Here is a 144179-nt window from a genome sequence, read left to right as displayed (position 1 = left end):
TGCAGCATATGATCTTGTGGGAAATACTTAGATCATGTTTAAGGCGTCGTAGTTCTAAGCTTTCAAGACCCAGGATTGTAAGTCTAGTTTCGTAGGGTATTCTGTTATGGGTAGAGTAGTGAAGGGCTCTTCTGGTGAAGTATCTTTGGACATTTTCGAGGGTGTTAATGTCAGAAATGTAGTATGGGTCCTAACCAGATGAGCTGTACTCTATTATTGGTCTGTGAAAGAATACCATGATGATTCATCTAAAGCTAACCTCCTCAACTCATTCTCTGGCACTGTCTTTGTTAACAGCAACGGCTCATCTCCTAATTTCATCTCTCGTACCTCAAACTCTCTAAATGACCTAACCCAAATAGACTTCACTGAAGACCAAGTTGAAAAAGCATTACGTGACCTTAAACCTTCTATATCAGTCGGACCAGATGGTTTATGTGCATACTTCCTAAAAAAGCTCTCTTCTGCTATAGCTGAATCTCTGAGCATAATTTTTGAAAAATCCTTCAGGACCAGCACACTTCCTAAGCTATGGTCAAAAGCAATGGTCATCCCCATCTTCAAAAAAGGAGATCCCTCTCTTGTAGATAACTACAGACCAATATCACTATGCTGCATCCGATGCAAAGTCATGGAATCAATTATAAACCAATCAATTACCCTCCTCCTTGAAACTAATAATCTGCTCTCTAACAAACAATTTGGATTCAGAAAAAACTATCCTGCAACCTACAGTTCCTCCACTGCAAGAACATATGGACAACTCATCTTGATCAAGGAAAATCTATAGATGCAATCTATATTGACTTCTGCAAAGTCCACGACAAACTACTACTAAAACTCAAATCCTATGGCATCTCAGGATCCCTCCACTGCTGGATTACAGCATTCCTATCAAACAGACAACAAGTGGTTAAGATAGGAAACACTATATCTACCCCTGTCCCTGTTAAAAGCGGTGTCCCCCTGTTGTGGTTCCGTCTGAGGCCCCTCCGGGAACGGCTGACCTTCTGTCGGTTTCCAGCTCAGAGGGAGAGGCTGAGGAACAGGAGGTGCAGACAGACAAGGAGGAATCCCAGGCTGAAGAAGAGGGAGGACAGCCAGAGTCCCACCAGGGGGAGCTCTCCTCAGCAAGCAGCCTGGATTCCTTGGAGGAAAGTGCACAAGCCATAATTGATCTGCGACAACGAAGAGCTAATCAGAGACGGAGTCAATTGGCTAAATACTTTCAGCATTAAAGTGGCAGCAGCTGGGTTTGGGTGTGGTGCTCTTGGGAAAGGCTAAAAGGCAGACCCACCCTTCCTGGCTTGTGGAGTTTTATCTTTGAGAGTCGTGGGACCTGACTGTGAACTTTGGCGTCTTGGAATCCTGGTTTGTGCCTTTGACTATTGAAACCTTGGGGGGGGGGGTGCCAGCAAGAAGCTTGCTGTATTGTCTGGACATCAGGACCCTGCTGTACCGTATTATATCCTGTCTGTTGGGAAGAACAGGTTTTCCTCTGTGCTTATTTTTTCCAGTTATAAACTACTTTTGGCTTTTACCAGAGTGTCTGGCTGTTTTTTCCAGTTGGTGTTGAGGTCTGGGGGAACCCAGACAGAACAGTATAAAACTCCACCAACCACCAGACACCTGGTGCTCATTTTGGAGGGGTGGTTTGGTTGTTTTTTTTCTTGCTCTCTGCTGCTGGTTCCTTGTTGGACATCTTTTGCTTATTGGCTTCCTGTTTTTGCCTGCCACCATGGATGTTTCTGCAGCTGACATGCAGGCTGTCTTTGCAGAGTTGCGAGGGGACATTGCTCAGTTGACCCAGACTGTCCTGTTATTACAACGCCAAGTGGAGGTTTTGTCCCAGGCGGCCCCACCCCAGGCGGCACCTGTGGTACCTCCTCCAGCACCTTTGCCCAGAAGGAAATGTTTTGTGGCGATGCCGGAAAAGTTCTGGGGGGACCGGCGGCTGTTTTCTGCGTTCCAGAGCCAGGTGCAGCTTTTTATCAACGCTCAGATGATGCACTTCCCAGGGTATGACCACAAGGTGGCGTTTCTGTGTAGTTTGTTGGCTGGCCCTGCAGCGTCGTGGGTGGCACCTTACCTGGCCCGGGATGACCCACTACTCCAGAACTACAACGCTTTCTGTGACCCACTACTCCAGAACTACAACGCTTTCTGTGACCTGCTGCGTCACCAATTTGCGGACCCGGTGCAGGAGCAGACGGCCACGCGGGCGCTGAAGCAATTACGCCAGGGTTCGCGCCCCCTGGCGGACTATATGGCTGACTTTCGGTCTCTGGCCGGGCAAGTCCAGTGGAATGAGGCTGCCCTGATCGAGGCCTTTCAGGATGGACTATCAGACACGATGTTGGACAAACTGGTGCATGAGGTGATGCCCGGCACGTTGGACGCTTTGGAGCGGCATTGCTTGGCAATAGAGGCCAGGCTGTTGGCCAGGGAAGTCCGTCGAGCGGGACGGTACAACCCCCGTGCGTCAGGCGTCCCACCGACACCTGTTCCGCGGCGGGGGTTGTCGACCGTAAGCACCCCGGCTCCGGTCCCTGCGCCCCGACGTTTTTCACCAGCGCTGCCTCCACGCCTGATGGATCGTGTTGCTGCCGGGGAGCCGATGGACGTGAGTTACGCCCGACCCCGACAGACCCCGGAGGAACGAGGGCGTCGGCGGGCAGCTGGGTTGTGCTTCTATTGTGGGGCCCCGGGACATTTTGCTGTCGTTTGTCCCCACAAGAGGCGGAGCACGGTGGCTGCCGTCGTTCCCGTACCCTACAGTTCTCCCGTGCTTCCCATGGCGTCCCCTATGCAGTTACAGGAGACAACCCCTTGTGTCCCCGTCCCTGCCTTGAACTCTCCGATGGCGGGGCCTTCGTCTGGATGTCCTCCGTCGCCGGAACGATCGGGAAACGAGGGGGGCCCGGCTTGGTGGCAACACTAGGTCGGGCGGGGATCCCACTTTCTTCTGACTCCACGACTCCCGAATTCGGACCGTTTCGACACCTGACGCTTGCGGTGACTCTGCATATCGCGCAACAGACTCGGACTTATCCCGCGTTGGCACTCGTGGATTCGGGGGCGACGACGAACTTCTTGGACGAAGCCTTTGCCCAACGTCATTCCTTGCCCCTTTGTCCTGTTACCCCGCCATGAACTGTGGAGACTATTGATGGGCGGGTTTTGCTGGCTGGTCCCATCCGTTTCCAGACCCTGTCGGTGCGGATGTGCATCGGAACTCATGAGGAGGCCCTACAGTTTTATGTTACCAAGGGGCTTCATTTTCCCCTCGTGTTGGGGTTGTCATGGCTGCGTGCACATGACCCGCATGTGGTGTGGTCCCAAAACCTGGTCACATTCTCCAGTTTGCAGTGCGTGGACCATCACCGACATGTGTGCGCAGCCCATGGCCCAGTAGTTCCCGCGATCCAATTACCCCGTTGCCTCGAGGAATTCGCCGATGTGTTCAACGAGAAGGAGGCGGATCGGCTACCACCGCATCGGACGTATGACTGTGCCATCGACCTGCTCCCTGACGCCAAGCTCCCGGCTGGTCGTTTGTACTCCATGTCCGAGCCGGAGCTTGTGGCCCGCAAGGAGTTTGTGGAGAAGAATTTGGCCAAGGGATTTATTCGGCCATCCAAGTCCCCTTTGTCTGCCCCTGTTTTGTTCGTGAAAAAGAAAACGGGCGATCTTCGCCTCTGCTGTGACTATCGCCGCCTTAACGCCATCACGGTGCGGAATAGGTACCCCTTGCCCTTGATCCCTGAACTCATGGACCGGTTGCGGACGGCAACGGTGTTCACCAAAATCGATTTGCGCAGTGCATACAATTTGGTCCGGATGCGGGCCGGGGATGAGTGGAAGACAGCGTTTGGCACGCGTTACGGCCACTTTGAATATACAGTGATGCCATTTGGCCTCACCAACGCCCCGGCCGTGTTTCAACATCTGATGAACGACGTGTTCCGGGACATGTTGGACCATTTTGTGGTGATTTACCTTGATGACATTTTAGTGTATTCCCCGAACCATGCCTTGCATTTGAACCATTTGCGCCGGGTCCTGCTCCGGTTGCGGGAGCAGCATTTGTATGCCAAGCTGGAGAAGTGCCAATTCTTCCAGACTACCGTCGAATTCCTTGGGCACATTTTGTCTCCAGGTGGCATTTCCATGGACCCGGGCAAAGTGGCCGCACTTCAGTCTTGGCAACCTCCACGACGGGTGAAAGACGTACAACGTCTTTTGGGGTTTGCGAACTACTATCGGGCTTTTGTTCCGGGGTATGCCACGTTAACCACGCCCTTGACTCGGTTGTTACAAAAACAAGTCCCGTTTGGTTGGGGGGAGGCGGAACAGCGGGCTTTTGATGCCCTGAAAGCGGCGTTCATGGCGGAACCGCTTCTGCGCCATCCTGATCCCGCTCGGCCGTTTGTGTTAGAAACAGACGCTTCAGATGTAGCGGTTGGCGCAGTGCTCCTCCAAGCCCATCGTCCCGGTGACATGTTGTTTCCGTGTGCCTACTTCTCCCGGAAATTGTCTCCCTCGGAAAGGAATTATACTATTTGGGAGAAGGAACTCTTAGCGGTGAAGGCTGCCTTTGAGCATTGGCGGCATTACCTGGAGGGGGCCCGTCATCAAATCGAGGTACGGACGGATCACCGGAACCTCGAGTATTTGCAGACGGCTCGGAAGTTAAACCAGAGACAGATCCGCTGGTCCTTCTTTTTCGCGCGGTTCAATTTCCACATCAGGTACACTCCCAGTGCCCAGAACCCTCGAGCAGATGCCTTGTCGCGCAAGCCGGAGTACACGCACCCGAGGGAGCCGGCTCCTCTGCAGACAGTTTTACCCCCTGCAGCTTTGGCTGCCACTCAGGACCCAGTGGACTTGCGTCGCCGTTTACGGGAGGCGCAGCGGGAGGATGGGTTTGTAGCGCAGAGAGTGCGGGAGTTAACACCCAATTCCCCCTGGACGTTTCAAGACGGTCTGCTTCGGTACCGGGGGCAGCTGTATGTTCCCGCCGGGCCAGTGAGAGGGTTGATTATGACCCAGTGTCATGACTGTCCAGTGGCGGGGCATTTTGGCCTGTTCAAAACATTGGAGCTGGTCTCTCGGACATTCTGGTGGCCACGCATCCAAGATGATGTGCGTTCCTATGTGGCCACCTGTGTCCGGTGTCGTACGGCCAAGGGGGTGACTGGAGCCCCACCGGGATTACTGCAATCTTTGCCCACGCCTGAGAGACCCTGGGGTGCCGTGTCCATTGACTTTGTAACTCATTTGCCTTCCTCTGCTCGCTTCACGGTAGTCATGGTGGTGATGGACATGCTCACCAAGATGGTCCATTTTGTACCTTGCACTAGGGTGCCCACTGCCCAACTCACGGCTCAAATGTTTATCAGCCACGTGTTTAGGTTACATGGGCTCCCGGATCAAGTGGTCTCTGATAGGGGAACACAATTCACAGCCCGGTTTTGGCGGGAATTGATGTCGGCCCTGAATGTGTCCGTGTGCCTCGCATCGACGCAGCACCCCCAGACCGATGGAGGCACAGAAAAAGTTATAGGGATACTGGAGCAATACCTGAGGTGTGTCGTGGCGGATCGCCAGACTGATTGGTCCCGGTTCCTCCCTGTAGCGGAGTTCGCTTTTAACAACTCCCGCCACTCATCGACCCAGCTCACGCCCTTTTTCGCAAATTATGGTTTCCACCCTCGCTTCTTTCCCTTGACCCTCCTAGATTCCCCGGTGCCTGCTGCTGAGGACTTTCTCTCGGAGCTGCAGGCGGTCCACGAAATGGTGAAGAGGTACCTGAATAAAGCCAAGGAGGACTACAAGAGGGTGGCTGATCGCTCCAGACGGGATGTGCCCCCCTTGGTGGTGGGGGATCAGGTGTGGCTGTCCACGAAATACGTAGCCTCTGAATTACCCCGACACAAATTAGATCCCCGGTTCCTGGGTCCTTTTCCCGTTGAGCGGGTGATCAATCCGGTGGCCTATCGGCTCACCCTGCCGGCCAACTTGCGGGTTCACCCTGTGTTTCACCGTTCACTGTTAGTCCCTGTTCCTCCCGATTGTCCGCTCCGTCCCAATGTTCCCGTGTTTCCTGCCCCGTGTGTTCGTGACCACCTCCCTGAAGCTATGGTACATGACATTGTGGATTCCCGTTGGGTGGACGGTTGCTTCCAGTACAAGGTGCGATGGGTGGAGGGGGACCCTGATGATTGCTCCTGGGTGGAAGCGGCGTTGTTGGACGCTCCCGACCTTATTCGGGATTTTCACGCCCAGTTCCCTCAGAGACCGCGTCCTCTCCGCTGGCAGGTGGGGAGGGGCCTTACGCGGGGGGAATGGTGTTGTGGTTCCGTCTGAGGCCCCTCCGGGAACGGCTGACCTTCTGTCGGTTTCCAGCTCAGAGGGAGAGGCTGAGGAACAGGAGGTGCAGACAGACAAGGAGGAATCCCAGGCTGAAGAAGAGGGAGGACAGCCAGAGTCCCACCAGGGGGAGCTCTCCTCAGCAAGCAGCCTGGATTCCTTGGAGGAAAGTGCACAAGCCATAATTGATCTGCGACAACGAAGAGCTAATCAGAGACGGAATCAATTGGCTAAATACTTTCAGCATTAAAGTGGCAGCAGCTGGGTTTGGGTGTGGTGCTCTTGGGAAAGGCTAAAAGGCAGACCCACCCTTCCTGGCTTGTGGAGTTTTATCTTTGAGAGTCGTGGGACCTGACTGTGAACTTTGGCGTCTTGGAATCCTGGTTTGTGCCTTTGACTATTGAAACCTTGGGGGGGTGTGCCAGCAAGAAGCTTGCTGTATTGTCTGGACATCAGGACCCTGCTGTAACGTATTATATCCTGTCTGTTGGGAAGAACAGGTTTTCCTCTGTGCTTATTTTTTCCAGTTATAAACTACTTTTGGCTTTTACCAGAGTGTCTGGCTGTTTTTTCCAGTTGGTGTTGAGGTCTGGGGGAACCCAGACAGAACACCCCCAAGGTAGCATTCTGGGATCAACGCTCTTTATTCTCTACATCAATGAACTTTGCGATCTCATCACTAGCAACTGTGTTCTCTTTGCAGATGATGTTAAACTTTTCAACACCACTGATAACATAACTACTCTCCAAAAAGATCTAGACTCTGTTTCTGACTGGTCTAACAAATGGCAACTCCAAATCTCAACCAGCAAATGTTCTGTCCTACAAATTGGCAAAAAGAATCAGAACCACAAATACAAACTGAACAAACAAATTATCACAGATAACCCCCACTCAGTTAAGGACCTTGGAGTACTAATAACAAAAGAACTAAGCGTCAAAGCCCACTGCAACAACATCGCCATGTTAATCTAATCCTACGTAGCTTCTGCTCTGGCAATCTCACACTACTTACCAGAGCTTACAAAACTTTCGCCAGACCCATCCTAGAATACAGCTCATCTGTTTGGAACCCATACCACATCTCAGACATTAACACCCTCGAAAATGTCCAAAGATACTTCACCAGAAGAGCCCTTCACTCCTCCATCGGAAACAGAATACCCTACGAAACTAGACTCACTATCCTGGGTCTAGAAAGCTTACAACTACAACGCTTAAACATGATTTAAGTATTGCCCACAAGATCATATGCTGCAACGTCCTGCCTGTCAATGACTACTTCCGCTTCAACCACAACAACACAAGAGCATACAACAGATACAAGCTTAATATTAACCGCTCCAAATTGGACTGTAAAAAATATGACTTTAGTAATCGAGTTGTCGAAGCATGGAACTCATTACCAGACTCCGTAGTATCTTCCCCTAACCCACAACATTTTACTCTCAGAGTATCCAGAGTTGACCTTTCCACATTCCTAAGAGGTCAGTAAGGGGTGTGCATAAGTGCACTAGCGTGCCTCCCGTCCCCTGTCCTATTGTCTCTCCTATATCTCATATATCATATCTACTATTTTTCTATTCTAATCCTCTTATACTACTCTCATAATATCCTTCTATTCTCTAATTGATATATTCTATTCCTAAATTTTCACTTCTATTCTTTCTCTAATATATTTTACTCGGGTATAACCTCTATAACCTTCATTGTGTATTGTTGTGTATTGGACAAAATAAATATATAAATAAATAAATAAATAAATAAATAAATGCATGAATGAATGCATGAATGAATGTATGAATGAATGAATGAATGAATGAATGAATGAATAAATAAATAAAATAAAATAAAAAGTTTTGTAAGCTCTCTTAAGTAGTGTGAGATTTCCAGAGCAGAAGGTATGTAGGATTAGATTAACAACATATCAGTGGTGGGTTGTTCCCGTTCGGCCCAATTCAGCGAACCAGCAATGGCGGCAGCGAGAGGCTCCGCCCACTCACTCGGGATGCTTCTGTGCATGCAAATTGGCAGCAATGGGATTTAGAACCCACTACTGCAACATATGCTAAGATCAAACAGTATTAAATATTTAGTCCCTAAATGTTGCATGGCAGACATGCTTTCCAAAGCTTCACATCAACTCCAATTAGGAACTCGGCTCAGATATAATGAGACAAGGAGGACAGCGAGGAAATGCTTAACAGATGCTTTATGCTGCTCTTCTGCTTTCAGGTCACAAGGACAGATTTCTGCAACAGGAATAGGAGCCGATTATTATGTTGTAGGCATATTTTAAAAACAAAGCCAATGCTTTTTTGTGAAGATTTCTTCTGTTGTTTGTTAGTATATCCATGCTGCATTTTTTTTTGGTCTTACTTATATTTTGATTTATAGAACTTGGATTATTATTTTTTAAATCAGTGTGGTATGTGTATTTGTACGTGTGTGGCATTATCCCTCTATTCTCCCTCTCTCCCTCCCCCCGCTCTCTTTCTTTCTTTCTTTCTTTCTTTCTTTCTTTCTTTCCTTCTGAACTGTGACAACAAATGAATATGTCCACAATGATTCCACTCTCAACTGCACAGAGTTGGAAAGAGTTTGGAATGGGAACTAGGCAAAAAACAAAATAAGTGGCCCAATACCAGCCGTCTAATTGGGTTGGGTGTTTGAAAATTGAGGATAACACTACCAAGTAAGAACTTGACAGGCACATCCGTTTGTGACTTTCCTCAACTTTCATCTCTACTAAGTCTCGTAGGACAATCCTATAATCTAAAACCAGGACAGCCAAATTAGTCTATGTTCAATATATCAGGAGAGGAACAATAGCACTTACTTCCTCACAATGCTTTATAGCACTGTCTGGGAAGTTTACAATATCATTATTATTTGTATATTGCGTCCCAACAATCTGGGTCTTCATTTTACTGGCCTCAGAAGGGTGGAAAGGTGTGTCAGTTTTGAGCATGCCAGGATCAAATTCCAGGCTGTGGGCAGAGTTTGCCTGCAATACTGCATTCCATGCACTCTGCCACAAAGTTGAGTAAAGGGTTCCTTGTTTCCTTTTGCTTGGTTCCATTTGCAGAGATGTCTTTCTTCAAAGAGTTTACTGGATTCTGCTTAGTGCCAAACGAAATATAACCGCAGTGGAACAGATGGTAAATAGGATTTTTTTTTCAATTGCAAAAGATTGTGTTTTAATCATGCGCATTAATGTTCACTATCTCTCTATATGCTCTATCTATGATCTGGTTGACTCAGCCTTCCATCCTTCTGAGGTCGGTAAAATGAGGACCCAGAGTGTTGGGGGCAATAGACTGACTATAAACCACTTAGAGAGGGCTATAAAGCACTGTGAAGCAGTATATAAGCCTAAGTACTATTGCTATCTGCAGGGCCGCCGATAGGCCGGTACTACTGGTAGTGGCGTCAGGGCCCCGACCAAATTGAAAAATGGTGGGGGCCCGGTTTTGCCGGCTGGCCTCCTGGCGCCTGCAGTAATTTGTGTACAGGCGCAGTACCGGCCCTCTCTTGCCGGCTGCCTGCCTAACCAACAAAAAGGCGCACCCTCTGGCCCTCGCGAGGCAGGACTCGAAGCCCCGATGGAGCCTTTGGCAGCGCGGTCCTCCCGGTTCCGGAATAAAGCGTGCGGCGAAGGTAGGAGCCCCTTTGGGGTGGCGGCGATGCGGCATTGGGGAATGAGGCTTGGGTGGCCGGGCGCTCGCTTCATCCGGGCCCAGGCCAGCACGAGTAGTTTGCTTTTGCACTTCAATTCCTTTTACAAGCCAATCATCCCGGTCGCTCAAAAAAAAGCCATTTGCAAACGTTAGTTGCACTTGTGTTAAATTTTGTTTCTTTCCTAAGCAGCCTTCTGTGTAAAAAAATCCATTTGGGAATGAGGCTTGGGCAGCCGGGCACTCGCCTCATCCGGGCCCGGGCCGGCACGAGACTCGTTCTCTTAGCCCGTGGTCATAGGATTTAGCCTCTAGGCCAGGGGTGTCAAACTCAATTTCATTGAGGGCCACATCAGGCCTGTGTTTGACCTCAGGGGGGGGACTTGCCCAGGGTGTGTGGCCATGGTGACATGGCACGGGATTTGGGGGGCAGTAGTTTTAAAATGACACGGGGGGGCAGACACTTAGGCTGTATGGGGCCCCAAAATTCCTGATGGCGGCCCTGGCTATCTGTACCAAGAAAACACACACACACACACACTGAAGATTGAATTAGGGGTCTTCTAGGCATTACTAAATTAAGGAGTCAAATCTTTTTGAACTTTTCCATGATAACTTTTTAAATGTTTTTTTCATGATAACATTTTTTCTTCATTAAATTGTCTTCTAATGGTGGTGTCTTGGTGACAGAACAAGCATTTATCTTGAAAAGGACATTTAGTGCTGCTAGAAAATCCATTCACTGTAGTTTCCGAGGTAACACTCCTTGACAATTCCTATGTTATACAAAAGATCAGAAGCTGCAAAAAAAATACATAACTCGGTCCCTGGTGGGGGGTTTTTCAGATTGGGATCTGCATCAGCAGCAGGTTGCTCCTGGTTCACCCCAGTTCTTAGAACCGGTAGCATTGGCAGTGGGAGGCTCCGCCCACTCATCTGGAATGCTTCCGCGTATGCAGAAGCGCAGAAGCGTTGCAGGCAAGTACAAGCGTCCACACAAACTGGTAGCAAAGGGTTTAGAACCCATTATTGATCTGCATGTTTCATTGTGGTTTGGGGCTTGACAGAAAACAATACACATTACAATAATCACAGTGCTAGTTTTACTCTCTAGTGCATATAAATCAAAATAATCTACTTCTGTTGTTCACCATCATTTGTTAGTGTACAGCAAACTTCTTTATTTCCACAATTGCAATGAAAATATTTGCTTGGAAAGCTAAAATCGATACTCTTTGAGGTTACAAAGGGATAACATAAAATGAAAGGCAAATCGAACGCTTTGTCATTTTTGCTTCAAGTAACAATTTTTGTTTCCAGTGAATAATGTTGCCTTAAAAGGCTAGTCAGAACAAGCCAGATGTGCAGGGCATTGAAAACTATTTTGTTTCATTCTTATTTTCTAGAAGTGGTTCAATCCATTTTCAACCAAATAAAAATAAAAGAGACGTAACAATCTAAGTCTCAAATAAATTATATTTGGCCTAGCTTATCAAGAAATGATCTTGCAAAGGCTTCAAGACTAGTGTTGGGTGAACCCAACAAAGTTTGGGTTCGGTGAACTCACCCGAACTTTGCCATGAAATTCGGGTGAGTTTGTCGAACCCGAACCTGAACAGCAGCAGCACCGGTGTGGTGTCCTTTTTTGTAAAAATAAACAAGGAGGTGAGGAATTCCCCACCTCCTTTTGCTTCCTTTTATTTTTATGGAAAAGGATGCCGCAGCAGTGCTGCAAGCAAAAGGAGGTGGGGAATCCCATGATGGGATTCCGGGGGCGGGGCTTTGACATCACCGAGACTCCTTCCTCCCCATTTCGGCCAGCCAGGAAGGAGTCTCCATGACGTCAAAGCCCCGCCCCCAGAATCCCATCGTGGAATTCCCCACCTCCTTTTGTTTGCAGCACCGCAAGCAAAAGGAGGTGGGGAATCCCATGATGGGATTCCCCACTCTCCTCCCGGGCGGCAGCGCTTCACAGTGTTCAAGCGAATGCCGAACCCAAACTTTTAAAAAACTTTTTTAAAAGTTCGGGTTCGGGTTTGGCACCCCGAACTTTGCAAAGTTCGGCACGAGCCCGAACTTTGCAAAGTTCGGTTCAGCCAACACTATTCAAGACATATTTATTTTTATTTATTTATTTAAGAAATGTATATAGTCACCCAACTCTGGGTAGTTTACAGGAATAAAACCTCAAATACAAAACCCAATATACCCCCAACCTCCTGGAGACAATATTCAACCAAACCATTTTATAGACTCCATATCAATCTGAGATTCCCCAGGCCCATTGGCCAAAACCATGTCTTTGGAGCTTTCAGAAAAACATCAAGGAAGGTCTAGTCTGCAGGGATGATTATCTCTAGGGAGGGAGGGAGCCACCACAGAAAAGACCCTTCTTAGTTCCACTAGGTGTGCTTTCTTGATGGTGGGAACCTGCAACATACCCTGCCTATCTGATTTGATCAGTTGGGTAGACATAATTGAGAAGAGAGAATCCTCCAAATAACCTGGCCCCAAGCCATATCAGTGATAGCTATCCCCATGAATTGGACCTGAAAGCAAATTGGCAACCAATGCAGCAAAAGAGTGGTAACAAATCTAACTATGCAGACCATTTCATTTTAAATCAATTGAACCTTCCAAATAGTTTTCAAGGGTGGTTCTATGTAAAGTGCATTTCTGTGGTCCAGACAGAGATAACTTGGGTATGAGTGATTGTGAACAGGATCTGTTGGTCCAGGAAAAGGCATACTGATGTGCAATTTGCATCAATCTCCCTTCTACTTCAATCACCATCCCATCTGTACTCCCCTCTCTAATTTGGCACTGAATGCATCACATGTTGATTGCATCCACAGCTTTTCTGCCAAGGAATGTCATTCTTCATTTGGGCAATGCTAAGACAACCTTTTCCTAGCTTTCAAATTGAAAAGCTGCACACAGTGCCTCGCTGGAGGGATTTTGATTGGCTATGAATCCTTCTCATGCCATAGCACACTTTTCTGCCATTGTCACTTGTCAGAGCTTCTCAGAGTAATGTAAGCCACATGGCTTGAATGTCCAAAGGCAGGTAATCAATATATGACTTTTATTGTTTATTAAGTCTAGTTTAAAAAAAAGGCTGACAGATGACACTCCAGAAGGTTAATAAGATGAAGGTAGTTCTTTCAGCTGGACCATAAGAGGGATTATGTCTGAGCAGCAGATAAAGAGCTTATTCCTGAAACAGACAGTGCTTTCTTGTTCAAACTTTGTCACTCTCTCAGAATTATTACTCTAGTCCTACTTCCATTCTCTTGGCTTAGAAATGTTGGCTTGAGAATTTGCTCAATACTTAACATCCCACATCTGTTTAAAAAGTCAACTGGTAGGAGATTTGGGCCGTTTACACCCTTACTTTAAAAGGATATATCTTGTTAAGTCATTCCTAATTCATTTTTCCGCATGACTACTTATGAAAATTGTGAAGGATATTTTTTTAGGAGGGAAAGAAACATGTGTTTCAAAATTGGATTAATGTGTCTTATAATTTGTTTCACACTCCAAGTTCAAGGAAGCAAAGGTAAGTGTGAATTAATATGTATTGTGCATAGGTTACTTCAACTAGGGGATGGAAAAAGAGAGAGCGAGAGAATTGGAAAAATGTAAGTGTAGCATTTGTTTTGTTTAAACTAAGATATAGAACCTAGGTTATTCCTATTTTCTGTTATAAATCTTAATATAATAAATAATTGTTTTAATTCTCTACATTTAAAAAAATGTCCCAGGAAAGTTTTGAGTCTACAAAGCATAGAAGGTTTCCTTCATTTTAGAGTGCTAATTTTAATATGCATCAAAGCAATTACTTTTGATAAAAATGACTTCAATTAAAAACTTTCAGTGAGAGCCATTAATTTCAAAAACCAAAAGAAGCATTCTCTGGAAAAGCAAAAATAAATAAATAATTATATCTATCCTGAAATTTAATTAAATTTATTTTTAACTAACTTTCTTGCTTTGACTTCAGTTTAATATTTGGGAATCGCTGTATATATTTAGATGAAGCATTTCTGATTAATAGAAGTTGTCATGCTCCAAATTAACACAGAGGATTTAAGAGGAAATAGAGTATATAAATATGTACATTTATCAGAACCAAAGACATTTTTATTACAATACCAGTATTAAGCAGAAATATAAAGTCAATAGCAGCCAGAAGTCTGATTTCCAGTTGGAATTTAGTATAATTTACTGACTTTTTAAAATACCTGTAATGAGTTTAATTATGTGATCAATAAGTAGAATGTGTTTGTTATGAAGAAAACGTAAGTATTACAAATCTTAAAGTGACTTTTTAGACTACTATTTGCTGTTCTAACTTTCATTTCTAAATCAATACAATAATTTAATAGTATTCTTAAAAGTACTATTTTTACACAAGAAAAAAAGGAATGCTTTCCTTAAGCACTAAGCAAAATGTAGCTATAGCTGTATGGCTTTTGCAGTTAAATTGGCATTTTACAAAAATTAAATTTACTCAACAAGTTGCCCCTACAAATTCATAGAGAGCTCTTTTGTTCTCTTAAAGGGGCTTCATTCCAGTACTAGTTCTTCTTTGCATTTATCGAGACATCAAAAATAATTACAGAGGTTTACAACTTTTTATTATTCTACTTTCTGAACTAAAAGCTTCAATCTCATTCTTGTTATCTCTATCCCTTCACTCACACACCCTTTATCCCTTATTCCTTGGCTTATTCTGGAACTTCCGACTAGACTGAAGTTCCAGAAAAATCCTATTGAAGTGGAACCATGTCTCATGCAATGACCAATGCCACAGTCTCTGTGATGAGTTCAAAGGACTACCATTCCCATTCAGTTTTAGACTTTCTAATAGAATAACAGAGTTAGAAGGTATATCTTCTAGATAGCTTCGAACTCAAGTGATATCTTCTAGATATCTTCTATCTAGATAGCTTCTAACACAAGCAGGAAAATCTATGTCATTTCAGATATAGATCAAATCATTCTCTAATGTCTTCTTTAAAACCTCCGGTGTTAAGAGTACACACAATTTTTTGAGGCAAGTTGTTCTACTGATTAATTGTTCTATCAGGAAACTTTTCTTTATTTATTTTATATATATATATTTACATTTTTTATTTAGAAAAACTAAATTTAGGAATTTATTTAGGAAACTTCTCTTTAGTTGTAGATTGGGTCTTTATTAGTTTCAACCCATTGCTTTTTGTCCTGCCTTCAAGTGTTTTGGAGAATAGGTTGACCATTCTTTTTTGTGGCAGCCCCTTAGATACTGGAACACTACTATCACGTCACCCTAGTCCTTCTTTTCTTTAAAATAGACATACCCAATGTCTGCAACCGTTCTTCAAATGTTTTAGCCACCAATTCCTTTCTAAGCTTCCTGATACTTCCCTACTTCATTATCATCTAAGTCACATGAAATAATTTCATGTTTTGAGGACCATCCCTTGTTGGGCTCCATGACTCCACTCTGGTATTTTTCTACATACTGCATAAACTATAAACTGCAAGACAAACTCTTTTGTCTCAATGGCCTGTTTTGAAATGGCCTCGTACACATCAGCATCATTCAGTTTTGTTCATATCTTTTACATTAACAATTACAATTAAGGAGGGGGGGTCTTATCTGAGTTCAAATGGAAGATAGAGTATTATCTCATATTATTGGAAAGGATTTACCTTCATCTGAAAACCAAAGTAGGTGTTTGTTTGGCATTCTGGAAAACTAATAAATATTTAAAGCTTCTAAAGAAATGACGACTAATTTCCACAAGATGAAACAATAAAAATTCTTCCTTAAATATTTGGCAGATACAGTGTTTTACAAAAAGCAGAAATATAACGCAGTCAGGTGGGGAAAGAGAGGGATAACATTTCTAAAAATCACTTTTTTCTTATTCTTTGCAAAAAGCCCTTGGTTGGCTGAATTTATAATTCTTCTTGCATATATTTTAACACTAAGGAAGGTGTACATCCATATCTTGACAGCCTATAAAAATATAACAAATAGTGTTGAATGTTGTCAGTTTATATTATATCCTGTCTGGATTTTTGAAACAGACTGGAAAAACTATCATCCCCTCATTTTAAAAATATGATTTAAAACATTTGATGCTTGACAGTGCATGCACGCACATAAATAATCCCTCTCAGTCATATTCATAATCTTTAACACTGGAATATATTTGAATTCCTAAAGTTTAACAGCCAGGTCTAGATGTAGCTTGCCAGAAATCATTCTCACTGGTTTTAATGAACCTTTAATGAGCCTTTTCAAAGTATCTTTTTATAGGATTAAGAATTAAATGTGCTAATGGAGCATTTTCTTAGTTTGATGTACCAATAACAGAGGTAAAATTATTGCAGTGATTTATTTAGAGAAAAGGTCCATATTTCCATCTATTATAACCTGGAAATCAAACTGTAATTTGGAGGATGGTTGATTTAATGTTTTGTTTAGAGATAAGAGGTATATGGGAAAGAATTCATTTATTGCATTTTAAAATTATTAGATTGAGGTGAAAACAGTTCTGTCAGATGTTATCTGGCAATTTTTATTGGCTCGTTATTGACTAGATTTGAATGATGAGGTTTAGGGGATTTGTTTGTAGGTAGAAAATGAGATATAAATGTCAAAGGAAGGAATTCATATGGGTTTATTAGATCAAGTTTATAATAGATATGTTGTTATTTCTGGTAACCCTTAATAGACTTTTGCTGATTAGGATGGATGATGAGGCTTTAAAGATTTATTAATAGAGAATGAGATGAGATATGAGGTGAGGAGATTGTTGATATTAAGAAATGTAGATAAGTTGTTAAAGTTATTTATACTTGCTGGGATGAAGGGAAAGTTATCTCTTTCAATTTTCTTTTCTTTTTCTCTTTGCACTCTTTGTTACTTTTTAAAGTTTACATTAATTGTATCTATTTAATGCAATATTGAATAAAATTATCACCCAAAGATTAAAAAGTAATGTGCAGTGAGGGGTCTTGGAAACCACCTTGATCATATCTGCACACCAAGATATATAGACACAAGAATAGTATTTTCCTGAATGCCATCACTATGCTAAACACATAATTCCCTCATCACTGTCAAGCTATTCACTAAGGCTGCATTACTATCACTATTAGTCTTTTCATCATTCCTGTTACCCATTACTCCCACTTATGACTGTATGACTGTAACTTGTTGCTTGTATCCTTATTATTTATTGATTGATAGTTTCTTGATTGCTTATTTGTACCCTATGACAATCATTAAATGTTTGTCATGATTCTTGACAAATGTATCTTTTCTTTTATGTAGACTGAGAGGATGTGCATCAAAGACAAATTCCTTGTCTGTCCATTCACACTTGGCCAATAGAGAATTCTATTCTATTCCATTCTGTCCTATTCTATTTATTATTTATTTATTTATTGGATTTGTATGCCTCCCCTCTCCAGAGACTCGGGGCGGCTAACAGCGACAATAAAACAATGTACAATAGTAATTTGGTATTGATGATTAAAAATCAATTAATATAAAAACCAAACATACATACATACATACCATGCATAGAATTGTAAAGGTCTAGGGGGAAAGAGGATCTCAATTCCCCCATGCCTGGTGGCAGAGGTGGGTTTTAAGTTGTTTACGAAAGGCAAGGAGGGTGGAGGCCGTTCTAATCTCTGGGGGGAGTTGGTTCCAGAGGGCTGGGGCTGCCACAGAGAAGGCTCTTCCCCTGGGTCCCGCCAGCCGACATTGCTTAGTTGACGGGACCCGGAGAAGATCCACTCTGTGGGACCTAACTGGTTGCTGGGATTCATGCGGCAGAAGGCGGTCCCTGAGGTAATCTGGTCCGGTGCCATGAAGGGCTTTATAGGTCATAACCCACACTTTGAATTCTGACCGGAAACTGATCGGCAACCAATGCAGACTGCGGAGTGTTGGTGTAACATGGGCATATTTGGGAAAGCCTATGATTGCTCTCGCAGCTGCATTCTGCACGATCTGAAGTTTCCGAACATTTTTCAAAGGTAGCCCCATGTAGAGAGCGTTACAGTAGTCAAGCCTCGAGGTGATGAGGGCATGAGTGACCGTGAGCAGTGACTCCCGGTCCAAGTAGGGTCGCAACTGGTGCACAAGGCGAACCTGGGCAAACGACCCCCTCGCCACAGCTGAAAGATGTTTCTCTAATGTGAGCTATTCTATTCTATTCTATTCTTTTATTCTATTCCCCCCTTCAACTTTAACAATATGCTGGCCTTGGATGTACAGATATTTAAATGTATGCAATGTTAGATATTGATTATGTGCCATCAAATTACTGTCAATTCTTAGAAATTACACCAGGGTTTTCTAATCCTGGCAATCTTAAAACCTGCAGATTTCATCTCGCAGAATTCCCAAGCCAACCATGCTAGCCAATAGATGCCGCTATTGGTCATGCTCTTTGTATCGATATTGTAGTGAGGGTGAGGACATGTGTTTCAGTTTTAATAAATTAATCAACTTGCAGTATTTTTCAAGCACACTGAACAATGTGAAAGACTGTGATAATACTAAACATGATTGCCAGTTGTATTTTGCATTTTCAGATAAATGTTAATTATATGCTTCCAATGTGGTTTAATTTCAATTATGCTTTGCGCTGAACATGTTGAAAACACTGTGATTTGATTCCCAAATTATTTTGAGCATGGTCATCCCCCTTCTCCCCCCCTCGCTCCTTGTCCCTCCTGCAATCAATCGGTTCGATGTTCCCAAAAGCCTCTGGGGAGACTAGGGGGGGAAAGGCTTTTAATGCATGTAGAAGAAGGCATAAAGAGAATAACTCAGAAAAATGGGTTTGGCTCCTAAGATAAATCAAATGAACTAAATTAACTGAGTATTTTTAATCCATTCCCTCACTTCTTATCCCAAACTTCTAGTACAATTTTTGGAAGAAATAAATGAGTTTGCATTCAGCAATTTGCTTATTCCCTAGCAATACAAAGAACAATGGTTATTGCTTTCCAAGCATCTGAGCTCATACGCTCCTTTCATTTTATAATAAGTTTATATCTGCGACAGGCTTAAAACTTTCTGCAACTCGCTGGCAAATTTATACCATATTCCCAATAAAATATCAATTCCTTACTAATTTGCCTGCCAAAGTCACTGACTTTTACAGATGTGTCAACCCTCTTTTACAGGATGTACAATTATTTCTTTGAGTGTCATATACATCACACTTATTATAATTTTAATATAATGCAATATGAGAGACAGCCCCCTCCTCGAAGGTGAATTCCTTTTGCAACCTGTAATATGTTTTCAAAAAATTCAGATTCTGAACTTTTTTTAATCAGGTTAATAGACAATTAAGAAAGAGCAATGGAAGACTATTTATATACAGGTAGTCTATACTGTTTCATTTCAGTATATTCTATACCAACTTACGACTACAACTCAGCTCAAAATTTATGTTGTTAAGTGAATCATTGCAGTTGTTATGTTAGTAACACAGTTGATAAGTGAATCTGGCTTCCCCATTGACTTTGCTTGTTCAGAAGGTCACAAAAGGTGATTGTATGACCCCAGGGACACTGCAACCATCATAAATTTGAGTTAGTGGCCAAGTTTGGATCACATGACCAAGGGAATACTGCAAGAGTTGTACGTGTGAAAAATGGTCATAAGTCCATTTTTTCAGTGCTGTTGTAACTTTAAATGGTCAATAAATGAACTATTGTATGTCAAGGACTACCTATATATCATTACTGCCCCAAAGCTATTATATGCACAAAAATGAAAAGACTTTGAAATACCCACAATGGAGGAGTGGTGGAAAAAATATTGGAACTAGCAGAGATGAATTAGCAAAATGAACTTGTTTGTTTAGCGAAAGCTCAACTACTGCATTTATTAGTAAAGAGAACTTTTTTGTTTAAAAAAGTTCTGGAAAAAGAGAAAAAAAATCTATGATTTTCAGATCTGAGGATTGGAAAAGATAGATTATGGAAAAACTGAAATTATGATGGATCCAGAGAGAGGGAGAGAGGGGGAGTAGAGAGAGAGGGAGTGTAAAATAATCTGTGAAGATCAGAAGCCTGTTCTTTGCAACTTTTTCTCTTTGTCTTTACTGTCTTTCATTTTAATTTTAATTTCTCCCTGGTGTCAGGCCAAAGCCATCATTTTGAGTTAGAGACTTTGGCCTGCCACAAGTAGAATAGTACTATGGAAATTGGGGAGAGAGGGAAAGATACTAGCCACATTGTCTGGGGAAAAAATAAGTTCTGATAGTTCCAGAGATATATCGAAAACAAACTATCACTGAATATTCAAAAGCCAATAAAATTACTCAGCAGTAGACAATTATAATAAAATGGCATTTTTCTCCTGTTAATAGGCTAACACTGAGGGCTGCTGCCGCTTTCAATTTTACTGTAAAAATAAATTGGTCAGATATAGCCTAAAAAATGCCTAAAAGAGGTTCCTCTGGAAAACAGTGAACTCTTCAGTATAGAAATATGAAGGAGAAAAATTGGATGTAAATGTTAAGTGATAATGAAATATCACTGGAGTATGATTGATGCCTGCCTATCTACATTTGAATTGGAATGACAATATACAATATTTCCACAGCTGTCTTTAATGTGGTCAGGGGGGGGGGGCGGACAAATGCCTGTACCAATTAACAGAACTAAGTAAAAGGGCAAAATTATTGTCATCAGTGAATATGTTATATGCAGATATAAGAATTGCAATAAAACCAATGTATTACTTTCGTTTATTAAATGTCAACAGTAAAGAGTTTGTGAATTAAGCACCTACACTTCTGGAATTTTAAATGTTTATGTTGGAAGGAGGAGGCAATGGAAGTGATTTACTATTCACTTCTTCTAGGATGTTTTTTTTTCAATTTCTCAATCTAGTTTAGAGCTGTAATGATTTGTGAGAATATGCTCCAGAAGGGGGAGGAAGAGGAGGAGGAGAAGGAGGAGGAGGAGCAATAGCAATATGCCCATATCTCTCCAGCACTCCGCAAGCTGCATTGGCTACCCATTGGTCTCAGAATGCAATTCAAAGGATTGGTCATGACCTATAAAGCCCTACATGGCATCGGACCAGATTACTTGCGAGACTGTCTTCCGCCTCATGTATCCCAGCAGCCAGTCAGGTCCCACAGAGTTGGCCTTCTCCAGGTCCTGTCGGGCAGGCAATGCCGCCTAGTGGGGCCTAGGGGAAGGGCCTTCTCTGTGGCATCTCTGGCCCTCTGGAATGAACTCCCCCTGGAGATTCATACTGTCCCACCCTCCTAGTCCTTGAAAACGAACCTCTGCCGACAGGCTTGGGGCCACTGAATTTTAACATCTACCCTGCCCCATGGCTGAATTTATTATATATGTTAGGATGAATGTTGATGATTGGTTTTGAAATGAATTGGTTTTTAGAATAGGAACTATTCTAAAATTGAGTTTTAGAACAGGAACTATTTAGATTTTATATGTTTCTTAGGATTGGTTGTTGTTTTTTTAGAATTTTAAATGTTAGATTTCTTGTATTTGTATTTGTTTTGTTGTAAGCGGCCCTGAGTTTCAGGAGAAAGGGCAGCATAGAAATCAGATAGATAGATAGATAGATAGATAGATAGATAGATAGATAGATAGATAGATAGATAGATAGATAGATAGATAAGATAGATAGATAGATAGATAGATAGATAAGATAGATAGATAGATAAGATAGATAGATAGATAGATAGATAGATAGATAGATAGATAGATGATAGATAGATAGATAGATAGATAGATAGATAGATAGATAGATAGATAAGGTAGGTAGGTAGGTAGGTAGGTAGGTAGATAGATAGATAGATAGATAGATAGATAGATAGATAGATAGATAGATAGATAGATAGATAGATAGATAGATAGATAGATGATAGATAGATAGATAGATAAGGTAGGTAGGTAGGTAGGTAGGTAGGTAGATAGATAGATAGATAGATAGATAGATAGATAGATAGATAGATAGATAGATAGATAGATAGATGATAGATAGATAGATAGATAGATAGATAGATAGATAGATAGATAGATAGATAGATAGATAAGGTAGGTAGGTAGGTAGATAGATAGATAGATAGATAGATAGATAGATAGATAGATAGATAGATAGATAGATAGATAGATAGATAGATAGATAGATAAGGTAGGTAGGTAGACAGACAGACAGACAGACAGATAAGGTAGGTAGGTAGGTAGGTAAGTAGGTAATAGCAGTAGCAATAACAATAGACTAGGCATGGCTTAGTTAAGAGGCAGCTTAGCTTGCAGAAGGAATGGGGACCTGAAAAATGGCTCAGAAGGGACTCTTTCTCATTTCCTGGACTGTAAAACTGAGAGGGAAGAGAAGCTGCAAGATTCTGTTATTATAATCTTACCATAATTGTTGTATTAGAACTCGTGGCTGGTGGTTCAAAGCTCAAAACTCTAGGTAAACTGCTCCAAACTCGATTGCAGAAAATACGACTTCAGCAACAGAAGGGTCAATGCCTGGAATACTCTACCTGACTCTGTTGTTACATCTCAAACCCTCACAGCTACAGCCTCAAACTGTCTACTGTGAATCTTACCCGGTTCCTAAGAAGTCTGTAAAGGTGACCTGCATGCATAAGCACACCAGCATGCCTACCATCCCTGTTCTACTGTCCCCATTTATTCATTTCTTTCATTCATATCCATGTTTATATTTATACCTGCTATCTTGCACATGTTAGATAAACTAATAAATAGAAAGCGTTGTCAATAGTTGGACGTTCTTGTCATACAAGAACTAACAACACCTGTCTCTTTAAGAACATCTAATCTCTGTACAGAGATTAGACAAATTGGTCTCACAACTGGCAAAATACTATACTATTAAATATATAAGAACTGAAATAAGATGGCCTTTTTCCCATTATGAAGAATGTTATTATTATTGACTTATTATTATTATGAATATTATTTTATATATGTCATTTTTCAGGATTCCTGGCCAGAATTAAGCTTTCTTTACATATTGCACAAATGAATCTTGTTACAAAGTCTTTCTGGGGAAAAGGAATACTCTGATGCACAATTGAATGCTTCCATGGTCAAGATATCCGTTACAGAGACACGACAGATGGAACAGATTGGCTTACTTTCCAACTCATGGGCAAATTCCATCTGCCTCTCCACAGTTCATGTTAGCGGAGAAGAAACTCCAGCTACCTTATTCAAACTGGGGAGAAAATATCTTATTTATGAGCCAATCTTCCAAGCACTCAGATACAGAGATAAGTTCTAATATTGCTGCTGGTTTGCTTCTTCCTACCGCACAAATCTCAGCAACTGGTTAGGTCCCACAGAGTTGGCCTTCTCCGACTCCCGTTGATGAAACAATGAGCCTTCTCTGTAGCGGCCCCGACCCTCTGGAACCAATTCCCCACGGAGATTGCCCCCACCCTCCTTGCCTTTCGCAAACTCCTTAAAAACCACCTCGGTTGTCAGGCATGGGGAAATTGATTCCCCTGGGCCTTTATGTATGGTTCGTATGAGATGTATGATTGTTTTTATATTAAGGGTTTTTAATTGTTTAATCATTGGATTTGTAGTGTTTTGTTGTTGTGAGCCACTCCAAGTCTTCAGAGAGGGGCAGCATACAAATGTAATAAATAATAATAATGTGGCTGAACCTCATGGGTGTGCACATATGCAGTGGCAAAAAATCCAAAAATGTTTTTTTTAAATCCAGAAACAAGATGGCAACCACATACAAAGTGCCAGAAATTTGGCTTATGTATAAGCTCAAAATTGATTCCCCTGGGATGTTCCGTTTTATCTATGTTTTGTCTGGAATGTATGACTGTTTTTTATATTAAGGGTTTTAACTGGGTTTTTTTTAATTCTTGGATTTGTACTGTGTTTTGCTGTTGTGAGCCACTCCAAGTCTCCAGACAGGGGCGGCATGCAAATCTAATAAATCTAAATCTAATAAATCTAAATCTAAATCAAAAGAAAAAAATCATTTTAAAAAAAATTAAAAAGATGATGGCACCCACAGACCGGCACCAACCAAACTGGTTCCGTGACATCATCATGATGTCACCAGCAGGTTGCTACCGGTTTGGGTGAATTGGTCTGAACTAATCTGAACTCACCTCTGCTCAGATACCTAACTTATAAGCTACCTTCTCCCTTTCTTATTTATTTTATTTATTAGATTTGTATGCCGCCCCTCTCCGTAGACTCGGGGCGGCTCACAAGAATAACAAGAACAATGTAAGAACAAATCTAATAATTTAAAAAACACTAAAAACCCCATTATTAAAAACAAACACACACACAAACATTCCATGTATAAACTGTATAGGCCCGGGGGAGATGTGTCACTTCCCCCATGCCTGATGGCAGAGATGGGTCTTGTCTTTAAGACCCGCTTGGGGAATCTCCCTCAGTCTCCAGTGATTGCTAAAGGGGAGGGAAGATTTTTATTCTCAACCCTAATTTGAGAAACTTCCTCTTTGAAGATCAGGCAGACAGCAAATGTTTTCTAGAAAGCCATACCAAAGCCCTTTCAGCAATTCTAGAACACACACACACACACACACACACACACAAACACACACACCCCGATCTCCTGCCTAAGAATGTTTGAGGCCTGCTTATATATCACCATTCCCAATTCCAGCTGCTCTTTCCTTTAGTAAGCTTAGCATAAAAATCACTCTAGTACAGTGATGGCAAACCTATGGCATGGGTGGCACGCGGAGCCATATCTGCTGGCACATGAGCCATTGCCCTAGCTCAATTCCAAGTACATGTGTGTGCCAGCCAGCTGATTTTTGGCTCACACAGAGGCTCTGGGAGGGTATTTTTGGCTTCCAGAGAGCCTCCGGGGGATGGGTGTTTTTACTGGGCCCATCAAAAATTGAGAAACTTACACAATTGAACTAGAAAAATGGGAAAAATTATGGATTAACAATTGGCAGATGACAAGATCGACCGCATTCAAGGAAAACCAATTAAAAATGTTCTACAGGTGGCACCTATCGCCAGAAAGACTTGCAAAAATGTTCCCAAAAACCTCTCCAATATGTTGGAAGCGTAAAAAAGAAAGAGGCACATTCTACCACCAATGGTGGACATGCACACAGGCAAAAAAGTTTTGGAATAAAATAACAAATTGGTTAAAAGAAATAGCAAATGAAGAAATCGAAAAAAACCCAGAATTATATTTATTGGGTATTTTTAATAAAAAAAATAGAAAAAGAAGTAAGATACCTAGTTATACATATACTAACAGCTGCCAGAATAGTATATGCCCAACAGTGGAAAACAGATAAAATACCGGAAGAAAACATAATAATTAAAATAATACTAGACTGTGCGGAGATGGACAGGCTATCCAAAAGATTAGAGGGAAAAGAAGAATCAGATTACTATAAAACATGGGCAAAATTTTATGATTGGCTAAAAGAAATAAATAAATAAAAATTTATGCAAAGCAACACGTCAAATAAAAGAATTCAAAAATGAATATTATGTAAAAGAAGTGTAATTCTCTGATCAAATATACAAAAAAAATAGTGGGGAAACTTTCATTTCCCAAATGTTGTATATATATGTTTTTATGTATGTTTTTTTCCTTTGTCTTGTATGTCATATTTGTAAAATTAAAAAATAAAAAAAGAAAAGAAAAGAAAAGAAATTGAGAAACTGGACATTTCCAGCCTCCACAGGGCTCTGGAGGATGGGGAAAGCTGTTTTCCCTAGGCAATGGATTATGAGTATGGGCACTCGCACACTCTCTTTCAGCACTCAAGGAAAAAAAGGTTCACCATCTCTGCTCTAGTATTATCTATGGGAAATTCCACTACCCACCATAAGCAGTTCACATTGAATCGTGAAGGTCAGGAAGTGGTCTCCTCCAAGGTTTTCTGGCAGGCTATCAATAGAATACAGAATTACTACGGTAGCTGTGTTGCAGGCTGTGTTGCAGGCTGTGGTTTAAGGCAAATTCTGTGCCAACTGTTGAGTTAGCTGCATCGTGGCATTTTGTAAATTCATTATTTATACATCCACAAGCTGACAGTACTGCAACAATGTGCACAGCAGATAATGGTGTGCTCTGAGGATTAGAGGCCCTCTCCAGCAACCAAAGTGAAATATTTGGCCTCTTCAGATAGAGAGTATGAGAATTGCAAGACTGATGTCAGGCTTACAAGGAAGATCAGATTAAGAAACCAATAGGCCAGGATTATACTTTTACTGCAACAGCCCTAGTAGCAGAATTTTTCAAGTTTGTATACCTTCCCTCACCTGCCATTCAAACTAGGGAGTGGCTTGTCTGATACGTTTTCACAAATTTGTTTCTTGGCCCAGACTCAAGCCTTGCTTATCTGGCTGTTTCTTTGGCAACAGCTCTTCCTTCTATCCTTCGGAGCCCTTCCGTATTCTACTACAGGTACTCACTCAACATTCCGGTTTTGCTTGGGAAATGTATTTTTCCCCTAAAAGATTATGGCAACTTTGGGCAGAGAGGGAGAAAATCTTCCTTCTCTCTTGCCACCATTCTAGCAATATGCCATTATTAAAGAGGTGGGAAATTATTATTTTTTCTGGAAAAGATAGATTGAGAAATCCTCTTTTCCATTATAATCAGAGAAATTAGGAAAGTTCAAAATTTGAACTCTCAAACTTTGTATATTTTATTTATTTGTTTGTTTGTTTGTTTGTTTGTTTATTTATTTACTTACTTACTTACTTACTTACTTACTTACTTACTTACTTACTTACTTACTTACTTACTTATTTATTTATTAGATTTGTATGCCGCAACTCCACAGCTCACATTAGAGAAACATCTTTCAGCTGTGGCAAGGTGGGCATTTGCCGAGGTTCGCCTGGTGCACCAATTGCGGCCCTATTTGGACTGGGAGTCACTGCTCACAGTCACTCATGCCCTCATCACCTCGAGGCTTGACTACTGTAACGCTCTCTACATGGGGCTATCTTTGAAAAGTGTTCAGAAACTTCAGATCGTGCAGAATGCAGCTGCGAGAGCAATCATGGGCCTCCCTCAGTATGCCCGTGTTACACCAACACTCCGCAGTCTGGTTGCCGATCAGTTTCCGGTCACAATTCAAAGTGTTGGTTATGACCTATAAAGCCCTTCATGGCATTGGACCAGAATATCTCCGGGACCGCCTTCTGCTGCACGAATCCCAGCGACCACTTTGGTCCCACAGAGTTGGCCTTCTCCGGGTCCTGTCGACAAAACAATGTTGATTGGCAGGACCCAGGGGAAAAGCCTTATCTGTAGCGGCCCTGGCCCACTGGAACCAGCTCCCCCCAGAGATCAGAATTGCCCCCACCCTCCTCGCCTTTCGTAAGCTCCTTAAAACCCACCTCTGCCATCAGTCATGGGGGAACTGAGATATCCTTTCCCCCTAGGCCTATAAAATTTATACATGGTATGTTTTTGTGTGTGCTTCTTTGGTTTTTAATAAGGGTTTTTTAGTTATTTTAAATATTAGATTTGTTATATGCTGTTTTTATTACTGTTGTTAGCCGCCCCGAGTCTACGGAGAGGGGTGGCATACAAATCCCATAAATAAATAAATGAATGAATGAATGAATGAATGAATGAACGAACGAACGAACGAACGAACGAACAAACAAACAAACAAACAAACAAACAAACAAACAAACAAATAAATGTATCTTTTTCTTTTATGTACCCTGAGAGCATCTGCACCAAGACAAATTCCTTATTCTATTATGAATCAAATTTTTAAAATTTACCAAATAACCAGTTTCACTTTTTCCTCTATTTTTGCCCCACATATTCCACACCTATACTTTTTCTGGTTTCCAAATCTGGTGATACTTCTACTTATGAACCTAAATAGCTTTAATTTAAAAAAAAAAAAAAAAACCTACAAAAATCTTTTCCGATTTTTTATTTATTGAAAATCTTGATTTTGATAAGTGTATCCATATTGGCTAATCTCCCTCATCACCAGAACAGGACCACAGCTATTATTTGAAAGCAATATATCATGTTTGCTTTATCTCATTCCTCTTCAGCTTCAAGATTTGATCCCTGGATGTATTTTCTTCCAGCAATTTGAAAAAAAGATATTTTTCTATGATGTGGCATTTTGGCAGGACTGTTTTACTTCTTACAAGCTCACCCCAGCAGTCTGTTAAAAAGTTTTGCAGAAGTAGAAACACCCCTTCAGTGTACCCAAAAGTTATACTCAGAGTTGAAATGCAACAGGCTCTGATAGGTTCTGGAGAACCAGTAGTGGAAATTTTGAGTAGTTCAGACAACTGGCTGGTCCCAGAGTGGGGAGGGAATATTGCAGTGATTTAAAAAGCCACACAATGCAAAAAGTATTGTTGGTTCAAAACCTGGAATGCCTTTATTTTAATTATTACTTTCTTTTCCACAACAAGCTAGTTTTTTCTAGCTATTGAGGGCCTGAAAAAAAAATAAGTGCAAGATCCCACCATTTCATCCTTTTTCCAGCTAATTGACGCAAAACAGTTTCACACAGTGTGAACCCCTTTTACCTTAAGAAACTGAAAAACACTGAAATGGTAAGCTACACTTATTTTAAAAAAGAAAAAAGCCCAAAGGCTTTCAGCTACCTGGGGAAATTGAGCTAGGTGAGGAATAGAAAATAGTAATTTAAAGAAAAGGTTTCAAGCCGGCAATTTCTTATGTCTTATGCAAAACTTCTACCTAATTTGGTGTTTTGGTGCTAAGCAAAGGTCTAGAAGTTATTAATGTACAAAACATCTAATAAGAAAAGATTTTTAAAATAAAGGTGGTATTGTCTCTGCATGTACTGTATGTGCTGTACGTTCTGATGTTTTAATCTTCCAATAGAAAAGCTATTTTCTTATATGTAATTCAGGGTTAAACTGTGGAATCCCTGGTGCTCTCTGAGCTTGTTTGTTTGCTTACCAGATGTTTCATTACTCAACTAGGTAACATCATCAATGCCAGTGAATATGGGGTTTGCTCCCTATTTTATATACAGTAACTTGCATTGACAATGTCAATTGGGGTATCATTTTCTATTTGATTATTCATTGATATAAGGGTATTGTTTTCTGTTTGATCTGTTGTTAGTCCCTTCTTGGGGACTAGTCACTAGTCCCACCTTGGTCTCTTCAGCTGTTTAAGGGGTGACTTGATTGAAGTGTAAAATCATGCATGGGATAGAAAAGGTGGATAGAGAAAAATTATTTTCTCTATCACACAATACTAGGACAAGGAGGCACTCCCTAAAGCTCATAGGTAAGAAAGTGATGACAAATCAAGGGAAATATTTCTTCACCCAGAGGGTCGTTGGTTTATGGAATTCACTTCCAGAAGAGGTCGTGACAGCTGTCAGCCTTGATAGCTTCAAGGCAGGATTAGACAGATTCATGGATGCCAAGTGTATTGGTGGTTATTGAAACGGATGTCCATGTGCCGCCTCTATGTTGGTTGACGCAGGCAGGATTCCCTTGAGTACCATTTGTTGGGGGTCAAGGGAAAGGGAGGGTCTTGCCTTCTCTTTCTGCTCAAGATCCCTATGGACAATTGGTGGGCCACTGTGTGACAAAGAATGCTGGACTCGATGGGCTTTGGCCTGATTCAGCATGGCTCCTCCTACGTTCTTATGTTCTACTAGTCTAGGTATTGACTGCTGGAAAGAATGTATTCCACTCTTCTTCTTTCCCTCTTAGATTTTTTTATTATCTCTTTTGAATGGGTGTAAATGCGATTAATCTTTACTTAGAAACATAGAAGACTGACGGCAGAAAAAGACCTCATGGTCCATCTAGTCTGCCCTTATACTATTTCCTGTATTTTATCTTACAATGGATATATGTTTATCCCAGGCATGTTTAAATTCAGTTACTGTGGATTTGTCTATTGATGGCTGATTTGTCCTTAATGCCAAGCTTCCAGAAATTCCAAAGCATTTTGGGATTTAGTTTCGTCTAGGACAGTGATGGCGAACCTATGGCATGGATGCCACAAGTGGCACGCGGAGCCATATCTGCTGGCATGCGAGCCGTTGCCCTACCTGAGCTCCAATGTGCATGTGTGTGCCAGCCAGCTGATTGCATAGAGGCTCTGGGAGAGTGTTGTTGTCTTCCAGAGACCTCTGGAGGAAAGGGGGAAAGCGTTTTTACCCTCCCCCGGCTGCAGGGAAGCCTTTGGAGCCTGGGAAGGGCGAAATACAAGACTACTGGCCCCCCAGAAGTTGGAAAAGAGGCTGTTTCCAACCTCTGGAGAGCCACTGGGGTGTGGGGGAAGCTGTTTTTGCTCTCCCCAGGCATTGAATTATGGGTGTGGGTACTCACACATGTGTGATAGCACACGCCCACACTCTTTCGGCACCAGAGGGAAAAAAGATTCGCCATTACTGGTCTAGGATGTTCACTGCTTGTTGAATTTGTCCCTGTGTTGTGAGATTATGGAGGTTTTTATGTATCTTATAATTGATGGTTGGTGTTCATGGTTGCATTTTATTAGTCTTCTGCTTGCCTGCCTACATGGTGGTTGTTCCAGTTTTGACACTGTACAGATAGTCCTCAACTTATGACCAGTCACCAAATGATCATTTAAAATTACTATAGACTTCCACAGAAGTCCTGACCTGTTTTCAAAATTATGACAGTTAAACATACACCCACGGTCACATAATTGCATTTTGGATGCTTGAACTCACTTTTACAGCAATTTGCAGCATCCCATAATCATATGACATAGATAGATAGATAGATAGATAGATAGATAGATAGATAGATAGATAGATAGATAGATAGGTAGGTAGGTAGGTAGGTAGGTAGGTGAAGGGTGATGGATAATGGATGGTACATGGTACATGGCACATGATACATGATAGACAGGCAGGCAGACAGACAGGCAGACAAGAAGGAAGGTTTACGTTTTCTGTAGTCAGGGCTGAATATCTTGTAAGTTGTTGTCAAAATGTCTCAGTTCCAGACTTCTTTTTCTGATTTGAAATTAAGCTGCCAAAAATACAGGACAGGTGAGCCTAAATGATACTGTATATGCAAATGTCCCTCACATACTTTTTTCACATTGCTTGAGGATTGTAATGAAATTTAGGATGGGGTACAGAAACTAAGGTGATGAATTATCTCATTTTGAAAGACTACTTTTAATATATTATAGGATGTGCCTTTTCTTTCCCTTTTCTGTGCTGGCTAAAGTTCAATTCAGTTATTTCCAGATTGTCAAGATGAAGCATCTTTCCCTTTTTATTTTCTTTTAATCTATCTAATATGAAGTGACACAATAATTAGTGTTTATGGCATGGCTAGAAGCTTAATTTGATAGAAAAATAAGCACTGATGTAAGTTTGCAAAGCTCAACTAAATATTTAGCTTTTGATTTTCCTGATATTCTAATTCCCTTATATATTGTACTTGATCTTTTAAAAAAATGATTTCTTTTCCCTTGATGAACCCAATTTTCCCCCAATACTATTATCATCTATAGTCATATATCAGCAATCAAATCGTGCACATACTGTCGGTTTATTAGAATAATTATTTTTCCTTTAGAAAGCTTTACAAATACATTTAACCATATCTTTTTCCTTTTAATCCTGGTTATCTGTAAAATAAGCATATATGAAGAAAAGAAAGAAAGAAAGAAAGAAAGATAGGATGGGCACCTTGACATTTAAAATCAATAATATAATTCTGTTAAACTTCAATGAATAACATTTACAACATAAATACTTAACTGTTCTTTTATTACCTTTACAAAAGTGGAAACCTTTTTTACAATCCAATGAAATATAAAACCTCCAGTATCCCTAGTCTTAGTTTAAGGAAAATAAATTAATTACAATGTCCTGTAATTTATGTCAGGCATAGAATCTAGATTTGATAAATTTATTAGCACTCTTTTAATGCTGTGTACATTTCCACAAATCCTATATTTTGTGCAATTTTATCTCTTTATTATTTTATAAGACTACTTTGGGAAACAAAGATAAACAGAATAAGGAAATGTAGCATATGTTGCAGCCTTTAGAAATACACTTGTATACTTCCCTTTGGCTCTCTTGGCATATTCGAATCACAAGCAGTTTCAAATCTTTTTTAAAAATTTGGAATTTCTATAAACTAATTCATCCTGCACCACCAACAAATTAAAGATACATTTCTCCAATGTTCAAATTGGAGACTTTCTCTCATTATTCCCATTATTTCATGCAACTGGACATTTTCACTCTCTTGTTTCCCCCATTGTTGTGAGCCACTCCGAGTCTTGGGAGAGGGGCGTCATACAAATCTAATAAAAAATGATAATGATGATAATGATAATGATGATGATGATAATTATAATAATAAGCATCATCATCATCATCTCCCGACCATTCCATTTTTGTCACGTTAGCAGACAAGAAACAAGACCAGATCAGCTAATTCTATTGTAAAGCTACCTTAACAGAATCTTGCAAGTCTGAAAGTACCGTTCCCCACTGTCACCATTACAGCCTAATAATTTAGGGTGGAAGGATCCATCATTTGTCTCTTGCTCCACCCACTATGTAGCTGAGGACTATGTTCCTTGTTATCCATTCCTTGGGAAAAAAATTATTCACCTGGTCTCCCAAGGTCATTCCCACCTAGCATTATAGTTTCCCTCCTTCCTCTATAATGCTATATTGTAATTCTTAGCTCTATACCCCTTTACTGCTGCATTTTCTTGCCTGCTCTCAATGCTTCTGGGTATTTGCAGTGAACCTCTTCAACGTTATTTCCATAAGACACCACAATTCCTTCAGTTTTCCCTGTTTTCCCCCTGTTGCAATGAGGATTATACATTTGTCCAGATATATTACAATATCTTGGCAGTATATAACGACAGTGCTGAGCCATGATTCTATTTCAGATCATATTTTCCATACAGCTGCGCGTTATTCAGTATTGTTGACTGAGGAATCCGTGCAATAGCAATAATAGTGGTGAGTGTGAGTCCCCTTGAAAGATTTCTCTTTTGATATTAACCTCTTCCAGTCTATTGCCACTTTCCAGCAATTATTTCTTCCATTATTATTAAATTAGTATTATTACAATAGCTCTTCTTGGTAGATAATAATTATGCACTGTATTTTATTGATGTGTTTTTATGTCTTTCCTCTTACAGAAACCCCTAATGAAATTAATCACAATGCTGCCAAACATCTGGCAGAGGATTCAGGATCTGAAAAGTCAGAAAACTTGGCAAAGAGGTCTAAAGTATCAACCATTCGGAGGATATTTGATATGGCCAAGCATCGAACCAAAAGGTCCTCTTTTATCTCAACTGGAGTGAAGGTCTGCCCTCAAGAATCCGTGAAGCAAATTTTAGCAAGCCACCAAGCTTATTATAGGCTAAGAGGTAAGATTATACTTCTATTATTTCCTATCATCTTTTATTTATCCCGTATCCATATCCATGCAACATTTATTTGCTAGTTCTTGCTAAAAATAAATTTATAACAGTGGCTCTTCAAACAGTGGGTGGTCTTTGGCAAATCAGTGCAAAGTTTACTAATCAAGCTAAGAGGCTTATTTTTTTCATTATTACATTTTGATCTTCATATCTACAAATCTTAGGAACAAATGACTTGTGGGACTGCCTATTTCTGCACAATCTTCTTTGTGCTTTTATAGCATAGTCCCCTTTGCCGATTCTACTATAGCATTAAACAGCATGGGTAATTTGGCTTTTTCCTGTATAGATCCCACGTTATGGATGTGTTAACGGTATGTGCGCTATGCTGAGTCCCTGATCGCTATTATTTAGAAGAGGGCGTAGAATTCATCTTTTTATTCAGAGCTTTTTATTTAAATTGAGGGTTTTTAAAAAATTGTGGGTTTAACACATCTTTTATATTTTAAAATATTAGTATATGGAGAGGAGGCAATGGGCAAGTGGGGAAGGAAGGGGAGGGAAGGGAAGAAAAAAGAAAAGGAAAAAAAGAAAGAAGTGGAGAGGGGAGGAAAGGAGAGGGGAGGAGAGGAGAGGGGGAAAGGGGAGGAGAGGAAAGGAAAAGAAAAAATAAGAGGAAAGGAAAGGAAAAGAAAGGAAAAAAGGAGAGGAGAGGAGACGAGATGAGACGAGAGGAAAGGAAAGGGAAAAAGGAGAGGAAAGGGAAGGGAAGGGGAAAAAGGAGAGGATAGGTGACGAGAGGAGACGAGAGGAAAGGAAAGGGAAAAAGGAGAGGAAAGGGAAGGGAAGGGGAAAAAGGAGAGGAGAGGAGACGAGATGAGACGAGAGGAAAGGAAAGGGAAAAAGGAGAGGAAAGGGAAGGGAAGGGGAAAAAGGAGAGGATAGGTGACGAGAGGAGACGAGAGGAAAGGAAAGGGAAAAAGGAGAGGAAAGGGAAGGGAAGGGGAAAAAGGAGAGGAGAGGAGACGAGATGAGACGAGAGGAAAGGAAAGGGAAAAAGGAGAGGAAAGGGAAGGGAAGGGAAAAAAGGAGAGGATAGGTGACGAGAGGAGAGGAGAGGAAAAAAGGAGAGGAGAGGAAAGGAAAGGAAAGGGAAGGGAAGGGAAAAAAGGAGAGAAGAGGAAAGATCAGATTAGGTTAGGTTTCAGGCTCAATTGTGATACAGAAACAGTTGTGCTTGTGGATGAAATATTGCAAAAATAGTGCATTCATCCTTGTGTTACTTGACCTCTCAATCATAGCATCCTTTTGGGCTGTAGAGCCTGGAGTTGGGTGGCACAGTCTTGCACCTATTTGACTCCTTTCTCCAAGGCCAGTCCCAATTGGTGTTGACAATTGGGAGTAAGAAGACCAAGTGGCTTTGGGCGAATGGAATTTCCAGCTCCAGGTCTAGAACATCTTGAATACTGGTTGGGGTTGCATTACCCCAGGCAGACCCAGTGCCAGGCCCAGACCCAATAAGAGGGTTCTCCTGGGCTCGTGTCTTCTACTTGATGAGCAGGTGGAAGTCCTGGTATGTACAGCTCTGTTCCTGTTGACTTTCAGAAAATCCTTGAAGTTTTGGCTTTTATAGCCCACTCTAGGTTAGAGTGATTTGTAATGCCTTTCTGTATATGCCATTTTAAAATTTATTTCTGTGCATAGATGTTTGTTTTATTTTACAGTCCTAGAATTGTTTCAGTCAATGCGATGGCTAAATAAATAAATATAAATTAAAAGTTAAATTAAATGTATATATATATTCAACATGCAAATTTTAAACTAAAAAATCCTCTCGTGTATTCTTCCATCAAAGGTTTTCTTAAAAACCTTGTATGACATTCAGAATATTTGAAAGCTAGAAATGCTGTTGTTGTTTCTTTTTCTTTCCCTAAGTTTCTTACTTTTCCTTTGACCTTTTTAAAAAAATGTCCTGTTGTCCATCATTCCATGGAGTCCACGGAGAGGGACGGCATATAAGTCCAGTAAATAAATAAATAAATTCCATTTTTCTCCTTGGAAAAATCTGTGGAATTTTGAACCAGGGAATTCCTCATGTCCAGTATGTATTCCAGACAAGCTCAAGACCTTTAAAAGAGCTGCAACAGATTTTAAGAAAAAGCTGGGAATATGAGATGAGATAGAGCCTCTGCACAGTATAGATTGGAGATGCAGTGGCTCAATAACTAAGATGCTGTGTCACTGTCCCAATAAACATCTGAGAAATAAATTAACCCATTTATTAATAGAGCCACGTGGGAAACAAACTGTGGTCAAACCGATACCAACTTTTCCTACAGTTCCCCACCCAGGTTAAGGTTAATCCTTCATCCCCACACCCACAAATTCATCACGTGGACACAGTGAAGGCCTACCAAAAATTTTACTACCACACTGTGGGTTTCACTTATGCAAGACACCCTGCATTTTCTTTCAACATCTTTCAGGGCAAATTGGATGCTCTGGGGTGGAGCTCCATTTTTGCTACCCCACTGGGTTCCCCCCCCCATCTGGCCAGTAGCCCACCCCTGCATGGACCACTCCAGTTCTCTGAATGTCCACGGTCCTCCCCTGTACTTCCGCTGGTGCTGAACAAAGGATGACTTTGAATCTTCTGGAAGGAATTTGTTGTGGCTAGTATCTTTCCCCCTCATGCAACCATCCCTCCCAATTCCCACAGTACTATTCTACTTATGGCAGGCCAAAGTCTCTAATTCAAAATGATGGCTTCAGCTTGACACACTGAGCTTGTCGATCAGAAGCTCAGCAGTTCAAAGGTTGGAATCCTTAGCGCCGTGCAATGGAGTGAGCTCCCATTAGTTGTCCCAGCTTCTGCCAACCTAGCAGTTTGAAAGCACGTAAAGAATACAAGTAGAAAATAGGGACCACCTTTGGTGGGAAGGTAACAGTGTTCTGTGTGCCATTGGGGTTTAGTCATGCTGGCCACGTGACCACATAGATATCTTCAGACAGGGCTCGCTCTTTGACTTTGAAACAGAGATGAACATTGCCCCCTGGAGCCAGAAATTATTAGCATGTAGTGCGGGAGAACCTTTACCTTACACCAGTGATGGTGAACCAGGTGGTAACCAGAGCCATTTCGGAAAGCACGCAAGGCGTTGCCCTATGTCAGTTCCAGCATGCATGCATGTGCTAGCCAGCTGATTTTCAGCCTTGGGGAAGGCAGGTTTACCCTTCCCTGAAGCTTCCCTGAAGCCTCTGGAGTGCCAAAAACAGCCCAACAGGCAAACCGGAAGTCCGTTTTTCCGAACTTCCAGTTTGAATGTTGGACCATTTTTTTTTACTGTCCTAGCCTTTAGTGAGGCCTATATGCATGAGCAGGGGGGAAGGGGGTTGTGCGTATGCACAGGGAGAAGCATGTGGGATATGCATGGGGGAATGTTTGTGGGGTGAGGGAAAGGGTGTGGACACTTGAGCACATGCTAGCACACACACACCCTTTTGGCACGCACACCTAAAAAGGTTCACCATTACTGCCTTACACTATAGATCAGTGATGGCGAACCTTTTTTCCCTCGGGTGCCAAAAGACCGTATGCGCGCACTATCGCACATGTGAGAGTGCCCCCGCCCATAATTCAATGTCTGTGGAGGGCGAAAACAGCTTCCCCTGCCCCCCAGAAGCCCTCTGGAGGCTGGAAACGGCCTGTTTCCCAACTTCTGGTGGGCCAAGTAGGCTCGCGTTTCGCCCTCCCCCAGGCTTCAAAGACTTCTCTGGAGCCAAGGGAGGGTAAAAATGTCCTCCCCCATCCCCTCGGAGGCTCTCTGGAAGCAAAAACTGCCTTCCCAGAGCCTTTGTACAAAACAAAAAGCAGCCAGCAGATAAGGCTCCGCGTGCCACCTGTGGCACCCGTGCCATAGGTTCGCCATCGCTGCTATAGATCCAATCTCTATACAGCAGCCTTTAAAATTCAGAGGTTGCTTACAAGATACAATGTTAACAAGCCAGTAGAATCCACCAAACACTACTTTCAACTCAAAGCAGGCAGAAATCATATGCACATCAGTGAAAGATGGGCTCACTTTTTCCTACCCTCCCTATACAGAGGGCAGTCCATGGTTAGGATGTGGTAATCTGACATTAGAAATACACCCATACACTAAACCAGCTTTTCTCTGTTGGTTACTTCTTTGGAGGGGGGGGGTTTGGTTGTTGTTGTTGTTTTTGCTTAATATACTATGCGGTGCTAGTTGTAGATATAAACGTTGCTATACAGGGGTTGACTGAGACCTGAACAATATTTCAAGAGTTCCTCCAGGATAGAAATGATTGTGGAAATCATTGAAATCTAAAAGTTGCCAAGTTTGAAAAACACTGATCGAGATGCTGATATAGAGCATTATATTAGCTGTTGCCTACCCTTTAGGGTTACATGAAAAAATGATTTTGGGAAAAAAATATGAAGCTTTCCAAACCCAAGTTCTATAGTATGCTTGAGTCAACTGCAACGTATTTCTTGGACTTCAGAATACAGTGCACTGTAACATAATATTGCACTCCGGCTAAGATGCAATCATTAGTCAGTTTGTTATAATACTGTCTATGAATCTATGGTATTCATTATTTAACAGCCTCCTTTAATTCAGCCACAGTGATCTACTATCAGTTGCTTAGCTAATTTAATTTAATTACTCATTTTATGAATGTATTTAAAATAAACACCAGGCAGCCTTCGATGCTGAAAGTAATTCAATCATTATAAAGCAAAACATGAGGCCATAAAACAACAATAATCACAAGATAAAAATGACACCAACTCTACAGAATTAGCAAAAGCAAACATTTAAAAGTTTGGTCTTGGTGCTTTTTATTTTTTTCGGAAAGCACAGAGGATTCAAATCAAATGCAGCTCCTTTAGCAGGATATTAAAATAATTTGGGAAGAGTATGGATGGTGCTCCTTGACTGCTTCACAAACAGTCCTGTAAATGGCTTTTCCTGCAAGACTCAGCAGTTAGAATGAAAAAGAGAGTCCTTCTCTAACAGGCAGCCCTTCAATTGTTACTCATCAGCATATGAATATAAACTGGTTGTGATCAGATGTAGCAAGCAAGCAGTAGCCTCGGTATGACATTTTGTATAAAACAACACATAAATAATGTTCCTCAGTATTGAACTGTGATGTAATCAAAGCATCACTACCCATAATCCTAGGCCTAGAAAGCTTAGAACTACGCTGCCTCAAACACGACCTAAGCATAGCCCACAAAATAATCTGCTACAATGTCCTTCCTGTCAATAACTACTTCAGCTTCAACCACAACACTACATCACACAACAGATAGAAACTCAAAGTAAACCGCTCCAAACTTGATTGTAGAAAATATGACTTTAGCAACCGAGTAGTTAATGCCTGGAACTCACTACCTGACTTTCTAGTTTCATCACCAAACCCCCAAAACTTTACCCTTAGGCTATCCACTGTTGACCTCACTCGATTCTTAAGAGGTCAGTGAGGAGCGTGTATAAGTGCACCAGCATGGGTACCGTCCCTGTCCTAATGTTTCCCTCTTATTAGTACCCAAACCATGTATAGAAACAGTGTTATATCTGTGTATACTATCAATATGTACTTAACAAACAAACAAATAAATAAATAAAACCATCAGTTATGACAGATTCAAGAATAATTGCAGGTAGCATTTTCAACATTGTTGTAGCAATATGTTCTTGCTAGTCCCGCATAGACTGCCTTGGATAGCCAGGGATTGTATAAGAGTTTCAACCTCCTAATTCTTTCTTAGAGTCCTTGTGACCTACTTGCTGAAAATCAATATCCTCTGGATGTTGCGGAATCATATCCTTTTCATATTTAAAGTATAGAACCTGTTTTTCCCAAGGAGGAGGCCTCTTTCATTATTGCCTCTGTATGTTATGTAATAGGGATTTTACACAAATGCCCAAATGCCTATTCAGAACATTCATATAGAAAAGGCTTTTGCTGGGAATCCTGTCAAAGTTTTATACTGGTTTATATTAAAAGGCCATCTTGGTTCCCTTGGAGATTTTAGCTTGTTCCTTCAACACTGAACTTATTACTGTAAGGTTTTTAATGGCATTAATGTCTCCACTTTGCAAAGGCTAGTAAGTCCCCAGCTTACTATGACAGTAAGGACATAACACCTGACGGTCACTCTCTGTGATGTAACTGAGTTGGAGAAGGCAATGTGATGGGAAAGGGCCCTCATGGTCAAGCCTAGAGACCTATCATTATACATCTTGTATTTTTTGTATACATTTGTATTTTTTGCTATATACATCTTGGTATTTTTTCTGTGCATCTTGTTGGAACAAATCTTATGATGGCTGATTTGATTGGAAAATTGGGATGTACTGAGATTTCGGAGCTGTTTTTAATTTCCTCTTTCAACCCTGAAGGAACTAGATCAGTGATGGCAAACCTATTTTTCCTTAGGTGCCAAAAGAGCGTTTGTGCACGCTATCGCACAGGTGCGAGTGCCCACACCCATAATTCAATGCCTGGGGAGGGCAAAAACAGCTTGCCCCACCTGCCAGAGGCCCTCTGGAGGCCAGAAACGGCCTGTTTCCCAACTTCCGGTGGGCCCAGTAGGCTCATGTTTCGCCCTCCCTAGGCTCCAAATGCTTCCCTGGAACCTGGGGAGGGTAAAAATGTCCTCCCCCATTCCCCTGGAAGCTCTCTGGAAGCCAAAAACGCTCTTCCAGAGCCTCTGTGCAAGCCAAAAATCAGCTGGCCAGCACACACATGCACGTTGGAGCTTAGCTAGGGCAATAGCTTGCGTGCCAGCAGATATGGCTGTTTGTACCACTTGTGGCACCCGTGCCATAAACTCACCATCACTGGCTTAAATTATCACTGTGGACAATATTCAAGAGACAGTCCTTCTTCTAGGATGTTCTTTTCAATGAATGGCTTTGCCAAAACAAATGACACTCTTCAAAACTGATTATGAAAAGAAAAAGAGGAAAGCTTGTTTATGTTGCATAGCATGGCTTCCCAGCATTACATCCTGTTTCAGATTATCTAACTGCTCTGTCCTTTTTACCTATCAGTATGACAAGAGGAGAGGTATTTATTTCCCAGCTTGCTGATTGGTTTTGTGTAAATTATTCTGAGATTAAGTCAATATCTTATTAAGGAAGCTTTGCCCACACCTTCATTATCCATGTCAGTGGTGAGTCAGGGCAAAATCTTGCCAGTAATGATGTCCTGTTTGTACTTGAAAGTAGACCAGGTCAAGAAACAGACACTATAGTGATTCCAGGAATACCACTCTATTGTTGTAGAGCATGGATGTCAATCCCATCGCGTCATGTTGGCAGTGCTTCTCAAATAGTGGGGGGCACCCCACTTGGGGGGGGCACATGACCCCAAGGGACATGCTTTTTGCCACCTAGGCTTCTACAATTTATGCATGGTATGTTTGTATGTATGATTAGTTTTATAACAAGGGTTTTTAGCTGTTTTAGTATTGGATTTTTACATTCTGTTTTTGTCACTGTTGTTAGCCGCCCCGAGTCCACGGAGAGGGGCAGCATACAAATCCAATAAATGAATGAATGAATGAATGAATGAATAAATAAATAAATAAATAAATAAATAAATAAATAAATAAATAAATAAATAAATAAATGTGCATCCTACCTGACACTTCTACCAGTACCTCTGTCGTGTTCCTCAGGATTGTGTCCAGGGCAGCCTGTTCTAAAGAAAATGTCCCACAAGTTCAATCAAACTTCTCGAATGCACAAGATGTTTTCTTTTAGAACAGGCTGCCCTGGACACAATGCCAAGGAACATGATGGAAGTACTAATACAAGAGTCAGGTAGGATGTGTGTGTCTCATGGTGGGGTGCAATTTGGGGGTGGCAGGTTGGGCAGGCCAGGGCGCGAAATGTGCATCCTACATGGGACTTGTAACTCCATCATGTTCCTGGTGTTATGTCCAGTGACCCTCCCCTGCCTCCAGCTCTCAAGTTGGTGTGTGTGCGTGCAAAATGTTTACTGCTTCCTAGGTGGGGCATAACAGAAAGTAATTGACAAGCACTGCCATAAGCTGACATATCACAATTATTTTCCCATTCGCAAAGCTGGGGTGGGCATGGTCTACGTCCAAAATTTTGATTGCTAAGCAAGAATGTTATTAAGTGAGCTTCACCACATTTTACTCAATCCATGACATCTCCTGGCTCTAACAATCATGTGCAAACTAGGGAAGTACATCTGAAGGCATGTGTAATGTTTTAATGTACAGAGGTTATGCTTAAATTTGTGACAGAAAGTGGATTCCGGGTGTGTTTTTCAAATGCAGTAAGTGAGGTTGAATGTGTATAGCGTATTTTTTGGAGTATAAGATGCACCAGACTATAAGATGCACCTTAGTTTTAGGGTAGGGAAACAAGAAAAAAGGCCTCTGCCTCCCAGCAATTTGCCAAACAGCACAGATGATCTACACTGATTGTTGTGTATTTCTGAGCATGTGTGCCTGACCCATAGAAATAACAGTACAGTATATTAATGTCAGAAAGTTGTGTAGTCAAACCAACTCCGTCCATTTATTTAAATAAATCTACTCCAAGCATGACCAAGTCATGTTTTAACTCAACTGCCTTATCTTAATACTAAAGCAGGACACTTCTTCATTTCAGATTATACTTTTACAGATCTTTAAAACTGATGTGGCTTTCTGGAAGTATACATTATTCTCTATTATTTAAAAGAAGATAAAATAGCGCTGGGCCTCTTCAGATCAAGCATTTTTTAAAAAAATGTTTCTTCATTTTGTTAAGTTGTCTAGAACAATAATAAAGCAGTCTTTAAAAAATAAGTCTAATAATTTGAACACTCTATAGACATTTATAGTTATTACTTACCCTCTTGCATCCAGATTCAGCAACTGATTAGCGCAAGAAAATAAAATTTTGCCTCTTCCTTTTGCCTCCTTGCAGCTAAAGATGCACTTTAGTTTCAATTTCATTTTGCCTTGTAGCCTCATCACTCTCACCTGTCAAGCTGAGAGTTAGGAAGCTGATCATGAATTAATGGATTAATAGGCTCTGTTCTGTTTGCTATAAAGGAGGTAAATTGCTGGAAAGCAGAGGCCAAAGGGTGGGGGGGCTATATTTGGTGCATAAGATGCACCCATGTGTTCACTCTCTTTTGGGGGGTAAAAAGTTGCATCTTATACTCTAGGGGCCGGCAGGGAACAGAACGGAGCCTTCCACGGCGGCTGCCTGCTGGGCTGGTAAGAGGGGGAGCCGAGCCCAGCCCCGTGGGCTCAGTTACATCTTCCGCTGCCAGCCAGGCAGCGCAATGAAGAGAGGCATTCGCTTTCCTCCCGCCGGCCCTTCAATCAGGCCAGCAGGGAACAGAATGGAGCCTTCCGTGGCGGCTGCCTGCTGGGCTGGTAAGGGGGGGGAGCCAAGCCCAGCCCCGTGGCATTCGCTGTCCTCCCGCCCGCAGCCGACTGATTGTGGGCGGCTTCCCGATCTTGGAGAGCTTCCTGGGCATGAAAGCTCGCGAATGCAACAAGGACGAAAGCCAGGAAGCTCTCCGAGATCGGGAAGGAGCCCACGGTCAGACGGCTGCGTGCGGGAGGAAAGTGAATGCCTCTCTTCGTTGCGCTGCCTGGCTGGCAGCGGAAGATGTAACCGAGCCCACGGGGCCAGGCTCCGTGGCCGGCAGGGAACAGAACGGAGCCTTCCACCGCAGCTGCCTGCTGGGCTGGTAAGAGGGGGAGCCGAGCCCATCCCTGTGGGCTCGGTTACATCTTCCGCTGCCAGCCAGGCAGCGCAACGAAGAGAGGCATTCGCTTTCCTCCCGCCGGCCCTTCAATCAGGCCGGCAGGGAACAGAATGGAGCCTTCCGTGGCGGCTGCCTGCTGGGCTGGTAATGGGGGGAGCCGAGCCCAGCCCCGTGGCATTCGCTTTCCTCCCGCCCGCAGCCGACTGATCGTGGGCGGCTTCCCGATCTCGGAGAGCTTCCTGGGCATGAAAGCTCGCGAATGCAACAAGGACGAAAGCCAGGAAGCTCTCCGAGATCGGGAAGGAGCCCACGGTCACACGGCTGCGTGCGGGAGGAAAGCGAATGCCTCTCTTTGTTGCACTTCCACCAGCATGGCCTGGCTGGCAGCGGAAGATGTAACCGAGCCCACGGGGCTGTGCTCGGCTCCCCCTCTTACCAGCCCAGCAGGCAGCCACCGTGGAAGGCTCCGTTCTGTTCCCTGCCGGCCATGGAGCCCGGCCCCGTGGGCTCGGTTACATCTTCCGCTGCCAGGCAGGCAGCGCAACGAAGAGAGGCATTCGCTTTCCTCCCGCCAGCCCCTCAATTGGGCCGGCAGGGAACAGAATGGAGCCAGCCCAGAAGCAAGAGACGTAGGATCGGGCCGGCAGCAGGGGCAGGGCGAGGCAGCAGGTCTGCATCCTGGGCAGGCGGGCGGGCGGTGGGCGAGGAGGCGCAGCCGAGCGGCGACAGCGGCGGTTCTCCTCACTTTGCCCGGTCCTCTCCTGCCTCCTGCACTGATGTTCCCCACTGCGTCGGGTGCCGCCAGCCCCAAGTTGGATGCACCCTCGCTGGCCCGCTCAGCCGCGGCTCCTTGCCTGCCGCCCGCCCGCCCAGGATGCAGACCTGCTGCCTCGCCCCACGCCCGCCGATCCTGCGCCACCTGCTTCCCCCAAGCCAAAAATACAAAGGCGGTCTGCCGCCGCCCGCGGAGCAATGGGAAGCTGACGCCGCCAGCAGTTTCAGACTCCCTTTGCTCCAGGCTGCTCCGCCCTGCCTGTCATGCGGCAGCAGACCGTCTTTGTGTTTTTCGCTGGGGAGGAGAGCAGGAGGACTTTCCTGACTCCCTCCCCCAGTGCCAGACCTCCTGCCCTCCCTCCCAGACAAAACCCCAAAGTGGCCTCCCGAACCCGGAAAGAAGCCCCGCCGCCAGCTGTCACCTTTTAAAACAGCCGGGGGGCTTCCCAGCAGCCTCCCGAAGCCGAACGCCAAACCCAAACATCCGGGTTCTGCTTCGGGAGGCTGCTAGGAAGCCCCCCCCCGGCTGTTTTAAAAGGTGACCGCCGGGCTGGGGGGCTTCCCAGCAACACCCCGAACCCCGAACCCGGAAGTTCGGCAAAAGTTCGGGGTTCGGGAGGTTGCTGCGAAGCCCCCCAGCCCGGCTGTCACCTTTTAAAACAGCCGGGCGGCTTTCCAGGAGCCTCCCGAAGCCGAACGCGGAAGTTCGGGTTTGGCGTTCGGCTTCGGGAGGCTCCTGGAAAGCCGCGCGGCTGTTTTAAAAAGTGACAGCCGGGCTAGGGGGCTTCCCAGCAACCTCCCGAACCCCGAACTTTTGCCGAACTTCCGGGTTCGGGGTTGGGGGGATGCTGGGAAGCCCCCCAGCCCGGCGGTCACCTTTTAAAACAGCCGGGCGGCTTCCCAGGAGCCTCTGAACACCAAACACGGACGTTCGGGTTTGGCGTTCGTAACACGGAAAAAGTTCATAAGAAGAGGCAAATTTTTTCTGAACCCCGGGTTCGTATCACGAGTTGTTCATAAGACGAGGGGTTTGTATCTTGAGGTACCACTGTATACAGTATATATAGTAGGTAATTTATATTTTTGTGTGCCTGTGTGTAATATGTATGTACACATATGGCATATCTACATAGGATTAAATAGTATATTTTGGATGTTTAGTAATAGTAAATAGATAGAGAAATTGTATCTCATTGAGACCTTTGAGGCAAGGAGGGGCCAGGCAACCTAACCCTAACCCTTGACATAAATGAAGTCAAGTTGATCACGACCACCCAGTCACATGACCACCCAGTCACATGACCATCAAACCACTCCCACAAAATTAAGCCATGCCCACAAAAATTGAGATAGAGAGATGAGATATAGATGGTTGATAGATAGGTTAGAGATAAATTAGAGAAATAGAAAGAGATATAAAAAGATAGAGACAGAGAGAAAGATGTGGGGAGAAGGTCTGGATCTTTATCACATTTGCAACAGCTTGTTATTAATTGTGGCTTTGATTCTTAATCAATATTGTCTGCACAGTTTCCTGATGGTTAAGAGCAGGATCAGAGTCCTCTCTGTTCCTTGGGTAGTTTTTCTGACTACAGTGTGCTCCTCTTAAAGCAGGACTATTCTTCAATCTGGTTCAGGGCAGATCACTTTGGATACCTGTACTCCCACTCTTTCCCAGATGACCAAAGATTGATAGACCTAAGTGTATTCTGGGTTCCCCAGGGTTGCTGGCCAAATAAAAACATTCTAAGCTGACTATAAGGATAAGGGTAGCTGTGGAAAGGTTGTTGTTGATAAGAAAGAATATAGTGTTTACTATCCACCAAGCAAAAGTCAGAGGGCTGCCGGGTAGCTCTTCTAAATTCAGAATGGTTGACTAGAAAGGCGTTGAGCCTTATCCTAGGTCTTAGGTAATTGACACAGAAAGTGGGATCATGGTTCCGCATCCAAAGTGGGACAAGCCATGTTTATTTGAAGTTGTAAGAATCTGAAAGGTTTTTTTCCACTCTATTTTGCCCCTTCCCTCTCTGTTCTCCAAGCTTTTCAATCTGGTTTGATCATAATTGATAAGATTATATGTGTCAAGGATAAATGAAAGACAAATCAGATATTTACCAAGCAAGAAAAGCTAAAGGTAACAAGAAAAAGAGATTGGGAGGGAGAGAATTAATGGAGCAATGAAAGAAATTGCAAAGTGAGATTCATTTTTTTTCCTCCTGTAGTTTGAGGAAAAGAGTCAGGCATTATTAAAAAATAATAGGTTTTATGTTTCCTTGTTTAGAATGTGCTGTTTTAACATCTGGCACTATTTCCCCCCTGCTGTGCCCTCATTTGCCGCCATTTTGAGACTCTTGGAAATTCATTTTAATGTGCATTAATTAGGAAGCAAAAGGTTCAGTTAACTTTTTCACAGAAGGATGATACTCTTTTAGCATTTTTTCCAGACTTCCAGCCACAATGTTTTACTATAGCTAGATCCCTCTGCTTGGTGAATCTCGTTAGCAGTCTTTACATAACACACATTAAAAAGGCATAGGGCTTTGATCTCGTGCCTCTGGGCACCATCTTAACCTCCCACCCCACATCTGGCACCCAGAGTTACCCCTGTGCGTAATTAATAAAACAACACTATAAGGAAGACTGGTTTACATACAAATATTCTAGAGATCACTGATTTAATAATAAGAGCTGATAGTTTGGAAGAAATGGAACAGGGATACTCCAGGGCCGTTATTCTGACTTTCTGTGATGAGTAAGCATCATTTCACTAGGATTCTCTGTCTGGTCAACAGTATTAAGTATCTGATGGGGGCAGCAGCTAGGATTGTGTTCGCACAAAATTGGAAGGGTAGAGATATTCCCAAGGAAGATGAGGTAATAAGAAAAATTATAGAATGTGCCGAGATGGACGTGATGACAAGGCGGTTAAACAATCATGAAGAATCAAAATTGTATGATATATGGAATAAATTGTATACATGGTTAAATAAAAGGGAAAAATAAGATTTAAATGACTTGAAAGTATATAGAGATATTAGAATTAGTTATATTTTGTTGGTAATAAGTATATAAAAACAAAAAATCTTCTTTTCATTTTATATTAATTTTACAAGTTATTAGTGAATTTTCTTTTTTCTGTATTAGAAAGACTTCAAAAATGAGTGGGGTATAGATGTTAAATGTTTGTACGTCATGTTTGTCTTTTTATGGAAAATTCAATAAAGTTTATTTTTTAAAAAATAAGTATCTGATGGGGGTGCAGATAAGTAGCAATCTGAACTGGTCTCTCCACACGTCATCCTTAGTGAACTGTGCAAACCAGCATCTGTGTTTCCTGCTTCAGATGCGGAAAGCCCATTTTTCTCCTTCTGTCCTGGCCACTTTTTAGAGAGGCATGATTGAAAAAGCATTTTAACAAACTGCATCACTGTTTGGTTGGGGGACAGCAGTGCCTCAGATAGAAGATCCATTCAGAAAGTGGTAAGGAGACTGGAGAAGATTATAGGAAGCTCTCTTCCTGTCATTCAGGATACTGCTTATAAGCACTATGTACTTAGAGCTCGAAGCATGGCTAGAGACTCTACACACCTATGTCACAGTCTGTTTCTGGTTGCTCTTCTCTGGGAGGAGGTTTTGAAGTATTTCTAGCAGGACAACCAGATTCTGTAACAGTTTTGTTCCCTATGCCATCTGTCTGGCAAACTCGCAAGATGGATTTTTCTCGCCATGTACCTGTATACAGTGATACCTTGATTTTTACATTACAGTTTATTTTGTTGGTTCACATTTCCTGTTGCATTATGGGTCTCAAGGATTCCAAGTATTTGAGATATAGGTGATTGGAGGATTATATAAGATGAATTACAAGTAGTTGAATACAGTGATACCTCGTCTTACAAACTTAATTGGTTCCGGGACGAGGTTTGTAAGGTGAAAAGTTTGTAAGACAAAACAATGTTTCCCATAGGAATCAATAGAAAAGTGATTAATGCGTGCAAGCCCAAAACTCACCCCTTTTGCCAGCTGAAGCTCCTGTTTTTGTGCTGCTGGCATCCCCTGAGGCTCCCCTCCATGGGAAACTCCACCTCCAGACTTCCGTGTTTTTGTGATGCTGCAGGGGAATCCTAGCAGGGGAATCCCAGCAGCGCAAAAACGGGTTCTTCTCTGGCAATGTAAGTCTGGAGGTGGGGTTTCCCAGCAAGGGGAGCCTCAGCGAAATTGCAGCATCGCAAAAACACGGAAGTCCTTGAAGCCCCACCTCCAAACTTCCGTCTTTTTGTGATGCTGCGATTTCGCTGAGGCTCCCCTCACTGGGAAACCCCCCCCCCCTCAGATTTCCATTGCCAGCGAAGCACCCATTTTTGCACTGCTGGGATTCCCCTGCAGCATCACAAAAACACGGACGTCAGGAGGTGGTGTTTCCCATGGAGGGGAGCCTCAGGGGAATCCCAGCAGTGCAAAAATGGGCGCTTTGCTGGCAACAGAAGTCCGGAGGCGGGGCATCCTATTGGCGGCAGCTTGGGTTTGCAAGGTGAAAATAGTTTGGAAGAAGAGGCAAAAAAATCTTAAACCCCGGGTTTGTATCTCGAAAGGTTTGTATGACGAGGGGTTTGTAAGACGAGGTATCCAAACTAGACTGTGTTGCTTCTCTGTGTCATATAATATATGTGGGTATATGCATAATTTTGCATTTATTTATTTATTTATTCGTTCATTCATGTTTATGCAGTGTATATAGGAGGTTGTGACCATCTGAGAGCTGCATGCAATGACATTTTAGTTTTAATGTATGCCGATTAGTGTGGCAATAATATTATTCTAAGTTCTAAGTCTAAGTCTTAACCGGAACCCTAGTGATGCAGTGCTAGAATGCTGTTTTGCAGGCTAATAAGGGGCAATAATATGCTGATATTTGTAAACTGTTCAGAGTGTGTAGGAAAGCACACACTATATAAGTCTAAGTGCTATTGCTATTAGCTTGCTTCCTTGAGTTTCTGAAAACTCATGCTGGTATCACCAGCATCTACTCACTCTGTCTTCTGTCAGCTTTAAAAAAAAAATGTTTTGGACATAGAGATGCCCCAAACATTAAAGTCCTAACTTCATTACACAAGCTTGGCTTTTAAACTTGTTGGTGATAGGCAATACATTCCTTCTATCAATGGACACATAGAATAATTTTAACATCTCCTGGTTAAGAAAATGCCATGAAAAGATTGTGAGAATGCTTATAAGAACGAAGCCACCCTGGAGAGGACAAAATCATTTGACTGGAGGCACTATGAATATAATACTAATTTAGTGTTTTACAATTTTATTTTGTTCCATGTCCTTTCCCGGTGTGTTTTTGTTTCGGTTCATCTCCAGCATACATATTATCTGGAAGAGGTCTGCTCTCCTTTTTAACCAATTCAAGCTGGTTTGTGTGATACAAGAAAAACGCACGGCGTTTATTTGTTAGGAACAGATTAATGGGCTTCTGTGGCCTGACTCACACACTTTCAGTTTCAAGCAGCAGGCTCCCAAATATTTGTGTGCATTGTTAGCCTTTCTTGCTGTGTTTGTTGTGTTAATTGCATAAGACTACTAACAAGAGTCCACGGAGGAAACTGTCAGGCCTCTTCCTTAGAGCCGTGAGGTTTTAGCCTGCTGTGTGCTGGTTCATAAGCTTTTTCCCAGCCTTATTAGCTTTGTGCATTTGCTTGGTCCTATTTACTCAAATAAGAAGGCAGAAGCCAGCAGCTGCCCAGAGCCATAAGGGATATTATGCCCCATCATAGCTATTGCCTTGGTATTCACCCCCAGGAAAGATCAGTGAAACTTTTAACCAATTAGTGCAAATACACACAAGGGGAAAGTTGTTTTCCTGGGGATTCTGCTTAAATCAAAACAGACTTTCTTTCTGTGGAAATTCAAAGAGAGAAATAAAAGGGAAACCATGCATGGCTCTAAGAATGGGCTCTTTTGACATAACCCTAATGCTAGGCCACAGTTTATAAATTGTGCCTTGTTGAACAATCTAGAAACAAGGCAGAACCAATCTTGTGGAGGAGCAAAATACAATATGTATGGTTTGTCCGTGTCTAGTTAGTTTCCTCACCTCCTTTTTAAAGCTCACCTAGACAGCACATTAACCAGAGACTTACAAATCAACCATGTACCCTTTGATCCATACTATGGCAAAAATGAAATCAGTATGGCAAAGTTTCCTTGACAATTTTTCTGGATGTTAGATTAAGAGAATAATAGTCAATTTGGGTGCGGATTTTTGTCCCCCCCCCCCAATTGGTATAGTGGTTAAGGCACCAAGTTAAAAACTCAACAGGTGACTTCTAGACTTGCTTTAGGCACAAAACCAGCTGGGTGACCTTAGCCCAGTCTTTCTCTCTCCGCCCTAGGAAACAAGCCATGGCAATCCATTTCTGAAACCTTGCCAAGAAAACTGCAGGGATTAGTCCACGCCAGAGGTCTCCAACCTTGGCTTTAAGACAACTTTAAGACTTGTAGACTTCAAATTCCAGAATTCCTCAGGCAGGTTTACTTTGTTGGCTGAGGAATTCTGGGAGTTAACGTCCATAAGTCTTAAAATTGCCCAGGTTGGAGACCCTTAGTCTAGGCCAGGGATAGGCAAAGTTGGCTCTTCTATGACATGTGAACTTCAACTCCCATAATTCCGGAGCTAGCATGATTGGCTCAGGAATTCTGGGAGTTGAAGTCCACATGTCATAGAAGATCCAATTTTGCCTATCCCTGGTCTAGGCAGTCAGCATGAGTCAATTCTGGCTCAAAGGCACAAAAATATACCTGTATACATGTATTTGAAATAATATCTGTGAATGTTATTATACAATAGCTACTTTTGAAACCTGTCTGTTCCAAAATGGTAGGCTCCTTTTCATTTCTTTTGGTCTTCTGTTATTGCCAAACTACTGAGTTGCGCAGTTACCAATATTGGGGGGAGGGGTGGTGGTTTAGATTGGTATATCTCGGTCTTTTTTTTTTTGTGTGCCATCAATTATTATTTCAAAGAACCTGAGTGTCAAAAGATAGATTTTTTTTCAATGTCATATATACAGTATGTTGGGGGGAGTTATTCTAATTGTTATTTACATAAAGATTTTAAAGTTTTTCTTTAAAAAACAGCAAAAATGCTATTGATACCCATTTCTATTCCTGTTATTATAAAACAGAAAAATCTTAGAAATAGTTTCATCACTTAGAACAGTGATGGTGAACCTATAGCACACGTGCCACAAGTGGCGTGCAGAGCCATATCGGTGGGCACATAAGCTCAGGTCTGGCACGTATGGGTGCACCGACCAGCTGGTTTTTGGGCCTTCTGGGCCCACTAAGAGTCAGAAAACAGGATATTTCCAGCCTCTGGAGGGGGTGGAGAAGGCCCATTTTTTGCTTTCCCAGAGCAAGGGCAAAAATGACCTTCCTCACTCCACTGGAGGTCCTCCAAAGGTCTTTTATTGTTTCCTTTAATTGTTGAGGAGTTTCTCCAGTCCTTTCTGGGGGGTTGCTTTTCACCTCTATGGTCTTCAGAGTTTCACCTTTCTCCTATCAATCCCTCCAAGATTGATTGTGCCTTTAGAAGCTTCCCAAGAGGAAAATTTGGGCTTTCTGAGAAGAGTCCTGTTCCCTTGCACTGCACCACGCTGGAAGTAGATTATTACTCAATCTCATGATTATTGAACCATGTTGTTTTCACTAGGTTCTCCTTTGAAACTCCTTCCAATCTCTTTCCCCGTGTTTGCCACCACAATTCTCAACCAAAGGTTGGGAAACCCTACTGGGTTGTCCATAGTGTAGGCTAAAATCAGTGGATTTGATTTCAACCATGGAGCTGGAGCATGTGTCATGGTGGTGCAGTGGTTGGAATACAGTACTACAGGCTACTTCTGCTGATTACCGGCTGCCAGCAGTTTGGCAGTTCGGGTCTCACTGGGTCAAGGTTTTCTCAACCTTCCATCCTTCTAAGATCAGTAAAATGAGGACTCAGATTGTTGGGGGCAAAATGCTGACTCTGTAAACCACTTAGAGAGAGCTCTAAAGCATTGTGGACCAGCATATTAGTCTAAGTGCTATTGCTAAGTGCTCTCTTCAAAGTTGACCAGCAGCATCTCCCAGGAAGAATAGCTCAAGCACATGCTGCAGGCAATTTGTAGCCTCTTGGCCACCAGATCTTCCAGCAGCCAAATCAGATGAAGAGGTGTAGTGGGAATCAGGGCAAGCATCCAATTAATCTGAGTGCTCCGATGTGGAGGAGGAAATGAAGCTGTTAGAGATAGAGACAGAGGCAGAGCCTTCCATCAGCCCCCAGATGGAGAGTCAACAGGCCCCAGGTCCAGAGGTGGCTGATGAAGAAGAGGAGGAACAGTTGGATTCTGTACCCAATGCAGAAGGCAGAGGAGAGGAGAGTAATAGGAGACTATGGGCCGGTCCTTGGGATGGAAGAGCCACCACTGCTAGCTAAGCCCCACCCTAACTCGGGATAAAAGGCAGGGGGCAGAGACAAATAGATGTGACAGACAATTGAACTGAATTGAATTGATTAGATTTGTATGATGCCCCTCTCCGAAGACTCGGGGCAGCTCACAACAAGACAGTAATACAATACAATACAAATCTAATGTTAAAATTTAAACTAAATTAAAATACATGTATAGAAAACCCCATTAACTACACAGTCATACACACTCGGTCCAGCTGATCAATATAGAAGTCTCAGGAAAATGGGGGGAGGTTAATCACCCCACACCTGGCAGCAGAGATGGGTCTTTAGCATTTTGCGGAAGGTGAGGAGGGTAGGGGCAGTTTGAATCTCTGGGGAAGTTTATTCCAGAGGGCCGGGGCCACTACTTCCCCTGGGTCCCATCAGACAGCATTGTTTAGTTGACGGGACCCGGAGAAGGTCAACTCTGTGGGACCTAATCGGCAGCTGGCATTCGTGCTATTCATCAACAACTTTTCATCTCCCTGACAGTCAGCCACTGACAGTCTGAACTTCTGAATCCTGCCTGGAACTGTATCAGAAATTGTTCTTGGAATCTGCAGCAATGACAATCAGGTGCATCTCTGGAACGTGCGCATTTGTGTATGTTTCCACTGCTGGAAAAAGAGTGAGTGCACCTTCCAGGAGTTCCATTAGGAGTGTGATGAAAGAGAGAGATTCCTTGTGGATTGGATTTTCACGGGGATTCCAGGGGGAAAGGGGGAAAGAGAGTGAGCTTCAATTTCCACAGGCACTTAGACACTTTGTCAGCCTGCTGTGAGAGAAGCAGAGAAAGACACTTTACCTGGGTTGCGGGTACTCGTAATAAAGGGAACATTAGTTTTTAAAAAGCATGCTTCTCGTGTTTGGGAGCTGGGACAGAACATTTAGAGGACATTGAATTTTAACCACTTTAGCCAGTGCTGAAGCCTTTTCTCTCAAACCTGGACCAAAACAGTTTAAGGACAACAGGATTGCTGCATTGGAACAAATTGGGTGGCTTCTTTTCTTCAGCAAAGTAAATCCTGCTTTCTCTGCAATGCAAACTACTCCACAGAAGCAAATCACTGCAGGTATCTCTGATAAATCCTATTATCTGGGGCAATAATGAATTATTTGTTGTGAATAAAAAAACCCTTCCCCCCAAAAAAATATCCTGCTAAATATTTAATGTTCCATCAATATGACCGCCTTCTGCCGCACGAATCCCAGCGACTGGTTAGGTCCCACAGAGTTGGCCTTCTCCGGATCCCGTCGACTAAACAATGTCATTTGGCGGGACCCAGGAGAAGACCCTTCTCTGTGGCGGCCCCGACCCTCTGGAACCAGCTCCCCCCAGATATCAGAGTTGCCCCCACCCTCCTTGCCTTTTGCAAGCTCCTTAAAACCCACCTCTGTCATCAGGCATGGGGGAATTGAAAAATTTTTCCCTTCCCTCTAGGCTTATAGAATTTATACATGGTATGCTTGTTTGTATGATTGGACTCTTAAATTGGGTTTTTTTAGATTACTTTTTAATATTAGATTTGTTACATTGTTTTCTTTATTGTTGTTAGCCGCCCCGAGTCTTTGGAGAGGGGCGGCATACAAATCTAAATAAACTAAACTAAACTAAATTAATATAAAGTTGCATTTCTTTTTGATAATGAAATAAAGTAAAGAATATATCATGCAACCTAAGATAGATATTGAAGGGAGCACTTGCATGACTGTGATCAAATTTGGCAAAAGACTTCTGTACAATGCTTCTATTCTTACTGTGTCCCTTCAGTTTGCCAGGAAGCAGTATGGGAGGCTTTCCAGATCTTTTTGGATCGGATTCCAGGTACCACCGAATATCAGAACTGGGTGACAGCTTGTCAGAGAGAAACTTTCTATATATTTGACATTGGGAAAAATTTTAGTAATTCCCAAGAACACCTGGAGATAATCCAAAGGGTAAGATTTAAAATCTGCTTTTAAACTATGTAGAAGTATCTATATATAGTAGCAATGCACAGAAATATTAACAGAGCAAGAAAATAAGGACTTGAACTAATTGAATCATGCCTGGTGTGGAGTGTGCAGAACCTTTGAGGTATCAAGGATATTCACAGAGGAAAACGTGGGATTCCAGCAGATATCCAAGAGATATGAGTAATTATTCAGTCACACAAAAACAGATACATTAAAGTTTATAAAATGGTGTTTACTTTAGAAATAGTACAGTCTAATTAAACAGTCCAGTCATAAACATTCAAATCAGTCAATATCTCTTAATGCAATAATATTATTACAAACCTATCTTTGTCTTACATATCAGACATACATTACAGTTTACAAATACATCAAACTATCATCAAGCACACACAGAGTTTACTACATCAGTCACAGTGAATCAGCAGAAAGAACAGAGAGAGCAGAGAGAATCATGCTTTCTGGCTCCCTCTTAGTGCAATTTGCAACACTACCTCTTAAAGCTATAGTACTTCAGTACGAACAAATATTCATTGTTAGCTTGTTTGTATATTGCAAACCCAACTGTCTTGTACATAATATTAACATGATAATAGATTATCTTCCAATTGTTGGTTAATTAGCTCCCAAATAATCCTCTTCTTTCTTTTATTTATTTATAATTTTTTTGCAGCGAGTAAAGCATAGAACATTCCAGGATAGGTAAGTAGAAGACTTCACATATATATATGTGTGAACAAATAAATATGTGCCTAGTTAATATGTTTAAATCTATTCTAGACAGTCAAGAAGAATGAAGAAAATTATGATCGCCTCTCATTCATGAGTGATGATCCTGGCTGTCAATGTATTTGGATTGTTCATGAAGAATTTGGTCTACAATCCTATCCAGTTTGCAAAAACATTTGGAGTAATCAATCTCATTGCTTCAGAATGGTTTTATTCATATTGTGTAAGCACGGCGCACTGGTAGCAGAAAAGGAGCTGTGCACGCAGCTCCGAGTAACTGACGGGTTCATGCATTGGAGCAAGATTTGGCTTTTCTGCATGTGCAGGAAGCAAAATCTTGCAAGAGGGCGCCCACATGCGTGCGATTTGGGCTATTTTTCATGACTTTTTTCACTTCCGTGCATCTGCGGAAGCAAAATAATCACCGAAATCTCACACACCCATGCGTCATCTCATGAGATTTGCTTCCTATGCATGTACAAAAGCCAAATCTCGCTCCTATGTGTGCCCGTGCCCGCTAGACATATGCGCCCACCTGCCGGTCATCCAGAGCTGTGCGTGCATCAGCACTGTAGCAGCGGTAAATTGCAGCCCCCCTCAATGGGTACCCAATGCTGCCAAGCCTGACTCTTCACTACTGCACTATTCAATAGTTTATTAGTGAAAACTGAATCACTTTCACAGTCCTAAGTGATTTCGCTTTCTAACTAAGCATGATGCAAAACAACAGAACAATGTAAACTTACCATCAGCATCATTTTTTTAAAAAAAATTCATCTTCTGATTTTGTATCCATTTTTTTTGACATATCTATTTAAATACAAAGTGATAGAACGTTCTGGTTTTGTCTACATTTGCAATATGTCTAATTATAATACTTGCGCTGAGGCAAGAATATGTATCGTATATTCACACTTGTGCATTTTCTTTTAACAAAGACGTTTCCTTATGTGAGTTAAGGATCTCTACCAGATGTGGGCTACAAATATCCTGCAGATTATCGGATGGTAGCAGAGATTGTTCTGTGACTTTTCCCTGCCTCCTTGACGTCATCTGGATTTTTATAATCTGGATCAAGAGTTCCCCCATTTTTAAGTAAAAAAGTTTCTTTTTGTGTAACATTGTACTGCAAAATAAGAGGTGGACAGGAGCTGGTGCAAGTAACAGGAGTTTACCCTATCATGCAATGCCTTGGTCTCAAACCCAGACTGTCAGCTTTCCTGTCTTTAACTGCTGAGCCATCACGCTTCCTACTACTACAAATCAGTGGACTCTATGGATTAGGATATGATCAATAGAAACAAATAGCTGCTGCCCAAATAATTGAGGTATATAGTTTCCTCTTTGGGAAAAGCTCTCCTTACTCAGAGTTTTCACTATATATGCACTGTCTGAGCTTAATTTTCTTTATTGATGTTCTGTCTGGGTTTTCCCAGACCTCAACACCAACTGAAAAAACAGCCAGACACTCTGGTAAAAGCCAAAAGTATTTTATAGCTGGAAAAAATAAGCACAAAGGAAAACCTGTCTTCACAACAGACAGGCTATAATACGTTACAGCAGGGTCCTGATGTCCAGTCAATCCCACAAGCTTCTTGCTGGCACCCCCCCCCCCCAAGGTTTCAATAGTCCAAGGCACAAACCAGGATTGTAAGCCACCAAAGTTCACAGACAGGTCTCACGAATCTCCAAGATAAAACTCCACAAGCCAGGAAGGGTGGGTCCGCCTTTTAACCATTCCCAAGAGCACCACACCCAAACAATGCTGGAAATACTTAGCCAATTGAGTCCGTCTCTGATTAGCTCTCCTTTGTCGCATATCTATGATGTCTTGAGCATTTTCCCCTAAGGAATCCAGGCTGCTTGCTGGGGAGAGCTCCCCCTGGTGGGACTCTGGCTGTCCTTCTTCTTCAGCCTGGGATTCCTCTTCCTCGTCAGTCTGCACCTCCTGTTCCTCAGCCTCTCCCTCTGAGCTGGAAACCGACAGAAGGTCAGCCATTCCCGGAGGGGTCCCAGACTGAACCACAACACCATCCCCCCACGGAAGGCCCCTCCCCACCTGCCAGCGGAGAGGACGCGGTTTCTGAGGGAACTGGGCGTGAAAATCCCGAATAAGGTCGGGAGCGTCCAACAACGCCGCTTCCACCCAGGAGCAATCATCAGGGTCCCCCTCTACCCATTGCACCTTGTACTGGAAACAACCATCCACCTAACGGGAATCCACAATGTCATGTACCATAGCTTCAGGGAGGTGGTCACGAACACACGGGGCAGGAAACACGGGAACATTGGGACGGAGCGGACAATCGGGAGGGACAGGGACTAACAGCGAACGGTGAAACACAGGGTGAACCCGCAAGTTGGCCGGCAGGGTGAGCCGGTAAGCCACCGGATTGATCACCCGCTCAACGGGAAAAGGACCCAGGAACCGGGGATCTAATTTGTGCCGGGGTAATTCAGAGGCTACATATTTCGTGGACAACCACACCTGATCCCCCACCACCAAGGGGGGCACATCCCGTCTGGAGCGATCAGCCACCCTCTTGTAGTCCTCCTTGGCTTTATTCAGGTACCTCTTCACCATCTCGTGGACCGCCTGCAGCTCTGAGAGAAAGTCCTCAGCAGCAGGCACCGGGGAATCTAGGAGGGTCAAGGGAAAGAAGCGAGGGTGAAATCCATAATTTGCGAAAAAGGGCGTGAGCCGGGTCGATGAGTGACGGGAATTGTTAAAAGCGAACTCCGCTACAGGGATAAACCGGGACCAATCAGTCTGGCGATCCGCCACTACACACCGCAGGTATTGCTCCAGTATCCCTATAACTTTTTCGGTACCTCCATCGGTCTGGGGGTGCTGCGTCGATGCGAGGCACACGGACACATTCAGGGCCGACATCAATTCCCGCCAAAACCGGGCTGTGAATTGTGTTCCCCTATCAGAGACCACTCGATCCGGAAGCCCATGTAACCGAAACACGTGACTGATAAACATTTGAGCCGTGAGTTGGGCAGTGGGCACCCTAGTGCAAGGTACAAAATGAACCATCTTGGTGAGCATGTCCATCACCACCATGACTACCGTGAAGCGAGCAGAGGAAGGCAAATGAGTTACAAAGTCAATGGACACGGCACCCCAGGGTCTCTCAGGCGTGGGCAAAGGTTGCAGTAATCCCGGTGGGGCTCCAGTCACCCCCTTGGCCGTACGACACTGGACACAGGTGGCCACATAGGAACGCACATCATCTTGGAGGCGTGGCCACCAGAATGTCCGAGAGACTAGCTCCAATGTTTTGAACAGGCCAAAATGCCCCGCCACTGGACAGTCATGACACTGGGTCATAATCAACCCTCTCACTGGGCCGGCGGGAACATACAGCTGCCCCCGGTACCGAAGCAGACCGTCTTGAAACGTCCATGGGGAATTGGGTGTTAACTCCCGCACTCTCTGCGCTACAAACCCATCCTCCCGCTGCGCCTCCCGTAAACGGCGACGCAAGTCCACTGGGTCCTGAGTGGCAGCCAAAGCTGCAGGGGGTAAAACTGTCTGCAGAGGAGCCAGCTCCTTCGGGTGCGTGTACTCCGGCTTGCGCGACAAGGCATCTGCTCGAGGGTTCTGGGCACTGGGAGTGTACCTGATGCGGAAATTGAACCGCGCGAAAAAGAAAGACCAGCGGATCTGTCTCTGGTTTAATTTCCGAGCCGTCTGCAAATACTCGAGGTTTCGGTGATCCGTCCGTACCTCGATTTGATGACGGGCCCCCTCCAGGTAATGCCGCCAATGCTCAAAGGCAGCCTTCACCGCTAAAAGTTCCTTCTCCCAAATAGTATAATTCCTTTCCGAGGGAGACAACTTCCGGGAGAAGTAGGCACACGGAAACAACATGTCACCGGGACGATGGGCTTGGAGGAGCACTGCGCCAACCGCTACATCTGAAGCGTCTGTTTCTAACACAAACGGCCGAGCGGGATCAGGATGGCGCAGAAGCGGTTCCGCCATGAACGCCGCTTTCAGGGCATCAAAAGCCCGCTGTTCCGCCTCCCCCCAACCAAATGGGACTTGTTTTTGTAACAACCGAGTCAAGGGCGTGGTTAACGTGGCATACCCCGGAACAAAAGCCCGAAAGTAGTTCGCAAACCCCAAAAGACGTTGTACGTCTTTCACCCGTCGTGGAGGTTGCCAAGACTGAAGTGCGGCCACTTTGCTCGGGTCCATGGAAATGCCACCTGGAGACAAAATGTGCCCAAGGAATTCGACGGTAGTCTGGAAGAATTGGCACTTCTCCAGCTTGGCATACAACTGCTGCTCCCGCAACCGGAGCAGGACCCGGCGCAGATGGTTCAAATGCAAGGCATGGTTCGGGGAATACACTAAAATGTCATCAAGGTAAATCACCACAAAATGGTCCAACATGTCCCGGAACACGTCGTTCATCAGATGTTGAAACACGGCCGGGGCGTTGGTGAGGCCAAATGGCATCACTGTATATTCAAAGTGGCCGTAACGCGTGCCAAACGCTGTCTTCCACTCATCCCCGGCCCGCATCCGGACCAAATTGTACGCACTGCGCAAATCGATTTTGGTGAATACCGTTGCCGTCCGCAACCGGTCCATGAGTTCAGGGATCAAGGGCAAGGGGTACCTATTCCGCACCGTGATGGCGTTAAGGCGGCGATAGTCACAGCAGAGGCGAAGATCGCCTGTTTTCTTTTTCACGAACAAAACAGGGGCAGACAAAGGGGACTTGGATGGCCGAATAAATCCCTTGGCCAAATTCTTTTCCACAAACTCCTTGAGAGCCACAAGCTCCGGCTCGGACATGGAGTACAAACGACCAGCCGGGAGCTTGGCGTCAGGGAGCAGGTCAATGGCACAGTCATACGTCCGATGCGGTGGTAGCCGATCCGCCTCCTTTTCGTTGAACACATCGGCGAACTCCTCGAGGCAACGGGGTAATTGAATCGCGGGAACTACTGGGCCGTGGGCTGCGCACACATGTCGGTGATGGTCCACGCACTGCAAACTGGAGAATGTGACCAGGTTCTGAGACCACACCACCTGCGGGTCATGTGCACGCAGCCATGACAACCCCAACACGAGGGGAAAATGAAGCCCCTTGGTAACATAAAACTGTAGGGCCTCCTCATGAGTTCCGATGCACATCCGCACCGGCAGGGTCTGGAAACGGATGGGACCAGCCAGCAAAACCCGCCCATCGATAGTCTCCACAGTGAATGGCGGGGTAACAGGACAAAGGGGCAAGGAATGACGTTGGGCAAAGGCTTCGTCTAAGAAGTTCGTCGTCGCCCCCGAATCCACGAGGGCCAACGCAGGGTAAGTCCGAGTCCGTTGCGCGATATGCAGAGTCACCGCAAGCGTCAGGTGTCAAAACGGTCCGAATTCGGGAGTCGTGGAGTCAGAAGAAAGTGGGATCCCCGCCCGACCTAGTGTTGCCACCAAGCCGGGCCCCCCTCGTTTCCCGATCGTTCCGGCGACGGAGGACATCCAGACGAAGGCCCCGCCATCGGAGAGTTCAGGGCAGGGACGGGGACACCAGGGGTTGTCTCCTGTAACTGCACAGGGGACGCCATGGGAAGCACGGGAGAACTGTAGGGTACGGGAACGACGGCAGCCACTGTGCTCCGCCTCTTGTGGGGACAAACGACAGCAAAATGTCCCGGGGCCCCACAATAGAAGCACAACCCAGCTGCCCGCCGACGCCCTCGTTCCTCCGGGGTCTGTCGGGGTCGGGCGTAACTCACGTCCATCGGCTCCCCGGCAGCAACACGATCCATCAAGCGTGGAGGCAGCGCTGGTGAAAAACGTCGGGGCGCAGGGACCGGAGCCGGGGTGCTTACGGTTGACAACCCCCGCCGCGAAACAGGTGTCGGCGGGACGCCTGACGCACGGGGGTTGGACCGTCCCGCTCGACGGACTTCCCTGGCCAACAGCCTGGCCTCTATTGCCAAGCAATGCCGCTCCAAACCTTCCAACGTGCCGGGCATCACCTCATGCACCAATGCGTCCAACATCGTGTCTGATAGTCCATCCTGAAAGGCCTCGATCAGGGCAGCCTCATTCCACTGGACTTGCCCGGCCAGAGACCTAAAGTCAGCCATATAGTCCACCAGGGGGCGCGAACCCTGGCGTAATTGCTTCAGCGCCCGCGTGGCCGTTTGTTCCTGCACCGGGTCCGCAAATTGGTGACGCAGCAAGTCACAGAAAGCATTGTAGTCCTGGAGTAGCGGATCATCCCGGGTCAGGTAAGGTGCCACCCACGACGCTGCAGGGCCAGCCAATAAACTACACAGAAACGCCACCTTGTGGTCATCCCCTGGAAAGTGCATCATCTGGGCGTTGATAAAAAGCTGCACCTGGCTCTGGAACACAGAAAACAGCCGCCGGTCCCCCCAGAACTTTTCCGGCATCGCCACAAAACATTTCCTTCTGGGCAAAGGTGCTGGAGGTGGTACCACAGGTGCCGCCTGGGGTGGGGCCGCCTGGGACAAAACCTCCACTTGACGTTGTAATAACAAGACTGTCTGGGTCAATTGAGCAATGTCCCCTCGCAACTCTGCAAAGACAGCCTGCATGTCAGCTGCAGAAACATCCATGGTGACAGGCAAAAACAGGAAGCCGAAAAACAAAAGATGTCCAACAAGGAACCAGCAGCAAAGAGCAAGGAAAAAAGCAACCAAACCACCCCTCCAAAATGAGCACCAGGTGTCTGGTGGTTGGTGGAGTTTTATACTGTTCTGTCTGGGTTTTCCCAGACCTCAACACCAACTGAAAAAACAGCCAGACACTCTGGTAAAAGCCAAAATTATTTTATAGCTGGAAAAAATAAGCACAAAGGAAAACCTGTCTTCACAACAGACAGGCTATAATACGTTACAGCAGGGTCCTGATGTCCAGTCAATCCCACAAGCTTCTTGCTGGCACCCCCCCCCCCCCAAGGTTTCAATAGTCCAAGGCACAAACCAGGATTGTAAGCCACCAAAGTTCACAGACAGGTCTCACGAATCTCCAAGATAAAACTCCACAAGCCAGGAAGAGTGGGTCCGCCTTTTAACCATTCCCAAGAGCACCACACCCAAACCCAGCTGTGACCTCTAATGCTGGAAATACTTAGCCAATTGAGTCCGTCTCTGATTAGCTCTCCTTTGTCGCATATCTATGATGTCTTGAGCATTTTCCCCTAAGGAATCCAGGCTGCTTGCTGGGGAGAGCTCCCCCTGGTGGGACTCTGGCTGTCCTTCTTCTTCAGCCTGGGATTCCTCTTCCTCGTCAGTCTGCACCTCCTGTTCCTCAGCCTCTCCCTCTGAGCTGGAAACCGACAGAAGTTCAGCCATTCCCGGAGGGGTCCCAGACTGAACCACAACAATTGATAATGATAAATACATATTTGATGAATATTTGCTACTCATCTGATGAGAGTTGCCATAAGGATTTATGCCAGACAGTGTTTTCTTGGCAGGTTTCATTTATCAGGAGCACCATGAGCATATTGGAGAGCTAAATTATAGAAAATACAATGTGCCCCTATTTTGCTGTGAGTCTTTATTTTTAATTTGTAAAAGCGTGTCTTTAGACAGAATGTGGCTTTAATGTCTAAACTGGAAAGAAATGAATGCCTGCTCCTCTCATTTTCATGGTCTAATTTATAGTTTTGCTTATTACTTTTTTTTTCCAGAAAAGAGGACATTTCTCCAGAAAAATCCGGTGGCAAAAAACCCGAAGAACCACCTTCTGTTGTTACAGGTAAAACTCAGCATGCATACTGTTATGGGTCTACCAGTTTATATTACATCGTACCCAGTAATGGGCTGCTGCCCCCAAGGGGGGAGGACACAATAGGGGTAGTAGGTTTATGCACTATTTATTGAATACTTAATAGTTTTTTTTATTCTCCTTCCTTCTCTAGTACTTTAGTATGATCCTTAATTACTTTTAAAATAGGAAATAATTAAATGGTATGTTTTATCCATAAATGCTTCATTCATTTTAATCATTGTCTAGAAGTAAACTTTTATAGCAATTAAAGAAAATTGAGCTACTTGCCTAATCTGTTATCATACTGAACCTTGTGGGTTCAGTAAAAAACCTTAAAATGTTACTGTGCTCCTCAACAAATAACGCTGTCTATCATTTCTCCCTTTTGTGGCTATTTAAATAATGTGACTTAATCAACTGAAAAAGAGTCTAAGCACCTACCTGAAAACTTATCTTGGTCAGTAAGCCACTCCCACCCAGTCACATGACCTTTAAGACACACACCCCAGTCACATGACCATCAAGCCACACCCACAAAATAAGTCACGCCCACAGTGTGGCAGTAAAAAGTTTGGCAGCCCATCACTGATCGTACCAGCCTCTTATTGTCTAAGCCAGTGATTTTCAATCTTTTTCGAGCCACGGCACATTTTTTACATTTAAAAAATCCTGGGGCACACCACCAACCAAAATGACCCAAAATGACACTCTAACACAGTACATATTATACATATAGTGTCAGCTGGGTGCAGGGGCCTTGGTTCTGTCTGTTTTGATGGTGTATAGAGAGATTTGAGCTCTTTAAGAAAACGACCCTTCAGGAGGCCATATACAATATAGATAACATTGTGATTTATTTATTTATTTATTTATTTATTACTTAGATTTGTATGCCGCCCCTCTCCGAAGACTCGGGGCGGCTGATGCATTGTATATCACCCTCTTATAAAAAGAAAAAAATCAAATATCTATATACACCATCAGGATAGACATAACCAGCTGTGGCTGAGGCTTCATCTAGTGGTGGCAACATTTACCTCCAGTCCTGACCAGGATAAGAAATCGGGACCATGGGGAGGAGTAGCAGCTTCAACTACTCACTGCAGCCACACAATGACAAGTGCACAGCAGCCCGAGCAGGGACCTTCCTAGGTGTGGATGAGAGGTGGCCTGCTATTGGTTCCACGCTAGTGGTCAGGATGAAATTCCTTGTGTGTCCAATCAGACTTGGCCAATAAAGAATTCTATTCTATTCTATTCTATTCTATTCCATTCCATTCCATTCTATCCAGCCCTCCAATCCATCCTACAAAAGCAGCATTGCCCTCCACTCCCTTCGCCTTTTGCCCAGCGGCCAGCCTGGCGTTCTTCTTTTTCCTTCCCATTGCACCCCAGGCAAAGTAGCGCTGGTCTTCCTCCTCTACCTCCGGCACACACCACGTCTGGCTAAGAGGGCGGCGGGTCTCCGAGGAAGAAGAAGCCTCTCCTTCCATCTGCACTCCCCTCAGTTGTCATCCCCCCCCAGCTCCACAGCTGCCCAATACGACATGCCTGAGACTCACACAGGGATGAAAGAATTGCAAGTAGGAGCAGCGCAGGGAAGCAGGCTGTGGGCTCCGCTCCCTGCCATGAACTGCCACCGCCCGAAGCCACCGTTAAAACCACCACTGCTGCCAACGCTGCTGCCATTTTCCTGCTTCCATCTCCTTTTCCTCCCATTGTTCCACCCCCGCCCATGGTTGGAGAGAGTTGGGAAAGCTGAGGGGGACTGCCACACACCTATTGAGCTGCACCCCGTCAATCATGCACACTTCCTGAATCCCACGTCCCCCTTTTCCCGAGGCTCGGCCTTTTGCTTCCTCTTTCTGAAAAGTGGTTGTACATGCCAGCTGCCACTCCCACTTAAGGGGAGTTGCTAAGAAAGCAGGGCCTCACCCTCGTTGAAGGGCTGACATGTGACCTAGGTGGTTTTTGTAGCATTCTCTAATTTCCCTACGGCACACCTGACCATATCTCACGGCACACTATTGTGCCGTGGCACACTGGTTGAAAAACACTGGTCTAAGCACATAATTCAGAGAATGGAAATGCAGTAAATGGTGCAAAAGAAATGTAATGGGATCGGTTTTTTTATTGTAAACTTGGTTTGAGAAATATTTTAACACTTTAAACAGCAACATTTTAATTGTGTGATATTTATCATGCAAAGGAAATCTGTGAGGCTATTCAAAAATAATTTGCAAAAAGAAATATTTTTTTCATAGAATTAAATAACAAGTTAATAGAGGCTTGTTTTCGTTGGTTGCTTAAATTTGATTGATTAAACATTTATTTAACTTATTTTCCAAAGAAAACAATTCAGTTATATTATTTTTGCTCTGAATTCCCATAATACTGGATTGTCATAAAAAGGCACATATTGGTAGATTTCCTTAATGCTATTTTTTATTTCTGCTTCCCAATGATCTCTACAGATACCCTTGTGAATGAGATTGTCAATGACACCAAAACGCCAGGAAAGGTGAGGAGTCACTAGCATTATCTTTACTATTCTATTCTAATCTATTCTAGTGAAATAAAGGGCAACAACCATGATCAAGGAAATGGAGCACCTCCCTTATGAAACCAGGTTGCAACGCCTTGGTCTCTTCAGCCTTGAAAGATGGCGTTTAAGGGGTGACTTGATCAAAGTGTATAAAATCATGCACGGGATAGAAAAGGTGGATAGAGAAAAATTCTTTGTGATAGAGAAAAATTATTTTATCTATCACACAATACTAGGACGAGGGGGCACTCCCTACAGCTCATAAGTAAGAAAGTGAGGACAAATCAAGGGAAATATTTCTTCACCCAGAGGGTTGTTGGTTTATGGAATTCACTTCCAGAAGAGGTCGTGACAGCTATCAACCTGGATAGCTTCAAGGCAGGATTAGACAGATTCATGGATGCCAAGTGTTTCGGTAGTTATTAAAACGGATGTCCATGTGCCGCCTCCATGTTGGTTGAGGCAGGCAGGATTCCCTTGAGTACCATTTGTTGGGGGCCAAGGGAAAAGGAGTGTTTTGCCTTCTCTTTCTGCTCAAGATCCCCATGGACAATTGTTGGGCCACTGTGTGACACAGAATGTTGGACTCGATGGGCTTTGGCCTGATTCAGCATGGCTGTTCTTCTGTTCTTCTGTTCTTCTGTTCTTCTGTTCTTCTGTTCTTCTGTTCTTCTGTTCTTCTGTTCTTCTGTTCTTCTGTTCTTCTGTTCTTCTGTTCTTCTGTTCTTCTGTTCTTCTGTTCTTCTGTTCTTCTGTTCTTCTGTTCTTCTGTTCTTCTGTTCTTCTGTTCTTCTGTTCTTCTGTTCTTCTGTTCTTCTGTTCTTCTGTTCTTCTGTTCTTCTGTTCTTCTGTTCTTCTGTTCTTCTGTTCTTCTGTTCTTCTGTTCTTCTGTTCTGTTAAAGTGGTCACACTTCCTTTTCCCAACCCAAGAATTCACAGGGTGATCTAGACAGTGATGGGTTCCCATCACTACCAGTTCATGCTCGTGCCACTGCCACTACCAGTTTGTAGAACTGTATCGTACCAGTATCAACCCATTTCTGGATCTAGCTCAGAAGTCTCCAAAGTTGGTAATTTTAAGACTTGTAGATTTCAATTCCCAGCTGGCTGGGGAATTCTGGGAATTGAAGTCCACAAGTCTTAAAATTATCAAGTTTAGAGATCAAGGATCTCCAGTACCTATTTTTCCTCTCCTCCCTTCACTTAGAAAGGACATATTGATTAGGGTCTCTTCTCTCAGCTAATTGTGAATGATGTTGCTTGGCTATGCCTGAGAAACAGAAACAGACATTGAAGGACTACACCAATGTCCAAATATAGCATTTTTTCACCCTTATTATACAACTAACTTCTTTTCTACATAGTAGAAATGCAAGATCTCAAATCTAATACTCCTACAAACCAGCGAAGCATTTCCATGGTCTTTCTTCTCTGGCTTTAGTGCTATATTTCCTCCACCATGGTATTTAGCTAATTTCTAAGCCTCTCATGTCTCCCTTTGTTTGCTGCCTGTAAAATGAAAGATATTCCCTTGATTAGTATTTCAGCTTTTATTTTGCTCTCTCTCTGCAGTCCCTTTAGAAATTTATTCCAAACAGCCGTCACGTGCTTTGAGCCGTATTGTAACTAGCACCTTCAATAATACAAGTTCCAGAGATATCCCATGATATCAGAATTGTACCTGTGTTTGAATAATCCTTTCTAACTCCAATAAGTGAATTACTTCAATCCCCTTAACGTTAAACAGGGTTTTGCTGGATGCATTTCTTGTGTTTGAGTCTCCCTGGGTATAGATTTTATGTATCAATTAGCAATAACAGGAGAGGTTTTTCTTCTTTTGGCCTTTTTGCTATAATAAGAAAGTAGTAGAGAATGTAGGTACCAACTGATAACAAACAAAGAAAGCAAACACTGCTGCCTGCATTTTCTCACTTTGGAGTGAGGCAGCAGATCAAATGGCCTTATTATCATGCTCCCCTGAATCCATTCAGATGTGCTTTACATTTAAACCCTGGGTAAAAGGTTGATTTTTGCACTAGCTAATTTAAAAAAAACAAAGAACTGGAACACATGGATAGAAAATGAATATGTAGGAGCTTTTACATAAACTGATGGGAATAACATTAGGAACACTATCAATTGTATATGTGCTGTCCCCAATTTGGGTCTGTGCTTGAGGCCAAAGCCAGTGAAGAAAACAATATGCAGGTTTTGTTTCCCTTTGAAGCATTTCAAGAAAAGGAGACCTGGTCAGAAAATGCCTAGGAACCAAAAACAAACGAATTGAGAAAGCTTTATACAATTTCACTAAGGTTGGTGGTGGGATAAGTCAAGATACGTAAGAAATATCTAATAAACATTTTAGTAATGATCTAACAATTGTATTGGTTCCTAGCCACCCCCATTCCTAAGCCTTAGCCAATCACTGGATCACATTGTTGTCACATGACCCCCCCCCCTTTTCCCCCTAGTGAAAATGGGAGGGGGCTTCACAGCCAGTTCTGACTGAATACCGGTTCAGTATACTGATACTAGTGAACCAATAGCAGAAATTTTGAGAACTTCAGAAAACCGGCAAATACCATCTCTGGCTGGCCCCACTGCTGCTTAAGATACTCAGAGGATGAATTTCATATTCGTGTAAAGTGTATTCTGGGATTTCTGGAAGTAGGTTGGAAACTGATTTCCTCTTTTGTTCTGTTGGGAGCTAAAGCCAGAAGTACCAAACATCATTTCCAAGCTGCCTGTGGAGCAAACGGTGGAGTTCAGTGTCACTCTCAGCAACCAGGAATATACACCAGACTTGAATAACCCAGGTTCTCCTCTGTATCAGAAACTAGCAGCAAAATATCAAGTCCAGGTAAAGCACTCCTCAATAATAATAGAATCTATCCTTGCCAGATGAAGTCTGTTGTCTTTTATTTTTTTTAAAGGAAACATCTTATAGAGGTGTTTTCATATTGTGCTTATTGAAAACATAAAAAATATATTTCTGGTTTGCTAGGCCATAGTTAAATGTATAGGTCAGGGGGTGTCAAACTCAAGGCCCAGGGGCCAGATCCAGCCTCCATGCCACCCTGGAAACAGCAAACCATGCCACCCTGTCAGCAAAAATAGAGCTCAGGAGGGCTGCTCCATTTTCACTAGCAGAGGATTGCAGAAGGCTGTCACAGGTGAAAACCGAACTCAGGAGACCATTTTTGCTGGCAGAACGCTTGGGCTACCACAGGAAACCCCCCCCCCCCCCGACACGAGTGATGTCAAGCTGACCATGCCCACCTTGGCCATGCCCACCTCAATACCCCAACCCTGATGTGGCCTTCAATGAAATCAAGTTTGACACCCTGGTATGTGTAGTCTTTGTTTATTGGTTGCCTCATTCAATGTTCGTTCAATACTTATGATGGTGCTGCAAAAAGAACTTTACAACTAATGCCTGTATTTATGATGTAGCATCCCACAGTTATGTGATTAGTACAGTGAATGTGCACTGTCTTATGCTTGACCTAGAGGTGAAATGCCACCCGAGATAGAAACAGGGGAGTGGAGAGTGAGAAGATTGAGATAAATTGCATAATAATATTAAAACCGGAATGTAATTCAGGTTATGATATTACTGTTTTTAGTTGTATGCATATTAAGGTATATGTGATTGTTATGTATGTTTCTGATGTGGAGAAAAATTAAAAACTTTTACAAAAACATTCTAGTCACTGTCAGATTGTTACCATGTGTAATGATCAGTAAGGACAGATGCTTCATTTTACAAGGAAATGGTAACATAATTTTATTTGTGCACTAGAATAAAGAGATATATGCACATAAGCAGAAACAGACTATAGATTCATTTCCACTTAACAATATCTTCTTATGGATGTCTGCTCAGATATGTAGATAATTCTCCACAATTACCACAAGGGTGAAGCTACTTAACCCAACTTTGTCCCTGCTCACAAAATGGAGTTGGTCCCATATCTTTATTTATTTATTTAATTTGTTTCTGTCAAATATGTATTGGTGGTATACAAAGATATAACAATGTTTATAGACATGATACTAGTAAGAGAGAAACATTAGGACAGGGGACGGAAGGCAAGCTGGTGCACTTATGGACCAGCGTGCCGTTGTAGCACAGGGAAGGGCTAAGAGTAGCAAACCAGAGTTAGTATATTTTAACAATTAGGATCTTGTTCATTTCCCATCTTAGGGCTATGAACGGGCACTATAAATGTCCCTAGATAACAAAAATTATGGTCAGTTCTAATTGTTCTGTGCCTGGATTAGAAATATTCTCCCTGAACAGAAAAAAGGGACAAAATAATAAAGCAGTAGTTCTCAACCTGGGGGTCGGGACCCCTTTGAGGGGTCAACTGACTATTTCACAGGGGTCGCCTAAGACCATAGGAAAAGACAAATTTCCCATGGTGTTGGGAACTAAAGCTTCTATTCTGGCACCTTGGAACATATTTTTACAATCCGACCAATCAGGCGTTTACAATGGGGGTGTCCCTCTGACCTTCCTGCCAATCAGCTTAAAGCTCTGTTGGAGAATTGGCACTAGATTTATGGTTGGGGGGTCATCAGAAATTGTATTAAGGGTTCGTAGCATCAGAAAGGTTGAGAACCACTGTAATAAAGGAATATCATTCTGATTGTGTTGGCTTTAGAAAATGGCTAGTAGCATTCCCATTTTGTGAATAAGCCTCTCCCAGCATTTTCTAAACTGCAAAAGTTGGTAATGCTTAAATTAAATATTACTGTAATTAAACATATGAACAGTTTCTGTTATTATATGATTTTAATATCATTACTACAGTCTGTTAAAAAAACCTGCAAAGCAATTTGAAGAATAAAAGATGCATCAATTCAATTATTGTGGATATTTCATTATTACATAAAGTGCTACAAGTACAGAGTACTTTATCCTGATAAAATAATTAGCACGTAATGTGAACACTTCATCATGTTTAAGTAATGGATAATATCAGTGAGTTACACAAGGTAAATTACAGAGCCATTTCACATTGAAATCTTCCATCAAAAATTCCAATAATAGCTGCTAGAAAAATGTAGAAAAGGTCTACAAAGTAGCCACTCACCCTGCTTAAATCTAGAGCCAAGTATCAGAGATCATTTCAAGGATAAGATAGAATCTTAAAAAATATTTTTCTAACATTGTGAAGAAACTTATAAATTGGTATTAGTATTTATAGCTGGACCTACAAGTCAACTCTGGACTAGTGAAGGTGATAAAATACTAAGATAAAACCATAGAACAATCAACTTCAATTCTAGCCATCATATTTTGTAGTTGGACCACCTTCTGCCACATGAGCCCCGGCAACTGGTCGGGTCCCACAGAGTTGGCCTTCTCCAGGTCCCATCAACTAGACAATGTCACTTGGCAGGGCCCAGGGTAAGAGCCTTCTCTGTGGGGGCTCTGGCCCTCTGGAATCAGCTCCCCGAGATTCGTACTGCCCCCCCCTCCTCACCTTCCATAAGAATTTGAAGACTCACTTGTGCCGACAGGCCTGGAGACACTAATCATCAGTCTCTGCCTATGGATGAATGTATGTTGAATGGAAAGTATATTGGCGGATTGGAATGACTGTTTTTTAATTAAATTGGGGTTTTAGACTGGTTGGTTTTAGTCATTATTGGATTTTAAAATTGTATTGTTTTTACATGTTGTAAGCTGCCCCAAGTCCTCGGAGAGGGGCGGGATACAAAACCAATAAAATTAATTAATTGATTGATTTTTTTTTTTAAGTCACTAGATTTTATTCAAATTTATTCCATGTACAACTGTTTGTAGTTACCTGAAGCTTACCAAGGCAGGAAACCCTGAAGCCAGGCTATTTTTATACCAATAAGATTTTTATACCAATGAAGATGTTCCGCCCCAGACGCCTGATGGACCCAGAGGGCTTTCAGACGGCGCTTGGGGTTATCCCAGAGGCACTCGTCCACAGTTCGGCGGAGTCTCTTGCGGAGGCCTGGAACACGGCTGCTGCGGAGGCTCTCGACCGGATTGCGCCTTTGCGACCTCTCCGAGGCGTTAGACCCCGTAGAGCCCCATGGTTCAACGAGGAGCTCCGGGAGTTGAAGCGCCAAAAGAGACGTCTAGAGAAGCGATGGAGGAAGAGTAGGTCTGAATCCGACCGAACACTTGTAAGAGCTTTTATTAAGACTTACAAAGTGGCGCTCAAGGCGGCAAGATGCGCGTACCATGCCGCCTTGATTGCATCAGCGGAATCCCGCCCGGCCGCTCTGTTTAGGGTGACCCGCTCCCTTCTTAATCAGGGGGGAGTTGGGGAGCCCTTGCAGAGTAGTGCCGAGGATTTTAACATGTTTTTCGCTGATAAAGTCGCTCGGATTCGGGCCGACCTCGACTCCAATTGTAAAACAGAGTCGACTGACAACAAGTCAGTCGAGGTGACTGGGGCACGTACTTGTCCACCTGTCTGGGAAGAGTTTGATCTGGTGACACCTGATGAAGTGGACAAGGCCATTGGAGCTGTGAGTTCCGCCACCTGTTTACTGGATCCGTGTCCCTCCTGGTTGGTTTCGGCCAGCAGGGAGGTGACACGGAGCTGGGCCCAGGAGATTACCAACGCTTCCTTGGGGAGGGGAGTTTTTCCATCACTCTATAAAGAAGCGCTTGTGCGCCCCCTCCTCAAGAAGCCCTCCCTGGACCCAGCTGTGCTTAATAACTATCGTCCAGTCTCCAACCTTCCCTTTATGGGGAAGGTTGTTGAGAAGGTGGTGGCACTCCAGCTCCAACGGTCCTTGGAAGAAGCCGATTATCTAGGTCCCCAGCAGTCGGGTTTCAGGCCCGGTTACAGCACGGAAACCGCTTTGGTCGCGTTGATGGATGATCTCTGGCGGGCCCGGGACAGGGGTTTATCCTCTGTCCTGGTGCTCCTTGACCTCTCAGCGGCTTTCGATACCATCGACCATTGTATCCTTCTGCACCGGCTGGAGGGGCTGGGGGTGGGAGGCACTGTTCTTCAGTGGTTCTCCTCCTACCTCTCTGGCCGGTCGCAGTCGGTGTTAGTGGGGGGACAGAGGTCGACTCCTAGGTCTCTCCCTTGTGGGGTGCCTCAGGGGTCGGTCGTCTCCCCCCTGCTATTTAACATCTACATGAAACCGCTGGGCGAGATCATCCAAGGACATGGGGTGAGGTATCATCAATATGCGGATGATACCCAGCTTTACATCTCCACCCCATGCCCAGTCAATGAAGCGGTGGAAGTGATGTGCCGGTGCCTGGAGGCTGTTGGGGCCTGGATGGGTGTCACCAGACTCAAGCTCAACCCGGATAAGACGGAGTGGCTGTGGGTTTTGCCTCCCAAGGACAATTCCATCTGTCCGTCCATTACCCTGGGGGGGGAATTATTGACCCCCTCAGAGAGGGTCCGCAACTTGGGCGTCCTCCTCGATCCACAGCTCACATTAGAACAACACCTTTCAGCTGTGGCGAGGGGGGGTTTGCCCAGGTTCGCCTGGTGCACCAGTTGCGGCCCTATCTGGACCGGGACTCATTGCTCACAGTCACTCATGCCCTCATTACCTCGAGGTTCGACTACTGTAATGCTCTCTACATGGGGCTACCTTTGAAAAGTGTTCGGAAACTTCAGATCGTGCAAAATGCAGCTGCGAGAGCAGTCATGGGCCTACCTAGGTATGCCCATGTTTCACCATCACTCCGCAGTCTGCATTGGCTGCCGATCAATTTCCGGTCACAATTCAAAGTGTTGGTTATGACCTTTAAAGCCCTTCATGGCATCGGACCAGAATATCTCCGAGACCGCCTCCTGCCGCACGAATCCCAGCGACCGATTAGGTCCCACAGAGTGGGCCTTCTCCGGGTCCCATCAACTAAACAATGTCGGTTGGCGGGCCCCAGGGGAAGAGCCTTCTCTGTGGCGGCACCGGCCCTCTGGAACCAACTCCCCCCGGAGATTAGAACTGCCCCTACTCTTCCTGCCTTCCGTAAACTCCTTAAAACCCACCTTTGCCGTCAGGCATGGGGGAACTGAACATCTCCCCCTGGGCACGTTTAATTTATGCATGGTATGTCTGTGTGTGTGTCTGTTAGCATATGGGGTTTTTAAATATTTAAATATTTTAAATTTGTCTGATTGCTTATGATTTGTTTTTACATGTTGTGAGCCGCCCCGAGTCTTCGGAGAGGGGCGGCATACAAATCTAAGTAATAAATAAATATTCCCTTTATTATCTGAACCTTTCCCTATTCCCCATTCAGGGATGGAAACAAAATGAAATAAAGACTAATGACCACCTATGGTAAACCAATACTGAATTCAATTTTAGCATGAGAAATAGTTCAACTCTGTCAGAATATCTGTCTCACTGATTGAGACACGTGTTATGGGCATCTGCACAGATGTGAATTGTTATTGGACATAAATTTGAAAGGAAGCGAGGAGAAAGATTAGGAAATTTGAATACCTTATGGGGAAGAAATAATTATCAATGGATAATTACCTATTGGTATACCAGTATGAGTTTAGTTAGATCAGGGTAATAACAGATGCCATTACATCATGCGGCAATATATTTAGTATGGGGGATTTTACCTGCTACATATTTCACTAGGGATAGCTTTCATTAGAAATATAATTTTAAATTCTTTTAACTATTGGATTTGTACTGTGTTTTATTGTTGTGAGCCGCCCCGAGTCTTTGGAGAGGGGTGGCATACAAATCTAATAAATAAATAAAATAAATGATATTGGTTCAACCGTTTCACAGAAAATCTATCCAAACAAAACTAATATTTAGATCATGATATGTGAAAGCAAGACAGCATTGGTATTTCCTTAAATATTAGATGTTTATTCATAACATTCCCTTGGTAAATCTTGCAACTGTGAAAAATATGCACACCCAAGAAGAGACGTCAAGCTTGAATTCTTTTTATGTATTATGAGATACTAACACAGTCTACGGAGAGGGGCGGCATACAAATCTAATTAATAATAATAATAATAATAATAATAATAATAATAATAATAAATTAGAGAGTAAAGTGGTGGAAAAATATACCACAGATCTGTTAATATAGATTCCTTCTGAATGGATAGTTCAATTAATGCACAGATGTCAAATCTGATTATGTCACATGATGTATCATGACATATCAAGCATTTTTTGTCTTTGTGGCGCTAGGGTGGGTGTGGCTACTGTATGGCGCATTCAACCCATTGGCCACCAGTTTGACCCTCCTATGTGAAATCTCTCTTCCTCTTGCCCAGAAAAATATTTGATAAAAGCAAGATAACATTTGTGAGATATATTTTTTTATTTTAAAAAAATGCATGTTTTGGAAAGTTGAATATGAAAAAAGATTTTTATGTTACAAAATAGCTTATTTGGGAAAATATCTGTTTTAAATGTTCACAACAAAATAAAATTTAATGGCATCAAAGAATATTTGTAAAAAGAGGGGATCTATGGGAATTTACTTGTGAAAGATCCATAGGTTGCACAATGTTGGAAATAAAAACAAATGCAGATATTTTTGGGGGACAGAATCTTAAATAGAAAAAAACATTAGAACATAGATCCATCACCACAGATCATAACATACAGATTTCTGATTCTACAGTCCTGCTTGCCATATCTTTTAATGTTCTGAGATAGACATGACATTTGTTTCTCCACCAAAATAACACATACTGTCAATATCCCTATAACAGACTGCAGATCTAGCTAGTCAGCAGAGCTCCAAGCACTTAAGAAAAATTATTTGACCCCCTCCCCATCAGGAATTAATCTGACAATTCTCTATAATAATTCTATTGAAGCAATAAACCTGATGGTCAATTTAAGTATAACTGTTGTATGCAATTAACTACTGATGAGCCAGAAAACCCAAAACATGCATTTTCTCTGATCATTCTTGGGCCATTATTCTCTTTCCTCTGAGCTAGATAAAAAGTGTGTATCATTATCAAAGATTAACTAATGCTTCATTAAATCCTTGAGAGTCAGCAAGTAGTGAATCAAAGCTTGCTTAGCTGAACACTAAGCAGAAATTGCAAGTGCTGCCCTAGAAACCAGGAGACTGTGAGTTCTAGTCCCAGTTTAGACATGAAAGCTGGCTGGGTGACCTTGAGCCAGTCACTCAGTCCAGGCTACCTCATGGGATTGTTGTTGTGAGGAAAATAGGAAGAAATTGTATTATGAATGCTGCCTTGAGTGACTTACAAAAATACAGCTCCTCCACTGCAAAAACATATGGACAACTCATCTTGACCAAGGAAAAACTATAGATGCAATTTATATTGACTTCTGCAAAGCTTTTGATTCAGTGGTCCACGACAAACTACTTCTAAAACTCAAATCCTATGGCATCTCAGGATCCCTCCACAGCTGGATTACTGCATTCCTCTCAAACAGACAACAAGTGGTCAAAATAGGAAGCTCCATATCCACACCCGTTCCTGTTAAAAGCAGTGTCTCCCAAGGTAGTGTACTGGGACCTACGTTCTTCATTCTCTACATCAATGACCTTTACGATCTCATCACAAGCAACTGTGTTCTTTTTGCAGATGATGTAAAACTCTTCAACACCACTGAAAACACAACTACTCTACAAAAAGATCTAGACTCAGTTTCTGACTGGTCCAACACATGGCAACTCCAAATCTCAACCAGCAAATACTCTGTCCTACACATCGGCAAAAAGAATCAGAACTTCAAATACAAACTGAATAAACAAATTATCAGAGATAATCCCCACTCGGTCAAGGACCTTGGAATACTAATAACTAAAGATCTAAGTGCCAAAGCCCACTACAACAACATTGTCAAAAAGGCCTCAAGAGTTGTTAATCTAATCCTATGTAGCTTCTGGCAATCTCACACTACTTACCAGAGCTTACAAAACTTTCGCCAGACCCATCTAGAATACAGCTCATCTGTTTGGAACCCATACCACATTTCTGACATTAACACCCTCGAAAATGTCCAAAGATACTTCACCAGAAGAACCCTTCACTCCTCTACCCGAAACAGAATTCCCTACGAAACTAGACTTACAATCCTGGGTCTTGAAAGCTTAGAATTACGATGCCTTAAACATGGTCTAAGTATTGCCCATAAGATCATATGCTGCAATGTCCTGCCTATCAAAGACTACTTCAACTTCAACCACAACAACAAAAGAGAACACAACAGATTCAAGCTTAATTAACCACTCCAAACTTGACTGTAAAAAATATGACTTTAGTCATCGAGTTGTTGAAGCGTGGAACTCATTACCGGACTCCGTAGTATCATCCCCTAACCCCCAACACTTTACCCTTAGACTATCCATGGTTGACCTCTCCAGATTCCTAAGAGGTCACTAAGGGGCGTACATAGGCACACTAGAGTGCCTTCTGTCCCCTGTCCTATAGTCTCTCCTATATCTCCTATATCTTCTCTCCTATATCTCTATATCTTCTCTCCTATATCTCTATAAGCTTCATTGTATATTATTGTGTATTGGACAAAATAAATAAATAAAAATAATAATGAACATCTAATACATGGGTATCAAACTTGCAGTGCCATATTGCCATCATGTGATGTTTCGTGATGTTTTTCCCATTCTCAGAATTGGGGAGGGCATGGCCTACGTATGACACATCAGGCCTGTAGGCCCTGATTTATTAAATAAATTGGCAGATCATTCTTTTTGCAGTTTGATTTGAATATAAGACTCCTTTAAACAGCTTTGAAAGAACTTAACATTTTCTCCTGAAATATAGTATGTTTCCCTGTAAAGTGTATAGTAGAGAAAACCCTTTCCCTAACTTTGCTGCATATTAAACTTCAGCATTAATAATCTATATGTCCACTATTATGCTATGGGCTATTCACTTTTCCATTTTAAAATGAGATTCCAGACAAATAAATAAATCTTTACAGTTTGAGCCTAAATCTATATAAAATTGGACTGACATTATATCTAATTTCACTTCTCTTGAAGGTATATCTGCAGAGTGAAGCATTAATCAATGGGATAGGCACTTGTAGATTTGTCCGTTATGCATTCCTTCAGATAGAGTCAAAAGCTGCTTTCTTTATGCTACTCTTGGTGAAGGCATTGGAGGATAAAGAGAACTAAAGTCAGGGGTGGGTTCCTCCCAGTTTGGACCAGATCACCTGAACCATTAGTGACCTGCTGATGACATAATGTTGGTGTCATGGATCTGGTTCTGTCGTTGCCAGTCTGTGCAGGCTGCCACCTTTTTTCTGAATTTTTGCCGAATTTTCCTGTGTTTGCTTCTCCTCATTCTCTCTTGAAAAAGGCCCTCCCACCTGTCCCTGGGTTAATGCTGATCTTTATTTCTTCACCCAAAGCACAGCTGATCTGCTCCTCAGCTGTGTTTTGGGCTGAATCCACCTTCTGAGCATGTTAAGTAGTACAAGGAGACATGCGTTGCAAACAAGTGGTAAAGGTGTGCGCTGAAATTTGATGAAAAAGTTGACACGAGACGTTTGGACAAAGAGAACAGAAATGTTTATTCTCTCTCTGGGTATACCAAAAATGGTTTGCAAAGCGGGTACTCTTCATAGGAAGAGACACTTATACAGAAGCTAAAGAGCAGGTTATATACTATTACACAGAATTCCTCAACCTATGATAGAGGTACACAGAATTCCTTGTCTAAATATGGTCTACATCATGTTTCCTTTCTCCTAAAGATGAATAGTACGTACCTTATATGGTTTATCATATACCCTAAAGAGATATGAATTGGGTAACTGTCCCTTCCACAAGAGCAACAGACACTTATCAGCAAATACTTATCTCCTTAAAACAGAATTTAAACAATAGACACAAAACTTAAAAACAGGAAATACTTATCTTCTGAAAACAGAATTTGAGCAACAGACATTGATCTTCTGAAAACAAAATTTAAACTATTTTATGCACAATGTATTTTTCCTTCAAAGATAAATGGAATCCACCTCTGGAAGGGCTCAAGTTAGGAAAAGCTGTTCTAGAAAATGCAGTGATATAAACTTTACATGATTTAATTATATATGGTCATATATGATTTTTTTAAAGTCCTGCCTCTTGGTGCCCTATTAATTATAGAACAGAAACAAGGTTTTTTTTAAAAAAAAAAACCTTAACAAGGAATTTCTTTTTAAATTTCAAAGTTGTAATTTTACAAATATTAGAACAGGGTCTGCTGGGGGTAAATACAAAATAAAACATTTTAGATAATATTTGTTAATTCCTCTAACTGAGGAATGAGCACATAATTGCTTTCAGGTTTTTTGTTTTGTTTTTTCTCTCTCTCCAATAGATGCAAAAGATATTTGAAAAACTTGCAGGTTTCAAAGAAATTCGAGTCTTGGGATTTAGGTAAGTGTTACTGCTTTTTGCTTTTAAAGTAACAAAGCTGTTGTGATTATTTATTTACCGTGTGATATCCTGCCTTTTCTGTGAGATCTCAAGGTAATGAATGTGAGGATTTCTCCTCATTTTGTTTCTATAGCAATTCTAGGAAGTACTGTGTGCTGAAAAATAGTGAATGGTCCAAATTCCCCAATAAATTATGGGATTAAATGAAGACTTAAAGTTAAATAGAGCCCCTTGCCCTTTTCATTACACTTTTTCAATTTCTTTTCTTAGAAGAAGTCATCAGGAGTTGGCTGAAATGCTTTTCTTTTTAAGCCTTTGAGGAACATCTGCTGATATTATTATTGGTAGTCATAGTAATTTAACTGAAAATATTTCTTAATGAGTTGATGACTTGCATATTTTCAGTCTTTTAGATTGAAGAAAATTGTTAAGCCTCTGGGATCACAAGCTGTTTTAAAACATGATGCACTTAAAAGCCTGTATGGTTTTCTTCACCATTGTAAGATTGGTTATAACAATTATTGTTAATAAAACTTTCTTCATTGGCTTCCATTAAAATTTGTAAGATACAATACAGCAAGAAATTTGAGGTTGCTAATTTCAAAACTGACATTTGTAAGGCCAAGTCTATCTTCAATCTCCAAATGTTTATGAAAATAATTCTTAATTTCTAAGGAATGAATAGCTATGATTGACTGGGAAAAAAATAATATTATTTAAAAAGACAGACCAAAAATACTTTAGAAAAGAGACTAGTAGCAATGCCTTTTAAGTAATGTATAATTTAAATGAAAAAATGTGTGGTTCCAGTGCAGAAGAAGTGTGAAGTGAAGTGAGCAGCAGAGGGGAATGATCTGGAAAAATAACATGCCGCCACAACAACTTTCCCTAAACTGACTTTTCGTCAACATCAGGCAGATGCTATCATCTAACGTTCATGGGCAGTCACTGATGTTTATATATCTCAGATGGATCTACCAAGGTTGACATATTAATTGCCTCTTGCCATCATAAGAAAATGGGGTTTCAGCTAGGACAGGGGTGTTAAAAGCAAGGCCTGTGGGCCACATCCAGCCCACAGGGTTCTCAGATCTGGCCCGCAGAACTGCCTTGAAAACATGAAAGACGCTATCACAGCCAAAAAGGGGGCTTACGAGGATCATGGGCCTCCCTCTTGAGCTCCGTTTTTGCTTGCAGAGGGTTGCAGGAGGCCATCCTAATTGAAAATGGAGCTCAGGAGTCTATTTTCACTGGCAGAGCATTCAGGCCACCATAGGGACCTTGACACAAGTGATGTTGAGCTGGTCATGACCACTCAAACCACACCCATCCCAGCCCCTAAGGCCAAACACAACCCTTATGTGGCCCTCAATAACATTAACTTTGACCATCCCGAGCTAGGATCTTCTTACAGTAAATAATTTTTGCAGCAACCACACAACTATAAATCTTGAGATTGATATGCATGCCCATCACAAATTTTCCTTTTCAGCGTAAGCAGTATTATATAGGGCAAAGAAAAGGAATAAGATACAGTAAGTGGTAACAAAGCAATAATAATAATAGTAAGGATAGCTAATAAAAATATGAAGATGAAAAATGAAATGTAATTAAATTTATTGCACTAAATTCTTTCATTACATTCTTGCCAAACATTTTGGCTTCCTCCATGTCCATACACACAATTTATATTAGCCTTTGTTTCTTAAACATCTCACTTCTTTTCATTAAGTTCCTCCAACAACTTTCTCTACCTTCCACTCTTTCTCAGTTCAGTCAGTCTTCCATCATGTACATGTTTTGCAATTTGAATACAAAACTTCAAATTTGTTTCCTGGTCTTTGTTTCTGTACAGTCCAGCCACTTCAGTACATCTCTTCCATCCTTGTCATTTCCTTTTGTCAAATTCCTTCATCATTCATTCTTCACTTTGTCTCTTTTTTGTTTACAACTTATTCTTCTTAAGTATCCCATTCCTACATAAGTTTTATGTTTCTACTGACATTTACATTCCTACTTTAATATAATAACATATTTGTATAAAGCATTCCAAAATACAAATCTATTTATTTATCATATACTTTCTTTGAATCAATAAAGAGTAAGCTTTCTTTCTCACATTCATGTAGTTAGAAGATGTTTCTGCTAACAGTAAGGATAGTACATTATTTAAGCACATCTTGACCCATTTACCACAACTGTAGGCAAAACTGATTTTTCCCCAGGCATGCTCACACTATTCTATGCAAGTTAGGATTTCTGATTTAGAGACTTTCCTACAAGCCAGAATAGATTTGCCCACATTAGCAGGTCTTTGCAATGTGCTAACACAACTCGATACATTATTCCATCCTTCTAAATAAACAATCAATGTTTATATTTCTTGGTTTTTCTCTTTGTCCAAGAATGACTTTATATAAAATTGAGGGTGGTTAAAAATAAATCTGGAAGAAAAATAGTAATTACTGTAGCTAGACATGAATTCCGCGCCTCATCCAATCCCAGTTCAAGACATTAATTTCAGCTTGTTGGGTGCAATTTGGATATAATGTATTAACTCCCTGCTGATCTTTACATTCCACTGAAGGTAATAAGTGGTATCACCTTCAGTTGGTGGTTCTGTGCTCCAATTTTTCCCTTTTCCCCCAGCCTTTGAGGATGAAGTAAATACAGTGGTACCTCTACCTAAGAACGTCTCTACTTAAGAACTTTTCTAGATAAGAACCAGGTGTTCAAGACTTTTTTGCCTCTTCTTAAGAACCTTTTCCTACTTAAGAACCCGAGCCTGGAAAAAATTCCCAGGAAATTTGAGAGCAGCACGAAGGCCAAGCCAGTTTCCTACTATTCCCCCTTTAATCCCGGCCATCTCGGGCTTTTCTGGGCTGCCAGAGGAGCCTTTCAGTGGCACCTAAGGAGGCTTTGGCAGTCCAGAGCGAACAAAGCATTTTCCTTTCTTTGGGTGCTTGGAGAGGGAATAAACCTCTGCTAGCACCCAGAGAAAAGAAATGCTCCCTTCACTCTGGGCAGCCCAGAGCGAACAGAGTGTTTTCCCTTCTCTGGGCACTGCCTCAGAGTCCCTCTTTTTTTTTTGTTTAGCTTAAAGTTTTGGACTTTTTTGATTCCCCTCACCTCACCTTCTTCCTCAAACAGCGACTGTCCTTCTCCTCTCCTTCCTCTTCCTCCTCCCACCCAAATTCTGAGCTTTTCTTTCTTTCCTAATAGGTTTGCATGCATTATTTGCTTTTACATTGATTCCTATGGGAAAAATTGCTTCTACTTAAAAACTTTTCTACTTAAGAACCTGGTCACGGAACAAATTAAGTTCTTAAGTAGAGGTACCACTGTAATTTGTTATTGTTTCTAGTATCTCTATTTTGATTTCCACACACACACACACAGAGACATTCTGTTTAGGAGATACAATATAATCTTAAATGAATGCCAAAAGATTATTTCCTTTTTAAATTGGAGAAAGCAAAACTGTTTATCTTCCCTCTTTTTTTTTCTGTTCTGACATGTTATTTAGATTTTTTTCTTTCCAAACTAAAATAAGATATGGTTAAGAAGAGGGGGGGAGTGGAAAGAACCATGATCCTAAATTCAGGATAAAAATAAAATCAAAATCCTAAATGAGTACAAAGATTAGTCATGTTAATATTAGCCCAATAATATCATGGTGACATGATCCAGTGAAGTCTTTGATTATTGTAATGCTTATTCAAATCTTTAGCTAATTTAATAAATGCTTAAAGATGTCTTCATTAGTATTCATTACATTTCTATGGTGCGAGAAAGATAAGCTTCTTAAGATTCTGTTAAAAAGAAATCCTGGTCATTTTATCCATAGTAGGTTTTGGCACATCTCTCCTGCTCTCTTTGTTATCATCCGAAACCCAGATCCTCACCATTACAAAGGTATAATCATTATCAGGTTCATTACCATACATTGACTGTGGGGGGGGGGGGGGACCTGGAGTTGGCCTTCTCCAGGTCCTGTCAACAAGACAATGTCGTCTGGTGGGTCCTAGGGGAAGAGCCTTCTCTGTGGTGGCCCCGGCCCTCTGGAATCAGCTCCCTCCAGAGATTCAGACTGCCCCCACCCTCCTTGCCTTTCGCAAGAGCCTTAAGACCCATCAATGTCACCAGGCTTGGGGCAACTAGTATATGCCCCCCTTTCTGACCATTAAATGTTATGTGTGGATGTGATTGAGGAAATTGACTGTTTTTTAAGTTAATGGGATTTTAGTTTATGGTTTTTAACTATTAGATTTGTATACGTATTGTTTTTGCATTGTATTTTTGAGCCGCCCCGGGTTCCCGGAGAGGGGTGGCATACAAGTCTAATTAATAATAATAATAATAATAATAATAATAATAATAATAATAATATAATAATAATAATAATAATAATGTAGCACCTCAAGATTACATGTTTCCTATAGTTGCTAGAAATTGAGTCCCAAAATGCTGAGAGCTATATATATATAAAAAGAAGGGAATCTTTCTTTTGGAAACTTCTTACCAGGGGTGCCCCCAGAGGAATCAGAAAATTCAAAAGGCTGGCTCTGACAGCATCTTCAAAGCCCTAACCTTTTCACATGCATTGTATGTGCAACATGCATGGCACAATCACAGACATCATCTTGATCTTTTTGACAACATCCCCCAAACACCCCTGCCTTCTACACATATCCTTTGTTAGCAGAAAGAAAGGTTTTCTGGAAGAGCATCAGAAAATGTTGTGTAAATGATGACTCAGACGAGACTGATTGGGGGAGGTGGGGAAGAATCTAAAGAAGTTACAACTTTCTGCTATTAGAATGGAAAGAGTAATGGCAGTAAATTAAACAACTGCCATGATAGCAACCCTGGGTTTTCCTCTCATCCTCCTCATCTTTTCAGGGTGAAAATGCAGATCTTAGCGTAAATAGAGGTATATGCCCACACAGTTTAATGGTTTGACTTCTTTTGTGTCCTTTTTCCTTTTGAATGCTTCCATCTATCCTGTCGTATGCTGAACTGAAGACAGAAGAAGGAAAAAGATGGGTAACTTTCCTGCAGGTTTTTTTAATAGGTGATATATAATTAGTTATGGCAGTAATATTAAATAAGTCGACTTCTTTTCTTTCAAACACAGAAGGAAATATTTTCTTTAAATGACCCTGTACAGTCTAGGACAGTGATGGCGAACCTTTTTTGGTTACCAAAAGGGAGTTGTGTAAATGTGGCAGCACACACGCACATGCCCACACCCATTCCCTCCTCCACGCATGCAGGCATACACCACACTGCCCCTGTGCATGCGCACAATCGCCCCCATCCCCACACACGCACCCAGGCCTCACTGAAGCCTGAGACAGTGAAAAAACAGCAAAACGGGTAAACCAGAAGTTCGGAAAAACGGACTTCCAGTTTGCCCGTTGTGCTGTTTCTTGTATTCCGGAGCCTTCACGGAAAATTCCCGAAGTCCCTGAGTGTGAAAAACAGCCCAACATGCAAATCGGAAGTCCGTTTTCTGAACTTCCGGTTTGCCCGTTGGGCTTTTTTCGCACTCTGAGACTTCAGGGAAACTTCCCTGAGGGCTCCAGAGGGTGAAATTGCCTTCCCCAAGGCTGAAAATCAAAAGTCACTGCTATCTCTAAGATCTAGTACAAGCAAAGCAGAGGGCTGGGCTTTGTAATTGGCAACAGGCCTTAACCGGCGTGTACTTTTCCTTTTCGCAAATGCTTGACTTATTGTTGCCTGTATTTCAGGAAAAGCTGTCCTCTCTAGGAATCTGGACTTCAGAATTCTCTCATCTATGAATGCTGAGAATGTTGATAATTGAAGTTCAGGCAGCTGGAGAGCAGCTAGCTTTTGTAGGCCTAACAGTATATGATTTGTTGCTGGTTTGTATAGCAATAAAAGGCAGTTTTTTAAAAGTTCAACTCTATGTGTAAAACAAGATCAGGTCCCAATCTTGCCTCCCCCCCTCTTCAGGCTGAAGAAAAAGTAGAGAGATGGGAGGGGGAGTGCCAAGCCTTAGACTTGGTTTATATTTATTGAATCCTATTGAAACACCCAGAATCGTTTCCTTTCCTCTTGAGATAGCCATCACTCAGAAATCATAACCTTCACGTTCTTTTAAGAACAAGAACAAAATAAATACATTTATATATCTCCTTGAGAAAACAGTGTAAAAAGAAAACTGCTCCCCAGTCTCCTTTTATAAAACTTTGAAATATTGCTAGAAGGTCTGTTCTGATTTGATTCACAAAATGAAATTGTCCAAGGTGTAGGTTTTTATTTGTATTTTTTTAGATCTCATGGGGCCTCAACAGTTACTGTTGTATTTCCGTCAAAACTGAAAGCTTTTTTTGAAGGTGTTGTACTTCAGGGTTTCAAGTATTTTTGCAATGGAAGGCAAAATACATGCCACTTTTCCTTTCCATGATTTGCCACCACAAATGATTTTTGGGGGGGCAGGAAGGGTAGTTCAAAAGTACTATTTTTTTTCTTGCTGTTTTAGAAGAAGGTAATTTATACTAAAATAAGTGCCTGGTAGAATTGTCATTTTGCTGGAGAATGGCACAAGGACATTCATGATAAATTAATAAAATAGATGTGGAGATCCCTAATTCTTAAAATAAAAAGTCTTTTGGGAATGTGTACAATATCATACCCAGTTCTCATGAGCAGGGTGAGATTTTTAATAGCAAGGAAAACAGAGTTTAATTTTGTTTGTTTGTTTATTATTATTTAATAAAGACTAAATAGTTTATTTACTATTTATTATTTCCTCATTTTTATTGGTTTGTTTATTTGTTTTTTTATATACTACATTTATTATTTTTGTAAATAAGTCAAGATAACAAACATACCTAATACTCCTTCCGCCTCCTATTTTCAGCACAACAACCCTGTCAGGTGAGTTGGGCCGAGAAAAGCGAAGGGCCCAAAGTCACCCAGCTGGTTTTCAGGTCAAAGGCAGGGCTAGAAATCACAGCACCTTTATCACAACATCAAAGTGGCTCTAATGTAGATCCCAATATAGAACAAGCCTTGTCTCCTACTGATCCTTCTTCATGAACTACTGCACAAATAGGACAGAACCATAGCCATTTACATGTTACCATCCTGCTCTCAAGGGTTTGTTTTATTAGTATTCCCCACTCATTAGTGCTGTGTTTAATTCAGCAACACAAAATCATCCGACCTGATAGTGGATGAGGGACAATCTCTGTTTTTGCTGGAACTGAACACCAAACTGTTGGAGCACTGGAGCATCCAGAATTCCTGATGGCATCTGTGTCCTTTTTAACTGGGTAAATAAGCACTTTGTGCACTTGAGAGAGGTAGAAAAGAGAACATTCCACTCCTAAAGGGATGATATTGTTTCAGGGGCCCGCTGAGCCCTTCTAAATGCCCACCCAATCCTTTCCTGGCAGCTCTGCACCAGCCTCAGAAGCCAAACGTCCTGGGTCATTGACAAGCCTGGGAAGTTTGGGAAATGTCCCAAGGGAAACAATGGACTTGCCTTGTGAATAAAACTATGTGAAACAGAAGATCAGTTCATTTTAAAGGCTAATCAGAAGAGAAATATGTTGTTTTAAAAATCATTAAATCAGAGAAAAACAATGTGTGAGATCCCCACACACACACACACTCACATTAGATTTTTGCTAAGGGTAATTGGTGCTCATTTCATGTCTTTAACAGATTCAAAGACTTAAGAGAAAAAATAAGTAAAAAAAAATAAGTAAAAATATTTCCAAATGTCTTTTCTTTAAAAGAACAATACACTTAGATTTATATATCAGTTCATAGTGCTTTGCAGCACTCACTTAGTAGTTTACAATGTCAGAATATTGCCCCCCAACAACTTAGATCCTCATTTTATCGCACTGTAAGTCCTACACCACCACAGCTTTTGATATCTGAATAATGGCTATATTAAGTGCAGGCCGAGAGAATGTTTCACTATCTCTTGAGAATTTTATTTTCGCCAATCTTATTTTTATTTTATCAAAGACCTATATGCCTCAAGAGGGATATTACCTAAAAATTTCTTGTTTTATTTGTTTTATACATTTTAAATTGCATTTCTGTGTAAATGCACTTTTATCTTGTTGAAATACTCAGTGATGGGCTCCTACGGGAACAGTCAGGAACACAATTCCAGTAGCAAAATTTGGAACTCCACCCCAGAGCACCCAATTTGCACTAAAAGATGTTAAAACAAAATGCATAATCCATGCCCACGGTGTGGTAGTAAAATTTTTGATAGCCCATCACTGAAAATACTAGTATGTTGGAGTAGATCTTTCAATAATATAGTCAAGGCATCCACAGGTAGAGTGGTGGTCCAAAATATCAAGACAGCTACCACAACCATGTGGTTGAAGCTTGTCCCTTTTTATTTCTGTGGCTATGTCACATAAAAGGCCTCAAATCTTCAATCACACGATTGTGCCCATGACGGTGACTTTATTTAACCCTTCCTCCCCCATGAGTAATGTCAAGTTGATGTTTTAAACTGATGTGAATCATACTACAAAGTGAATTGATAGTCCGTTAGGGGCATTATGCCAATTTCCATAAACTCTGCCATCAAATTTAAATCAGAAATTACCACAGCTGGAAGATATTACTTGTTGGCCGTAGTTTGATTCGCCACACTAGCCATAAAATCAGTCTGCAAATAAGATATCATGTTCCCACCTCCTCCCACATCAACAAACCAATATACCTTTCTTCTTCGATAGGACAAGCAGTACTGTGGCACAGTATATTGCCAACTTTGAAAGAGATGGTTCAGAACTACTTGCGGATGGAACTGACATCAAAAAAATTGAAAGTGAGAAGAGCCCTCTCGGTGAAGAGAAGGATATGCCTACATATGTACCGAAAATAGCTGATCTTCAGCAGATGGTTGCCATGCTCCTACAAGAAGATAAATCATTATTCGTGGACTTTGAAACCCTCCAGTTTAAGGATGGTCAGTAAGTTACAAATGTTTACTGCAAATTAATTAATTAATTAACTAGTGTTTTATCATAATAATTAATTATGTAAATAATCAAAGTAATTGGATAGCCCCCTGCCTTACAGATACTTTGTATTTTCTTCCTCAGAAAAATTGGGAAATTTCAGGAAGTTGTGGGCTGCTTTTTTGTTATATAATAGTTGATCATTAGCTTCCTTCCTGTTTTTCTTTCTGAATCATTCCATCTTACTGTTTTGTATTTATCAGATTTCTTATTTTGATTACAAGCTTTGTTCCCTTCCTCCCCAGACAAATCCAAGAGATTTTAGCTACTGAATATTGTTCCTTTTTGTTGTTCTCTTATAATTAATTTATTAAAAAGCTATTTTAGCCAGCAATTAAAAAAAAGAATAGCAGATTAAAAATAAAAATATGTCAACAAGATGACCACATTTCCTTGACTTGTTAGGAGATATGCCATCCTTTTATCGCCTACTCTCCCTGTTCTGCTCTTTTTCCCCAGCTAGTTAATTTTATAAGTATTTTGTTAATGCATAGCAGAGTAATCCTTGTTTACCAGGGTTGTGCACACACAGAAACATATTGAGATTAGTTGTGAATAACTACTCAAGGTTGTGCACACAGAGAAACATATTGAGATTAGTTGTGAATAACTACTCAGCCATACAGAGATATACTAAATTGAATTAAAGTTTACTTTGAGAAATAGCATGTTCCTATAAACAGTCTGAAGTCATACACATAATAGTCAGAATAACAATCCAAATATTACCAAGTACATAGTCTTTCTTACCAGTTATCTTTGTCATAATCAGCAAAGATATCAAGCCCAAACACATTTTAGCTGTAATATATAACTACAATACAGAGAGATTGCAGAGAAAATGTGGAGCAAACCTATCAGTGAGTAGCCATTAACAGCTTAGACAAAAGAGAAACAAAGAGAGTGACTCAGACAAATTGTGGCAGTCTGGAATACTTGCAACCAATATATTGCCAACCCAATAGTTTTGGACAAAGTCCTAACATATTTTATATACCGTAGTTGCACACTTTTAGTGGTGCCTGCAAAAGAGGTGGCATGGACCATAAGGTGTATATCTCCAATACCAAACTTGGTTTTCTGTTTGAAGCGCAGAAGGAGGGAAAGGAAACATATTGGAACCAGCTCTTTCTAATTTATGCATGCCTTGAAAGATCAAATTCCCCATTCTGAATCAGGCTTGGAAGCAAATACAAAAGCAGAGAAGCCAAACCAAGCCTAGGATTATATGCTTCCCAGCCTCCTTTTGCCAGCAGTTGAATTCTGTATTTGTGCTAGTGGAAGCTTCTAATGACCTTCAGAACCAGCCCAAGATAAAGTGCATTTCAGTCATTGAAGCAGGAGATTATTGAGTAAGGTCAAAACCTTATCTGAAATGGGATGCAGGGAGTTCACCAGCCTTTAGTGAAAAAGGCAGTCTTTGTGTGCAATGTTGATAGAAAATGCCATAAGACAGCAGAGTCAAAAAAAAACCCAAGTCTGCCTCAATGGTTTTCATGTGGTAGACAGTTAATTTTCAGATAACAAAAGTATTTAATATAAATACTGGGGTAGGACAGATTTGAGATGCTTATTTTAATTGCTAAGCATTTACTAGCATTAGTGGTGCAGGGAATGTATATTAAAATACAAATGGTGTGATCCAGGAAGCAGATAGCAATAATTGACCAAATTTAATTTATATAATTTTTAATATGTAAAGTTTTTGATGATACAGCAAAATAAATTGATGCAAGAAACAGCTTTATTGAGTGACCAATATAATAACTAATTACAAAAAGCAAAAATATTTTGACCACTGCTGCTATATAGTTTCACTTCAGAAATTAATTATATTTTGCATAATTTGTTGCCTACCGGACAAAGAACTAACCATCCTGTTATCATTCAAAAATTCTGTATTTCCATTTACTGAGATCCTAATTTTTTAATTTACCCCTTTGTTGTTCCCTGATCCTTCCAGAAATATTTTTTTTGTAGGAAATTAAAGTCTTCCTAAACCAGACATAAAAAGAATAGGAAAGAGGAAATTACAGCAGCACTCATCCCTTGTGCCTTCCATTAACACAACTTCTGATCTATTAATGAGTCAGCTGTGTTGGTTTCTGCCATGTTCTATTATGAACTTTTCTGAGATAAGGCAGAGCAATAAAGTAGTTGGAATGAACTATTTAGAACTGAGCAGAAAGTTCTCAAAAATAGTTTATTTTTTCCTAAGGAAATATTTTGCCTTCCTTTGCAACTAGTAGGAAGATCCCTTTCCAGAAAATTTGGCCAAATATTCTACATCTCAAGTTTTCTGATGCCATCAATATTCTTTCTGTAATGCTTTAGAACAATGGAATATCCAGATCCCTGTGGAAGAGATGAGTTGCTGCTGCTTCCCTTTTTAATTGCTTTAGCATAAACTTTAAAAAGTAATTAAAGGATAAGGCAATCCTTATTCTTTAAGTAAAAGTAGCTTCATAGTACAGCCGCTTATGTCTCTCTGGAATATCCTATTGCACTCTCGGCTATACACCTACGGAATGCTAAGTAGTTACAGTATATAAAGAAGAAGACGCAGGAATAAGAATTGCCAAGAATCAGGCAAATGTGGCTGATCTCCCACTTCTATAATTTTGGAAACAGCATAGGATGATGCCTAGGTTGCCCTCTAAATAGAAGTGTCCATTTTGAATGCAAGAAACTGGAGTGTGACTATCTGTGTGTCAGAAAGATTGAGCCTAGTTGGTGGGTGCTCCTAGTTGAATTTGCATTCAGTAGAAAACTGAAATTGTTTTGATAGATACATAATGGCCCACCAAGATAAGATCTTTAACAGGACTTTGCTGCTGGGTAATCTAAAACCTTCCTTTACAGCCTCTGGTTTCACTACCTTCTCAATGCAATGGACATTTTGGGTTTACCCAAATCAATCAATCAATCTATCTATCTATCTATCCATCTATCTATCTATCTATCTATCTATCTATCTATCTATCTCTATCTATCTCTATCTCTCTCTCTCTCTCTCTCTCTCTCTATCTATCTATCTATCTCTATCTATCTCTCTATCTATCTATCTCTATCTATCTCTATCTATCTATCTCTATCTATCTATCTCTATCTATCTCTATCTATCTAACTCTATCTATCTATCTATCTCTCTATCTAGCTATCTATCTAACTCTATCTATCTCTATCTATCTATCTCTATTTATCTATCTATCTATCTATCTCTATCTCTATCTTTATCTCTATCTATCTATCTCTATCTATCTATCTATCTCTATCTATCTATCTATCTATCTCTATCTATCTCTATCTATCTATCTCTATCTCTATCTATCTAACTCTATCTATCTATCTATCTCTCTATCTATCTATCTATCTAACTCTATCTATCTCTATCTATCTATCTATCCCTATCTATCTATCTCTATCTATCTAACTCTATCTATCTCTATCTATCTAACTCTATCTATCTATCTCTCTATCTATCTATCTATCTATCTAACTCTATCTATCTCTATCTATCTATCTCTATCTATCTATCTATCTATCTTTATCTCTATCTATCTATCTCTATCTATCTATCTCTCTATCTATCTATCTATCTAACTCTATCTATCTCTATCTATCTATCTATCTATCTATCTCTATCTCTATCTTTATCTCTATCTATCTATCTCTGTCTATCTATCTATCTCTCTATCTATCTATCTATCTCTATCTATCTATCTATCTCTATCTCTATCTTTATCTCTATCTATCTAACTCTATCTATCTATCTATCTATCTATCTCTATCTATCTATCTCTATCTATCTAACTCTATCTATCTCAATCTATCTAACTCTATCTATCTATCTATCTATCTCTCTCTCTCTCTATCTATCTATCTAACTCTATCTATCTCTATCTATCTATCTCTATCTATCTATCTATCTATCTATCTCTATCTCTATCTCTATCTATCTATCTATCTCTATCTATCTATCTCTATCTATCTATCTATTTATCTCTATCTATCTATCTATCTATCTATCTCTATCCATCTATCTCTATCTATCTCTATCTATCTATCTATCTATCTATATCTATCTATCTATCTATCTATCTATCTATCTATCTATCTATCTATCTATCTATCTATCTGACTTCTATGCTGCCCAATCCCGCAGGATTCAGGGCAGCTTACAACAATAATAATACAATACAATGCTTAGAAAGTCAAATATAAATATAAAAACCATAAAAAAACCCAATTATACTAATGATAAAAACCCTTGAGAAGTAGTCCAATCAAACACCCATACATACCAATTCACTCACAATACAGTGATGCCTCAATGTAACACTCACGGCCCCCAGGCCTGCTGGCAAAGCCAGGTCTGCACGGCCTTTCGGAAGGCCAGCAGGGTGGGAGCAGTACAGACATTGGGAGATAGATGGTTCTATAGGGCCAGGGCAGCCACAGAGAAGGCCCTCTCCTGCAGGCCCACCAACCTGCATTGCTTAGTTGATGGAACCTGGAGGAGGCCAACCCTGTGTGAGGTCTCTGAGAGGTATGTGGCAGTAGCCGGCCCCATAAATAGCCTGCTCCTAAGCCATTTAGGGCTTTATAGGTGATAACCAACACCTTGAATTGTGACCGGATACCAATTGACAACCAGTGCAGCTCGCGCGGTATTGGTGTTATATGGGCATTCCTAGGTGTCTACACATACTACAATGTCTAGTAACTGTCCTTATCATCTCCTCCTCCTTCTAGGCACCATCTAGGGAGCTGGAGGGGAGGTTGTCGAGAGGAAATAGTTGTGGAATCTGCAGTTGAAGTGTGGGGGGAGTTAAGAGACTGGCTAGGTTGAAATCACTGAAGGGGAGAAGTGACCGAAAGCACATGCTTTCCTAAGACTTGGAGAGTTCATCTAGCTGCTCTGTAGTGAATGAAGTCAATCTGGCAAAATTCTTGTAAACAGGTGAGCAGCAATAAAATACCACTTGATCAACTCCCAGCGTTGTTCTGGTTCCTGACATCCACCTCGCCTGCAGATTCCACCATAGAAATAGCTGGTGCTCTGACCCCCTTCTAACTGTTCACATCCCAGGTTCATAATGAAGGAGAAACCCAAGGAATGGCTTTTTGAGGGAAGACGGAATCTTGAAGGTGTCCCTATCTGCATTTCCTCTGGAGCAGGAGTCCAAACTGATTGACTTATCATTAGGAGGTTATCAGTTCAGCTTTCTAAAAGAGTCAGAAGCCCCAGGATGTCATAGTAAAATGCAAGGACACTGATAGCTCAGATCAGAGCCTTAAAAAGGGTTTGGTTGCCCACATTAAGAAGATGTCCTTACAGATTCAACTGATAGTAATGGGGAGGAGAGGGACAGCAGTTTTATTTTTATGCTGTGTTTATAACACAGAATCCTATATAATAAATTGACACGCTTTGCTTAGTTTGATAGGTCATAGTTGGGAAAATTTGATACCCCACCACTACCACCACCAAAAAATGACCATATCATTTATCTCATTTTGCAGAAATCATCAGGCCATCTAGTGATATAAATAACGATATGCAGCCAATGGTAACAGTTGCTCTACCCGGAGCTGAGTTGGTGAGTAAATTTTATTATCATTGTTCCACTGCAAAACTTTAATGGTAAATAAGATTAGCATTCCTTCAATCCTCAATTCAGTGCAGACATAAATACAGGGCAGTTAAGAAAAGTAATTGACAGTAATTTGTCTGTCATTCATCATAGGTTACTAAAGAACATACACCAGTCATTTTTCTTACTGTAGGCTGAGCCCAGAAGACTAGATTTAGGGAGATTTAGACATCTACAAAAATCTGGTATCAAAAAAGAGGGCTTTGGGTTTTTAAAGAGGGTGAATACAATCAAAGAGAAGAGCATCAACTAGGGTGATCCAAGGCCAGCATCTCAATTTCTGACAGCCTTGGCTTTAGTTGTCAAGGTTGGAAGGGGAGGAGATCAGTGGTGGGTTGCTCCCGATTCAGCCCAGTTCTGTGGACCAATAGCAGCCAAGGCGGGAGGCTCTACCCACCCACCTGGAACATTTCTGCACATGCACAGAAGTAGCACATGCACGAGCAAGCAAACATGCAAATCAGTAGCAATAGATTTTAGAACCTACTATTGGAGGAGATACGACATGGGTCTCTCTCTGCTAAGTCTCCAATACTTTAGAACCAATCCATTCAACAGAGACTCTGGAAAGATTCTTCCATTGTCAAAAGAGTAATTGGGGAAAAGGAATCCTCAATCTGAGTATTGCATTGGCAGTTCTGTGTTAGCAAAAACTTCAGAAGAGAAGGATTTAGGGGTAGTGATTTCTGACAGTCTCAAAATGGGTGAGCAGTGTGGTCGGGCAGTAGGAAAAGCAAGTAGGATGCTTGGCTGCATAGCTAGAGGTATAACAAGCAGGAAGAGGGAGATTGTGATCCCCTTATATAGAGCGCTGGTGAGACCACATTTGGAATACTGTGTTCAGTTCTGGAGACCTCACCTACAAAAAGATATTGACAAAATTGAACGGGTCCAAAGACGGGCTACAAGAATGGTGGAAGGTCTTAAGCATAAAAAGTATCAGGAAAGACTTAATGAACTCAATCTGTATAGTCTGGAGGACAGAAGGAAAAGGGGGGACATGATCGAAACATTTAAATATGTTAAAGGGTTAAATAAGGTTCAGGAGGGAAGTGTTTTTAATAGGAAAGTGAACACAAGAACAAGGGGACACAATCTGAAGCTAGTTGGGGGAAAGATCAAAAGCAACGTGAGAAAATATTATTTCACTGAAAGAGTAGTGGATCCTTGGAACAAACTTCAAGCAGACGTGGTGGGTAAATCCACAGTAACTGAATTTAAACACGCCTGGGATAAACATATATCCATTGTAAGATAAAATACAGGAAATAGTATAAGGGCAGACTAGATGGACCATGAGGTCTTTTTCTGCTGTCAGTCTTCTATGTTTCTATGTAGTGGAAAACTCCAGCTATGGATTTCAAGTGCAAGATCATACAGATGTTTTCAACAATCTAAAAGGACCAAGAGTAGCCAGACAGATTACTGCTTTAGCAATCAAAACTTTACAGTTGTGTCCTTGGGAAGTATTATGTTGGCGCAAGAAGGGGGAAATCAATGAAAAGGAAGCTGCAAAACTTTAAGCTATCTCAGCTATTGGCTGGAGATAGGATAACTGGACTATCATGAGGTGTGATATTTAACAATGTTTTAAAAGTCTTCTTTCTTGTACCATAGTTAAAAGTTCTTGGTTGAATTTCAAGAATTTCCAAGATTTTCTGTTTATAACAGCAAATCAAGATAGATGAATAATCCTTTGGAAATATTTATGGATAGACTGATGGGTTGATATTTATCTTTTAGGAGAGTATTTTAAATATGGTAGCATATAATTAAAGCAAATCTACTGTACTTTGGCCTCAATAAAGCATAAATGAAGATTGCCACTATTTTTTTCCTCTTTTTTATAGACTTCTGAAATGCCTTTCATTTATGCAAATGTAGAAACAGTGACAAAAACCTTTAATGAAGTAGATTACCCAGTCTCCACCATGTCTTCTACTGTCTTGGATACCACAAGGATTCTCTTTCCTTCAACATTTAAAGAAATCACTAGTCAGAAGACTGAGGAAGAAACAACAAAATTGAAGAAGATTGAAGAAGAAACAACCATTTCCAGCATCATCTCTGAGCAAGGTAAATTGTTAGATTGTTAGCTGAGTAACAGGTTCCCTTCCTTTTATCCTGAACCAGCAGAAATTAGAAAATGGATACTCTCTTAAGTGCCAGCTTACTTATGTGAAAATGTCTTCTATATCAGCCGTTTCAGCCGCTGTTTTTAATTATCACATTCAGAATTTATATATTATACTGGTATTTATTTCTGAAATAATTTCAAACAAATTTTAATTATATTTATTTATTTATTTATTATTTAGATTTATTTATTATTTAGATTTGTATGCCGCCCCTCTCCAAAGACTTGAAGAGTTCACTTCAATTTCATATTTTTGAATGTTTTAGACTGGCAATAGTTCTCCCACAATGCAATTACTTCAGAAACAGTTTACAGAAATATCCCCTTTTCCTTCTCATTTTTAAAAAGTATGTCCAATTTTGTTTCTGTTCAGTTCAATTATGTTGTTCAAGGATCAGTAAGTAAATAAGGATAAAAGGTATTTAAATAGTAACAATCACCTAAAGAGCCCCTCTTATGAACCCTAGATCTGTCACAAACAATACTTAATTTCATCTGTGGATATTATTTTAAACAATGGACAGTGATTCCTAATCCTGACTTTAAAACAGTTATTTTAAAACAGATAAAACAATTAGCTTAAATACTATTATTCAAAATTATGAGAATATGGCGGAATGAGAAGGAAAATATAAGATACCTTAAAATAAAGAAAACATAGTGATTTCTTGGCAATATTCTTCCAAGTTGAATAAGTATAGAGAAGTGTATGTCATTTTGATTGACTAAAATAAAGGTGTATTTTTTAAATTAAGAATACTGTATTCCCATTTTAATAAATTTTGCTACTATTCATGAGAAATTATTTCCCTTCATTTCTCAACAGGATTAGCTAAAGTTTAAACACATTCTTTTGGAATAATTATCTTAAAAATAAACATTTGGTCTTGGTTTAGTTAATGTTTGCTATTGTTGTCATTACATTAATGATACATAAATGAATGTATTTATTTTTCTAAGATATAGCTGCCTTTATGAACAACTTCTTCCTCTGATATCTGGATGACCCCATCCCTTTTAATCTTCTGGAAAAGATTGAAGATCTAGTTTTTCCCTAAAACACTGAGGTCAGGCTGTCAGTGGAACCTGCCCTGTATAGAATTTTGATAATGAGATAGATTTATTTAGGGGGCTTTCCCACATTTATAATTTATTTTTATGATAACCCACACTGGGTTGTATGTTGTGGGGTTTTTTCATGAGCCACCTACTATCAGAGGGATGAAATGGGCATTTAAATAAATTCTATAAATGAATGAATGAGTGAGTGAGTGAGTGAGTGAGTGAGTGAGTGAGTGAGTGAGTGAGTGAGTGAGTGAGTGAGTATGGGAAGGCATACCTGGTAACACTGCTAAGAAACAAATAAATAAGGCCAATGCAGACAAATAAGAAGAGCCTTTGCTTCCATACACCTCCTCCATAATCTCCAAAATCAATGACTTGCTATACATAATTAGAATTTTGCTTTGGAGATTTAAATGCTTGTGCTTTCTCTGGAATGCCTATCTAGTCAATTCATATGTTTGGCCCATTCCAAACATCTTCTAGACCAGTGTTTTTCAACCAGTGTGCCGTGGCACACTAGTGTGCCGCAAAACATGGTCAGGTGTGCCGCGAAGCTCAGAGAGAAAGAAAGCAAGAGAGAAAGAAAGCAAGAGAGAGAGAGAGAAAGAAAGCAAGAGAGAGAAAGAGTGAGCGAGAAAGAGAACAAGAGAGAGAGAAAGAAAGCAAGAGAGAGAGAAAGAGAACAAGAGAAAGAAAGAGAGAGTGGGAAGGAAGGAGAGAGAGAAAGACATAGAGGGAGGTAGGGAGGGAGAGAGAAAGAGAGCAAAAAAGAGAGGAAGGAAGGAAGAGAAAGAAAGAGGGTGAGAGAGAGAAAGAAAGAGGAAGGAAGGGAGAGAAAGAGGGAGGGAGAAAGAAATAGAGCGAAGGGGAGGAAGAGAGAGAGAGATAATTTTTTTGTCAAAACTTTTTTTAGCCCCCCCCCCGCCCCCCGCCCCCGTCCCCGCTCAATGTGCCCCAGGGATTCGTAAATGTAAAAAATGTGCCGCGGCTCAAAAAAGGTTGAAAATCACTGTTCTAGACAGAGTGATATTGACTTCCGGAAATCAATAACAGTTTTGAGTTTGTAAGGACTTTTGACACATAATCAACCTGGCCAGTGGCAGCAATTTCAGAGAAATTGAAAGTGCATCAAAATGTGTCATTGATTCCTCCTCTGATTAGAAATTGTGCAATTGACTCTTGACATGCTCATGATGAGAACAATCTCAGTTGTTGACTGGGCAAAGAGTTTCCCATTCTGAGAAGATGCTGACTTCACATGTCAAGCTCATATAGCACGCATCAGCCTACCAGTAATAACCTAGACTGTGATACAGTATTTCTGTTTGGAAATTTGTTTTGGAAGAAAGTGTGGCTCTGAACATCTAATCCTAAATAATCTGAAGGTATTTTAAATATATATTTTTAATGTACAAGTTATGGTAGTAAGAATTTGCATACTCTTTCCATTTTCATAAATTCTCTTTGATCACAAATTGATAATCACTGTTGATGTTTCTATCACAAGTATTGTTCACTGCCGGCAAATATTGTTTCTTGCTACAGGTGTGTTCAAATGTCATGAAGTCCGTATACTGAAGATAAAAAAAAATAAGTCCATCTATGACTTTCCTTTGATTAATTTATATTTTGACGATATGAAACTTGATGATAGACTAATGCATATCGTCTCTCTATATGTACTGCATTTGGTTAAACCAATGGAACTTTTAAAATTAGTGCTTTATTCTGGATTTCTCCAGAATGTTTTCAAATTCACAGTGACTTTTTCCAGCAAAACCATTTTTATGGTAATTTAGATTTTCAGTCCTGGGAATGTTACAAACTAATCTTCAAGATATGCAAATATTTTTTTAAATGTAATCAGAATTGCACAGCAAGATTCTACCTTCAGCCAGATACCCTTTATAATTTCTTCCATAAATTTAATATATTAAAATGTACTCAAGGCAATTAGAATGTGCCACGGCTGATGTTCCTGCATACATTCTAGGGAACACATATAAACATTAGGGAATCATTGCAATCAAATCAGTTTGGTTAATATTTTTTAATAATATTTTTTTTTTTGCTACAGTGGTAAAATCCATTTTTTTTCTACCAGTTCTGTTGGCATGGCTTGGTAGGCATTGCAGGGGATGGATACAAAATCTCCATTCTTATCCCACTCCAGGGGAAGGATATTGCAAAATCCCCATTCCTCCCCCATTCCTGGTGAAAGAATATTGCAAAGTCTCCATTCCCACCCCACTCTGAGGCCAGACAGAGGTGATATTTGCTGGTTTTCTGAACTACTCAAAATTTCTGCTACTGGTTTGCCAAAACCTGTCATAACCTGGTGGATTACACACCTGCTTTACTACCTTTGTTGTTTGGTTTTTTTTAGGAATCTTGATTTATTCTTCCATCCCACTTCTGAATGTGTTAGTTTTCATAAGCCTTATACTTCAGAGTCTAAATTTCTGGGTATTAAATTATCTAATCAAAGGTCTGGTCATTACTATCCAATCTATCACATAAAGGCACCGCCTTCTGCTGCACGAATCCCAGTGACCAGTTAGGTCCCACAGAGTAGATCTTCTCCGGATCCCGTCAACTAAGCAATGTCGCCTGGCGGGACCCAGGGGAAGAGCCTTCTCTGTGGCGGCCCCGGCCCTCTGGAACAAACTCCCCCCAGAGATTAGAACGGCCCCCACCCTCCTTGCCTTTTGTAAACAACTTAAAACCCACCTCTGCCGCCAGGCATGGGGGAATTGAGATCCTCTTTCCCCGTAGGCCTTTACAATTCTATGCATGGTATGTATGTATGTATGTTTGGTTTTTATATTAATGGATTTTTAATCACTTCTAATACCAAATTACTATTGTACACTGTTTTATTGTCGCTGTTAGCCGCCCCGAGTCTCCAGAGAGGGGCGGCATACAAATCCAATAAATAAATAAAATAAATAAATAATATACTGCCCAAAACAGTAGAAATCCATTTTTTAAACTTCCTTTTTAAGCTTTAATATGGATGGTTCTTCCATTACAGATTAACCACATTGTTAAATATTGATTAAAATGTAATTTTAAAACACTACTAAATGCTATCCTCACTCACAAATATACATGTACTCTCAATATGTCAAAAGCTTTGGAGGCAAATGCCTCTATTTCCGTTGAGGACAAATAGCTTATGCTAGAAAATGACTTCTCTAACAGCTACTCAGATTTGCATTGGCAATGTATATAATTTGACAGTCAATGACGTACAAGCTATACTTTTAAGTTTTGGTTTATTAAAAAGTATTCAGAAAACATAGAACTTCCACTGCAGTATATATTTCTCTGTTGCTTAGTTCTAAGTTTTCTTAGCTTTCTTTGACCTCTGTGCAGTTAAGTCAAAGGCTTCCAGAAGTGACGTGAGTAGGTCAGAGCCATGTCACAAAGTATGTTCATCTTTCCCATTAAAAAATCCAAAGGACATTGAAAACCATACAGCAAGATGTTAAGGTTTTTTTTTCTCATCCTCTACGCTGATACCTAAGGACGGATTTGTACTCTTGGCTTGGCCCTTCACCAATGCAGGCCACTCATTACTTCCTGCGTGCTGTCCCCTTATTGCAAAGGGAAAAGTTTAATGGATGTGTATTTATGCACAACTATCCAGCTGTGGGAAAGCTGACCAATCTGAAAATTAATCGAAGCTAAGGGAGAAGGCTGCAAAAATATCATTTCTCAGGAATAATTTTGTTTTGTGTTTCAAAAATATTTCCTAGTGGTACGACAGTTCTCTTTAGCTAAATGTCTACAGAGATTTTCAGTCATCCAGGTCATGATTGTCCCCAAGGTGCTTTTTTCAAGAGGCAACTGGACTTTCTGATTTTTCCTGAAAGACGTTTTGTTTTTCATCCAAGAAGCTTCTTCAGCACAAAGCTGAAGAAGCTTCTTGGATGAGAAGTAAAACGTCTTCAAGGAAAAACCAGAAAGTCCAGTTGCCTCTTGAAAAAGCACCTTTGGGACTTCTCTTTAGCTATTAACTTCTAGATGAGGTTTCTGGTCAATAACACAGCAGGGAAGAGAATTTAACCCCCTTTTCTCCTGTGCACCAACTCTAATAGACGCCTAGGTCATTTTTTCCATCTCCACTTACTACTTATATAATAAAAATATGCATGTTCAGTGCTTTCCAATAATGAACGATTTATTTAGCTTGACACAAAATCTGTTATTAATTGGAGTTGAAGCTCTTTTTTGTGTGAAAAGTTGACTTACTTGTTTGTTTGTTTGTTTGTTTGTTTGTTTGTTTGTTTGTTTATTGGATTTATATGCCGTCCCTCTCTGGGGACTTAGATATTAGAATGTAACACAGGCTGAAGTCTTAGGCATAAAACGGATCTTCTCAATAAAAATTCAAGGAATAGCTCCAGAAATGGCAAATTGGCAGTACAAGTGGATGAATTGAGTTCTACATGCTAAAGAGCAGGAATTGCACCACAAAAGTCAGGGAGGAAACATATTTAAGGAAAGTAGGCAATACAGTGGTACCTCATGATATGAACCCTTCGTCTTACGAACAACCCGAGATACAAACCCGGGGTTCAGAAATTTTTTGCCTCTTCTTACGAACTTTTTTCTTCTTACGAACCCACTGCTGCCACCGCCGAGAAGCCCCGCCGCCCGACTGTCATCTTTTAAAAGTTCGGGTTTGGCGTACGGGTGCAGGTGGACGCTGAGAAGCCCCCCCGGCTGTTTTAAAAGATGACAGCTGGGCGGCGGGGCGCCTCAGCGGCCTCCCGAATCCGAACTTTTGCTGAACTTCCAGGTTTGGCGTTCGGGAGGCCACCAAGAAGCCCCCCTGCTGTTTTAAAAGGTGACAGCTGGGCAGCGGGGCTTCTCGGCGGCCTCCTGAACCCCGAACCTGGAAGTTCGGCAAAAGTTCGGGTTCGGGAGGCCGCTGAGAAGCCCCGCCGCCCGGCTGTCATCTTTTAAAACAGCCGGGGGGCTTCTCAGCGTCTACCTGCACCCGTACGCCAAACCCGAACTTCCGGGTTCGGCGTTCGGGAGGCTGCCAAGAAGCCCCCTAGCTGTTTTAAAAGGTGACAGCCAGGCGATGGGGCTTCTCGGCGGCCTCCCGAACCCTGAACCCGGAAGTTCAGCAAAGGTTTGGGTTCGGGAGGCCATTGAGAAGCCCCGCCACCCAGCTGACACCTTTTAAAACAGCCGGGGGGCTTCTCGGAGGCCTCCCGAATGCCGAACCCGGAAGTTTGGGTTTGGCGTTTGGGTTCAGGAGGATGCTGAGAAGCCCCCTGGCTGTTTTAAAAGGTGACAGCCGGGCGGCGGGGCTTCTCAGTGGCCTCCCGAACCCGAACTTTTGCCGAACCTCCGGGTTCGGGGTTCGGGAGGCTGCCGAGAAGCCCCGCCGTATGGCTGTCACCTTTTGAAACAGCCGGGGGGCTTCTCGGAGGCCTCCCGAATGCCGAACCCGGAGGTTTGGGTTTGGCGTTCAGCATTTGGGAGGCCGCTGAGAAGCCCCCCAGCTGTTTCAAAAGGTGACAGCCGGACGGCGGTGTTTTTTTGCGGGGGTTTTTTCATTGCATGGATTAATTGAAGTTCTTACAAACTTTTCGTCTTACAAACCTGCCCCCGGAACTAATTAGGTTCGTAAGACGAGGTATTACTGTATTACTTTATCACGTAGGAATTTCCAGCAAACTAACTTGTGAATTATTGAAAAATTGCCTACATATGCCAAATGAAATAAAGTTGTGCTACTTTTCGACTCCAAAAAAAGCCTACAATCTAGCATACTGTATTTACTATCATAACCTGAAAAAGCTAAATTTAAAACCGATTCCTAATTAATGTAGAAAATCAGCTTTAATTCTATGTTGGATTGCAGCCTATAGATTTTTGTTGTTGTTGTTAAGCGGCATTCATCTTAACTGGATTACAAACGGGTTTAGGATTTGATAAACAGAAAGCTCAACTTGTTTTATTTAACTACAGCAAACTGACCTGCTATAATTGCCCTCGGGGTTTTTTGTAGCTATCTAATTAGACTTATACTGCGTTGGTGCTTTTATAGACTTCAGTGATACTGCTCTTACTTTATAATCCTCATTAGGAAACATTAATTCCATAAGCTGCCTAAAATACCCACACACAGAAATGCCCCATGCTTCTGTCACCGAAGCTTAGAAATACAGCTTCAACAAAGGAAAATCACCCCATCCTTTGTCTCTTCTGTAATTTCCCTGAGATAATTTTGAACTGGAGATGCCACTGCTACTTGAACAAGTTTGGCTGTTTTGTTTTACATAGTGACTTCTGTTTTCTGATTTGAATCTTCATTTACTGTACAACTTTGTTTTGCTGATTGCAGTGCTGCAGACTATTTGTATTATGGCCCTGAGAAAGATTGTTTGGGAAGATATAATCAGGAATGAGGTGTATGAATGGAAGCTGTATAAGTGATCTTCCCAACCTTGTCGAGAGCTCGACCCATTTCTCTTCACAGCAGAACAGATTGGATTATACAGAGATTAAGAAGTCTCCATTTACCAGAAAAAATGAAATTAATACATTAATCTTTAAATATGTCTTCCTCCAACCTGTGCTAAAAGTGTTGGATTAGAATTCCCGGAAAGATTTTAAAAGACTGCACCATATACAACATAAGACCAGAATATCTCTGGGACTGCCTTCTGCCGCACGAATCCCAGCGACCGGTGAGGTCCCACAGAGTTGGCCTTCTCCAGGTCCCGTCGACTAAGCAATGTCGTTTGGCGGGACCCAAAAGAAGAGCCTTCTCTGTGGCGGCCCCGACCCTCTGGAACCAGCTCCCCCCAGATATCAGAGTTGCCCCCACCCTCCTTGCCTTTCGTAAGCTCCTTAAAACCCACCTCTGTCGTCAGGCATGGGGGAATTGAAATTTCTCTTCCCCCTAGGCTTATAGAATTTATACATGGTATGCTTGTATGTATGAGTGGTTTTTCAAATTGGGGTTTTTTAGATTGTTTTTAATATTAGATTTGTTTACATTGTCTTTTATGTTGTTGTTAGCCGCCCCGAGTCTTCGGAGAGGGGCGGCATACAAATCTAATAAATAATAATAATAATAATAAATAAATAATGATAAAGCTAGATAAAGTAGATGTGTTATAATAGAGGAAGATGTCAACAAACTGGAACTAAAATTTCTGAATATTTAGTAATACATGACATTTTAATAAAGAAAACAGTGATTTGTAGTATTTTGATGACAAGTGATTATAAAGGAAGTCTTGTATATCAAAATATCATTGCAGCAAGAATTAAAGCGTAATTAAAAAGAAAATATAAATTTAAGAGGAAATTATTTCTGAGTAGACACAAGACATTTACTAAACATTGATCTCAGAAACTCAACACAGATAGGAGAGATAGGAGATTTCAGAAACTCAACACAGATAGGAGATTATAAAAATTACTTGAAGTTAAAACAGCTGGTATGTAAGAAAATAGGATTAAGGTTATGTACTTTAACCTGCATTGGCAGCAAAATTCAACTCTTTAATATTCCCATTTAAGATATAATCCTACACCAATAATTAAATAGCAATATTATATATCTCCTTTATTCTTTTGGCTTATTTTTGTAATCCTTTGCAAATAAACGTGAACAATGGACCCTATCCAACAAAATGAATTTTAATGTGCAGAAAAGCAAAATTTTACATTTAGGAATATTGCAACCAATTTTGGTAACCATACTATAAAAAATATGTTGAGACTTTAGAAAAAGTTCAGAGAAGAGCAATTAAGATAATCAAAGACTAAAACACGTGAAGAAAAACTGCAGGATATGGGTATGACTAATCTAAAGAAAACAAGAATTAGGGTGACATGATAGCAGTATGCCAGTATTTGAGGGGCTAGCACAAAGAAGAGGGGGTCAACTTATTCTCCAAAGCACCAAAGGGCAGGACAAGAAACAATGGTTGAAAATTAATCAAACAGAGAAGCAACCTGGAATTAAGGAGAAACTTCCTAACAGTGGGGACAATTAACCAGTGGATGGCTTGCCTTCAGAAGTTGTGGGTGCTTCAACACTGGAGCTTTTCAAGAAGAGACTGGACAGCCTTTTGTCTGAAATGGTATAGAGCAGTGATGGTGAACCTATGACACGGGTGCCACAGGTGGCACGTAGAACCATAACTACTGGCACACGAGCTGTTGTCCTAGCTCAGCTCCAATCTGCATGTGTGTGCCAGCCAGCTGATTTTTGGCTTGCACAGAGGCTCTGGGAGGGTGTTTTTGGCTTCCGGAGAGCCTCCGAGGGGATGGGAGAGGGCATTTTACCCTCCCCTGGCTCCAGGGGAGCCTTTGGAGCCTGGGGAGGGCAAAACACCAGCCTACTGGGCCCATCAGAAGCTGGGAAGCAGGCCATTTCTGGCCTCCCGAAGGTCTCCGGGGGGTGGAAGAAGCTGTTTTCACCCTTCCCAGGCATTGAATTCATTGAACGCACCCATGTGCGCATGCACATGCTCTTTTGTCACCCGAGGGGAAAAAGGTTCACCATCATTGGTATAGAGTCTCCTGTTTTAGCAGGAGGTTGGACTAAAAGACCTCCAAGGTCCCTTCCAACTCTGTAATTCTGTTACTTTCTTTTTAGAGGAAAAGACTACAGAAGAACTGGAATCTTCAGGAGAGGTGGATTTGCTCCCCTTGACCATGGTGCCATCTGTCGTTCATTCCACCGTTCTTCCAAGAGATGATCTTTTAGAGCCTACAGATCCGTTGGTTTTATTGACAGCAGATACCCCCAGTGGCCTTTCCACTGACATGGACCCATTTTTTGAAGCCACAAGCCCCATGTGGGCAACCTCAACTGATTTTGATATGGGAATACAGGACGTTGCAACTGACTTAGTTATCACTGACACGATGGCCCCAGTGGCAGTGGAGGAGGAGGGAAGTGGCTACCATACATTGCCAGAAACTCCAGGTATGACTCCAGCTCCCACCCTGAAGTATATAACCACAAGTTCCATGACAGCTGCAATCCAAGGCCAAGAGCTGGTGGTATTCTTCAGCTTGCGGGTGACCAACATGCGTTTTTCCAATGACCTCTTCAATCAGAGTTCCCCTGAGTACAAAGCACTTGAACAACAGTTCGTACAGCTGGTAGGTGACAAAGGATGGTATTGAACTTGTGGATAATCTCTCACCTGCACACCTAAGATAAATCTTAGAACATTATACCTCACATTAAAAACAAATTGATGGTATAATTGGTTGCAAAAAATTAAGAAATAGATAATTTCAATATAACACATCAAGGTGACATTAAAGAAACTAAGATCAAATATGTTTGGATAGGACAGATTTCAGATAACAAAAATGACTTTAATATTTGTTCAGTTATGGAAAATGAGCTATACTAACCTGATTAAGAATGAATTGTTCATATAAATTGTAATTAGCTTTGATATTTTATTTTTTACTATTAATATAATGTACAAGAAACAATTAATAATACAACAGTATAGTAAAATGAATTTGAAAGTAATTAAGCCAACAATATGAAGTACTGCAAAGACATAGAAAGACATAAGCAAAAATAATTAAGTAAAGAGAGAACAAGGTTATTTCTCTTGTTTTTAAATGTATTTTTTCTTTTTCTTTCCCTTTTTCTTTGTCCTTTCCCCCCCCCCCGCCCCATATTTGTTCTGTGTATACATTCTTTTGTTTTCTTGAATGTAATATAATGTATAGGTGTAAGTCAATCAATTTTTTTTCAATAATTTTTTTAAAAAATAAAAAAATAAAACCAAATTGAATTGATAGCGAAAAATGCTTTCAAAGTAGGGTTCCTTCTCCTTATAGTCTCAACCTTCATGTATTATTTCTTCAATTCTATGTACTGCTCCTCAAGTTTATCTTGGCTCTCGGTTCGCTTATGCTTGTTGATCGTAGGAGAGCTGGTCGTGAAGGGAGCGCGAGGCTCCACCCACCTACTCAGATGCCACCATTTGGGTTCTTTTACCCTCTGTGCATACACAGAAGGCTTTGCACATGTGCAGAGGGTAAAAAGAACCCAAATGGTGGAGTTTGGGCAGGTGGGCGAAGCCTGACACTCCTTTCACAACTGGCTCTCATATGACCAACAGGCACGAATGAACCAGGAGCATTTCACCCTTGCATTGACTCCTAGCGACAACATGTATATATTCATGTTTTCTTAGCAACAGTACAATGGTGATTAATCATTGCTACTTGTTTATTTGTCGTTCCTTCTTTTCTTCCTTCCAGGAGGGAGGGAGAAAGAGAGGGAGGAAAGAAGGAAGGAAGGAAGGAAAGGAAGGAAGGAAGGAAGGAAGGAAAAAAAGAAGGATTAGTATAAAGCTCTGAGATTGTCTTATGGTTTTTCCCCGCCAGAATTAACTTGCTTAGACTTTTGAGATTTTTTAATGCTATTTTGGGATGTATTTTCAGTTTCTTGGATCCCTACTGTTTACAATCAATTTTATTTCCAGTTCTGATGCCAAAATGAATTAGGAAGGGAGAAAAGTTGGAAAGTGATAGAAGATGAATTTATTGCTTTTTTCAAGTGTGAGAATACAAGTTAATGGAAAGGAATGTGTGTCTGAGGTTATAATATTTATTTTGACCTGAAAATAGTAACAGACAATATTGTATTGGTTTTACTGTACTTACAGTTCAATCCCATTAAAATGCATGCATTTCAAAGAGCATAATAATTTACAAATGATTATGAATCTAGTTCTTTGTCAAAATATATATTTCATATTATGTTTCAATGCAAATAAGAGTGAAATCGAATGTTTATTATATCATTGCCATGGAAGTATATGTCAACAATATTTTGTATAATATAGAAACTCAAATCAGTGGAATGTCAAATGGAGTGACAAACAGATTTATATAAAAATGTAATAATTATTATTCCTACAAGATCAGACAAAGTCCCATTTAGTCCAATATTTTGTTGCTTATATGTCTCATAAATGTGTAGCTCATTCTTTCTACCTGAATAACTATTGTAGGGAAAATCCATATGAAATTAAAGGAAACACTCATGCAACTGTAATTTATATTTAAGTAGACTTAAATGTCAATGATTTCTTTTTAACTGTACTGCATTCTATGAATGAAATCCGCATCAAAAGAGCACTGTAGCCATCTTGCTTGATTGTTTTAAATTTAAAGGGGCTATCTTGAGAGCTGCCACTGAAAGGCTAATTCAGAAAATTGACTTGATATTAGTTGTAAAATCAGCTAAGAGCATCAACGAAACAGATTAAATTTGTATTTCTCAAAATCCATTGTGAGTGCAGGAGACATCAATGGCATAATTTTCTTTATTTCAGCTGGTTCCCTACCTAGAATCCAATCTTACAGGATTTAAACAGTTGGAAATACTGAATTTCCGCAATGGAAGTGTGATTGTAAATAGCAAAATGAAGTTTGTGGAGTCCGTGCCATACAATGTCACAGAGGCTGTTCACTGCGTGTTGGAAGATTTCTGTGATGCAGCTGCTCAACGTCTTAACTTGGAAATTGACAGCTCTTCTCTTGATATAGAGCCAGGTAATATAAAAAGTGAAACAGAAACAGGAGAATATTGCTTTCTTCTAAGTCCTGTACGTTGTTCTTCATAGATAAACAAATAGATAAATATTTAGTAAAACTACATGGAGTGCAGTATATTTTGAGGAAGCTTATAAAATAATATAAAGGGAGACTTTATTGTTGGTGGAACTACTCCATTTTTGATATTTTCTCCATTGTCTGGTCCAATATCTGATGGAACATTAGAAAATATTTGAGGAAACTGTAGTTTCCAGAAACATATCTAAAGTCATTTGAAAAGCTTTCATTTTCTTGTGATATGATACAAACAACACTAGTTGTTTTTCAACACTTATGTTACTATATCCACATCTCTACTGTTTTCAGCTGCTTTTGTTCTGATCCTGTATTTGATAGTAGGTGAATCTTAACAAGCTCTTTTCTCAGAATTATAGAACTGAGAAATTTTTATTTATTCGTTTAATTTATTCATTCATCCATTTCTTCAAATCAAACCAGCCCTAGCAGTGTACAATACCAATGTAACCAAAGCTATAGCAATATCCAATTCCTAATAGCAAGCAACACCCCATTAACAAGCATAATAATTATAGAATATTATAATAAAATAATAATGATTATACTAACCCGATCAACAAATTATTACACAGATAAATGCTCATTTTACTGTTTGTTCCATTGATATTCAATTCACCAAGCCTGCAGTATTTCCTTCCTTGAGTTTCACTTCAGACTTATGATGTAATGAGCTGAAACTTTTAGCAGATTGCTATACAACAAACCATACTAAATACAGTTTATCTGCTTGAGCTGAATAGGTAATTGCATATATGTGTAAAATTGCACTTCTTAATTAGGGAAAATGAGTTGCACGTTTGAGAAAGTGGAAGAACAAGCAAAAAAAACTCCCTTGATATGCAAACAGAACATATGGACTGATGGTGCAGTGAAGCCTGTAGAGATGGTATAAAAAATTAGGCAATAATTAGACTTAAGCCAAGACGTTGAAGTGCCAGGGATTGTAAGAATCCTGTTTTTCAATCCCTTGTAATTTTTTTTTGTCATAAAAATATGGTATACATCAGTCATGGTGAAATTTTTTTCCTCGGGTGCCAAAAGAGAGTACACGCACACTATTATGCATGCGCGAGTGCCCGTACCCTTAATTCTATGCCTGAGGAGGGCGAAAACAGCTTCCCCCACTCTCTGGAGGCCATCTGGAAATGGCCTGTTTCCCAACTTCTGGTGGGCCCAGTAGGCTTGTATTTCACCCTCCTCAGGCTCCAAAGGCTTCCCTGCAGCCGGGAAGGGTAAAAACACCCTCCCCCATCCCCCCTGGAGGCGCTCTGGAAGCAAAAAATGCCCTCCCAGAGCCTCTGTGCAAGCCAAAAATCAGCTAGTTGGCACACACATGCACATTGGAGCTGAGCTAAGGCAATGGCTTGCGTGCCAGCAAATATGGCTCTGCGTGCCACCTGTGGCACCTGTGCCATAGGTTCGCCATGACTGGTATACATCTTGCCATGAGCTTCTGTTCTCACCCTTTCACGGATCAAAAGCACCATACTTGTGCACCAAGTTTATGTTCAGTTGAAGAAAATTGTCAGTGATACATCAATACAGTCATGATTCTATTGATATTGCCAACATTATGATTGAAAGGTTGACTTGATGAGAGTGCTGGAATCTCCTTCATTTAGCAATCTTTAAATTAGAATATTGATGCTACAAGGAAGTGCAAGACAGGTTTTCAAAGGTGTTCCCTTTCTAACTGGGTAGTCCTCAGATTATGTCCATTTTTTCAGTGACCATTCAAAGATATGGTGACACTGAATAAAATGGATGTGCAATCCCATTCTTAAAATTCTGCTATTGAAGGACCTGTGCGATTGCTTATCAAAACCAGGCAAGATAGTAAAACAGAAGAGACAAGGGAAAGGAGTTAGGGTGTCGAAATCCTGAAATCTGCATGTAATCACAGTCAGAGATGAAATAAGAAAGGAGTAAGCAGACCTTTAAATTAAGGCTATTGTGACGAGTTTAAGTCAGAATTATTTCTAAAAATAAAGAATTAGTTTTCCTGTTTTGGAGAACATAAAATCTAGTTGATGCTTGAAGATGACTCCAGTCTTCAGATTTTCACTAGGTGAAAAACGAAAGTGCAGAAAAAAGAGCAATAGCATTAGCATTTCGATTTATATACCGCTTCACAGTGCTTTGCAGCCCTCTCTAAGCAGTTTACAGAGAATCAGCATATTGCCCCACAACAATCTGTCCTTATTTTACGCACCTTGGAAGGATGGAAGGCTAAGTCAACCTTGAGCCTATTGAGATTCGATCTGCCAAACTGTTGGTAGCCAGTGATCAGCAGAAGTAGCTTGCAGTACTGCACTCTAACCACTGCGCCATCGAGGCACTGAGTGGTGGGAGACATGTTTGAAGATAGAGTCTCTCTTCCTTCCACCATCTCCATTCTGGGCATACTCTTCTTTGGTAGCGTAAGAAGGTTTGCTGGCATCTTCTTCTGGAATGGTATTAGAAGTCTGTATCCTGCCTTCATTGTTTAATCAATTGAATTGCAAGAAAAAGTGAAAAAGCTACAGCCCAACCAAAGCTGAAACCAAGAGATTGGGAACATAAAAGTACTTCTTCTGAAACTTATTCTGATTTAGCACACATTTTTTTTAAGGGGGAGAAGAACTGAAAACAGAAAAAAAAAGTGCTTCATTGACATGACTTAACAGTAAAAAACAGGTCAGGCTGTTGACTTTCCTTTTTTCCTGATATGCTGCCTTGTTGTCTTGTAGATGTTATGTTGCTGCCAATGAGTCAAGTAAGGTCTCTTCAAGGTTCCATATTATTTGACACACTAGAGAGTTTTGTTTCCTATTCCACTGTTTCCATTTCTTCCATTGTTGTGCCATGGATGGAAAATAGTTCCAGGGAGAATAGAAGAAATTAGAAAATTGTTTGATGAGTTTTGGAAGACAATCTTAAAATGGTCTCTGAGCTCTTGTGATATCTCTGTTCAGTTTCATGATCCAGAACACTGGAAATACTGTTGATGTCAAATTATACTACCTTCCTCCCTGTCCCACTGCAAAAACCCAAACATTGCTTTCATCTATTTCTATTAAGAGAATTAGATTTGTACTAATGGCTTACTATTTGGGCTTGTTGCATTAATGCAGGCAAATGGTCCATAGTTCCATGAAAAATGCAGTAGGATGAAATTGAACTATTGTTAGAATAGTTCACCTATTATGGAATACGATAAACCACTTAGACAAAAAGAGTGAATTTATTGTGACCCTCCAATAGCCTTTCAGTTTATTTGATTTCTAAACCAGCTTTGCAATTTTTTTCTCCCATAGCCTTTCATAGAGTTGTTAATGCCATTTTAATTGGATGGTCACAGTATATAGGCAGTATTAATATGAATGCACTCATTCAAGAATTTAATTACTAGGCAACAGATAACAAGAATATGAAATCGAAACAGCTAGGAGTTCATTCTCTTTTTATTTATTGCTACAACAATAGCCGTGAATTCTTGTTGCATGCTTAGGAATGAATACCTATCATATTGGTAACAGAGGGACAATAATTTTGGCACAATTAGGGTGGTCCTTACATATTATAAAACAAAGTCTACCACGATCAACAGCCAGTGTGTTCCACATTTCTTTGCAATGACACGTCATTTACTTTACACCCTGATGAGTTCATCAAGGGAGCTTTGAGTTGGTTGTATTGTGGATGTACAGCAATAGCCTGGGTGGGAAACCATTTGGGGCGGTAGTCCAGAAGGGTAAAGTGATTCTGGTGCTTACCATACAAGGCAATGCTTTCCAAAAGTTTTCTGAAGGAGGCCCTGCTCCCCTCGTCTTCAGAAGAAGGCCTCTCCTGTAAAATATGGCTGATAACTATCTAAAAAAAATATAAAAGTAATACCAAATTACTGAACTAATACATCACTGCGGCTTGTGAAAGCTAAGAAGAAGGGACTTCACTCTATTGTTTCTCACTCACATTATTAGCAACAGTAGGGAGCTATGATGGACATAGCTTTCTCTAGCAACCATACAGATTTACCAGGTCCACGTGATCCTGTATCAATGAAATCCATTTCAAAATATTTTTTTCTATTCCAGCGGATCAAGCGGACCCTTGCAAGTTCTTGGCATGTGATGAATTCTCACGGTGCCTGAAGAATGACTGGACAAAGGAGGCCATTTGTCTTTGTAAACCAGGCTATGTAAGAAAAGGTCGTCCACTTTGCCGTAGCATATGTGAGACAGAGCCATACATTTGTGGTAACGGTACTAAATGCGAATTGGTTCCAGGAAGAGGAGCAGTGTGTAGGTATGTCCCGTTATTATAAAATTGATCATGAATACTGATGGTACCATGGATAAGTGCAGTGTCAATTATTTTGCAATTGTCAGACAGCATTAATGTTTACTTGGATTGTCTTGGTATGAAAAGAGAACGTTCTGCATGCAGGTTTTGTGCTCTGTTATTAAATGAAGTTTCCCATTCAAACTCTCCAGTTACAGGTTTTCTGGGAATTGGACTAGTGAGGCTTTATCTGAACCTCTGGTGATATACTGCTGGTCAAAACAAGTGTACTGACTAGTCCCAGATGCATTTATGTGAGGTTATAATCAAATGCAATTTATTTTGTTTAATATTGTGGTGTTAAATCAGCTCAGGCACAGAATATTGCTCAAAAGCCAGAATCTACCTAATAAAGTCTGCAGAATGAAACAGTAATAGCTTTAGCAGCCATTTTTAATTATCTCATGCACCTGCATCAGGAGTGTCAAACTGGTGGTTATGGGCAGGATGTGTCATGCACAGGCCACACCCACCCCAGCTCCGTGAATGGGAAAAATGTCACGAAACATCACGTGATGGCAACGTGATGCGGCACATTTGACACCTGTGACCTATGTGATTCAATAACACAAAGTGTTTGATGCTTGGCTTAAAGACCCTCATTCTTTGCCCCATCAATTGATTAATGAAATTACAACAGAAATGCAAAATGAAGACTAACTGGGGACAAGCAGATCCACTCTTCCTATGTTCACACATCTCAATAACCTTTTCTTACTATACTACCACAACCAAGTTCTACATTTCTGAGGTCCTCCTTCACCTCTCAGTCACTACAGTATAAATAATAATAATAATAACAACAACAACAACAATAATAATAATAATAATAATAATTTATTTGATTTGTATGCTGTCCCTCTCTAAAGACTCGGGGCGGCACACAACAATAATAAAAACAATATTATAGTAGAACAAATCTAATATTAAAAAACCATATAAAACCCTATCATATTTAAAAACCAAACAACACATTCATACCAAACATAAAACAAAATATAAAAAAGCCTGGGGGAAAGGTGTCTCAACTCCCCCATGTCTGGTGGTATAAGTGAGTCTTAAGTAGTTTACGAAAGACAGTGAGGGTGGGGGCAGTTCTAATCTCCGGGGGGAGTTGATTCCAGAGGGCCGGGGCCACCACAGAGAAGGCTCTTCCCCTGGGGCCCGCCAAACGACATCCTAATCAAATTATCCTGTTGTATTTATTTATTTATTCATTCATTCATTCATTCATTCATTCATTCATTCATTCATTCAATTGAGTTCTATGCTGCCCTTTTCCTGGAACTCAGGGTGGCAAGTAGTATACACATGATAGAAATCCGTATAGAATTACAACTAAAAATCCCCATAGTTAAAAAAACCCAACCAGATTCAGACATCATTCTTTCCATGACAATTCCATCAATAAATTTTGCAATGGACAGTATAGTATAAGTTTTTATGAGTAACTTTACAAAATGAAGTGTCGGGGTTCCGAGTAAGGCACCCATTTGAAATCAGAACTCCGAAGCAGGTCGATTCCTCAAGGAACATGTTTATTGGATACATCACATCGGCACAGTCAGTGAAAACCAACTGTGACAGTTTCCTCAGTTTTCACCTAATTAGAAGAGTAAAACTCCCTCCCTCACAGGTGTCACTTGTCCAATGAAGGTGGAAGGCAGGTTCCTTTCTTCTTTCATTAGCCACCTGTTTCAATGACCTTGGTTCCCAAAGGAAAGTTTTTTGTTTTGACTGTAGCTGGGCTATCTACTTTCCCTCTCCTCAGGCTTCATGGCAACACAAGATGGCTTCAGCCAGGTTCTCCTCGGAATTGATATAAAGCACATTGATATACCACTTTCTGGAAGGCCAATAGGTAGATTTAGTAGATATCCGGTGTTTATGATATTTTTGTTGCTTACTTGTAAGTCAAGTCCATGTATTACAGGTAGTCCTTGAAGGGTTAAATAAGGTCCAGGAGGGAAGTGTTTTTAATAGGAAAGTGAACACAAGAACAAGGAGACATAATCTGAAGTTAGTTGGGGGAAAGATCAAAAGCAACATGAGAAAATATTATTTTACTGAAAGAGTAGTAGATCCTTGGAACAAACTTCCAGCAGACGTGGTTGGTAAATGCAGAGTGACTGAATTTAAACATGCCTGGGATAAACATAGATCCATCCTAAGATAAAATACAAAAAATAGTAGATGGACCATGAGGTCTTTTTCTGCAGTCAGTCTTCTATGTTTCTATATTATCATTCATCTTCAAAATATGCTTTTCTGATTTTCACTATTGGTCTTTCAATTATCTTCTTACTCTGTTTCCATATTCTGATTAACATTTCTTAACCCAGGTAGTGTAATAAGGTTTGACACACTTCATTGCAGTGGCTTCATACCAGGGCCTTCTCAGTAATGAAATTATCTGATAATATTTCTGACATTGTGTCTCAAGAGGGTCTTGAGTCTAGTGGCTTGTAATTGTAAACATTTAATTCACAAACCTTTGTTTCCCTCATAGGCCCCAGGATACAAAACAAAAAATAACAAGTTAGCATCTGAAAGCCTGAATTCCAGAGACCATGAAGGTTTGTGATTTTGTTTTTTACAAAAATGCCTTTTTAGTAGTGTCTGGACAGCTTACATACTTTCATGTGGCTCATTAAAACTTAGGATCAATCCTTCGTATGGGCTGTATTTGCCTTTGCTAAATTAAAATATATCATTTAAATTATGGTCATTTTTGGCAGAGATATTCAGGCTTATTACATAGTGCACTACGTGCTATGCTTTTTACTGATTTTATTGATGTGCCATCATGTTGGTGTCAACTCTTGTTGACCACATAGATACTGTATGTAGTATCTTCAGGGTTATCTGTCCCCAGTCTAGTCTTTCAGGTACAACAGTGCACCTATCTGTTGTTGTTATTGAACTTTTACTCCCCAACCCATATTTTTGTGGTTAGCTCTGGCCCAGCTCCTGCCCCAAGGACTGTCGATGTGGGGGAGACATCCACATGCTGCAGGCCCGTTTTGCCCCCGGTGGAATCTGCTGATGAAGGCTCCTCTGACCAAGAAGACATGAGTGACAGGGAGGAGGAGAGTGTGGCAGACAGCTCAGAAGGAGATCAATTATCTAGCTCCTCCTTGGATTCAGAACAAGAGTTAATGATACAGCCACGCATGTGGAGAGCGATGCATAGGCAACAACAACTGAGAGAATATTATCAAAGAAAATGAGGCCACCTGTAGTTGGGTGGGGCTGTGGTAATTAGTGAGGCTGCTATAAATAGCACCCTGTGGGTTTGGCCATTGTGGAGGATTATCTGATCGTTGTGTTTCGTGACTGCTTTACTGACTTTGACTTTTTGTGTGCTGATTTTTCCCCGCTTTGAAACTAAACCAGAGCAAAGTGTGTTTCACTTTGTGAAAGAAGGACTGTGAATTGCCTCACAGCTGCAAGCTAAGTATCACAGAACTGATAAGGGACTTCTACAAATTACCAGTTTGTTTGGAGACGAGTGCTCTTTGCTATACCAAAAGAGGGCTTAGTTTATTTTAATTTTCGGTATAAAGAACATTGTTTTGAATTTTCAAACGTGTGTGTGTCTGAAATTTGTACCTGTGAATTTTTGGGAGGATTCTACCAGAGAGCCTGACAGAACACATATATTTTGTATTCCTGTATTTTGCCAAGCTTGTCTTTGGGATCCCCAGCCTACAGAAGAGATTGAATTTCTTTAGAGAAGCAGCAGAATTACACCCCTAATATTTTTCCCGCATAGATGTACACCACTGAATTCCTACTTTAAGTAACCTTGCATTCCTTTCATGAACCCTGTTTCTACAGGTGCTTTAGGAACAGAACCTCTTCTAACATGGAAGCTCAGTGGAATCTTTGAGGAAGAAGGACAACCGCAAAATCCATCTTTCTCTTCCCCAGAAAAATATGGAACATTTTAACTGAAGTTTAGCTCTTTAACTTTTTTTTTTAAAGGCAGAAGCTGCAATTAATGTCCTCAAAACTGTTTAACTTCATAGCATAGAAATGCAATGCTAAATGTAACGTATTTATTTATTTAATAATTTATTTATTTCTTCAATTTCTATGCCGCAGAACTTCCTAAGGACTTACAGCGAAATGATAAAACATCAATAATAGTACTAAAAGCTCTAAAAACAGTTTAAAAACAATTTACGATACAGCAATTAAACCCCTTCATATTGTTCATGGCCGGAGCTTGCTGGTTACACCATAGGATCAACGGCTCCAGGCCTGTCGGAAAAGCCAGATCTTTACCGCTTTCTGGAAGGCCAATAGGTAGATTTAGTAGATATCCAGTGTTGATATTTTTGTTGCTTAGTTGTAAGTCAAGTCCAGGTATTACAAGTAGTCCTTGACTTATGACCGTTTGCTTGGCGAGTGTTCAAAGTTCCAACAACACTGACACGATGGGTCCTTGCGCTTACAATAGTTGTAGCATCCTACAGTCATGTGTTTGCCATTTGCAATTTTCCCATTTTAGGGATTCGAAGATGTTCTAATCAGCAAAGTTAACAGGGATGCCAGCAGGAGGTCACAAGTAATGGTTATGTGATGTCTCAGTTAATGATCATGGGTGATTGACTTAATGACTGTGGCGAAATGCTTATAAAATCAAGTGCAGTCACATGATGCCTCTCTTAATGACAGTACTGTTTAACAATAAATTTTTAACTGTAGGATTGACTGTATTGATAAACTATCCCAAAATTAAAAAGGCATCAGGTTGACATAGATGATCAATAATATAACAATACTTCAAATGTAGTAACTGGAGAATCAGACTGGAGACCTCCCAAAAAATAATTATCACTCAAAGTGTTATGATTATTTGAATTTAAAAGGTTTTTTTAAAATAATCTGACTGTGAATATCAAGCTGCCTTTAGGAAGAAATATGTTTGGTGTTATCTTTAAATATATAAATTTAAATTAAATAACTCCACAATCAAACAAGCTTGGTACAAGTTGGCAGTAATGCAGGTGTGCCCATTCATGAGACATAACCTGCCTTGGATCAGGGGTGTCAAACTTGTGTCATCATATCATCATCACAGGACTTATCGTGACTCCCCCCTTTACTAAACCAGGGGTGGGAGTGGTCAGTGCATGATGCATCCGGCCCGCAAGTTTGACAAACCTACCTTAGATGATCAACTTCAGTTTCACTAATGTTGAAGCAGCTCAGATCTAATGAAATGGACCTTCTCCCTAAACTACACAATTGGCATGATCAAAGCCACAATCACCTTCAAATAGAGGAGCATAGAATGAGAGCTATAAGCAGCAAGGTTTTACAATACTTTAGCATTCCCTACTTCCTTATGCTCTGACAGATGGTGTCCTTTAATGCTCAAGTGTATTTCTGCTCTGGGTATAATCTGTGTACTCTGAACCATCTTCTTTTCTATGCACAATTAGGCATTACAGCTTGTCTAAGCAGTAAAATGGCAATTGCTTTCTAAAGATGCCTATCTCTCTAAAAGGTAAACTTCAATGGATATACTCTAGTGTCAAGACAATTTTATTCTTGGGATAATTTGTATATACTGTTGCTACTTTGAGGGTTAGATTAAGAAGATACCAATATCCCTTTGCTGCATTTTAATGGTTGCCCTGATTTAGTAGCTCTAGTTTGCTGAATGAGTTAAGAAGTTAGGCTTAGTGTGTTCCCACTGCAAGTGTAAGATACAACTAAGAGTTACTCTCTTATGGGACACATCTAGAGGTACAGTATCCTGCTTCGTATACATCAAGCACCCATGGTGACTATGTACTTACAATTACTTATTAATGTTACATTTTGGTTGGCTGGTTAGTTTCGGGGCTATTTTCTGTGTGTTTATTCATACCAGTTTCTACTCAAATGGCAGAAGTAATGTTTACACTATAAACATGAATTAATTGTTCCTAAGCATTATTTATCATAGGCCAGTGTTAATTATAGAATATTTGGAGAAGAATATTTTGTATATCAATAAAGTCATTAAATATGTTTCTGTATCTCTAGTTAAATGTTTTTTCTATATCATTTGAAAAAGATACATATTATTTTTCTCTCTGACATTGTTATTTAGAAGAATGAATGTTTTTTAAATATGGCAGCAACACGGAAATATTTTTAGCATCTTAGAAATTTAGATTCTGGATTTTTTTTCCAAATCACTTTTCTCAATGCAGTGAAGCAAATAACTACTAGATTTGGGCATTTGTTAAATATTGTTTACATAATAACCAACTTCAGTGGCATTGTAGGAAAGTGCATTAGAACTTTAGAAAAAAAATCTAAAAAAATAATATCCATCCTTCCATAATTCCAATTTTCATTGTCTTTTAGTTTAGCCTAATATTTTAAAGATTTGAAACAATTTTTCAAGGCCAGATTACTTTAATAGCAAACATTTTCTACTTATCTGCTATAATTGGCATATCATTCTAAAAAAAAGCAAACAAATCTAAGTGTCAATATTTCCCAAGCATTCCCATTCTTTTTAAAATAAATATTGCAGAAAGATCAACAGAGTGGATTTATTTTGTTATAATTTGCAGTACACAAAGTTATTTGACAAAGTACTTGGAAAAGTTTAGTAGCAAATAAACCAGAGATGAAAGAGATACAATTACAGATAATAACATTTCCAAACTAATACTAAAAATATTGTGCTGCTGCATATTGTATGCTATACTTCGGTACTGCTGGTCGACATATGTTTCAATGTATACATAAGGGAATAGAAGCCGACACAATCTCTGCATTGTACAAAATTAACCATGACATATTTCTGCATATTTGAATGCATACCCTTATTTACCAAATGAAAATAAGAAAACTGTTAATATGGCTTACTGTTAAAGGGGTAGGAAGGAAGGAAGGAAGGATCTATTATATGTTACACTGATCAACAATACCTGGTTTATTAAAACTTGCTGGAAGGTTAACCGGTCTCTGGAGGAGTTGCTCTATATAATAGCACTGAATATACAATGGTTATCTTCTTGGAAGAAGGAAAACAGTTTTACTAAAATTATCACAAAAGTCAGCATCTCACGTATCAAAAGAAAATCTTGATAAGCCTAAAATATCAGCTATACTAATATGAATTTGGACGAAAATGAGGAAGCATTTGAAGAAAAGAACACATTGTTGGTACAGGGCTGTCTCTATTATATTTTTGGAGTTGTGCTGCAGCTGTAGTACAGCAAATATTGGACAGGTGGAAAGAAAAGATGGATTCAAATAAATGTCAATGCATTTTAGAAGCTAATATCCTACATTCAATTAGATATTTCAGCAAGAAAATTATCTCCAAATCAGGCATGATCTCTTGAAGGGGGAAAAAGGGATAGTTTCCAGAACAGAATAATATTGACAATCAATCGTGTAACACACAAGAGATATATTTCTGAATTCTGCAAGGAAGAGTAGGAAAAATATTCCTAAAATAAGAATAGACAAACACTTTAGCTATTTGGAAACTGTGCTGAGAAAGGTGATACTATGGTTACTGATTAAAAAGATGTCAATTTTTTTCCTTATTTTGGTTTGGTAAACATTTGCACGTAAATATTTAAGTATGCAATTGAATTTGGTAGAAAGTCGTTGTGTTTAACTTTGTACTACCTACGTAGAAGTTACATCAGCTTCTGTTCATGTAGTACACTGAAATATTAAATTTGATGGGTAGTACCTAAGCCTTTGCATGATACTCTATCTACCTGGTTATGGAACTAGGGTTGATATTTTATGAGATTTAGAATAGATTGATATAAGTATATTCCTCATTTAGCAAATGCAAGCAAATATGATGGCCTGCAGAGGTTGAATATCCATCACCAAAGACTTACTGTACTTTGAAACTACATCGCAGCTGCACAAGTAAATGTATTATCTGGTGATGTACCTACTTTTGTATCTTGGAGCTTTCATATCACAAATAGGCAGGAAGCAACAAGTCTCTATTTTTTTTTCTGTTGAGGACCTGGCATTTTGATTCACCTTCATGCTGAAATCCATTGGTGCCTGTTCATTAACATAGAAACATAGAAGACTGATGGCAGAAAAAAGACCTCATGGTCCATCTAGTCTGCCCTTATACTATTTCCTGTATTTTATCTTACAATGGATATATGTTTATCCCAGACATGTTTAAATTCAGTTACTATTTTATAGAAAATAATGTCATATCTTTTTAAATTCATTTCCTCCTCTAATGGGAATTTAGACAATTTGCATCATAGTGCCAACTCCTTAGCAACTGTTTTCCCACTATATTAACCATCCTTTCCCCCCCAAAATAAGACATCGCCCAATAATAAGCCTCATCAGGTTTTTGAGTGCATAGCAATAAGGCCAAGTGCTAATTTCAAGGTTCAAAAAAATATAAGACATGGTCTTATTTTCAGGAAAACACTGTATAACTGCACACACATCGAAGACAATCTAAATCTAAAATATAAAAAAAATGTTACAACAGCACCCTTTACTAGCACTGGTGATGTTACTTAGTTGGGGTAATGAAATGTCTATAAGAAAATAAGCAAGCTCATAGAGCAACAAGGACCACTCTATTATTTTAAAATATGTTCATCTGTTTTAACCTTAGCTCTATCTGAGGTGCTCAACACTGTCTATATGTTTTACAAGACATTACAACTGTAGAAGATTCTGGGTTTGGCTACAGCAGCAACACTAAGCAGCTTTTTCTCCCTCTCTCTTCCTCTTTGAAAATTACTTTTCCTACCAATATTTCTCCATGCTGCATTTCCACACATCATTCTTAATTAGAAGCAAAACAGTTGGGAACTGTCAATGGAGTCATAGTTTCTATGCAAGAAATGAAACAACTTTCTCTCTTAATTGCTATTCCGAAAAACAATTCAACCTCCCTCTCATATTTCAACATAAAAACACAGCTGATGTCCTGCAATGCCTTTAACGTAGCCTCCCACTGAAACTAAAGGCACAAATGAACCAAGGAAACAAGTTGGGTTTGATCCGTGATGAACAAATATGTAAGTCAAGTCCTTCAAGTCAAGCTCAGCTTCTGGTGATATCATATATAATTTTTTGTAGCAGCAATATGGAAGTGTTTGCCGTCACTGTCCCTTCCCTCCCACATCTTCCTAGTCCTGGTATTCCCTGATTCCCATCCTGATTGGTGTTATTCTGATTAGATTGTTGAGATAAATCATAGTCAACTAGACCTTGCCACCTAGCTGCCTACATATCTAGCATATGTCTCTGAATGATCTAATACGCTATGAAAGTTAACATGAGTTACATTTGTAGGTGGAGAGATCTTTGTGGATTTAACATATGAATAAACAGAGCATTTATTATGGATTCTACAAATCTACAGTCTCTGTGGCTTTTCATGAGGACTCACAAGAATTTTGGAGAAAAGAGGAAGAGCAAGATTGTGACAGGGCAAATTATGCGTATTCCTTTCCATTGCAACTGCCCATCAAGCAAGCTGGGAAAACACAACTTAAATGCAGAAAACGGTATGTAGGAAGACTGATGTTGAAGAAGTTCTAATTTCAAAATAGGGAAGAAAAATCACAGATGTAATCCAATTTCAGCAAACAGGGACAATTTTGAAAACTGTCTGACTGTTCACAATTATCTTTTGCTCTTGAGCATACCTTTTCACCTAAAATGATTGTGCATTTAAGGGGACATAATCTTATATTCTGCCACACGATCAGAGGCTTTTGTGGATAGAGACATGGGCTTCTAGGTTCTCCTAGACAAGCTTTATCTATGGACCAAAACACCCCCACCCAATTTGCATGATTCCTGATTTCTTGAACTTTATAGTCAAACCAAAAGGATGCATCTATTTGGATTCAAAAATCCCCTTAAATGAATTTATGCTAATGATTTGGCTTGCATTCCCCTTTTTTTACTCTCTTATGCTACCTTTATAATTTGGAAAGGTTATTACTGGTAGTGAGATTGCGGATGTGTCACGCACTGGCCACTTCCATCCCAGGGGGGAAATCACCATATATTACATAACAATGTGATGCCACGGGTTTGACACTCTTGGGGTAGACAACAGACCGAGTTTAGCCTAAAGCTGTAAAGCTGCCTATATTTGGGTCTGAGAATGATACATACACATGTGAATACATAAACTGATGCTCTCAATAATCTTAAATATAGAACATAGAAACATAGAAGTCTGACGGCAGAAAAAGACCTCATGGTCCATCTAGTCTGCCCTTATACTATTTTCTGTATTTTATCTTAGGATGGATATATGTTTATCCCAGGCATGGTTTAAATTCAGTTACTGTGGATTTATCTACCACGTCTGCTGGAAGTTTGTTCCAAGGATCTACTACTCTTTCAGTAAAATAATATTTTCTCATGTTGCTTTTGATCTTTCCCCCAACTAACTTCAGATTGTGACCCCTTGTTCTTGTGTTCACTTTCCTATTAAAAACACTTCCCTCCTGGACCTTATTTAACCCTTTAATATATTTAAAATGTTTCGATCATGTCCCCCCTTTTCCTCTTCTGTCCTCCAGACTATACAGATTGAGTTCATTAAGTCTTTCCTGATACGTTTTATGCTTAAGACCTTCCACCATTCTTGTAGCCCCGTCTTTGGACCCGTTCAATTTTGTCAATATCTTTTTGTAGGTGAGGTCTCCAGAACTGAACACAGTATTCCAAATGTGGTCTCACCAGCATTCTATATAGCGGGATCATAATCTCCCTCTTCCTGCTTGTTATACCTCTAGCTATGCAGCCAAGCATCCTACTTGCTTTCCCTACCGCCTGACTGCACTGTTCACCCATTTTGAGACTGTCAGAAATCATTACCCCTAAATCCTTTTCTTTTGAAGTATTTGCTAACACAGAACTGCCAATACAATACTCAGATTGAGGATTCCTTTTCCCCAAGTGCATTATTTTACATTTGGAAACATTAAACTGCAGTTTCCATTGCTTTGACCATTTATCTAGTAAAGCTAAATCATTTACCATACTACCATAATAGTTAAGAATATTGCTTAGACTTATGAATGTGTTTTCTTTTTTACACCCAATCTGGCCAAAATATAGTAGTCAAAGTCAGTTCATTTTTTTAAAAAAATCTTATTTGAAGATTTAAAAATCAGAGCTGAGAAATAAAGGAAATAAACTCTCCTAGTGTGGTATCTGCATTTTTTTAATTAAGTGACATTTCTTAATTTCTCTAAAAATCCCAAAACTGTGATAACACCAAGATTTGTTGACATTAGGTTATTTTGCAACATCAACCAAAGACAATTTAAAACTTTCTGGAAGAAATAACTGCTATAAGTATTTTAATGACTGTAAAGGAAACCCTGCTGAATAGAAAAGAAAAGCCCACAAAACCTGAATTTGAGAGATTAGCAACAAGAAAAGATCTATTAGATTAGTAGAGAGGGAAAAAATCTTGAACACTTTGAAGTTAAACAGTTTGGAGCAGCATGATGTAACAAGAACTGCCACGGTTCTGCCATTTCATCAGGAGTTAGGGGGAAAAATCTACTTAATCTATATTCATTGCAGTGGTGCATAGAAGGACAACACAGGTCCCCATATTCAAATTAAACGTTAATCGTCTGGTTGAACTTGTTTTGTAAAAAATAAAATAAAGCAGTTTAAAAAACAAGACAAACACACATATGCCACAACTGCTTAAAAGTGCATCAAACTGTTTCAGTTCTGAATTGCTAAAGCACTTCAGGCTCAAGTTTTTCTATATTCAGTACATGACATTCGGCGATCTACCTTAAGACACATTTCCCCAAAATGTTTGTTTGCGAGGGATATTGAAGGGTTATCGTTCACCATTATAGGAGTCTACTTTAACTTATGTACATCAAATGTTAAGAACATTAAGGCTTCACAGTTCTAGTTAGCCTAGTGTAAAGAAAACATGGCTTTTTCTACTTTGCGGAAACTCATTTTCCAGATACTATCTGGGACGTGTGTTACAGAAGATAAAACGCCACTTTGGGTAGTTCTAATCTACATATTGGTAGTATGTTATGCTACATCAGGGAGGTCTCCAGCTCTCCAACCATTGCTGGACTTTTACCCCATAGCACTGACTATATTAGCTGGAATTGACAGACGTTGGATTACAGCACAATAGGAGACATAGATTAAACATTTCTGCTCTATATTACAGTGTTTTCTGTATTATCATATGCTGGCTTGAAGTAAACAGCATATTTGACTGAAAGAAAAAATTTAGATCTTGAGAATGAATGAGCTCACTACACAAATTAAGACATCAATAGTACAAGCTAAAAATCGACACATTAATAAAATTGGTTCATATTAAACATCTCTACATGATTATGGAATGTTAAAAGTTCTGGTGTATTCAGAAGGTGCAAAATAACTATTTATTTCAACAAGTTCTGCAGCATAGCAGTTGCATAAGTCGGCCGAGCTTGTTTGCTCTCAATTGCATTTTGAAGATACTGGATTCCACCACAGCGTTCCCAAATCTCTTCAAACTGCCGTGGCAAAATTTCAGCACCTCGCTTACGAGTCAGGCCAGTTTCTTCAAGGTTCAGCTCACACATCTCCATGTCATCCTTGCCTGGAATGAAGGAAACCGCAGATTTTACAAAAGTTATAATGCAAACCTACCTCTTTTAAGTTTGGACACACGTGCAACATTGAGAACAAAATTATAACAACCACTAGCTTCTTTTCAAACATATTGCCTTTAGAAGAAGAGATCTACAACTACAGTGATACCTAATCTTACAAACCCCTCGTCATACAAACTTTTTGAGATACAAACCCGGGGTTTAAGATTTTTTTGCCTCTTCTTCCAAACAATTTTCACCTTACAAACCCAAGCCACCGCCACTGGGATGCCCCGCCTCCGGACTTCTGTGCCAGCAAAGCGCCTGTTTTTGTGCTGCTGGAATTCCCCTGAGGCTCCCCTCCATGGGAAACACCACCTCCGGACTTCCGTGTTTTTGCAATGCTGCAGGGGAATCCCAGCAGCGCAAAAATGGATGCTTTGCTAGCAATGGAAGTCCAAGGGGGGGTTTCCCAGCGAGGGGAGCCTCAGTGAAATCGCAGCATCACAAAAACACGGAAGTTTGGAGGTGGAGTTTTGAGGACTTTCGTGTTTTTGCGATGCTGCAATTTCGTTGAGGCTCCCCTCGCTGGGAAACCCCACCTCCGGACTTCCATTGCCAGGGAAGAACCCCTTTTTGTGCTGCTGGGATTCCCCTGCAGCATCACAAAAACATGGAAGTCCATAGGTGGGGTTTCCCATGGAGGGGAGCCTCAGGGGAATCCCAGCAGCGCAAAAATGGGCGCTTCAGCTGGCAAAAGGGGTGAGTTTTGGGCTTGCACGCATTAATCGCTTTTCCATTGATTCCTATGGGAAACATTGTTTCGTCTTACAAACTTTTCACCTTACAAACCTCATCCTGGAACCAATTAAGTTCGTAAGACAAGGTATCACTGTATTCAACTTCTTGTAATTCATCTTATATAATCCTCCAATCACCTATATCTCAAATACTTGGAATCCTTGAGACCCATAATGCAACAGGAAATGTGAACTGACAAAATAAGCTGTAATGTAAAAATCAACTTTGCATTGCGATCAGTTTTCATAGCAGGAAATAATAACCTGCAGGGATGAATATATATTTCATGTTAAGAAAGACATTGATTTTATATTTTTATCATGTTTTATGTTTATAATATGTAATTTTGGAGTATCAAATATATAAACAAATGTTAATCTATTACTTCTCTCAAGGGAGAAGCTGGCAAATTAATTAATTAATTATTAATTGATTAATTGATTGATTTGCTGCTCATCTCATTATTCAAAGGAACTTGAGCTTTATTTTTCAGATTCTTCTGAAAGTGAAAATGATCTTTTAAATAAAACAATATTTTTCTTTGCAGTATAATTTTTGATTTACCTGTAGTACATCTTGTCAATAAACAAAGCCTACTCTTCCAACTTTATTTAAAAAATGAAAATGAAACACTAACCAGCCACTAGCAAAATGGGTTGCTTATCAGGATGAAGTTCCATTTGACGAGCAATCCAGGGTCCATCAAAGTGAGCATACCACCAGCCTTTTTTCTTATTCTGGGGATCCTTGTATTGATCTGCTGGTCGGATGAAAGGAATTCGGAAAAATCGCTGTTGCCGGTTCATTTCGATCTCCTGCTGCTGTTTAACCGACAACTGACTTGCTGGATTTTGCTGAGCTATAAGGAATAATTAAATTTAAAATTTGTTACCAAGATCAAAACCAGTCTTCATTACCTTCACCTTTAAAAAAAAAAATCTGTGCAGAAAAGTAGGACAAGTTTGAAAATACTTTCAGTCAAGACAAAAGAGTGAAAGAAATCTTGCATTGCCCACAACATTTTTTTTGAAATAACATGGATTTTGTTTCAGACATGAAAACAAATGTTTGGCCTCTGGATCCCAGCTGAGGAATCTATTCCATGAAGTTAACTATGCAGGGCAAAAGAAGAAGGAACACTATAATCCCAATGGCAAAGGTCCAATGGATACGTTTTTATAATTTCTGAATCATAAGCCACTCAGAATCTCAGATGGGTGGCTATGGAAATTGAATGAATACATGAATGAATGAATGAATGTCTATGTAACAGCACTGGGATATAATTCTCAAAGCATTTTTTTTTTCCAAAAAAAATTGCCTTCCAACCTGGGAGAAAAATGAAGTGAAAGGATATGAAAAAAGAATAAGGTATCATTATAGATGGAGAAAAAAGAACCACTTGAGTCATTTGCAGACTGTTAAGATGTTTAATTTAATAGCTGGATCAGTACAGTGTGTGATGGCCCAGCAAAAACAGTTGTAGTTGATTGGTTGAAGAGTGCTGGTTCCTGTATGAGGTAATCTATGTTATGATTGGTTGCTGTGGGTGTAAAGGGGGAGTTTCCCTTTTTTTTCCATTGTTTTCTTCCGAGTGGTCTTATGTGTCGGGATTTATTTGACGATTTACCTCATGATATTAGTGTGTGCCTGACTATCTTGTCTGCTGTAAATAAAGAAATTAATTATATTTATTCATATAAAACTACAAATTTATGTCAGCGTCTCCAACATTTTTTACACCTGCTGCACAATTTCCTAACATAGACTCACATTAAAAACTTTTCTGACTTTTCAAGTTTCAAGTAGGAGGTTTCAAATGCAAGGTTGTTGTGGACAATTGCAGAGAAAGCAGTTCAGTTATTCATGAGAGGAATTTTTCTTTCTATTCCAGTTTATGGGAAAATTGACAATGATAATTTTAACTACAAGCTGAAAAATTATAAATAATAAATCTGGTTTTAGTTGAATAAAGAGGGATGAAGTCACAGTCACATCAAATTTGCCCTCTTATTCCTAGATAAGCCCTCTTATTTCTAAATATAACTGGAACAGAAAAAAATGTCCAAAATATTGTGTTTATATATACAGAAATAACAACTGTTCGCTATTGCTATAAAAGGCAATATCTGTTAAAATATTTCTCATCATTAATACCAGTGAACATTAAAGCAGCTTATCCATGAAAAGAAAATGGGCAAAAAAGACCTTTTTCATATTGACCAGTCTTCAGTCATAACGATGTATCGTTTGACGCGACAAACCTAAGCAATAGCACATATTTTATTTGTTTAAAAAATTGTTTTAAAAAGGAAATCGGTTTTCAATTGATGAATCAATTTGACAGGCAATTCATCACTTTCAATACATCCTCATGCTGCATTCTGCAGTTAATGGAGACTGGCTACCCACCACCTAAATTAACATATAGGATGGTGTCCATCTTGAACTCTTTGCTTGGTATGTAGAGGTCTTTTTTTCTCGTTTTCATGCACAGCTGCCCTCACCCAAAAGATAATCAATGTAGTAAGGAAAAAAGCACTTTCTTCACAACAAAGGCAATTATTTTCTCTCCTAAAACAAGTTCCTAAGTGTTAGGTTTTGTTCCAAATGTTAGTTGATTAGTACCAATTTCAATGTTTTGCTACAAGGGGAAAATATTTTCTCTTGGCAGAAGAAAGGAATTAAAATTAAACTAGTACGGTATACACATTTTTATTGAAATAAATTATTTGTTTCTGTAAATGATGCCAAAATTATTAAAAGAGTGTGAACATTCCTGCTGTCCAATGTCTTTACCAACATTTTTTTAACTATATTTAAAACGGACCATATGAATGCTTCTAAAGAATAAATATAACTGTAGCAAAACACAATTATGTTAGTAAAGTGGGTTCCATTTGCCCCCCTTTTTTTCCTAATTAGATGAAATAATCCCCCCACTTACTTGAGTTGTTCATAAATGGTGCAAAATCTGAAAACAAAATTTAATACTGAGCATGCGAGAGAAAATGAATCCATTGATCAATGAAGAAAACTTCCTTTTTCCAGTAAGCTGGACACCCAAAATGGGTAGAATGGAATGGCTTCAACATAAGAAACCAATGGACGAGAACAAGAGCACTGTTTATAGCTAAAGGTATGCAAAGCACAAAGAGTTTTGCAAACAGGGCTTCGGGGTTTTTTTTAAAGAAAAGGAATTTTGCCAATATCAAATATGGAAAGGCATAATAATTCCAACATTTACATACAATGCTATCATAAATTGCAAGCTAAAACATGTAATGAGCCGGGGTGGCGCAACAGGTAGAGTGCTATACCGCAGGCCACTGAAGCTGACTGTAGATCTGCGGGTCAGCGGTTCAAATCTCATCACCGGCTCAAGGTTGACTCAGCCTTCCATCCTTCCGAGGTGGGTAAAATGAGGACCTGGATTGTGGGGGCAATATGCTGGCTCTGTTAAAAAGTGCTATTGTTAACATGTTGTAAGCCGCCCTGAGTCTAAGCAGAAGGGTGGCATAAAAATTGAATGAATGAATGAATGAATAAATAAATTGTCTTCCTTTGAAGTTTTTCCTAGATGGCATTATTTATTTATTTATTCATTCATTCATTCATTCATTCATTCATTCATTCATTCATTCATTCATTCATTCATTCATTCATTCAATTTTTATGCCGCCCTTCTCCTTAGACTCAAGGCGGCTTACAACATGTTAGCAATAGCACTTTTTAACAGAGCCAGCATACTGCCCCCACAATCCGGGTCCTCATTTTACCCACCTCGGAAGAATGGAAGGCTGAGTCAACCTTGAGCCGGTGATGAGATTTGAACCGCTGACCTACAGATCTAGCAGTCAGCTTCAGTGGCCTGCAGTACTGCACTCTACCTGCTGCGCCACCCCGGCTCTCTAACTTTAATAACTTAGTTCTCTCTGCCTATGGTGGTCTCTTGTTATCTCAAGGGCGATTAGATATGATGGCAATATATTACATCCATTATAGAATCTATATACCTTGAAATAGTAGTTCTTAAGAAACATAAGGAAAAGTGTGTTATTTGCTCCTGTCCTGCTTGCAGGTTTACTACAGATCTGTAAATAAGTAAATCTGTAATAGAATGCTATTTTAGATCAGCCTTGGATTTTTCCAACAGGGCTCTTATAGATGGGTAAAAACAGCCCAGATCTATTCCTCAGAATCCATGCTATATCCTGGTTCCCATTCTCCCAATATTTAGTCTCAGAATTTGAGCAATCTGGTCTAGCTGCTTGAGATAATTCTCTGCACTCCAAAATCTCACTCTATCTCAGGAACATGTACAACAAAAATCAAGCCATTTCTTAGGAAAAGTTCATTTGGCTATACTCCTGCATTGTTTGATACAAGAAACATGGTTCCTTAATTTGGTTTTCTGAAATAGCACAGCTTCTTCCTCTTTGAAAAACATGGAACAATCTGAATTAGATATGCTACAACAAACATTCTTCCATTTGAAGATCATGTTCTGTACCACTTGGGGCCAACTATGATTATGGATGCCACAAACCTTTTCCATGGTTCCTGCCAAGCACGGTAGCCCAAGTGACTTTTATTTAAAGTGTTGTGATAAGAAAAAATTAAAAATTACCTGGCTTGTAGTAAAGCAAAGCTACAAACATCTGGCTGATGCTTAGTTAAGCATCAATTACTACTCAATTAGCAATATACTCCTATACTTCTTTCTAAATAGCAATATAGTGATACCTTGTCTTACAAACTTAATTGGTTCCGGGACGAGGTTCTTAAGGTGAAAAGTTTGTAAGATGAAACAATGTTTCCCATAGGAATCAATGGAAAAGCGATTAATGCGTGCAAGCCCAAAATTCACCCCTTTTGCCAGCCGAAGTGCCCATTTTTGTGCTGCTGGGATTCTCCTGAGGCTCCCCTCTATGGGAAACCCCACCTCCGGACTTCCGTTGCCAGCGAAGCACCTGTTTTTGTGCTGCTGGGATTCCCCTGCAGCATCACAAAAACACGGAAGTCCGGATGTGGGGTTTCCCATAGAGGGGAGCCTCAGGAGAATTCCAGCAGCACAAAAACGGGTGCTTCGCTGGCAACGGAAGTCCGGAGGTGGGGCATCCCAGAGGCGGCGGTGGGTTTGTAAGGTGAAAATAGTTTGTAAGAAGAGGCAAAAAAATCTTAAACCCCGGGTTTGTATCTCGAAAAGTTTGTATGAGGAGGCGTTTGTAAGACGAGGTATCACTGTACTCTTATTACTAGCTTCCTTCACTAATCTATCATATTTAGCCTGGCCTTTTATCTCAGCTCTAGAACTGAAACTATCTCAACCTGCAATCCATCCAATGCTGTTGGGTTAGGATGCTGCTAATAGGACAATTAAATTTATGTGGTAAAATAAGATCCTCAATATTCTCTAGGGACTTTTGCTCACAAGGATACTTTCCCTATACACACACACACACTTTTGTATGTGTGGGGGGCAGAGGAGGAGTTAGATTAAGATTTTCCCTTACCATAATCCGTCACTGATTTGGGAGCCCGCTGTTCCATTTCAGTATTGCGTTTCTTGTTCTTGGCCTTCCAAGCATGATAAACCTTAAGCCGCCTATGAAACTCTTCTCTGCAAGCTGCCAGCAATTCAATGTCTTTGATCCAGGAAAAGCACCAGGGATGGAATAAGGGAGAAACAAGTGAGAAAAGCAGATAGATTAATATGCTCATGAATTTGTTGACATGGAAAGAATTAGTTTACAGCTCTTTATACTTACAAAATGACATACATATATACAGGATGCATAAACTGGTAATTTGTACAAAAAAAAGGATAATTTTCTAAAGCTTACATTCATAAAATATCCATTTTGTTATTTTCAAACATTATCTACTTATTCTGCTATTTTAGAAGCCTTTTCAGAGATCAAGGGTGGAAAAGGCCTCTTTGAGCTTTTGAGGCTCATAGTCAAAGGTATGTGTGTTGATATGTTTCTTTCTGAGACACTAGAAACTTTGTTTATTTTACTTGGTTGATGTTAAATGAACGTTTTCTAAATCAGTGTTTTTCAACCAGTGTGCCGTGGCACACTAGTGTGCTGCGAGACATGGTCAGGTGTGCCGCGAAGCTCAGAGAGAGAAAGAAAGCAAGAGAGAGAGAAAAAAAGAGAAAGAAAGAGAGAGAAAGAAAGCAAGAGAGAGAAAGAGCGAGTGAGCGAGAAAGAGAACAAGAGAAAGAAAGAAAGAAAGAGACAGAGCAAGAGAGAGAGCAAGAGAGAGAAAGAAAGCAAGAGAGAGAGAGAAAGAGAGGGAGGGAAGGAGAGAGAGAAAAAGACAGAGGTAGGAAAGGAGGGAGAGAAAGAGAGCAAAAAAGAGAGGAAGGAAGGAAGAGAAAGAAAGAGGGATGGAGAGAGAGAAAGAAAGAGGAAGGAAGGGAGAGAGAGAGAATTTTTTTCTCCAAACTTTTTTTAGCCCCCCCCCCCCCCCCTGCTCAATGTGCCCCGGGGTTTTGTAAATGTAAAAAATGTGCCGCGGCTCAAAAAAGGTTGAAAATCACTGGTCTAAATATCAGAGTCCCTTTGAGAGTCGAGCTCAGCCCAATTGATCCTCCCCCTTCCTGATGGATTGATATATACAGTACTTGAGGAAAAGAGGGTTTTAACTACAGAGAGCATAGCAATTAAATCCCTATCCAACGAGACCTGCGCTAGGTTACACGATGCGGAGAAAACTGCTGCCTCAGAACAATGAAAAATCAAACAAAAGTGTATATTTCATGATTTTCTATGAAGCTTCCCCCCCCCCAACACACATACACACACACACACACATTATCAAGCTCTGAAAAAGTCAATATAAATGCATCAGGATTTGGGGGCTCTCAACTTCAACCTGATGAATGATTATTCTGCTATTTCAGAGGCCCTTTCAGAGATCAAGAAAAACCAAGGCCTCTTCCAGCTCTCACTCAAAATCAAAATTATCTGTCCTGGTGTGTATCTATCTTTGTGTCGGTCTTGACTCCTGGGGACTGCATGGGCAAGTCCATGCATAGCAGTAGTGGGTTTCACTTACCCTCGCTACCGTTTCGGAACCGCAGATATGTGTGGGTGCACCTTTGCTTCGCACACCACTTCTGCGTATGCACAGATCATCCATGATGACATCCAGATGGGTGGGCGGAGCACTACCAGTTCACCGGAACCGGGACGAACTGGTAGCAACCCACCACTGATGCATGGAAAGTCCACATAGTGTTTTAAGCAACACTTTTGAAAATAGTTTGTCACTGTCTTTTTCCTGACTGAGGGAAAGTAGAAGTCATCCAGCTGGCTTCGTGCCAAAGGTGAGTCTAGAAATCACAGTTGCACAGTTTCTACCCAGCGAATTTATTACACTGAAATGGCTCTCAGTGAAGCTATATAATAGCTACCTGTCCAATTGCTGCCTATTTAGGAGCTGAGTAGCTTTTAACACCTGCTTTGCCTGCAAAAGGTCCACTATGTAATCCCCATCTGCAAGGAGGGATAGAAAGCTACTGCCAGACAGCTTTAATAATACTGGCTAAACAAACTAATAGATTAATTAGGTATAAGGCATATCCCTATATTTCCCTAATTAGGAGATTTAATATCTCCTAATATCCAATTTAGTATAGATTTAATATATCCTAATATCCAATTTAGTTATGAGCATGATTTCCCTTTTAAAGAAAAATGGGATATGGGGATGAATTTGAACTAGTATCCTAGGTTGGGGAAAAGAAAGGAGAGTTCATTGAATTCAACAGGCCCCTTAGTTAATCTGATTCTGTCAATCTTGAGCTTGGTAGAAACTACTCTGCAAAAACTAGAAACAGCTGATACAAGTTGTATAGGCAGACTAAAGCCTTCCAGATTTTTACCTCCAACACTCACTCACTCACTCACTCACTCACTCACTCACTCACTCACTCACTCACTTACTTACTTATTAGATTTCTATGCCGCCCCTCTCCGTAGACTCGGGGCGGCTAACAACAATAATAAAACAGCATATGACAAATCTAATGTTAAAATAACTAAAAACCTTTATTATTATTATTCCAGCGACATCTGAAAGTTTTCAGATCCATGAATTGCACTCAACTTTAAATATAAATGATTGATATTGACAATAGACCAAGTAAACTATTTAAAAGTCATTAGCAATAATCATTTTAGATTAAGTTTAAACGTAATGACTTTGCATTATATTCAGTGAATTAACCCTGCTGGTTCCTACATGTGGCTTAGTTTTGAATTCTTCAACCTTTCTTTTCTTTTGACATATGGAGCTGTTTGAAGTAACTTTGCTCAAGGCGTTTTCTTCTTTAGAGAGGAATAAATAATTATTTAGTGAACCAAGAATGGTATCAATTCATTTTATAGGCTTTCAAAACTCTGTGAGATAGAGAAAAATCCAAATATTGATGTATCCTGACACTACCTACATTCCAAACAGGACAACACTCACCACAAGAGGTATTGATTGTATCTCGCAGGTCTGCATACTTCCACTTGCTAAGGTCATGCTTTTTAATGACGGCTGCAGCTTTGGTAGCTTGAACTGAAGGTCCCCTAAACACATCCAAATAAACAAAAAATATAGAAATATTCAAGAAAGGAACAATTGAGGTCGAGAGTGCAAAGTGGAAAGGACTCATCAGGTGCAAAGATTGGTAACATCTATGACATGCTTCTTGAGCATATTTATTTAAGAGAAAAGGAAATTTAGATTGCGAATTACTAATTTACAAACTAATCAAAAACGTCATCTAAAATAACTGTGGTCTTTTTTAAAAAAACAGTTTCCAAAAAAAACCTAAATGGACACATTATGTAAAGACCTAGTTCTCTATACAAAGGTCTAAAGGGAAATTCCAGCAGACGTGGTAGATAAATCCACAGTAACTGAATTTAAACATGCCTGGGATAAACATATATCCATCCTGAGATTAAATACAGAAAATAGTATAAGGGCAGACTAGATGGACCATGAGGTCTTTTTCTGCCGTCAGACTTCTATGTTTCTATGTTTCTAAATTAAAAATTGCAGATTTGGAAATTCTTGACATTGCATCCCAGTTTTTTTTAAGAAAATAGAATAATTCTTCCTAGAGCAAAATAATAGCAAAACTTTATCAAAAAGTAATTCCTAGCAAAACTTTATCAAAAAGTAATTCCTAGCAAAACTTTATCAAAAAATAATTCCTATTCATGCAATTCATAAATATAATAGTGAATTATAAAGGAAATGGGTACTAAAGTGGTGTAGTGAATGAATCTTGATTAGAATGTATATTTTTTACATACATGAATTAAACAAATATTTCCCTCCCCATTGTCAAACTATTCACTAATGCTGCATTACTATCACTATTAGTTTTTTCATCATTCCTATTACCCATCTCCTCCCACTTATGACTGTATGATTGTAACTTGTTGCTTGTATCCTTACAATGTATATTAATACTGATTGTTTCCTGATTGCTTATTTGAACCCAATGACAATCATTAAGAATCTCATGATACTTGACAAATATATATTTTCTTTTTATGTACACTGAGAGCATATGCACCAAATACAAATTCCTTGTGTGACCAATCACACTTGGCCAATAAGGAATTTTATTCGATTCTAATCGATTCTAAATGGAATTTATAAATTAACTTTATCTTATAGTTATTGCATTTGGTGATTAAACTGATTTCTTTCTGGCAATCTGTTACACCCACCTAGATAAGTATTCTGACATTTCTTTGGCAATTTGTTCCCTATAAAAACATGAGGAAAGTATGTTAGGGAATTATGATACAAGATTTAATGCATTATTTTACAATATTACCTGATAACATAGTATAATAAATACTCTGAATTAACCAGTTCTTTGTATGTATACCTTTCAGGTATGCAATATTTAAATTAAAATTAAATCACAAGCATTTGTACTCACATATAATTGATTTGATAGACTGATACTCAAATGGAGTGTATTGATTGCATGATCAAATTGTGATTAATTAGTGAAATAAAGTGAATTATTTTGCAAATTATTTTTAAAGTGAACATTAGAATAATTTTACTCTCCCACTCTCAATTTTTATAGACTTTCTCAAAAGGGAAAAATGTTTTCATACGTGGTCATTTGACACTTTGTTCCTTTGAGTCTGCGAACAGAACATATTTAGGTTAGTCTGAAATACTCCTAAATTGGGCACTGATGTAAAACATTACAAGATCATCCTGGGCATAAAATGATGTTTTTATAAGCTCACCAGGAATCTGGCTTCAATAAGTGGTGTTAAACATTTATTTAAGTTGTTAAATGATAGGTGCATTGACTTTCACTTCTCTCATCACCATTACAGGTCTACAATCATCCCAATAAGGTCACTTCACGCTGTAAGGAGATTAGTTTGAAGTCTCTCTATAAACATCACAGAATATAGTCACTGGAACCCACCTCCCTTCAATCCCAAGCTTAAAATGGGGCAAACTCACTTAACAAATGTTTCATTTAGCAACATAAATTTTGGGCCCAATTGTGGTTGTGACTTGAGGACTATCTGTATCATTCAAAAGGTATCAGATGGTCAACTTTTTCTTTTCCCCCTTTCCTGCTGTTAATTCCAAATTAAAATCTCCTGCAAGGATCACTATGCCTTCTGCAAAGTTGTCTAGCTTACGTTTTATATTTATTATAAATTACCAGTCGGGTTATGGGCACATGCACTGTGCACTGTTTTATGTTTGTTTTATGTTATTTTTTTAATGTGCAAAACCAATAAAAAATTTTTTTAAAAAAACGTTAAGCCATCCCAGAAAGATGACTGTCCAGTCTCTGTTTGAAGACCTCCAGTGAAGGCGAGCCCACCACCTCCTGTGGCAAACTGTTACATTGGTTTATCACCCTTACTGTTAGAAAGTTTTTTTCTAAATTATGAGTCTCTAAATACAGGAAGATATGCAGCATCATGTTAGCTTGATTTAATGACAGTGTTCTCGTTATCGTCATCATTATTATACAATTTATTATACAACTGCCTTTTCCAGCAGCATCACCAAAAAAGTACAATACCTGCGCAAACTTGGGTCCAGCTGAGCCTCATCGTTGATGAGCTCAGATTCATTTTGGGCAATTCGCAAAGCCAGCTCATGATCTCTGCGCTCTTGTTCGAGAATGGTTTGCTGCTGACTCGCTTCTTCACGTTCTATGGCCAGCTGAGCCTCAACTTCAGCCTGCAAAGCCATGAAAGAGACAATTTAACCAAAATATCTATTTTTCCATTGATACAGCAGAAGGACTGTCTAGCTAGATCCAATACAGCATGCTAGAAGCCATGCTAACTAGGATTTTTAGAACTAATACTCTTAGAAACACTTTAAGGAATACCACTTTGTGGTTTGCAATTACAAGCTAGCCCAATTATGTGCAAATGGTTACTGCTATTCAATCATAATTCATGACAACAGGGGTGTCAAAGTCAAGGCCTGCAGGATGCTTAGATCTGGCCCATGGGGCCATCCTGGAAATAGCAAAGGACCAACCCAGGGTGCCTCTGCCAGCAAAAACAGAGCTCGCGAGGGCAGCAGGCAACACCATTTTTGCTAGCAGAGGGTTGCTGGAGGCCGTCAGAGCCGAAAACAGAGTTCAAAAGCCCGTTTTTTCTGGCAGTGTGCTCAGGCCTCCACAGGTGCCCTCCAACACAAGTGACATCAAGCTGGCCCTGCCCATTCTAGCCATGCCCACTCAATCCCATTGAGGTCAAACACAAACCTGATGTTGCCCTCAATGAAATCAAGTTTGATACACCTACATTACAACCAATAGATGAAGCAAACTAAGGTTCAGACAATCTTAAAAGGTAAAGTCTCCTTCAAATCAATTCTAACTCCTTCATTAAGAAGAAGAAAATCTTCATGAAAATAATCTGACATTTTCTTCTGCTTTTTTCCTTTCCTTTTGTATTGTAGCCTTGCATTCCCTGCAGTTCTTTGGATGTCTCCACTCTGAATACTAACTACTAAATTTCCCAACCTCAAACAAGTTGGACAGGCACACTGAGACTTCTTTGGATAGGTGCTTCTTAGTTTACCCTAAACTCGTTTAAATCTAAAAGATACAAAGGTAAGGAGTCCAAGTCTGACTGATATTTAAAATTGCATTACACACCATAAATTACATTAGCTGTATCAGAAACAGCCTGGATTGCAGAGGGATGGACGGAGAAGAGATTATTCTGTACAGATAGTCCTCAAGGTACAACATTTTGTGTAGTGACCATTCAAAGTTAACAATGGCACTGAAAAAAAAGAGACTTGTGGCCACTTTCCACATTATGACTGCAGCTTCCCCATGGTCACATGGTCAAAATTCAGATGCTTGGGAAGTGACTCTTATGACAATTGCTTTGTCCCAAGATCATGTGATCCCCTTTTGCAACCTTCTGTGATCAGTAAAGTCAATGGGGAATTCAGATTCACTTAACAACCATGTTACTAATTTAACAAATGCAATTATTCACTTAACAACTGTGGCAAGAAAAGTCGTAAAATGGGGCAAACTCACTTAACAAATGTTTCATTTAGCAACATAAATTTTGGGCCCAATTGTGGTTGTGACTTGAGGACTATCTGTATCATTCAAAAGGTATCAGATGGTCAGTATCTCAGAATATTTTAATTTATTTGAAGCTGTAACTTTTGTTAATACTGTATTTTTTATTATATTTGTTATTCTGATTACTGCTACTGTAGCATCCATTTAGCCAAATAAATAAATCTCTTGGCTCAAGATTTTTAATGTTTTCCTGTATCAATATACACCTCTGGAAAGTTGCTGAAAAGTAATACAGTTATTAGTGGGGTGTCAAATTTGATTTCATTGAAGGCTGCATCAGAATTGTGTTTGACCTCGGGAGGGGGAGAGGCTGGTTCCCCTTCTGAGCATCCTGGCTGCTTTTTCTGGCAATGGTGGCCAGAACAGCAATTTTCTTTTTGTTATTGTTGATTGGACTGTAAAAATATTGTCCTGGCAGACTAACCAATATTGCTGAAGCCATTACAGGAATAGGTTCCAAGCAATAGGCGGCTGAACCAATCAGGTGCTGCCGTTGAGCAAGGGGCTGATCCTAACGCAATGCTCTGACATAGGTTTCCTGATTAAGTAAGAAAGCATAAACGGCATCCCACAAATCTCTTTTTATTCATAACAGCTGATAATTATTTTCATTAACAGCTGTAATAAGTCCACACATAGGAAAACAAGTCCAGTTACTCTGCTTCAGAGAAAGGCAGATAACACACCCGAACCTTGCTCGTCTTTGGCAAAATGCCCAGAATTAATTTGCAGGAAAACTTGGCAAATCCAAACAGAAACAGAGTCTGGGTTGCAATGATGAGAGCTAGAGATGAACTGAGTTGCTTCCTGCAATGAACCCTTTCAAGTTCTCCACTTATATAGCTTATGGGAGAGGTCAATTATCTCCAAGTTTTACTCCCAAGTAGTCCTTCTCCTCTCGAACTGTTCTTGCCTAATGGCAGTCCCGCGTATGCACAAATTGTTCCTCTATCTCGCTCATGTCAGCCTCTGAAGGTTCTGGAGGTGGGACCGATCTCCCCAAAGGTCCTGGCTGGATCCCTGCCTCTGGCACCGAGCCTTCTCCAGACTCCAGGCCTGGCCCACGTTCCTCCCCAGCCTCCTCACTGTCCAACTCAACTCTGAAAATCTCACTGGATACAACCCATCCATCTTGTACTTTAAAATTATCCCACACTATCAACAGATGCCTAAGGAATATGATTGTGATGACTGTAACACTACTGCATGGCCATCTCAGACACTTGGCTGCAGAAATATGCTTTGTAGTCTAGTTCTACAATGACAGCATAAGGGAATTGTTTTTTATTGTATCAAAAGACAAATTCATTCCAAGATGATATATTTAATTGGTTTCAGTGATAAAATTGTAGAGAATATTGTAGTGTTCTACAGGCGTCTACTTCTAATACACGAATTTTGTACATCTTATGGAAATTATGAAACTGACAGTTTAAGACTCAAGTAATCGTATTTTAATGCATTAATGCTGATACAGTCTGAAAATTTCACTTGAACTTTCTTTTCCGAAGAGTAAATCCACGAAGTTTTTCCCCTATCCTAGCAGGCTTCCTAGAACAATGAGCACTGGCACCATCATTTATTCTGATCATGATATTGCCATGTAATCTTTCTTTCTGCTATGAATGCTTTCTTATGCAGATCTGTTTTAGATTACTCGGTGTAGCATTCATCAAAAGAAAAGCTGACTAAATATGGCCTGAGAGAAAACTCTACAGAAAGGAACATCTGCTTTGCTGCTGAGACTGGAAGGAAGTCTACTAAAATGTTATTGCCCAAGCTTGGCAAAACATGTTTTCAAAACAAATGTTTATATCAAGACATATATGACTGACATAACCAACAAAACTCCTTGGGCAAAAACAGAAAAAAATGATGTTCAGTTGATAATTAATGTTCTTCAATTGTTGGCACTATATGTATTAATTATCATGTATAAACAAAAGCCATTGGATTCTGCCCAATTTCATTTAGACTTTATAATTTATAATTAATAACATACAGTATAATCTAAAGAGATTGACATTTTTCTCTCCCTAATAAATTAGCAGAAGAGCAGATTCCTCTGGAGTAAAACAGTTGGTGGCAGAATGTCTAGTTGGCTCATCCCAAAAGTTGTGTGGACAATATAACATTGTCGTAATAGGATGATTTGAAGATCCACATGATTAAATCAGAAGGGACCCAAGTCACCATCATCTCATGCATGTGCACAGCACATTATATCTGTGGATCATGGTATGGAAAACGCAGCACAAGAAATGCCTATTCAACCACACCTGAATTCTTCTTTCTTCATCCTCTCTCTTTTTCCTTTCTTCTTCATCCAATTTTCTCTTTGCTTCAATCTCATATTTCCTAGATGGAAAAAATTGAAATCCCATTAGATACATTAAAACCATTTCACCCACTTTCCCTCAAATTTTATTGTTTTTGTATTTGTGACAGAACTCAGAACTGCTTGGAAACAGCAGTCACTTTCAAAATATGGCTTTTGTTTAACAGGCTGGTGTTGGAGATGGCCAAATTGAGCCTGAGGGAGGGGTAAAATGTGTCATAAGTCAGAGTCCCTGCATGTTCGCAAGAGATCTAAGTCCAGCCTACCACAAATGTTTATCTTCCACTCGTTTCCCTTAACCACTAGTTGGTCTGATTCTTGTAGAGAGAGTCCTATTGATCTCCTATATCTCCTATACCTTTCTTCTATTCCTATATTTCTTCTTCTGTTCTTTCATTGATATGTTCTATTACTTTATCTTCTTTTCTATTATTTCTTAGATATATTTTACTATGAGTATCTCCTCTATAACCTTCCTCATGTATTTTATTATGTATATATAGATATATACCCACTAAAACCCTCATTGTGTATTGGACAAAATAAATAAATAAAATAAATAAATCTTTATATTCATTTGAGAACACTGAGCCTGAATCTCCTGATTTCTCTGGTGCTTGACATTTGCCTTTGCTTCTTCCACTCTTTATCTAGATTATTTCAGACTCACAGTCGCCTTTCTTCCTCTTCCTTCTTCCGACGCTTCTCCTCTTCCTCACGCCTTTTCCTTTCTCTCTCCATTTCTTCTTGGATACGTCTCAATCTTTCGGCTTCCTCCTCTTGCTTCTTCTTTTTCTGAAGGGCACTCAAAAGTTTCTCAGAGCTTTTAACTAGGGCATCATATTCCTTCTGAATCTGTTGTCTAGGCATGACAGTGGCCTGGAAAACAAGTCGTAAAAACAATCACAATAATTTGCACTTAACATGTAGTTTATTTTTTTTTAAAAGACAGAAATAAAATGAACCACAGCAAAATACAGGAACTATGTCCCTCCAAGCAGCAATATTGATGTGTTAAGATTCTCCTAAGCTTTGCCCACCTATTTTGATTTGACGAACCTTATACTTTTACCTACAAGCAACTTCCCTGGTACACTGTTCATCATGAATTCTAAACGTAGCCTGAATACAATTAAGATCTTCGGTCTCTTACTAAAGTCTACATCTTCAGTCTCTTACTAAAATGTTATGTCTATATACCATCCAACTGTAAAGGGATAAAATGGGACTTGCATCCAATCCTTGGAAAATGTTCCTTAAAAGAAAAGGATTTCAGGTCATTTGCCCTTTTGGTAGAAGATATGTGCTTGAAAGCATGCAAAGTAACATGTGTCAAAATTTGAAATGCTATAACATTGTTGATTAAAGTTTTAAAGTGTTATATGTGGCCAAAATCTCTGTATTCCCATCTAACCCATGAGTAGAAAAAACAAACAAACAAGTGATAGAAAATTGGCTGAATGATATAAACAAATGGTAACATGCCCTTTTAAAAATGTGGGGTCATATTCCAATTCTGTCAGCACTAAAAGTTTTGGATTGTCAAAATAAGCAAAAGAAAGTAAAACAAAAATTAGGATTTGAAATGTTGCAGCTAGAATTCAACTTGGTACCCTACAGATATAGGTGTTCAACTGCCAAAGATATTTCCTTGGTCTCTCTTTTGGTTGTGCACACTGGAATCAAAGACCACTGCCAGATCCTGATACAAAATTACTTTTTTCCATAGCATAAAGGGTCCTCCTACCTTGATCTTGGCCATCAGAGCATCTATGGACATCTCAAGGTCCTTGACTTGCTTGCTCATTTCTGCCTTCCCCTCTTTGAGAGCAGTTACTACTTCATTGAATTTATATAGCCGCTGTTTCAGTATGCGAAGCTTTATTAAACCGTCTATGCTGTGAAAGGAATGTTAATATTTTAGATATGATAGCAGGATTACAATGGGTTTCATATTATCCATTTGGTCTACGTTGCAATTAAAATTTAGAATAAAAAAAAAAGATCAACAACTTTGGAAAGTCCCTCAAACATTAAAAAAAATAGATACATTTAAAATATGTTGCGCACCAATGATTACATTGTATGCGTTCTTCTGGATAAGTCCATGATTGCGATGAAGGATCCCAACTTCAGGGCCTGGAGATTAAACTCCTCTAGTACTGAAAACCTAAGAGGGTCAATATGAGGGACGGCACAATTGAGACATCAATAATACATGGGCTTATTTTTAAAAAAAATTCAGGGAAACTCCAGTTTCTTACTACCAGATGCAACAGATCTGTTCAGTTGATTCTTTTAGAACAATTGGGTCATGTCCTCTCTCCTCTTCTCCCCTCTCCTTCCAACTCTTCTATCTGAATGAGGATAGTGCTGCTAACTTCTGTGTGAGTACAGTTGCTTTGGAATACATTTGGGATGTGCCATCCCTATCTGAATAAGCACAACTAGTTTGCCATGTAAGCAAGCATAAGAACGCTGTGGCTTTCCTCTTTGTGGTTCAGAGGTATTTGCTACTGGCTGTTCTGGTTTCTGGTAGAAGTTTAGTAATTACAAATAACTCTCATTAAATGCATCATTTCATGAATAAAGCAATTCCATTTATTTCTCTGCTCTCTTGTACTTCAACACATTTCCGACATCAATCGGTCCGTAATCTCTCTTCTAGCCGCATTCCTCTCATTCTTTTTCCTGCTTAACTTAGACAAGATTTATTTCCTAACCACATAGCTATAAAAAACAGCCACTCTGACTAAATACAATACAAAATATTTGGGCTTACTTTAGCGTGGCGAAAACCCCCCTCCATATTTCTGTTCAGCAACGTTGAAACTCCACTCTTCTTCGCCACTAACCCCCTGACATGCCAATTACCTCACTACAATATTTAACTCATTCCTCTCCTTAATATCTTCTTCCAGACCTTTGCTCTCTACGTTTCTGAATTCTTCTCAATTTAGGATTAACCCAGCATGCA

At 40.6% G+C, this 144179-nt stretch overlaps 2 protein-coding genes across 7 annotated transcripts in view; one reads left to right on the top strand and one right to left on the bottom strand.

The window, feature by feature from the left end:
• Nucleotides 1-31071: 31071 nt before the first annotated feature.
• On the top strand, nt 31072-118835 carry IMPG1 (interphotoreceptor matrix proteoglycan 1). The gene is made up of 17 exons (XM_070764165.1): nt 31072-31132; nt 33268-33501; nt 54321-54487; nt 55179-55207; nt 62923-63011; nt 65477-65523; nt 68255-68407; nt 78882-78940; nt 83966-83986; nt 87685-87917; nt 93496-93572; nt 95477-95702; nt 105467-105978; nt 108186-108405; nt 112563-112773; nt 115319-115385; nt 116650-118835. Exons 1-16 carry the CDS (start codon nt 31072-31074, stop codon nt 115350-115352), a joined length of 2373 nt encoding a protein of 790 aa, XP_070620266.1. The 3' UTR covers nt 115353-115385; nt 116650-118835.
• A 5171-nt stretch (nt 118836-124006) lies between these two features.
• Nucleotides 124007-144179, bottom strand: part of MYO6 (myosin VI) — a 149936-nt gene continuing 129763 nt past the window's right edge. Inside the window, exons 25-35 of one of the 6 annotated variants that reach the window (XM_070733083.1) lie at nt 142950-143100; nt 141873-142081; nt 141144-141222; nt 137323-137483; nt 136382-136411; nt 135980-136018; nt 134718-134821; nt 131747-131878; nt 129178-129204; nt 126868-127089; nt 124007-125437 (exon numbers count right to left, since the gene is read on the bottom strand). In XM_070733083.1, coding sequence (XP_070589184.1) covers nt 125238-125437; nt 126868-127089; nt 129178-129204; nt 131747-131878; nt 134718-134821; nt 135980-136018; nt 136382-136411; nt 137323-137483; nt 141144-141222; nt 141873-142081; nt 142950-143100 — 1354 coding nt within the window. In that variant the 3' untranslated portion in view covers nt 124007-125237. The remainder of the gene's footprint in view (nt 125438-126867; nt 127090-129177; nt 129205-131746; nt 131879-134717; nt 134822-135979; nt 136019-136381; nt 136412-137322; nt 137484-141143; nt 141223-141872; nt 142082-142949; nt 143101-144179) is intronic. The other 5 variants (XM_070733084.1, XM_070733085.1, XM_070733087.1 and 2 more) reach the window with 5 other exon arrangements.

Source organism: Erythrolamprus reginae, chromosome 1 (genome assembly GCF_031021105.1).
Source record: "Erythrolamprus reginae isolate rEryReg1 chromosome 1, rEryReg1.hap1, whole genome shotgun sequence".
Classification (NCBI taxonomy): Eukaryota; Metazoa; Chordata; class Lepidosauria; order Squamata; family Dipsadidae; genus Erythrolamprus; species Erythrolamprus reginae.
The sequence above is the reverse complement of the archived record's forward strand: the minus strand, read 5'-3'. Positions and strand labels throughout refer to the sequence as shown.

Excerpts from the sequence above, each read along its gene's own strand:
- IMPG1 (XM_070764165.1), top strand. The coding sequence starts at position 31,072 with ATGTCTCAGTTCCAGACTTCTTTTTCTGATTTGAAATTAAGCTGCCAA. Across the intron at positions 63,012-65,476 it reads TAAAACTCAGCATGCATACT|ATACCCTTGTGAATGAGATT; the intron begins GTTATGGGTCTA and ends TGATCTCTACAG. Across the intron at positions 105,979-108,185 it reads AACAACAGTTCGTACAGCTG|CTGGTTCCCTACCTAGAATC; the intron begins GTAGGTGACAAA and ends TCTTTATTTCAG.